The 144179-nt window shown below is 36.2% G+C and overlaps 2 protein-coding genes across 3 annotated transcripts; one reads left to right on the top strand and one right to left on the bottom strand.

The window, feature by feature from the left end:
* The first annotated feature begins 23868 nt into the window (after positions 1 to 23868).
* On the top strand, positions 23869 to 60071 carry LOC145684186 (uncharacterized). Of its 2 annotated transcripts, XM_081756201.1 has the most exons (8): positions 23869 to 24140; positions 33711 to 33902; positions 40235 to 41018; positions 44284 to 44596; positions 49152 to 49319; positions 54032 to 54238; positions 55125 to 55290; positions 59667 to 60071. In XM_081756201.1, the coding sequence occupies exons 1-8, from the start codon at positions 24000 to 24002 to the stop codon at positions 59712 to 59714; spliced, it is 2019 nt and encodes a 672-aa protein (XP_081612327.1). In that variant the 5' UTR covers positions 23869 to 23999; the 3' UTR covers positions 59715 to 60071. The 2 variants fall into 2 exon arrangements, with proteins under 2 accessions (XP_081612327.1, XP_081612328.1); XM_081756202.1 differs by lacking the exon at positions 33711 to 33902.
* Positions 60072 to 70877: 10806 nt separating this feature from the next.
* LOC145684184 (uncharacterized) lies at positions 70878 to 132804 on the bottom strand. The gene is made up of 8 exons (XM_081756199.1): positions 132500 to 132804; positions 108571 to 108783; positions 100996 to 101770; positions 95090 to 95402; positions 89275 to 89442; positions 86379 to 86585; positions 81821 to 81986; positions 70878 to 77309 (listed from the first exon to the last, which is right to left on the bottom strand). Exons 1-8 carry the CDS (start codon positions 132641 to 132643, stop codon positions 77262 to 77264), a joined length of 2034 nt encoding a protein of 677 aa, XP_081612325.1. The 5' UTR covers positions 132644 to 132804; the 3' UTR covers positions 70878 to 77261.
* Between the last annotated feature and the right edge of the window lie 11375 nt (positions 132805 to 144179).

Below are 144179 nucleotides of genomic sequence, written 5' to 3'. Positions count from 1 at the left end.
TATTGTGACGAATGGACAGTATGCACGGAGGTAACCTTCGGTAACAAATCCTTTTGGCTGATAAATTCTTACTTTCAATACAGTTTAAATATACATGATTTCATACAGAAAATACAAACAATAGTTTGCCAAATCAAAGAACTAATTTTATTATTACAATAGATGCAAACGCAAAATCAAGTATGTGGGGCTCACCGATAACAAATGACAAAGGCGAAACCCTGGAAGATTTTGTTCTACAAAATGGTTTAAGGGTTATAAATAAAGGACCAACATTCGCAGGCCCGAGAGGAAAGTCCTTCATTGATGTTACTATAAGTACTATTCAATTAGAAGAACAAATAGTGAACTGGACAGTTCAAGACAATGTAACAACAAGCGATCACGAAGTAATAACATTTAACATAGAAGATACTAACCTTGGAACAAAAGGTGAGAATTTTAACATACGAAAAATAGATTGGGAACTTTTCGAGAAAAACCTGTGCTTACCACAAATTGATGACTACGACGACCTAGATAAATTGGTAACAGATATAGAAAATAAAACAAAGAAATCTTTAGAGGAATCAATTCCAGAAATCAAGACAAAGAAAAAATATAATGACTTTTGGTCCTCAAAACTAGAAAGACTAAAGAAGATAGCAAAAGCAAAAAGAAAAAACTACCAATCTGCAATAATTCCTATACTTAAAGAAAGAAGACTAGAAAATTATAGGATAGCGAAACAAAAATATACAGAGGAATTATTAGCTGCTAAAAAGAAGAGTTGGGAACTATTTCAAAAAAATAATATAGAACTTGATCAATGGGGGCTTCCCTACAAACTAATCATGCAGAAAATTAACAACATAACGCTAACTACACTAAAGAATAATGATAATTCATATACGAAAACAAGAGAAGAAACTATGCTTAAACTGTCAAATAAATTCTTTCCAAGAGATGACGTAAATGAAGAAATAGATCAACAACGAAAACTAAGAGAAGACTATAACCAAATTATCAGAAAAGAACATGAAGACCAAATAGACCTAGTAACAAATGAAGAAATCGAACAAATAATAAAGAAATTGAAATCAGGAAAAGCCCCTGGATTAGACGGAATAAAAATGAGATTTATAAAAAGAAGAAAGAAATATGGATACCTTATCTAACTAAATTATGCAATACTCTACTAAGGAAGAGGAAATTTCCGCTTTCTTGGAAGGAATCAATAATTAATAATATTAATGAAAAGTGAAGATAGAGACCCAACAGATGTAAGCTCCTACAGACCAATATGCCTCCTTCGGAATATTTCCAAAATTTATGAAAAAACAATAGCTTCCAGATTACACAAATATAGGAATATTGAAGGAGATAACTTTCAATACAGCTTTAGGAGGGGCAAATCAACCGAGGACGCTCTAAATGCTTTTGTGGACAACATTTTGGATCGCAGGAGCGCAAAAAAGTACGTATTAAACTTGTTTGTAGATATAGAAGGGGCTTTCGACAATCTGTGGATCCCCTCGCTGGTACGAAGACTAAAAGAGCTAAAAATACCAGAATACCTAGTGAACATAATAGAAGATTATTTTCAAGACAGAAAAATAATAATAAAAGAAGAGAATGGAGATATAAGCATTAATACACAAAAAGGATGCCCACAGAGATCTATTCTAGACCCATTGATGTGGGACATTGAATTCCAGCCATGCTTGGAAGCATTAAGTAAAAATAAATGCGTAGATAGAGTAATACCCTTTGCAGATGACCTAGCAGTAATAACATCAGCAAGCACAAGAAGGGAAATAGAAGAAAACTCAAAAGAAATACTAAGAATATTGCAAGATTGGAGTTCAGAAAGTAAACTAAAATCATCCCAGAAAAAAAAACAAATATATGATTTTCGGAACAAAACTGGCTAAGGACCCAACCATCAAAATTGGAGAAGAAGAAATAAAAAAGAGTAAGTGAATTCAAATATCTTGGCATTCAGGTAGATGATAAACTAAATTCTGGACATCACATAAATTACATTAGTGATAAAGGACAGAAAGTTACCAATAAACTAATAAATATAGCAAGTAATAAATATAAGCTTCCACGAAAAATAATAAAAATATACCACGACTCAATTTTAGGGGCAAGTATGAATTATGCTGCCAGCGTTTGGGCTCACAGGTTGTTAGAAAACAATGCACTAAAACTGAAAATAGAAAGACTTGTAACCCACCCAAGTTTCATAATAAAATGAAATTTTGTAAAAGGAAAATTTTGTGAGATGAAACTCCAGTTTACTGTTAAGTCGGTTATTTCTCTTGGAGCTGGAAGCACTGCTTAACCTTCGGTTAGATTGCGTGAGTCGTCGATCGGGATGACGTCACGTTGCAGCCGAGGTTCTGGCTTTAAGACTGAAGCGCTTCGCAGTGTATAAAATGAGGTAAGAGTGATAGGTCCTCTGAAGGAAAAAAGAAAAAAAATGGGTCGTTAAAAATTAATATTCTTTCCGTATAATCGTATAGTTTAGTTAATTTCTTTTGAAATCTATAACAATTCCTGACTATGGTTATTATTTAGAAGCATTATTATTATTCAATATATTTTGGAAGCACATATTTCTAAAAATATTGCGAAAGGAAAAGTAAGAAAGGAAAAAAAATGTTAATTGAATAGTTCATGTTACTGGTTTTGTGTAGGCAGATTATGCCTTGAGTTAAAACATGTTGATTCTTGTTTTTCCTTGTTAAAACTAAAGTAAAGTCGCTGGTCAGGAAGTTTAATATATTGAAATTACGGAAAATATTAAGGCTAGTGGAGACTTCAAATGAATGATTTATGTCTTAGGTCCGCTTTGAAAAAGGAAAAAAAAGAAAGGATTTTATAGAATTACAGTTGAGCTATTGCTCGTAATTCATGCATTTTGACCCATATTTAAGAAATCATTTCCTCCCACATTTTCATTCCAAAGAAAGCCACTTTGCAGTAACTTCGAGTTCCATACATTTTTGATTATATTGTTATATAGGTTTCTAAATTCTATATTTTGGATTTACGATTGGTTATAATAATACTTCAGAAAAATTTTGTTACTTGGAAAAAAAATCCTTTTGGGAAAAATGTTACTTGCTAACGGCGATTTCGATTAATGATGTTATTACTTGTTAAAATTGTTGAATGTTTTCTATATTACTATTTATATAACACGTTTCGGATTTGTTATAAAAAAAAATTTCCATTTTGTTAGAAAACTTTTTTTTACATTTACAAGTAGTTCTAGAAGTTTTCCTGATTATCTTAATAGTGATATTTTTTTTGCATACAGTATAAGCCTTTTCCAGTATTGAACCTCACTCTTCACGTCGTCATTATTCTCAGCCGTGGGGGAGTGGAATTCTCCTTTCTCTCTCCTTTTAAAATTCTTGTATTCTAAAGGGGGAAGTGGGGTGACGTCCGTTCTCGCAGGACTGTGGGTAGTGGGGGCTATTTAAAGATTATATGTGTATCGTTCATCCGTTACATATATAATTTTTAAATAAAAATAAATTTTATACACTGCCCTGGAAAGGCAAATTTATGCTGGCTTCGAGGTCCGGTTCGGGGAGGTCCAGCAAAAGTGTTCCCCTTTATATTCTAAAATTTATGTGTATTTCTTTGGTGAAATTAACCTCTAAATTAAATAACATATTTTCATTATATTATGCCTTTCTTGTTGAGTAATATAAATGTTGTATATGAATGTTAACGTAAAATACTTAATACAGTGTTGCCGGGGTCGGATACAAAATTTATGGTTTAGTAGGTCATTGTGTAATAAGCAGATAATTATTGATAAGGTTGTAAAATTAATAGTAATTATCCTTTTGGTTTCTTTGAGCTTAATATTTTGTGGTGTTCTTGTAAGGATGGCACAGTCAAAGGAGACGCATGTAAAGTCTAGATTTTCGGATTCTTCAAGTTCTAGTGGGGATGAATTTCTTGGATATTCTTATGAATTTAGTAATCCTATGTTTGAACATTTAAGGCCTTCAGCCCATATTCAAGTGAATCATCACGAACCTTTACTAGGTGGTCAAAGTAGACCATTTCATGATCAAAATTATAACGTGGATCCACAAAGTAATGTGGGACACAGTACACGGTTTGCGAATTCCTCGCCTAATTTAAGAGCAGGAGGGAGTCAGAGCTTTCAAAATAAGTATAGAGTTCAACCATTTAATATGGCAGCTTCATTAAATTTAAATTTTGAGAAATTTGCTTCGGAAGGAATCTATAAATCTTTGTTGCATGATATTAATAGTCTACCTATAATAGATGGTACCAATACTGAGTCTACATTTCAGTTTTTATTAAAACTTGATAGTATTGTCAGAGGTAAGGGTTTGCCTTTAGATCTTGTGTTGGTAGCTTGTCTTTCTCGTACAAAAGGAGAAATGCAAGAAGTTATACAATCGTTTATTGGGGACGCTTCCCCTTGGCAAACAGTTTGTAGACATTTAGTGGTGCGATTTATTTCCACTATTGGTAGAACACAATTCATGCGACTATTTTTCTACGTTCCCATGCGGGAGGAGCAATCATTATATGAGTTCGTAGATAATAAATTATCGATTATTCACGTACTTGATATGTCCTTTGATGAAGCCACCATTTGTAGTTTAATTACTAATATGGTAACGCCTTCTGCCCATCAATTTCTAGCTGAAAGAGGTATGCCTATCGATTTAAATCAATTGTATTTAGCTGCAGAACACTATGACGCCTTGCATACATATAGGAAAGATTATTATCGATTACGTAATCAAGGTAGTAGCGTACGGGACTTGGTACCACCCCGTAAATCATCTTCCTTTATCGGAGCGAAGAATACAAAACAGCAAGTAGTGTTGCAATCTCGTGAACCAAGAAATTTACATAAAACTTTAGTTTCTCCAGCTATGTATTCTTTACCATCTAACTATAAAAATCTTGATAAGGCGGAATTTTCTCATAACCATAATTTAGAATCTCAGTATTTAACTCAAAATAACTCAGATGTAAATCAGAATGATAGTGAATTGAAAAAACTGTTGGCGATTTCTGTTTATATTGCGGGTATGCGTTTTAAGTGCTTAATTGATACTGGGAGTACGAACTCTTATTTGGCTCGACATCTTTATGATGAACTTAGAAAAAAATGTAAAATAAAAGCAGAAAAGGTGAACGTTCAGACTATCGGCTTAGGAAATGTACAAGTTAAAGTGGATATGAGAGTAAGACTATATTTTAAAATTGGAAGACATCAGTTTAGTGAAATTTTTTTCATTGTGGACTCTAATGAGTTTGATCTTCTGCTTGGAAATGACTTTCATACAAAATACAACGCCATAATAGACATTGCTTGTAATTTATATAATATAAAAGCTCGGAAGTTAGTGGTTCCTATGATCCGAGCTGATGAACTTTTGTGTGCCCAGACTTCTCTCGCTTCTGCATATACTTCTAGGAATGGGGTGAGTGGAAAGCAGCCGCCATGCGACCTTGGTTGTCCGAAAGCTACACCTCAACCTAGATCTTTTGGTAATTCTCATCAGATTTTGACTCCATCGACATCAGTAACCAGAGACAGTGGAGTTAATACCACGTTTGACCCAGGAGTGGAATTCGTTTTTGATCAGTCCATATTGCATCCACCGGAGACTAAACCGGAGGAATCTCAAGGTAATTATACGGTTCCTGATCAATTATTACTATGTGATTCTAATTTACAGGAATATGTTAATAACTTGTTAACTTCATATTCTGATGTTATTGGAAACAAAATTGGTAGAGTAAAAAATTTCACTTACAAAATTGAACTTGCCGATAAAACTCCCATTCGATTGCAACCTTATCAGCTTCCAACGCATAAGCAAAAGGAATTAGATTCTTTTATTGCCCAGCTTTTAAAAGACGATATTATAGAGGAAGTAGATTATTCTCCCTACACATCACCCTGCTTTCTAGTAACAAATTCAGACGGAAGCAGGCGGCTTGTAATTTCATACGGAGAGGTGAACAAAAAGGTGATGGTAAACAGCTATCCTTCTCCTAACATGGAGAATGTAATATCTAGTATCTCGGACAATAATATCTTTTCAAAACTTGATTGTAAATCCTGTTTTCATCAAATTCCTCTGTCTGAAGAGAGTAGAAATATTACTGCTTTTGTGACAAAAAATAAAATCTATCGATATAAATCGGTACCAATGGGATTAGTGTTATCACCTTTTGTTTTAACTAATTTGATGTCAAAAGTCTTTGAAGGGTTAATTGGTAAAAATTTAGAGATATATTTTGATGACATAATTTTATTTAGCAAAGATATTGAGAGTCATAAAGCTCTATTAGAGGAGGTATTATCTCGACTAAGAAATTGGGGAATTACTATATCAGAAAAGAAGTCCTGTCTATTTCAAACTAGTATTAAATATTTAGGGTTTCGTTTTGAAAATGGCAACATGTCAATAGACCCTGAGAGAATTAAAGCTATCCAGGAGATACCAAAACCAAAGAACAGAAAAGGAGTGAACAGAATATGTTCATTTTTCTCGTTCTATTCAAAATTTATTTATGGGTATTCAGAGTTAATTGCTCCCCTTCAAGAATTAAGATCTGTAAAAAAGCCTTTTAAATGGACTAAAGTTCATGATGAAGCCCTACAAAAATTAAAAGATGCCTTTTGTAGTCAGGTCATTTTGAAAGTCCCAGATATGAATTCCAACTTCGTAATACATTGTGATAGCTCTTTGCGTCATTTTTCTGGGGTTCTCAGCCAATATGATTCGGAAGGGAATCTTAGACCTGTATCTATGTTTAGTCGGGCAATTCCACAATCTGATTGGAGTAAAAATATATACGAATTAGAACTTAAGGCTCTTTCTTTATCTTTGGAAAAATTTGAATATTATTTGGCAAATCCCTTTGTAGTATATACTGATAGTAAGAGTTTAACTTGGTTACTTAATAACCATAAAAGACAAAGGAGATATGGAACAATGTTAGAGAAAATCTCGAGGTTTAAATTTCGTATAGTCCATGTAAGATCAAAAATAAATAGTATAGCCGATTTCCTTTCAAGGGTTGGAAACCATCTAGAATTCTATACAAAAGACGATAATACAATGGAAGTCGTAAAAGATCATAATAAAACAGTAAACTTGTCTTTCATTAATTTTTGGCAAAATCCTGTGTTTAATGTGCCTCTTACAGATCACCAGAGGAAGGATCCTGAATTAAGAGAGATTATCAATAGGTTAGAGCAAAAGGAAGAAGTTCCTCCGTATGTATTAAGAAATAAGATCTTGTTTTAAAAGACAAAAGGTAAAGGGAATAATGGATTTAGAATTGTAATACCTAATTCTTTAATTCAGTCGATTATTGAGTATTCTCATTGTCCAATAATTCATGGTGGGCATATGGGATATCGAAAAACCATTGCTAAGGTCGCTGAAAAGTATACCTGGCCTACTTTATATTCTGACATTAAGAATTTTATACAATCTTGTCATTTGTGCCAAACCTGTAAAGATTCCAATCGAAAACCTATGGGTCAATATTTTACAAAAAAGGTAATGCACCCAAATTATACTTGGTTTATTGATATTGCGGGGAAATTGCCTAGTAGTTCTGGATTTGAATATATTTTAATTGTCACTGACGCCTATAGTCGCTTTGTCTTTTTAGAACCTTTAAGACGACTAACCTCAAAAATCATCTGCAATAAGTTACAGGAATTATTTCTTCGATACGGCTTTCCTGGTAAAGTCCTAAGTGATGGCGCTTCTTATTTCGTGAGTGATTACTTCTTGAAATTCTTGTATAGCTATGGTATACAGAGTGTAAAATTCTCCCCATATAACCCACAATCGAACAGAGCCGAACGCACGGTGAGATCGGTTAAAAATTTAATTCGTATTTATGTTGATAAGTCTCAACAGAATTGGGCCCAATTACTATCTAAAATTGCTTTTACTATTAACATAAGTATGAATGAAACTACTGGGACTAGTCCATGTGAACTTTATATGGGACGGAAATTTTACCACCCATTAGATGTTAAATGGTTGATGGATTTAGATCTTTTAGACGATGACCAGGATAAAGAGCAAAAATTAGTTAATATAAATAATAATATTGAACGCGCTTGGAAACATAGTGCGAAAGTATATAGTCAAAAACATAATCCTGTTAATTTAAATATTGATGATTTAGTATTGGTTAAAAGGTTCATGAAAATTTCAGCAGAGAAACATTTCAATCCAAAAATCGCCCCTCAGTGGGAAGGCCCATACCGCCTTATTTCTAAACCTACACCAAATACAGTTTGGCTAGAAAATATTGAAAGACCATATGTTCATATAAAACGCCATGTTCGTTTTTGTAAGAAATATTTTCCACCAAGACAAGTTAATCAACCTAACCCATAAGGTAACACAGAAAAAAAAAGATTTGATATGAGAATTGAGGTTAAGTAAATTATTAATATTGTACTTATTTATATATTTTAGGATGTTTGTTCGAACAAATTTTGTGTGTTGTATATATTTTTTTATTCCTGCAGGAATGCCTCGTCCGAGAAAGTGAGAGGTCAACCCTTTTCATTTTGTAAATACCTCATCATCATCCTTTGTGTATGTTGTGTAAGGAATTGGAAAAATTACTGTAGAAGTTTGTAAAGAAGGCGTTAGCATTTGAATATTTATGGAAGATTTGGTAATGTATTGAAATTATTTTATTATTCAACTTGGGATTTGTTATGGTTATGAATTTTTTTTTGACCGACCCTCAAATATTATGTAACCCACCCAAGTTTCATAATAAAATGAAATTTTGTAAAAGGAAAATTTTGTGAGATGAAACTCCAGTTTACTGTTAAGTCGGTTATTTCTCTTGGAGTTGGAAGCACTGCTTAACCTTCGGTTAGATTGCGTGAGTCGTCGATCGGGATGACGTCACGTTGCAGCCGAGGTTCTGGCTTTAAGACTGAAGCGCTTCGCAGTGTATAAAATGAGGTAAGAGTGATAGGTCCTCTGAAGGAAAAAAGAAAAAAAATGGGTCGTTAAAAATTAATATTCTTTCCGTATAATCGTATAGTTTAGTTAATTTCTTTTGAAATCTATAACAATTCCTGACTATGGTTATTATTTAGAAGCATTATTATTATTCAATATATTTTGGAAGCACATATTTCTAAAAATATTGCGAAAGGAAAAGTAAGAAAGGAAAAAAAAATGTTAATTGAATAGTTCATGTTACTGGTTTTGTGTAGGCAGATTATGCCTTGAGTTAAAACATGTTGATTCTTGTTTTTCCTTGTTAAAACTAAAGTAAAGTCGCTGGTCAGGAAGTTTAATATATTGAAATTACGGAAAATATTAAGGCTAGTGGAGACTTCAAATGAATGATTTATGTCTTAGGTCCGCTTTGAAAAAGGAAAAAAAAGAAAGGATTTTATAGAATTACAGTTGAGCTGTTGCTCGTAATTCATGCATTTTGACCCATATTTAAGAAATCATTTCCTCCCACATTTTCATTCCAAAGAAAGCCACTTTGCAGTAACTTCGAGTTCCATACATTTTTGATTATATTGTTATATAGGTTTCTAAATTCTATATTTTGGATTTACGATTGGTTATAATAATACTTCAGAAAAATTTTGTTACTTGAAAAAAAAAATCCTTTTGGGAAAAATGTTACTTGCTAACGGCGATTTCGATTAATGATATTATTACTTGTTAAAATTGTTGAATGTTTTCTATATTACTATTTATATAACACGTTTCGGATTTGTTATAAAAAAAATTTTCCATTTTGTTAGAAAACTTTTTTTTACATTTACAAGTAGTTCTAGAAGTTTTCCTGATTATCTTAATAGTGATATTTTTTTTGCATACAGTATAAGCCTTTTCCAGTATTGAACCTCACTCTTCACGTCGTCATTATTCTCAGCCGTGGGGGAGTGGAATTCTCCTTTCTCTCTCCTTTTAAAATTCTTGTATTCTAAAGGGGGAAGTGGGGTGACGTCCGTTCTCGCAGGACTGTGGGTAGTGGGGGCTATTTAAAGATTATATGTGTATCGTTCATCCGTTACAGACTCCAAAGAAACATAATGATCAGACTAAGCGGGGCATTTGGTACTACTCCCCACAATGCACTAGCTGTATTGTTGGGGTTAATACCAATGCATTTATTAATAATCCAACGGGCGGCAATGTATTGGTTTAAAAAAGGAAACAAAAGTAGGGTACAGGACCTAATAGGGAAAGAAATAGATAACACACAAGACATAGAACAAGTAATATTAGAAAAGTGGAAAGAAGATTGGAATAACTCAGAGAAGGCAAGAAGAACACATAAATCAATTCCAAACATAAGTGAAAGACTAAAATGGAACCATTTTGAACCATCTGCAGGCCTTGTCCACTTCCTCACGGGATATGGGCCCTATGGCAAATATTTTTAAAGGTTTGGCTTAAAAGAAAAAGGGAACTGTGGTTGTGGTGAGTTTGGAACTCCGGAACACTATGTAATGTGGTGTCCCCTACTAGAAGATCGAATGAACGAGAGGAACAGTATAAGAGCAGGAAGATTAGAGGATATTATTAGCGAAGAGAAAGACCTTAAAGTACTGAATAGAATTACGGCTGAATTTTCCGAACGGAGCAAAAAACAATATGAAGAAAGGAATCTAGAAAACAGGAACCAATAAAAAATTAACAAATATATGAATGAATTAGATTGAATGTGTGAACGTTTGTATGGGGCGTTCCTTTCGGACCGGAGGGCTCCTCCAGGATTGCCGGTACTCCGCATGCCCCAGAAGGAAGCGCGGGAGTAAAAGTGAGCTCGACACATCTCCGGACAGACCGGATTGGAACTCCGGATGCGTCGGGCCGGAGTGAATTTCGTGTTTCGGTGGTGGTTCATCGTGCATTCTAACATGCAGCACATTAATATCTCATATAATTAAGAAATGAGACAAATGAGCTCGGGTAAAAGAAAACAGTGACCGTCCGCGATCTTGTCGCGTACGCGCCGCTTTTGGTTCCGGTGCACACGGCGGTGGGACACAACTGACCAGGGCCCGCACTAAGTGCTCCGAGTGGGCCCTGGACCCCAAGTCGTTGTATTGGGGGCCGTGGACATACGTAAAACAACCGAGGAACATATATCAAAAACAAAATCATCTCACATGAGATAGACAAGATTTAACGAAGAATGCACGAAAGAAACGGAACAAGTGTAGTGTTTGTAGTGGAATTAGACGTTAAACTGTGTTTCACACACAGGAGTGTGATAGTGTATTAGTGTAACATTATAAATACCAGTGTGGACAGTGCTTAATAGTGGTAAGTGAAGTGTGTGTTTACTGATTGTAGGAGAATGTGGTAAATTAATTAAAAAAAACATACAGGAGAGAATCAAATTATATACAAAGGTGAAAAACCAAATCATACAGGGAAGACCTGAACAAAATGAAACAAAGAAGAAGAGTGAATACTACATGGATGGGCTAAGTATATACTAAAAGCAATGAATGATGATTTTTATGATAGGATCAGTGTTAAGCTCGACTTGAGTCAGAATGTAGAGTAGATTAGTTTTGATTAGATAAAGAAGACTTAAATAATCATCAGAGAATAGTAGTTAGTAGTTAGGATTTGCTTTTTTAATTTAATTTTGTTTTGTTTTGATTGTTTTGTCTGTTTAATGTGTTGGGGTTTCGTAACCCAACCCTCGTCCTGGTCCTTGTCCTTGTCCTTGTCCCCGCTCTGAAAAAAAGAAAATGAATGATGAAATAAAAAAGGAAGAGAAAATTGCAATGATGATAGCCCCTTTCGGTTTAAATCTTCAGGTGCCGAAACCGAAGAGGCGCGTCTGAGCAATCAAAAAAAAATCTTCAACAAGTACAACTCGACGCTAAAACCATTCTACATGTTAATTTCACTGGCACCTATTCCAACAACTATGCACACTTTTGTTCTACTATTCATGAATCTGCAGTATAACCTCTTTCACCATCTACCTTCATTTCTCTTCACTATGGCCGTTCACTTTTTATTTCTGAATATTCGCTCTCTCCCTAAACATAAGCCTTTGTTTGAACAGCTACTCCTTGAGGAACACATCCATTGTTTTCTGCTTAATTTGACATTCTTCACACCGAAAATCTCCTATAAAATTCCATCCTATCATCTTCTTCACCATGACAATACTGTCCCAGCTCGCAGTGCTAGTGGCGGTGTAGGTCTAGGGTTTCCCCCATCGCCTACATGCCACTGGAGACCGAACGCTGCCTGAACATCTCATTTCCACCTTATATTTCAAACATTGATACATCACTGTAGCTACCATCTATATCTGACCCGGCCAACCTATTCATCTCAGTTTCTTTCAGTATATATAAGATAATGTTCGCAATTACATTATCATGGCTGATGTTAAGTATCACAGTCGTTCCAATTACAGAAAGCTCACTTCTCGCAATTATATTCAGACCCACACGACAGGATTCTTTCACCATCTTTCTAAACCGACACAACCGGCTTCCAATACAACTCCAGACATTGTCATAACTTCACCCGACCTTCTTTTTAAACTTACCTTAACTGCGCTTGATCCTCTGGGGAGTGATCATGTCCCTATAAAACTTACTCTTCAACTTAAGGGGCCTCCTCAACCACCTCCAACAGTCCCTCTTCGCTCACTAGCTCGTTTCGACCGAGCTAATTGGCCAAAATACAGGGAATTTCTTTCTATTAGGCTCGCATCTGTACCAGCCCCTACTACAGAGACTGAATTATACGATACCTTACACACCATCACCGACAGTATACATCAGGTATCCTCTCAATTCATTCTACAGACCACAATTACTTCTTACAGACCTAAGCTGCCGCCACAATACCTGTCTTTAATACGTCGTTCCCGCCAGTTCTATCGTGATTTTATTCACACAGGCAATCTGGAATCGCTTCGACAACATCGCCAATACCAACGGGCAGTTCATAACTACATCGTTGCATAAAAGACCCGAAACTGGATAAAGGCCTGCAATAATCTATCTGATACTGCACAACCCACACAGTACTGGAAAAGATTTCATCAGCTCACTGGTAAAAACACCCGCACATCTTATCCATTCATTTGTAATGATACGCCCTTGATCACTGACGAAGAAAAAGCCAATGCTTTTGCTGCCCAACTCCAAGACGTCTTCACCCCACTTCGACTTGTTTTCTCAATGGGTACTCATCCTACAGATGGGCTAAATCTTGACACGCCCTTACTTCAACCAAATGTTCAGCATGTGCTGCCTGACAACTCCCCTTTGACAATTCCTATCACTGTTACAGAAATCACCACTATCGTTTCCCGTAAACGTAACACTGCTCCTGGCTTCGACTTAATTACGTATCGCCATATCAAAGAGGGGTCGTATATTCTCTATTATCTTCTATCTCTCATTTCCACATTCATTCTTCGTACGGGGTTTATCCCGAATGACTGGAAAACATCAAAAACTTTAATGTTCCTGAAACCAAAAAAAAAAAAAAAAAACAGCTCGGTCTGTATAATCATACCGCTCTATTCAATTTACCCTTGTTTTCAGTAAGATACTTGAACGAATTCTAGTCTCAAGCCTCCACACACATCTCTCCGATCACAACCTCATTCCCCTACATCAAGCCGGCTTCCGACCGAACTTCAGTATTAATAATCAACTGCTGCTCCTTACCACGTTCATCACTGCTCAGTTTAACCAGTCCAAGCCTTCCTGTCTCGTCCTTTTCGATGCAGAAAATACTTTCGATAAAGTCTGGCACCTAGGCTTTCTATATAAACTATTTTCCTTCAGACTTTCATTCTGTTATATTCGCTTCGTCTACCATTTTCTCTCTAACCGCCTGGCTTACGTTTCCATCAATGATACTCTCTCTCGCTCTGTGTTTACCCACTCTGGTGTTCTTTAAGGCTCCACACTCTCGCTCATGCTTTACTTACTGTATGTTGCAGACTTTTCTATTCTTTCTCCTGATACCAATCTCTTTCAATATGCAGATGATACGGCTTTCTTGGCGACGGGTAATACTATTCAGCATATTAACCTCATCCTTCAAACCGCCATCGATGCTTTCTTTCAATGGTGTGATACGTGGCGACTCAAGCTTAACGCCAATAAAACTCAAGCCATTATCTTCCCACCACCAGGCAAAAGAAGTCGGGTCCACCGCAATCCATCCAACTTCAGTATAGAGATTGCAGGTACACCACTTGCTGCTAGTCCCACAGTCACGTACCTAGGCACTATCTTCGATTCCCATCTGAAATGGTTAACTCATCTTAAAAGTCTTGCTCTAAAAGCGACCAATCGTCTGAACTTACTCCTACGCCTAACTGGGACTACATGGGGTCCCAAACCTAAAATACTACTTAACACCTACAAGGCATTTTTACGTCCTGTTTTGACTTATGGCTATACAGCCAGGCTTTCCGCACCCGAGGCATATTACCGCCGACTCCAAATTCTTGAGCGCCACGCCCTACGTCTTGCCTTTCGAATAAAATTACCAAGCCCTACACGGTACTTATATGACAGGACGCCTTTTCCCTACATTCTCTATCATCTAGAAGACCTCTGACTCAGGTACGTTACAAAGCGCTTCCAGACTTACCATCCATTGCTCTTCGATACTATGCATCACGCAGTCACTCTTCGCAAACCTTCAAGCATTCTCTGGCATTCTCTACTCTCTCTGCTGTTTACTCTGTACCATTACGTTCTCCCATCAAATAGTCCAAACTTTCAACTTCTTGAAGACTTCCTCATTGCACTCCCCCCACCATGCATCACTCCAATCTCATGTTGCAAAGTGACCTCACCGCACTAACAGGGCTTCCTTCGTCTCAAATGTGTTCAGAGCAGCCCCTGGACAGAAGATAACACTCATTCGTCTCTCTAACCCTCTTCTATGTGTTGTGTTGTGATATAAGTGCACCTCATAGTTTCATTTTCATTTTCACCAATGCTCTGTTCTTTCCGCTCTCATGTTGAATTGATCGCCAGTGTACATTTCCTTTTCCTGACCCGATGATTGTGGTTAACGGCCATAATGTCCTCTAATGTTAGTAAAATTAAGATGTAATAAAGTTAATAAATTCTCCTTTGCCTAACGACAATAGCCCAACATCTAAAGTTCCTATCAACTCCGCATCCCAAACAAAGAGCGTAACCCTTTGGGTGGGTGCTAGCTGCGCCTAGCAAAAAAAAAAAAAAAAAAAATATTGTAAGGCAAATCATTTTAATTACGAAAAGTAACAGAAATGTTATGTGATTTGTTTAAATATGTTCATCCTTATGAGGTAGAATATAGCCGTCTTTTACCTTGAGTGTTGTATAAAGATTTCTTTATTTTAACTTTAGAAATGCTCATCAAGATTTCTTTACGCAAAGATCAAAATATGATATATATATATATATATATATATATATATATATATATATATATATATATATATATATATAGCTACTATAACCTTCTTACGTGCTTTATTAAATTTTCAGTATTAAAAAGATGTTGTTTCTATAAAGTGAAGAATTACAGATAACATTCTAGATGCATGAAAATTGAAGAAATAAATAACCATCCTTTTATTAGGCTGCACCTATGATTCCGTCCCTTGATTTTAGTCCGTTTTATCAGAGATTTCTTGGGTTTTGTCCTCTTGGATTTTGTCCTGCACTCGGAATAATATGTTTACTAATTTTAACAGAGTTTATAAGAAGAATAACTATATCTTCAAGTTTCATCGTAAAGCTTAGATCTTGTTCTACTAGTTTTACTCGGAAAAATTACTAGGATACAGTTATGTTACTAGGATTACAAGGATATACTCAACGAACTTATTACAAGCTTAATTCGTTCTAATATCAACTCATTTCACATCAAAATTTTATTCAGTTTTCCAGTAGTCCATCTCCAACATGCTAAGGCTCTCAATACGTAGAACATGCCATAGTTCACATTTTCAAGACATGTCTGGCCATATATTAAGTAAACAATGCAAGAGGATGCATAAAAAGTAAGGTTTCATGGACAACGTAGAAAGTCCCTGGGGCCCATTGACCCTGTTAGTATAAAGAAAAAAGTAGACTCGCAGTGAAATAGCTATTACATCAACACTGTTCATTGGAAAGTCCTGTTTTACAGTTCGTTCTCTTCAGCATGAAACAAGCTCTCCAGAGGTGCCATGTATTGTGGGCTCTAACGTACTTGAACAGGGAAAACTGGGAGAATGTCGGGAAAATTCCCTCAAGTAATTATATCCATTGCATTTGGACCACTCTGGAGTGGCCTTGGTCAAAAGAACACAATCCAAATGCTTTTCAGAAAATACTACAGGGCATAAGAAATGTATGTACCAAGTTTTGTATTGCTGGACAGAATAGTTATGAAAAGAAATCGTTTATTGATATACAAGCTTTTCCCTCATATCTATTCCGTCTATCAATACAAAACTTGGTCAGAAGGATACTTCTTTGTGAATAAATTAATATTGCTCATTGAAGATTGAAAGCATGTTTAATGTTTGTACTTAGAATCTAAAACATAGTTTTGGTATTTGTGATTGAGATTATAGTAATTAATTTCTTAATGAATGAAAATTCCGAATTTAAGGTTACTTATTATTTATTAACATATTAAAAATACACTAGCACAGATATACACACTAACTCAGATATATAATGAGTATATATCTTTTGTATGTAGATAGACAAAATATCACACACAAAATATAATACGCATGAACAGAAAAATTCTGGCGATACAAATAGTTGGTGGAAAAATGATCCCAATAAATTCCTTCAAATTGGAAGCATTACATATATCAATTAAATAAAAAAAAAATCACTAGTAGTCATCAGTCTTTGAAAAAGACGAAATTCGTTGGGATAAGTTCTGACCCGTCAAACTCCTATTCTACAACCGAAAATATTATCATTCACCTTCTTTACCTTCATTTTAAATATCCCCGCGCAAACAGCAGCTTGTGTGTGTGTTTTCACTCCTCTCATTTTTGTACCTTCATTCTCATCGTTGTAATTAATCCTGTATTATAGAAATGCGGGATTAAGTAATCTAACTCATCACCATCGAAACACCGAACACCTAATTAAGACTGTGACCGTTTCTTATTTTGAAAACGCTCCTGCGTACAGTATAAGTCATTGCTTGGCGGCATGTATATCGTATCGTCATTAAGAAATCATATATAATAACCTACTTTAAGTAAAAATTTGTTGTGACTCTTATTGAAACGTTTGGATTGCGAGCGTAGCGAGCAAGAACATTTTTAACCAATCATTTTTTTTAAAATCGACAACAATATTGATTTATTAGGGCGCGAACATCTTTTCCAAGCAACGCATCATTTACTCAATTCCAATGTTTTTCTTTCTTTTCGCTTGTCGGTGTCCTCCTGCTATCAGCGCCCGGGAGATCCCGAGGCTACAGATCTGTTTGGGACTACGTAACGTTTTCATAGAAAATAGTACACTTCTGTTCACGGAAATGTAGATTCTCTTCCGGAGACCAAGTTCGAAATATTGATTCTAAATTCTTACGAATTCCCTTTAGGTTTGGATCATTTTCCCTGCATTTTTGTAGTACCAGGGATGGAATTTTAACGATAATATTGCTCATGAAATTTCATTGTAGATTAAGAAATTAGCTACAATACAGGACATGGCAGTAATTTTTAAGTCCCAAATTAGATACATTATTCATATTTTAAACCTAGAGCGACGTGAGAATCGATGAAATTATGGGAAATATAATAACTACAAACAGACCACAATGACTAATTATAGGTTCGCACGATTACTAATTGTTTCACTGCCAGTTCGAGTGTCCCTAAAACATACCTTTGTCCAGTTACCTTCCTTCGAAGTAATTTATGAAAAACTGATCGAAATCAGCACAGTAAAAGCAAGAATATTGGAAAACATTCTGCTGTTATCTGCTAAACTGGAAAAAAAATGTGTAGTTTAAATTGCCAAACATCAATGTAAAATCATTTACCCTTCACTTTGTAAGTTGATATATGTTTTCTTAGATTAAATTACAAAATTTCCTATTAACTTTCTAAGTCATCACCAGCATCATCTACGCCAGTACCTGAACCGTGTATTTTTGGACCTAAACCATCTATTCCAAATCTTGCTCCTTCAATTACACAACCTCGAAAAAACTTTGAACCTGTATTAACTCTTGGAGAACTTAATTCTCCCAGTTTTGAACCCGGGCCATCTTACATAGACCCTAGAGTCTCAAATACAAAATCATAAATTGGTCTACCCCGCTTTCCTAGAGCAATTAACAAAGGAAGGAAAAAGGAAATGGAGTTATCTTCGTTGCTTATCGCCGGTACTCCTGTAAAAAGACTAAAGAAAGAAAAAGAAACAAAAGAAAAAGCATAGGTTTACCAGAAAGAAGCCACAGAAAAAGGAAAAGGAAAACCCTCTTAGAAAAAAAAAACAAATATGTTAAGGATTTAATTTCTGTTGACTCCTCTGACTCTTCCATACAGGGAGTAATCTACACCCCCTAACACCCCTTCAAATTTCTTTACACACACCCTTGGATGGAAAAGGAATACTCCTCCAAATCCAATTGTATCAATCAGTATCATATATTTTATTTATTACATCAAGTTAGAAAAGGTTTAGCGTTTAGGAAAGAAGGTAATATTTATTTATTTCACTTCAAAATACGAAGCGACCTCGTTCTCATGTACGGCTTCGAGAACCACATGACCTCATTGTTTCGGGCGGTGTTTCGATCGAAATAATTGACAAAACAGACCGCTCATACCTACCGTCCTGGCAGGGGCGGTTCCAGGACGGACTTCTGGGGGGAGGTCAGTGGGCTGTAATACTGCTACTTGGACCTACTTTTAAGAGCTCCAAACTCTGGGATGGGTTTTATTTATATATAAAATAAGAAAGTTTCCTGTTCTGGACGGGGGGCAATCTGTATTTTTAATTTTACATAACAACATTGTTATTATTATATAATTAGTTTAGCAGAATAATAATAAGCAACCATTTTTTTTAGGGATGAGCACGAGTCAAGCTGAAACTCGACTCGACTCGAATTCAAGTCGAGTTTCGAGTCAAGTCAAAGGTAACATTCTGGAGTCGGGTTCCGAGCCGATTCAGTTTTTCGCATCGAGTTTCAAGTCCAGTCGAGTTTGATAAATGACTCGCTCGTTTTAACTCTCTTGAAATCATGGCCTGATTATACTGGAAAGCGAAAGCCATGAGAAATGTAAGCTAAACAGTAATATGGAATACTTTTAGTGTTGCTCACGAGAGGGGACACTGCTCGCATCTCATCTCGTCTCAATAGCGAGACCACAAGAGATTTTTTTATAACAAGCTCAGCTCGGCTCGGCTCAACTGAGAAGATGGCTCGAGCTGGTTTGGTAGGGATGAGCCATTTGCTCGTCATGGCTCAACTGAGCCGAGGGCCCTAGCCGAGTCGGTTGGTTGAGCTGTTGGCTCGGCTCACTTCTCGGTTCGGGTCGATAGTGAATGAGCTGTGAGCCGAGCTGCTCGAGTCGTTGACAATTCTAAACCCGGGCCGAGCAGTTTTGAAGATATTTGGCCAGTGCCCTACAACTTTTAACAGTGTTTGGCTCGAGCCCGAATACTCAACCTAGACCCTCAAGCCAAATTTAGAAGCTCGTTAACAATGTTCTTGACTCCTAGACTTCACGACTACCGAAGCTGGCAATCAACTAGTTTTTTAGTATTCAAATACAAACCGCCTATCTTTTATGTTTATATACAGTGTTGTTATAATTAGTAATAATATTATTATTAATAATAATAATAATAATAATAATAATAGTAGTAGTAGTAGTTTCATTGATAATAATTATATTGTGTATGTAATATATTTGAAGAATGTACTCGAAACTACACACCGGATTTGGCTCGACTCGACTCGAAACTCGAACCCAATTCGAGTCGAATTGGAGGAAATTTTTCGAGCAGAATTCTCGGGTCGAGCTCAAAGATGTCTGTTTCTAGTCGAATCGAGTTTCAAAGAAAACTCGCTCGCGCCCATCCCTACGAGTAACGCAGTATGGAATTTTTATCAATGTTACATTATATAAAAATGTTCTTATATCAAGTAAAAATTTGTCCTTGCATTTACATAAAGCGATTCAGAACGTGCAATAATAATAATAATAATAATAATAATAATAATAATAATAATAATAATAATAATAATAATAATAATAATAATAATAATAATAATAATAATAATAATAATTATTATTATTATTATTATTATTATTATTATTATTATTATTATTATTATTATTATTATTATTATTATTATTATTATTATTATTATTATTATTATTATAGCAGTAGTAATAGTAGTACGGAAAATTGAAATAATTTTTTCACGTATTTAAAGTATCAGACCTAAAATTAACTCGTTAGTAACGCGTTACTTTCGAAGTAAAGTAACAGTTACTTTTTTGGGGCAAGTAACGCGTTACTAACGCGTTACATTTTAAGAGAAAGTAAAGTATCTTGTAACGCGTTACATTTTTACAAGTATCTTACCCAACACTGATTTTAATGAAGTTTTTCCGAAATAAATATGAGGATGCTGCGCTGCCATCTCTTGACAGTTTTCAAACTATAGAAATTTTGAATTTAACTACGCACTCACGTAAGGTATCATTAATTTTTATAGTATCTTTAATTTTTATTTTTCTTCTCTTTCTATTAACTACAAACATACAGAAGAAACGTAGAACTCGTAGTGGGGTTGTCGAATGTCTATATTTTCAATTTTACATTCTCCAAAATTGTTGTCAGGGCTTTCCACGGGCGCTTTTTTTTACATTCTACCTTTTTAAAGGGCTGCGAAATTTCTTCCGGGGGGAGTACGTCTATGAGAATATTTGGGACCAGAGCCGTAGCTAGAAATTTCGGTACCCGAGGCCAAGTAGGATTGGGCACCCCTCAATAATCATCTTACCATTTTTCATATATATATATATATATATATATATATATATATATATATATATATATATATTGTATATATATATTTAAAAATAAGAGAACGAACTTTTGTTGTTATGCTGCGTTAGATTTTTATCAAGTTGCTTGGACAGACCATTGCAACAGCCAATACCGATCATTATGTGTACGAGTTGTTTTCAACAGGCTTATTTTGGGCTTTTATTTTTTTTGAGACATGACAAAACTAACTTTAGTTGTATTCAAATCCACTTGGAGAACAGTTGTGGAAATTTACAACGATTCATTCCCGTTCTGCCTATTTCCGGTTCTCCCTAAAGGCCCTCCAGCACTTTGTAGAAAATATTTTCAATGACCTTATCTTTATACACAACGCTAACTCCCGTTCTGCCTAATCTTTTAAGACAGGGAATTTGATGATAAGAGGAATTTTTTAATGGAAATACAGCACTGAAATGCTTGACTTTGAGTGTGTTTTATACAAATCATAATTCATGTAGGTATATAATGGCTGTAGTAACGAGAGCGTATTCAAAATCCAAGGAAATCTCTGACGAGGCGGACAAAATCCAAGGGATCCAATCATAGGAATATATATTTGGTGTATCAATGCACACCCTATATGATTATTTTTTCCTTCAATTGTCATATATTCTAAAAAGTTATTTTTATTTTTTCAGTTGACTAAAATAACAATTTTCTTTCTTTTATAATACTGAAAACACAATAACATGTAAAAATGTTCTTAAAAAGGGCAGAATGGCTTTAACTACTTTCACATACACCATACGAAAAGTTCTGGGTGCGCCTATTTATTATACATTTAGTTGAACCCAAGGATCTTGTAAAATAGTATGCTGAAGAAAGGGAACACGAGGACGCAGCATTCTGATACTTTTCTTCCATTGCAATTAACGTTCCCCATATGTCAGAATATATCAAGGAGCATTTTCCTATCTTAGACCCATTTGAATTAATAGACATAACAGTAGTAGTAGTAGTAGTAAACAACATGTTTTATATTGCATTTCGTGAACTATATTGGGGGCTCACAGTGGCAGAGCGCTTACCTCTAGTGCGTGGTTTCTGGTTTATTGCCCAGCTAAGTAAGTTTTCGGTGAACAGAATCGTGTAAGTAGGTTTTCTCGGGGTACTCCCGTTTCTTCCCTCATTCTCATTCCACCAATTTTCCCATCATTCACTTCCCTTAATCATCCGTCTCTCTCAGCCTAAAGGGCATCTCTTCATATAGAATCAGAAATGCTTGCGGGAGGAAGAGTGTTTCGGATGCAATATTTTGCGATAGATAATGCATGTCTTCGGTAATAATGCTAAGACTAAGTATGTTCTTCATCAATTATTTTCCTAAAGTGTATGCCAAAAACAACTTTGAATACAGTTGAAAGCGTAGAGGACTTACGAGAATAAATCACAACTATTTCAGTTTGGAATGCCTAAGAAGCGTTATTCTGTTCTTGTGTCTCTATTATAATTTGCATCAAATTCTTTAAACCTATAATAATGATGATAAATTTGTTTTGTTGATTCCAAGTTATATTTTGTGTAAACAGTAATATTACTTTCACAACACATCTAATTTGTTTTATTTTCAAGAAATACGGTGCAAGGAATCTCAATTTTTAGGTTTAACTTATGGGACATTGATTATAAGTTGAGCCAACAAAGATGGCGGAGTGGGCGTGGCGAAGCTGTGACGTATGGCTTCACGATTTCGTGGTAAGGGCATATCCTCTATTTTAAGGACTAGCTCAGGAGAGTAATGCTCCCGGAAGTAGGAACGAAAAACACAGTTCTGATTGGTTGGCGTTATCTATGTCTTGCCACGTTGCATTCAAATAGCAGAATTCAGACGATTGTTGTTGTCGGTTCTCGTGGCCGAGTGGGCTAGCGCTATATGCTAGTAACGAAAATCTCTTTTGGCGTGACTTCAACCTGGGCCCAAGGAATTTTTTTTACATTTATTTTGTACATTTTTATAACAATTTTTAAATTAAAATAATACGAAAATAATAATAAAAAATGTGATTTACTTTTGTGCAGATAAGTAGTTGCAGTAGTAGGAAAGGGTTAAAAGCCCCGCAGGGCTCGTTTTGTTTCCCTTGTACTCCATGATTTAAGGCTCGTTTTGTTCCCCTTGTACTAAATGATATAGATTTTGTGACCAACTTAAAACAACTGACTAGGATAGCGCGTAAAACAGCTGGCTAGAGTAGCGCGCGAAAAACGTACTTCGGGGAGTATTACTCTCCCGAGCGGGTCGTCTATTTTACAACATCCTTGGTTGAACCCTTGAATTATATAGTTTTTATTAAGCTGTTGGTGAGGATTGTTATAAAGATAAACCATTACTTAATATGGTACGGAAAACAAAGTGAAATATTTTAGTTGGTATAAACAGAGAACTATTTGATAAATAAAATGTTAACATTATAATTTGTAGTCACTTTTAAGTATTTACATAAAATAAATTATGTTTTCTGCAAGCAGCTTACTAAAAATTGTTTGTTTTCATCCCTCGGGTGCAGTGATGCCAACCTATGGAAATTCCCATATCGTGGTAGTTTTTGACCTTATTTTCTTGGAAATGGTTAATAAGCATCATATATGGGATTTTTCGAGAAGATCGAAATTTACGGCTTATTCATTTAGATATTGTAAAACGTGACTAACAGAGAGAAGTTTAATTTTTAATATTATAGCATACTTTTATATATTATATCGTTGGAAATTCATATGTGAAATGGGACTTTTTGTCTCTGGACACGGGATTTCGTAATGTTTTGGGTTGGCACTACTGGTCGAATGTTTACTTTCGATTATGGACGTATATTGAATTTCACGTATAGTTATATAGTAGCTGTTTCAAGAGTTCTGCGTTATTTTAAGTTCTCTTATTGAAATGGGATCATCACCATTTCCAGAGAAGGCATGTCGCCTCTGCCTAATAGAAGATATGGGTGCTATTATATTATTCCCGCAAGATGATTCCAATACGAGATGGCCTTTGGTGAAAATGGTTGAAGAGAACCTTGGGATAAGTGTAAGTGATAATTTTAGAATATAACAGCATGAAGAAGAATACTGGCACTTATCTATAATAAATGCTCCTGCAACCCTATTTTAACGGAACAATTCATATTCATGAGTTATGTACTTGTTTCATCAGGGGGTCCTGTTACGATTTCGGTAGTTTCTGTTCACATTAGGGTAGTTTAGGTTAGTTCATGTTAGATTATATTAGTGTAGGGTTCTAATATAATTTTCAAAAAAGGGGGCGCGGTGGCTCAGTGGTAGAGCGTTCACCTCTTGTGCTTGGGGTCACGGGTTCGATCCCAGCCCCCGCCAAGTGAACTTTGTGGTGGACAAACACCGTGCTCGTGGGGTTTCTCGGGGTTCTCCCGTTTCCTCCCACTTTCTTCATTCCACCATTTCACTCATTTCTCATTATCACCGTCTCCTTTAGCCTAACCGGCATAGCCGTGGGACGTAAAACTTAGATATTTCATTTCATTTTTTCAATTTTCAAAAAAAAAAAAAAAAAAAAAGAATTTCGCTTATTTTTATGGGTTAAGTTTAGAGTTACCCCTCCGCTTTTTATAAAAATCAGGAAAATTTACAGGAGAAATGAGGTAAGAAATGATAATTTGAACTTTTTATTTGATGTTTAGGAATGTAAGTTCGGCAGAAGAGTTATGTTTAATACGAGAAAAGATATGTGGAAGTTAGTACTATTTGCCGGATGCGGAAGCATTGCGGAAGGTTTCAGCAGCATGGTAGTTGTAAAATATGGCGAACATGGCGAACAGGTGTAACGGATGCGCAAAAATAATGAAGAAAACCTTTTAAATTTATGTGAAACACACGGAGTACTCAAGTTAAATGAAATGTAACAATTTTTAATACTTTAAGCACTGTTTTTTGTATGTTACAAAGTCCAAGGGCAACTTCAGACTGGAGGGGCAACTCTAAACTTAAGCCATTTTTATTAATATTAGGTTAGATTTGGTTAGGTTATGTTAGGTCTAAGTACTTGCATCTTCCATTTCTACCGTAAATTTTGTATTTTTACGTACTTCTGGACCGCTTCTGCTAAACATGTACCAAATGTACTTAACTAGGTTAACACTCCTTATTTTTGTATAACTCGATAAAATTCAAACGATATATCATATTCTTGTCATTTACGTAGAATTTCCACACTGCCTTTCCCATAAATCATTCAAGTGTACCTTTCCGCCAAATAGCCCCTTCCGCCTCCATATATAGTGCCGCTTACAACATCAAGAACAACCAACAATAAGTATTTTCTTAACTTTAGCTATTCCCCTCACCTGACTTTCAATCACTTTTCCTCACAAACCAAAATAAATTGTCCAATCCATCTAGTAAATGTTATAAAATTGGTCCGACGATAATAGCAGTTAACTCCAAACACCAATCAACCTGGGCTAGGTGGGTAGTAAAAGCAAGAATTCTAACTTGCGTAAAAACAGAGCAAAGCTGGTGGGCACACGCGGATGTAGTTCTGTAGGAGCAGGCACATCAGCGAGGTGGGTATGCGTGTAAGCGAGGATATGGAAAAAACAGTTATGTTTCTCATATTTAACTAGATGCCTTATCTGTCTCAGAGCTTTATCGTTACGAATCATAACTTAACACATTGCATTCACAGAGTATTCAGTTCTCGCCCATTGATGTGTTGAAAGTCAGTTGTTGTCTCTATTCGTTAATAAAATATCATTGCTTTTTTATTGACTTTATATGATAAAACGCTATTGGCTGCGGTGGCTCAGTGGCAGAACGTTGACCTCTGTTGTATAGGCTTCCTGGTTCGAGTTCAGCTCACACCAGGTGATTTTTGTGGTGACAAACACCGTGTGCGTGGGTTTTCTCGGGGTTCTCCTGTTTCGTCCCACTTTCTTCATTCCACCATTTCATTCATTTCTCATAATCAGTGTCTCCTTTAGCCTAGCCGGTATAACCGTGGGACGTAAAACTGAAAGATTTCATTTTATTTCATGGTAAAAAGCCACACTTAAATTACGTTTTTTAACATTATTACTGATGTGACAGGTAGGCTAACATCTCCATATATTCTATTAATTATACATTGCCTACAAATCTATGGTTCGCAAAATTGAACTGCACCATAATTACAAGTATAGTGTATTCGAAGGGTAGAGTTTTCTCTTGAAAAAATTATAATCTGATTCTGTATGTAATTGCTGTGTTCATTTGTGTTAGGTATTCTTGTACGAGGCACTTTTGTGACCCAGTGAGGAGTGTTAAAGTCTGAGAGAGTGAGTACTACTGAAGCTTACGGTTCCTAAGGCTCAGGAATAGGCGTTAATCGTAGTCAGGTGTCAATATGTGTTACAGTCTTATAGAATATGATTGTGTAGTATGTGCAGCAGCGGCATTTTGGCAGATTACATATTAGATGCTTTTGTATTTATTTCTGGATTATTTACTGCAGGTTTAGATAAGGTGTAAGCATCCGCTTTCGTCCGACTTTGCTAATTAGGAAATAATTTGAGTCAGATAATTGTTTATAGGTTAGTTATTCACTCATCTGTATTATCTACTATGTGTAAAATGTACTGTGAATATACCCTGGGTGAACAACTCTATTCAAGTATATCGTTGCTGCGCCTCGAAGAACCGCTATGTGTTAAAACCACAACTATATTACTATTTCTGTGTTTACGTAGCACATGTCAGTTTACCTTTTGCGCCTTTATAAGCACATAGAGGATTTGTATACATTAATCAATACGTACATGATGAGAACCTAAAGCCTTTAATTTCAATGTATTGTTTTTTTCATTGTTGTGTCGAAGCAATTGAATATTCACTTATCACATTATAAGGGACGCTGCCTGACAGCTTTCAGGTTTATTTCAACGGCATAACTGATTTTCGACAAAAATGTCACAGAGCGGTTCTTCGAGGCGCAGCGACGATATGTCAAATTTCTAAGAATTTTATACTTTTCAATTAAAATAGTTTGATGAATTTTATGTTAGTTATAAGAAGGATGGATGTACGTTAAAACTTTATATAATCTCTAGTTGAACCTACGCTTTCTACACAGCACATCATTCACATATGAGCATGAATCTCCTTGTCACTCCTCACAACATCTGTATACATCGCTTTACAGACACAAGTAAAGGACGTCTTGATAAAAAAAAAACCGGCAAGGGGTATCATAAAGGGGAGATTTCTTTCGATTATTTTTACAATATCTACCACCGTTGAAAGATTGAAGCCTACTTGCGGTTGTAGTTTCTAATTCATGTATGATCAGTGTTTTCTCTTCTTTCGTGCAGTATGTAATAAGCAAATACATTACACACAATTAATTATAATGTCAGTAATATATGGTGTTCATTGGGCAAAACAGTCCAAAAAATAAAGATTCATCTTAGACTGGATAAATGGTTATCCGTCGTTTTTTATTATTATTTGGCCATGAAACAGACGCCGGAGAGATATACTAACCCTGTATTCAAATGTGTGGTGTTGGAATGTATAACTAGTAGGATATAGTGCTTTACTTTTTTAAAATTTCAACACTTCCAGTGTACCCTTAAAAAATGTAATAATGAAATAACGGCAATATTTTTAAATATTCTATTAGAACTGAACAATCTACACAAAATTTGCAGTCGATCAGTGAAAACGGCATCTTTCTGGACCTTTGTCAAAAGAATTGGCAACAAACATTTAAACATAGCATTTTAATATATATACTAGCTGAACCTGCGCTCTCTACACAGCGCATTATTCACATATGAGCATAAATCTCCTTACCATTCCTCACAGCATCTGTACAGGTCCCTTTACAGACAAAAGTCTTGATAAAAATCGGCAAAGGATGCTATAAAGGGGAGATTTTTTCGATTATTTTTTCAGTATCTCGCACCGTTTGCAAGATTAGAGCCTACTTCCGGTTGAAGTTTCTAATTCATGTATGATCAGTGTTTTCTTTCTTCTTGCATGCAGTATGTAATAAGCAAATACATTACTTACACCATTAATTATAATGTCAGTGATATATGGTGTTCATTGGGCAAAACACTCCAAAAATAAAGATTAGTCTTCGACTGGAGAAATGGTTATCCTTTATTTTTCATTATTATTTGGCCATGAAACAAACGCCTGAGACATATACAACCCCTATATACAACTATATGGTGTTAGAATGTATAATGCGTAGGATATGAAGCGTTAGTTTTTTTTTTTTTTTAATTTCAACACTTCCAAGTACCCATAAAAATGTTATAAAGAAATAATGGCTATGTTTTTTAAATATTCAATTAGAACTGGATAGTCTATGCAAACTTTGCAATCGATCAGTGAAAACGTCATCTTGCTAGAGCTTGTAGTGTTCGAAATCTCATTGTCGAAAGGATTGGCCACAAACATATAGTTTAAAAGAACACCAAGATGGCAGCACATTTCATTTGCATTGATTTTGGAGAAGGCTTATTAAAATACAAAAGCTTTGAACAATAATTTTAAAACATAAACTTTGTGAAAAAGATATATTTAAATAATTTATTTAAAGTACACGTACTTTAACATGTTTCTCTTTCTTAAACGAGAAATCACAAATAACCGTAAATTAAAAGTTAGAGGTTGGAACTCAGGCGTTGTTATTGTAGCATTTTAATAGATAGATCCTTATTTTATCGGAGTTAATCGCTTTACAGAGTCCAGTAAAAACAAACTTATTGAGAAAGCAACTGATCTAAAGAGAAATGAAATACTGCTAACGCGAGTGAGACTTTGGAAAGGAGTTGGAAGAGCTACCTGCTGTTTATAAAATCCTATTCATCGTAAATAGAGACACAGTGTGGCATTTTGAAATCAAGACTGTTCTTTTTTTTCCTCTCAACATGTGATGCAGGTGTGCAAGTGCGCTGTGGTGCAAACAAAAGAGGAATATTTCATGAGTAACTGATACCAAATGCATTGATCTTGACTGAAAGTTACGTGTGTGGGCGTGGTGAGTGTAGACTGGTGTTTCTAAGGTGCATTCTGGATTCAACATGGAATAAAGAGTGAACATCAAATATCGTGCGTATCTGGGCAAGATAGCTGCAGAAACTTATCAAATAGAGCTCATTCGTGGCTAAGTGGTTAGCGTACGCGTCTTTGGCGTGGGATACCCGGGTTCGATTCCCAGTGGAAGCTCATGTGGTTCGGATTCCACGTTAATCAGTAGGTCCACGTCTCATATAGCCTCGCTGCTGAACGGGACGTTAAACTCAAAATCAACTCAACTCAACTCAAACTTATCAAATGTTGCAACAAGTGTATGAGGCCACTTGTTTATCAGTGCTGGTTTATTTGGTTGACAGGCATTTTAGGAAGAGACGGGAGTCAACAAACATCCGAGTGCAGCAAGGACAGTGAGAACATAGGCATTGGTAGAGAAAGTGATGGAAGACATACATGCGACACTGCGAATTCTTGCTGAGGAGCGTGAATAAAGAGCCTGCGATCTCAGCAACAGGAAGATCCCGTTTCGTGCCTCATTCCTTAATAAATGACCAACAATGGGACAGGGTGGATCACTGCAAAGAACTCGTTGGTACTGCCAATAGGGATCCTAACTTGCTCCTGAATATCGTTACTGGGGATGACACATCAGTTTTTCAATATAACCAGTCAACAAAACGTCAGAGTGCATACTGGAAGTCTCCTAACTTTCCACAAGTCAAAAAACTGTACTAGTCAAAATCCAAAATCATGCTTTTGCTTATTGCTTTTAAGACAGTAAGGATATTGTGAATAAGGAATTCGTGCTTACAGGACAGACAGTTAATGCCTGATTTTATCTTGAGGTATTAAAGCGGTTATTGCAACGTATCACACGTGGGAGGTCTGAGTATCGGGGTAATGTTCAGTGGCGTCTGCTCCATGAGAATACCCTAAATCAGACATTGTGTCAGGCAGTAATTGTGCAAGACGTTTTGTCGCAGAAGGGGATCTGTGTATTGTCCTACCCTCCCTATTCATCAGAACTGGCCACGTGCAATAATTTTCTATTTCCTAAACTCAAATCCTTAAATCTGTACTCAGAGTTTCGTACTTTGATTACGTAAAGGCCTTTAAGAGAGCTATATAACCGTCACCAGGTTATAGGAGTATTTTTTGTGGACGCTCTGTATATTTCGTAAAGACAGTAATTATTATTCGATTTATACTTTATTTTGCGACACAATAACTTCTTTCTTCGATGGGAACTGTTTTTCTTCCCACGCAACAGGACAAAGGAGTCTTTTATCGTTGACGTTGCTTTGTGGTGAGAATATCTTAGTGAGCGACAAAGTTTCTCAGTGTTTCTTCCTTACATATTAATATGCAAGAACTATGTTCTATAGTTATTTGGAACTGAATCAAGTGTATTCTCCAATCATTTATGGAAATATTGCACGCCGGATGTCTGAGCGCCAGAATGACGACAGCCACATTATTTTGCCATTTCATTATCTAAACGTTCCCACACTCAAGTTATCGCAATGTCTTGTGCATCGTGGCCACTGGACTAAAATCAACGTCAATTCTTTTTTATATTCTACTTACATGTACATACAGGTCATTTAACCTATGTGTGTTTTTGAATGAACTGCCAACATTGACCAGGCGATCAGTGCAGCTCGTATCTCAAACCTCTGAGTTCGAGGAGTGTTACTCCGTATTTCAAGGCAGCAACCTCGTACGTTGCATCGGGCATCAAGCATAATGTTGTGCTAAGGGGCACACGTTATTAGCTAGTCAAGAACCTAGTTATGGCTAGCCCCAATCAGTGAAATCCCAGGTTCACAAACCTAGTGCGTATTAGTTATAAACGCGCCCTTCAACATTCTCATTCCATTTTGGTGACTGTCTACATTTTTGCAGAAGACTAACGTGGACCTCTAAGGATTTTTTGGAGCAACAACCATACTACTTCGTGGGATTATCCCGGCAACATCCTCCATAGTGCTAATTCCCCATGTGCATTAATGTTGTGAGAAAAGTATCTATAGTGGAATCTTAATCATAAGCTTCCATATATATCTATATATATCTATATATATATATATATATATATATATATATAAAAGTGATAAAGGGCTATAGTGTAGTGAACAAGCGAAATGTTATTGCATTAGTGAAAATACTTATATATATTCAGTGTTAAGTGTTTTTATAATATGTTATTTTTTTAATAGTGTTTTAATAAATAAGCATAGTGTCGTTTTATCCAATGTGTTTTTGTTACATGTATGAATAATATTTGTGTGCAGTGTGGTCTGAATGACCGTCTGATCGTCCGTGAGGTTTTCGAGACGAGACATCCGAGCCTCTCAGTGCCTAATGCTCATCTTGTTATTGAGACCGGCGGGCAATTTGGGAACGATTCTGTAATCCGTTTTTGGAGATGTCCTTCAACGTCTTACCCAGGTAAGTCCAGATTTCCTGAAAATACTCATTGGCAGGACAACGGAGGACAGACCCCGGAAAGCGGTTATAGCGACAAGAAATTTAACAGCATTCTACAAAAGGACTTCCAGCAATCCTTCTATGCAATGACGGCCAGGACGCAACGATGTATGGATGCAGGAGTGGTGTACTTTGATCCAAATTAAGAAACTTTGTGTGTTCATTCTCTTTTTTCCTACAGCTCCAGTCTGAGTTTGAAATTGCCGCACTGTGTATTCGCTTTATATTGAATTAAAATTGTGTACAATACAAATTCGTTGTGAAAACAAAACACTGAAAAAAAATGTTACTAAAACATCATTAACATTTAGAAAAACACTGTCTGTTTTGTTAATAATAGCGATTTATTTTTTTTCCCAATATTTTCACAATAAATGTATATTCTACACAATTTTAGGTTGAATATAATTGAGATGAGACTACTTACAATGTTTAGAATTTAAAAATTGGCATGTAAGAGGGGTAAAGAGAGAGAGAGTATATGTGTGTGTTTGTTTTACTTTATTTCTCGATAACTGTGGCTAGTACTGAATCATATTTATTGGGCAAGTAGCCCATCGTCTAGGGAATAAAGCTCGCTGTATTTGCTGACCGAGCTAGAGTAGGAACAGGTTCGACTTGCCTCGCCTTGTATGTGCTGCTTCAGGGTTTCTACTGGTTAGAGAAGTCAGAGAAAACTCAGGGAAAATGATGCAGGTCAGGGAAAAAACTGGAAATCAGGGAAAGTCAGGGAAATTTTATAAAATATATGTTTCCTAACATTAATTGTATACCAATTTCGGCTTAGCCAACCATTATAATGGACGTTGTTCAGATTTTTATGGAAGGTAAGTGAAATGTACGTATGAGCATTTGATTGCTATTTGTCTCTATAGAATAAATGTTCTTATATATAAATATTCACCGTTATTTATTCCTTTTTTATATTTCAACGTCATCCGACACCTGTCATAAAAAGCAGGAAATTCCCTGCTAAAGGTCAGGAAAAGTCAGGGCAGTATATTTCTTCAGATCAGTAGGAACCCTGTACTTTACTTCTCGGTAACTAACGGACGAATCTTAACTAACTTTGGTGGACTAGTAGCCCATGGTCTAAGAAATAAAAATCTGTGCAGTGGCCGGGTTTGGCCTTTGGCCAGGGACAGGCCCGGCTCGGCTTGGCAACAGAAGCTGTGCTCCACAGCTTTGAAAGCCGAGAGCTCCTGAGTTTGATTCACCTCGGCTTACTTATTGTTAACATTAATTTTTGTTTAATTATGATGTTGTCCAAAGATAAGGCATAGATCAGTTGATAAATGGCATCGGGCTGAACAGAATGGCATGCTTGAACGTAAATTCTCATGCGCAGTTTTCGAGAGGAACTAGGTTCTATAATTGATAATTTTTATTCTGCTGAAACAAACTGTTTATTTGTTTATTGTAAAATAATACACTGTTAAGTACCACATTGTATCTGTCGTTCTTTGCCGTACTATCTGCCTAATTGTGGCGCACATACTACTTGCTGAAATGTACAGTGTTTACTACAACGAAGAAAGGACTTGATAGTTCGTTCTGGTCATCTTTGGTTATCTCTGTACACTTAACCAATTTCTTATTAAGTCAATGTTGTACTACTACTACTACCACCACCACCACTCTTAATTCTTATACTGCGACTGCTGCTGCTGCTGCTACTACTACTACTACTACTGCTACCATCACCACCATCACTACTACACCCCACTAATACTACCATCACCACCATCACTACTACACCCCACTAATACCACCATCACTACTACACCCCACTAATACCACCATCACAACTACTACTATTACTACTGCCACCACCACCACTACTACTATTACTACTACCACCACCGATACTATTACTAACACTACCACCACCACTATTACTGCTACTACTACCATCACCACCCCTATTACTACCACTATTAGTACTATTACTGCTACTACTACTACTACTAATCATAATAATATTTATATTTTATAAATATCTTGAATAAGAACAGATTTCTTGGTGTTTTGAAGAGAGTGATAGCGAGAACGTGAAACAAGTAATAATTGAAATTACGCAAGAAATTTATTTATCTGTTATATTTATTAGATCAAGAAGAAGGACTGTTTCCCGAAAGGTTTGTGTAGAAACTGTGTGATAAAGCTGCAAAGTTTGCATAGTTTTCGTCTGCAGTGCCATGACAACCAGAAGCGTCTTGAGAACATAGCGAAAGCGAAAGGGCTACGAATAGAAATTTCTGATGATGAGGAAGACGGAAAGAACAAAGGAAGGACTCCAATCGTACGTTCATTTGTCCTATTTTTAGGTATTTTTTTTTCTTTAGTTTCAATTTTTCAGAATCAATTTTGCTTGTCTTGAAGTCATAAGCCCAGATTATTTAATTCCGGCAATTCACTACGTAGAAAATAACCAATCAAGATGTTAGTTAAATACTGTGTTGGGTCGAATGTAATACCATATTTGTAATATTAAAACAGTTTCGTAAAAACCATAGTAGCATTATAATTGCAGCCAAGGTATTTACAATTTCTGTTTATCTATGTATTTTTAAGTTTATATCATACCACACAGCACTGTGCCCTCTGTATGACTCTGTTGCAGCCGTGGCATGCCGTTGCGTGACTCGTCAAGGTCGTACGAATATAGGAACTAGCTAAGGAATGTAATGCGTGGTGTTATGGTTCGATTTCAATTACACCTAAAAGCTGGTATTAATGTGATAAAAACAACTAACACCGTATTTTCCGTATTTAATGTGACTACAATTTCGGTTACTACTTTTGCTGAAGCCTTTGTCAAAAATGGTTATTGTTTTCAAAGTGCGTACGTAATATTTTATGCTGGGTATTTTTATGACATGCTTTTCTTTAACTTACAATGGTTCACCTGTGTTTAATTTAATCAACTCACAATAGTTGAGCCGTGTCCTAAAATCTTCCGAACTAGTTGAACCGTGTCCTAAAATCTTCCGACCTTAATTTGATCAACTCTAGTGGTTCAACCATGTCCTCAAATCTTCCAACCTTAATTTAATCAACTCACAATGATTCACCTGTGTCCTCAAATCTTCCAACCTTAATTTTAATCAAGTCACAATACTTTTACCGTGTTCTCAAAAATTCCAACCTTAATTTTAGTCAAGTCACAATAGTTCAACCGTGTCCTCAAATCTTCTAATCTTAATTTAATCAAGTCACAATGGTTCAACTGTGTCCTCAAATCTTCCAACCTTAATTTGATCAACTCCAGTGGTTCAACCGTGTCATCAAATCTTCTATCCTTAATTTAATCAAGTCACAATAGTTCAACCATATTCTCAATTCTCCTAACCTTAGTTTAATCAACTCCAGTGGTTCAGCTGTGCCCTCAAATCTTCCAACCTTAATTTAATCAACTCTAGTGGTTCAACCATGTCCTCAATTCTTCCAACCTTAATTTAATCAACTCCAATGGTTCAACTGTGTCCTCAAATCTTCCAAACTTTATTAAATTAAGTTACAATAGCTCAACCATATCCTCAATTCTTCCAACCTTAATTTAATTCAGTCACAATAGTTCAACCATATTCTCAATTCTCCTAACCTTAGTTTAATCAACTCCAGTGATTCAGCTGTGCCCTCAAATCTTCCGACCTTAATTTAATCAACTCTAGTGGCTCAACCATGTCCTCAATTCTTCCAACCTTAATTTAATCAACTCCAATGGTTCAACTGTGTCCTCAAATCTTCCAGACTTTATTAAATTAAGTTACAATAGCTCAACCATATTCTCAATTCTTCCAACCTTAATTTAATCAACTCCATTGGTTCAGCTGTGCCCTCAAATCTTCCAACCTTAATTTGATCAACTCCAGTGGTTCAACCGTGTCATCAAATCTTCTATCCTTAATTTAATCAAGTCACAATAGTTCAACCATATTCTCTATTCTCCTAACCTTAGTTGAATAAACTCCAGTGGTTCAGCTGTGCCCTCAAATCTTCCGACCTTAATTTAATCAACTCTAGTGGTTCAACCATGTCCTCAATTCTTCCAACCTTAATTTAATCAACTCCAATGGTTCAACTGTGTCCTCAAATCTTCCAAACTTTATTAAATTAAGTTACAATAGCTCAACCATATTCTCAATTCTTCCAACCTTAATTCAGTCACAATGGGTCAACCTATCTTCAATTTTTCCAACCTTAATTTAATCAACTCCAATGGTTCATGTCCACAAATCTTTCAACCTTAACTTTAATTAAGTCACAATAGTTCAATCATGTTCTCAAATCTTGCAATTTTAATTTTTTTTTCCCGATGTCATACACTGATGAAATTTTCCATATGTTTCTGTATGTTTACTTAATTAATTTATTAATATTATTTTTTACTAACTTTAAACTAACTACATTGTGCGATCAAAAAATGCTCTGAAGTTGGGATTCATGATATAACATCTAGGGATTTTCGTCAATTAGGTTTCAAATTATGAAGATACGATAAACTTCAAGAACTGATTGAATGTGTGAACATCTTACAACAAAAAACAATGTAATTAATACTCTTATAAAATGTGGACAAAAGAAGATTCTTTATAAGAAAAATGAAGAAATAGATCTAAGGCTATAAAAGCGTTGGCCATGTTTTATTATAATATGAGGGGTGTTCGGAAAGTAACCTCCGATTAATCACTGTGCGTGAAGTAGTGGGAGCAGCGTTACCATTTTTGCACAGACGTGCGCGGTAGACCAGTCTGCATCCAACCGTGGTAGAGTGAAGCTTTGTCTGATCACTAGTTCACTTTGTAGCGTCTCAAAATGTGTGCTGCAATAGACGATCCCGCCAAGTGCGAGGTGCGAGCTATTATACGTTTTCTCACGGTAAAACATATTCGGCAGCAGCTTTGTTCCGTGTATGGACCAACTGTGATGAGTAAAGGAGTTGTTCGTCAATCGGTTTGTTCATTTAAAGGAGGATAAACTAACCTTCATGACGAAGGGAGGAGTGGCAGGCCATCAGTGATCACTGATGACCTCGTTCAGAAAATTGATGAAAGAAGTAGCTTGGATCTCAACGCTTTGGTGATGAGGAGCTGAAAGATGCTGTCAGAGCCTGGCTCAAGGCACAGGCGCGAGATTTTTATGTTGGTGGAATTTCCAGGCTAGTACAGAGATAAGGTAAATGCTTGAATGTCAATGGAATCTATGTTGAAAAATGGAGCAAAGAAGTAATTTTCAGATGTATATAATACATTTTTCTTATTTAGTTCGACGTTTCTTTTTAACCAATCGGAGGTTACTTTCCGAACAGCCCTCGTAGATTACAGCGAACAACTTAGAGCACCTAATGCTTTGACATTCTTAGTCCAATTTCTTCATTTTCTCTCCCCCCCCCCCCCAATAAAAAGGGAATAATAACTATTCCCGCTAAAATCACTAGTCCGGCACGGCCGTAGTCCCAAACGTATTGGATTAAACAGCGTTTGTTGTGGTATATTGAAAGTGGAGGAAATAAAGAATAGGTTTGTAGTTCGATAATAAAAGAGTTCTTTCTTGTCCTATTTTATGGGCAGTGAAAAGTTCTTGGTGCTATTGAATGTTTTAGCATGTGGCAGTTTTTGAGAGGATTGGTATACCTCATGTGTCTGTCCTTCCATCTGAAAGACAAAAAAATCCAGAGAACTACTTGATGAATCACCATCAATTTTGGCCATGATGTAAAGGTGTGCAGTCACCCCTTGTCAGTCTGAAAGCTCAGATAACGCACTATTTAATGGTGTAATTGGGGATGTCAGAACTGACAAGTTGCGCCCAGGATTTTGTAAACGTTGAATGTGGTAGAGCATAAAGTACGGGATCTGACCTGGGTTGCGTACAAATAAAATTGAGGATGTACAAAAGAAACAGATTGTGATGTCGAAGGGGTTGAAAAGGGTGAGAAGGGAATAACTTTTAGGATTGATTAACCTACTCGCACTTACTTGTAAATCTCGATGTTTCCTCCTTGACGATTCTTCCGGTGGATTGATGTCCGTCCATCCTTCTCTCTGGTCTACTGGGCGTCCAGGTAGTCGTGTGTTAAGGGTCTGTGAAACCCGGGCAGGAAAACTAGCGTTGCGAAAACAGTAAATTTAATCAATATCGAAATCGCTCTTTAACGAAATGTCCATGGTAGTTGATAGCTATAACGTCTGCTAAGACAAACTGCTCTCTAGGTTAGAGCAAGGTAAACTTCTCGTAACTCGGAATTGTACCTCATGCTCCTACATGTTAACTCGTCTCTCGTACGATCCGGACTACCTCTTCCCAAATGTATCTCAATTGTTTTGTTCGATGTCCCTTCCGTTTTAATATTCTGGGTCGTTGACTATTTCTGCAATTTCGATGAAAAGTGCGTGCTCATAGATTAACCAAAGGTGAGGTGATGATAGGAATGCCGACAGGAAAACAGTCTGTCATTTTTATTGATTAAAAAATTACATCTATTGAAGGAATTAACAAACACCAAGAAAACTTCCTTGTAAGAAAAGTAAATGAACTTAGAAAAGTGATTCAACTTTAAATAAACTATGATCTTTTTACTGCATAAAATTTTAAAATAAAATGTCCCAAAGTCCGAAATAAAATGCTTCATTATGTGTCCAAATACACACAAAGGTTCAAAAGGCATGAATCGAGTTCGTTCAAGGATGTTATAAAATAGGGGTTCTGCCCATGTATCTTCAGCCTATTAAATCAATAAAGCCAAAGAGCAACCGAGTATCGGCATGTCTGATTGGGTTTCTGTCGTTTACGCCACCGTCTGATTGACTACTTTCGTTTCCGCCATGATTGTTGGCTCAAAACATTGCGATCTTATTAGGCGGAGTGGGCAGAGTAGATATGGCGAAACTGTGGCTTCAAGATTTTGTTGTAAGGGCAGATCCTCTATTTTATAAGATCCTTGAGTTCGTTGGTGGAGGTGATATTTGAACCGGAAGTGATAGAAATCAATGATTTCCGGTTTTAACGTTGATTACAATAGAACAAAAAACGGTAATAAATAACGAGAAGCGTTTTCCTGCAATCGTATAAGCATCTCAAGAATACGTATCATCTCCATCCGAAACTCTCTACTAAAACCGGAAGTGATAGAAATCCAATACGACTTCCGGTTTCAATATTGATCTTCATAGAGCAAACACGTTAAGAGATAGTGAAAAGTGTTTTTTTTTTTTTTTTGGAATATATTTAGCGTTCTAACAACCGGTACCACCTTCTCTCTCTTAACCCTCTATTCAAACCGGAAATGGTAGAAATCGTCCACTTCTGATTTTAACGTTGATCGCTGTGAAGTAAGAACGGTAATGAATAGCAGAAAGTGGTTTCCTGCACTCAATTACTCGTTCCGAGAATATATTTCATCTCCACTCTAATCTCTATTCTAAAACCGGAAGTGATAGAAATCTACTACTATTCCGGTTTCAATGTTAATTGAGAAAACATTACGTCATACAAACCAAAATTCATCACGTGGTGTACACGCGACACTGTTACTTGTTTTTGATGTTAAATTAGTCATATTTTTCTCGTCGTGTATTATTCCTCCGTTGTTCTGCATTTTACGGAAAGACCCTTTCAATTTATCTCCAACCACTGTACTCTTACCTACACTATCATGTGAGCCTGTATTACTACATAAAACTCACCAACATTTTTTTTTTTTTTTTTTGTTTGTTCTGTAACTCTTCTTTTGTTTTCTCCCTATTTATGTCCCTTCTTACCTAAGTTTATTCAAGGAATGTTCAGTACCTCATGTAAACAAATATACGTGGTGGTTGTTTCATTCTATTGGTTAAATAGCCTTAGAACATCTATGCGGCAGAATAAAATAGTCCATTGTTAATTAAGCTGTTTTTCTATGTTTTTATTACTTATACGGCTCACTACCAGAAATACAATTTCCTTACAATTAAAGAACAGAAAGACAATGTATCTAAGAACTAATTTGAATTAATGCAATCAATGAGAATACGCATCCGTAGAAAATGGCTTTGACCCACCTTAACGCGCGAATCATAGTTTACAATATTACCGCGTGCGGGGCCGATTGTAAAATACCGACTGGGTACAAGTACGTGCTGACCGATAGCCAATCATCCTATGACTGGCGGAGTAATACCATTCTTCAATGTTTACATCAGAATCAGAAGGTTCGTTGAATGAACTTTAATTTTGAAAAAAAAAAAAAAAATGAAATGAAATCTTTAGTTTTACGTCCCACGATTATGTCGGTTAGGCTAAAGGAGACGGTGATGATGAGTGATGAATGAAATGGTGGAATGAAGAAAGTGGGAGAAAATGGGAGAACTCTGAGGAGAAAACCCACGCACACGCTGTTTGTCCATCACAAAGTTCACTTGGCGGGGGCTGGGATCGAACCCGGGAGCCCAAGCACCAGAGGTGAATGCTCTACCACTGAGCCACCGCGGCCCCGAACTTTAATTTTGAGTGATTATGTTTATAGTTCATGAAAATCTAGTAAACTCGTATGTGTACTTCTATGTGGATGCTTTGAATAAATTTCTAATTAAAATTGCCTTGTGCTCGTGTTCTCTAGTAATCTTCTAAATTAATATTGGTTCTACCTTTCAGTTTAGCGACGATTCAGACTCCGATTGGGGTTTTAGTGATTCTGAAAGCAAGGAACCTACAGATAAGAGTAATTCTCAAACGGTTGCTGCAGATGAAGCTTGTCCCGTTGTTAAGAAATTGAAACTTTCCACTGAAGAAACACCTGAGACCACTTCGACGAATACGCGTACCACAAAATCGTCATCAGAACTAAGCAGTGGTAAAAATATCAGTAGTGTAGAAACAAGTGATAACCAAACTGACAGTGTATCTTTACAAAATGCAACCACAATGCCATCTGGTGACTTGAACGATAGCAAAGAGACAAGTGACAGTAGTGAAGTGGAATGTGTGTTTAACCGTAATAGGAATAGTGAGAAACAATTAATTGTGACATTAAGTGACGACGATGATGATAATGATGGAAATGAATACACCGCGAGAGTAGGGACGAGTGAACCCAAATCAGAGACATCAGACGAACTAATTAAAGAGACAGGACCCGAAATTAAAATGGAAATCGAATCGATAGAAATGACTGAAGAACCAGAAGTAGGCGGATCAAGCGAAGAACAGCAAATAATACCCGAGCCGTCTGCTGCAGTGTTTTTGGATTCCATCAAAGTAGAAGAAGATACTCCTTCGCTGGTTTTAGATACTGTCAAAGAGGAAGAGACTTCCGCGACGGAACAAGAACAAGAAAAACAACAAAAAGAACAAGAACAACAACAAGAACAAGAAGAGGCGGTGAACAAAAATGAATTACAGACAACAGAAGATGTTTCAGAAGAGATCCAACTTGAAGGTGAGTTACTGCGTTTATTCATTAGTTCTCTCGTTTCCAATATTGCTTTTTATTTCAACTTTTGAATACTTTCTAGTCCCTGGTTCGATTTCCGCTGGGGACACTCTGTTAGAAACGTGTAAAAGCCTTTTCAGATCAGCCATCCTGAGTAAGGTTTATCCTGGGTTTTCCTCATTCACACCAAGCAAATGCCGGAATAGTACCTCACATAAAGGCCCCAGGCCGCTTTCTTTTCTCCCCACTTCCCCGGATACTCTGATCGCCAATGGACGTTATCTCTCATACGTGACAGCCTTAAGAGGCCAAAGATACCGATAATGTCTAGAAACATAATTCTTAATCATTTTGAATACTGTTTGGCAGGCAACAAGTACAAAAGCTTCATCATTTTTAATCATGTGAGGATACCAGAGAGTACAGAGTTTGTTCGGAAAGTAGTAGGACTGAATGTTTTAAAAAAGCATATTCACAATTTTGACACATCGACTTAATAGTTTTCAAAATATGCCTCTTCTGCATCAACACAGAGTTTCCAGTGACTCTGCCAATCACTGAAGACTCCCTGGAACGCAGAAACTGAAATTTTCTTTAGCTCCCTTGTTACGGCCTCTTGAATGGCTTGGACCGAGTCGTGGTGCCGTCCTTTTATTACACTTTTCATTCGGGGAAAAGGAGGAAGTCTGCAGGAGCAACATCTGGCTTGTAGGGTGGCTGGGAAAGCTGTGTGACGGCATGTTTGGTCGGGAAGTCCATGACAGCAAAGGTAATGTGGCTCGGCGCATTGTCGTGATGAAGCTTCCATGATCATGATAAAGTTTAATTTTTCTGATATTATCCGCGCATCAATCTGCGGTCAGAGTTCAAAAGATTTCGCACTTTCACTAAGTTTTCGTCACTTTTTGCCGTTGAAGGGCGTCCTGACCGTTGTTCTCTTCCCTCCTGAAACAATTTGAGCCACTCAAAAACACTTGATCGACCCATGACATCACTCCCATAAGCAGTTTTGATCATGCCATGGGTCTTACTCGCAGTTTTGCCGAGTTTGATGCAAAACTTCACCGTGTAACGCTGCTCTAACAAAACGATTCATTATGGAGATGACAAGACATCTTGAAAGGGGTTCACCTTAAACACAGTCTACACTCCATGAAAGCTTGGAGACGACTGGCGATTGATGCGCTGGTAGCTAAGACCCCCAGAACCCAACCAGCGTTGTAACATTCCTCTCCTTCACCACATTTTGGCGGGAAAAAATCAGTCCTACTACTTCTCGGACAAACCCTATATAATATCAATTTTTGGAGTAATAATATTCGTATATTGTTTACACATTTCATTTTAAGAAGCAGGAACCTGGCTGACTTTACAAAGAAAATTGATTAAATGATGAGTTCGAGTTTATCCTTTCAGTTCTATGGATTTGAAGTTATTTTATTGCTGCGTTCTTATGTTCTAGAATACAAATGTCCTAAGAGAATTGCTACTAGAATTTTAAATACTTTCCTGACCAGAGTATATACTTATTTATTAAAATTAGTCATAACAGTTTCAATAACTTAAGATTATCTTCATCAGACGTTAACTGGCAGAACGTAGCGTAGTCGCTAACGCTCTCCTCTTCGGTGCGAGCGGTCCCGGGTTCGATTCCCGGTGGGGACATTCGATCGAAAAAGTGTAAAAGCTTTTTCAGGCCAGCCATCCTTAACGAGGTTTTCCTGGGTTTCCCTCATTCACACCAGGCAAATGGCGGGATGGTACCTAACATACAGGTCCCAGGCCACTTTCTTCCTTTTCCAATCCTTTATTCCTTCCCTTTTCTCGGGCAGTGTGATCACCGAGGGACGTCATCCCTCATGTACGTGACAGGCTAAATGGCCTTAGATGTCGAAAGCCCAGAAATCTAATTCCTAATCCTAACCCAAGTGACAGGCTAACATGGCAATAAATGCCGGAAGCCCAGAAATCTAATACCTAATCCTAACCCTAGTGATGGGCTAACATGGCCATAGGTGCCGAAAGACCAGAAATCTAATCCTAATCCTAGTGACGGGCTAACATGACCTTAGATGCCGAAAGCCCAGAAATCTAATTCCTAATCCTAACCCTAGTGACGGGCTAACATGGCCATAGATGCCGAAAGCCCAGAAATCTAATTCCTAATCCTAATCCTAGTGACGGGCTAACATGCCCATAGATGCCGAAAGCCCATAAATCTAATTCCTAATTCTAATCCTAGTGATGGGCTAACATGGCCATAGATGCCGAAAGCCCATAAATCTAATTCCTAATCCTAATCCTAGTGATAGGCTAACATAGCCATAGATGCCGAAAGCCCAGAAATCTAATTCCTAATCCTAATCCTAGTGATAGGCTAACATAGCCATAGATGCCGAAAGCCCAGAAATCTAATTCCTAATCCTAATCCTAGTGATAGGCTAACATAGCCATAGATGCCGAAAGCCCAGAAATCTAATTCCTAATCCTAATCCTAACTGACAGAAAACCAGTTAACGTTTGATGAAGATAACGTTAAGATATTGAAACTGTTATGAGTTATTTTAATTTTAATAAATAAGTACATACTCTAGTCAGAAAAGTATTAATTATTTGAGTAATAGTTCCAGTCAAGATGGATGAAGATAGAATTTTAAGAGTATTTATTCGTGTTTTGTATAAACTACCACAAAAGATTTTAAAAGGATGTAGCAAATTAGTGTATTTCAGATGGACACTGCAGTCGGATGAATTTGGTGTTAAAATGATATTTTACTTTATGTCTGAGAATTTATGGCCGAATGCTGCACTACAATTGTGAGCGATGTTTACTGGTATATTACGTGGGACATTATGTTGCAGCAATAAGGTAAGAGTGAGTCATGGTCATCTCAAATTTTACAACTGATTATTTTATTCATAATCCTCTAAAGAGTAAGAGGACCACCACCCAAAGGTCATGATAGATGCGGATGACAACAGCAGTAATCCATTACCCAAGAATCAAAGCATTTAGAGGATTCAAATAAAATTCAAATTAAGTTGTTAATTTAGGAGATCTATTTTATATTTATAATGTATTAATATTTCAATTTGCTTTCTTTTGTGTTCCGGGCGGGAGCTCATATGGTTCGGATCCCACATTAAGCTGTAGGTTCATGTCTCATATAGCCTCGCTGCTGAAAGGGACGATAAACTTCAGTCTAATTTAATCTAATGCTTTCTTTTGTTGTAAAGATATCAGAAACGTTTTCTTTGTATTTGCCAACAGACAATGGTCGTGCGGTGCGCAAGTTCTCGGACAATGACTGGGAAAAAATGAAGATGATTATTCAACGAAAACCACGTTCAGAGAATAGTGACTGGTATAGAATGCATAAGTACCTGTTCCAGTGTCCATACCTGCTACGATTAACATGCCAAATATGTGATTTAATAGTTGAAGCACCTGTACAAAACTATGATAATCATGTTTCCAAAGTGCATAACGTATCACCAATAACATATCCTTGTGAAGTGTGTGGAGAGTATTTGGCGATGGATTCTTACGTTCCACATTGGTGTGAACATCATATGAAATTCAGGTAGGTTGCGTAATTACTACGTTAATGGTAGTAACTCTTTGTATAATGAATGGAAATCGCCCACTCAGGTTTCTTGAAGAGACGGAATGTGTTTTATATGTATATACAGGGTGACCCAAAAGTAGGTATACAGACCAGCATCGATCAAGTATGACATAATTCATTGATATAATGCATTTATTTGCTTCGATCTGTTCCGAGCTTCAGGTGTAAGTGAAAAGAAATTAAGAACAAATAATGAAGAAACTAAATCAATACCTGTATGGATAAAATAAGTAAATGATATAAAATGCCATGAGCCGATCAGTACAGGACTGTATACCTACTTTTGGGCCACCCTGTAGTTATAAAACTAGAATTCGTCTTTTCTTATTAATTCGCATTTTTAACCTTTGAATCTTTTGATAGAATCTTTCACCCAGAAAGCCTAAAAATAAGGCGAAATACCTTAATGATATCGTAAAACCCATACGATCTTATATTCTGTTACATAACTGTCACTTTCCAACTAACTACATATCTTAACCTGGGAAGTTTCATTACCGTAAACATAAAACTTGATCTATTTCAAGTTAGTTCTATCAGTATGGTTGTTACCCACCTATCTAAAGTATCTGTTTATTTATTCTTGCATGTTCTTTTGCTCTGCTTAAAAGTCTCTTTCCAAAAGACTTCCCAGCTAGAATTTACATGTCTTGCGTATTTCCCATGTGTCCTGTACATTGTAGGGTACGGTTATACCGACTTTTTTTTATTTCATCTTTCTCTTTTCCTTTTTCAAAGCAAACTGAATGGATGAAGCAAAACAAACTCATTGTTTGAAATAGAACCTGGTGATACTGTATGTTGAATCAAGCCTTATATCTCGTTTTCTTTTTCAAAAAACAAACTACTTTTTTTTTTTTTTTTCAGTGAATGATCAAGTGAACAGCGCGCTGATCGGCTATTTATACAGACAGCAGTTCTACTTAATCAGTAACGTTTAAAATAAGATTGCAGGTGTTGTTCTCTTTATTGCGAATGTGCTGTTCCTGCTTCAGCCGCAGAGAATTCTTTGAACGTTTGCTGCAAACTCTGATTTACCTGAGTGAGAAAAATTGATCGCTAAGCATAGCATAAACACGCTATTCTATGAAGGCTGAGTCGAGATAGAAAGTAAAAAGGGAAGGATGAAAGAGGAAAATTTCGGTATTAACCGTACCCTTAGATGTCTCACATGATGATATACAATGACATTTACAGTCTTTTTCCAAAAGAACCTGACCAGCCACTTTTATTTAAAATGCCGTATTCTCTTAATCTGGCGTGCCCTTACTTGTTGGTTAATTGTTTTTACTTGTTTATACAGGGTGTCTACTGGTCATGAAAGTCATGAAAAAGTCATATATTTTGCTTAGTGGTCATGAAAGCCATGAAAAAGTCCTTTATTTACCCAACTGGTCATGAAAATCTGAAATCTCAAAGTATATTTTTATACTTCATACTTTTATGTCTCATACTGCATGTACTGAAACAGTTGTGTCAGGTCAGTAATTGTAAGAATTTCCCCCACCAGTTAGTGCTGGCTAACTGGTACTTTACTGTCTTCCTAGCTGCTCCCCATTTCATCTTCTAGTCTCTGTAATATAGTAAGAACTTTTTACTGTCCAACTTTCTGATCTGCTATTTCTTTACTTCTAAGAAATGTAAATTGTGTATTTTTGGGCCTTTAGACTTATGCAAATAATATTATTCGTTTGAGTTTGCAGATTTTAAATTTGATGATCAATTTTTTTTAAAACGAATTTCTTTTATAATTTGTTTTGTTTTTGGGCAGTTCTCTGAGTGCTTAATTTCAGACAAATTTCTTCTAGATGGATAATTATACTCAGAATTAAAACTTTAAATACAGTATAGAGTGATTCACTGGTAAGAGCAGGCCCGTATTTAGGTAAGTGCTATTCTGTGCTCGAGGACAAGGCGGCAGAATTTTAGATTCTTTCTTTAAGATTCACAATAAGTGATATTTAAGACTAGCAACCCTCATAGTTCCGATGCACCACTGATGGTAGGGGTTTATTATTACTAATGGTAAATTTTTATCGCCATGGTCATGAAAATTTGAACAAAAAGGTCATGAAAAGTCATGAAAAAGTCATGAATTTACTTTCTGGTATTCCAGTAGACACCCTGTTATAGTTTAATGTCCCTTTTGAGCACTGAGGCTATGCGAGACGTATACTTTCGGCTTAATGTGGAATCCAATGCATAGGTATACTAACACCGGGAGTCGAATTTGTAGCGGCTTCTGGTGCTTATTTCTGACACATTGTCTCATCTGTGCAATTCATTATCAAATTAAACATGACTTTATGCACCGTACATCTGAAACCATAGTATGACAGGATTTGCCTTGTTAACACATCATCAGGGAGCTGGCGCTAGCGAATAGCAAGGTTTGTAATTATTTACAAGTATGATATTACTAGTCCGTTATTGACGTTATTCACTTCTTTATTTATTTCAAATAAAAACACCTTGGTTTAAGCCAGCCAACCCTGGTAGTTAATTATGGTTAACACATTGGCTGCCGGACATGAATCACCCATAGTTATGTACCAGGCCGAGGCCATTTTTAGCTGTACATATTGTATGGAATATGTCTATCAATTTTATGCAGATGGCGTGCCAGGAAAGTTACTTTGTGTAGCAATTTTATACACATGGCAGCCAATGTGTTAATTAGTTCCTTTACCATCGGCCTTGTAAAAATATGAGTTTCTGTATCATTAAGCATAATATGTAATTGAGGTTTTATTGCAGTGTTATTAAACAGTATGTTTTCGAGTTTGTTCGTATTCTTTCATACGTGTTTGCGACAGATCTTAGATTATGGTAAAAATTCGACTTTCTCAAAGAGCCCTGGAACGATCTGTTTATGTAAGTCGAGAATTGTCTGTATTTACACAAAAAAAAAAAAAAAAAAAAAAAAAAAAAAAGTCAATCATTCCAATATCCGAACAGAATTGACAAACAGGTAATGATAATTTTAAGGAAAGAAGCAGTCACACCCAGTGGCGTATCTAGTTTTACTGCGCCCTGGATCGATCGATCATCGATTTACTCACACCCGCTCCCTGCCCTACGCATTTCAGCTGCTGCGTTATATATATATATATATATATATATATATATATATATATATATATATACTAACAGTATACAAAGTTATTTTTATTAAGAAACGTAAAGTTTTTACTTATCTTTTTCCTAAGTTATCACTACATACTTAATATGAATATGTTCATAGGAAATTAAATTAAAAATGGTTTACTGTACTTAATCCAAACTGCTACTTTTATACTTTAAAGGTAGAATGATACCATTGCTTATAATTCTTAATATAAGTAGGGAGTACAGGATAGTTTTATAAGTGTCAACTAGGATTCAAACAAGTCTTACTTTCATTTTATTTCCGGGTGGGGGTGAAACCCGGGAGGGGGCACGGTGCGCTGATTGCAATGACTCGTTATGCAAAACTTTCACTAGGCACCTAGCTAGAAAACGTTGCAGTGACGATTGCCCGGGTATCGCCCAGTGGGGCTCCAAAAAGGGTGCGCGGGACTCGTGCGTCCCTCCATGAGAGTAAAAAATATAAATTAGTCCGTAATGAAGCGTTTGTTCAAAGGCTGTGGAAAAAAAAAAGTTTTAAAATTTATCTCAAAAGAAGGATTCTAAATGCATTTTCCACTCATTGCAGATAATGATGCGTTTCCAGTTCATGGTAATCCTGGATTCTCTCTCGTGTTGAAAAAACATGGCTTTCCTCAATGTCGCCTCCAGAAAGGCGGAGATAAATACGTATTATGAAGCACTGCAGTCCACATTTTTAGTTAGCGAACCAAATATCGAAAAATGCCTCAAGTTTATTTTTCAGACCTTCCCCCTCTGAAAAATTCCTGAATCCGCCTCCGGTATTGGCTGTTACCAATTAACTGCTAATAGTCGTAGCGTGCCTTTTGAAATGTTTTCAGATGTTCTTTGCATAAGAACAGTTTTCGTGTTTTTTGCCGTGCGCTCTGGAGCAACTGCTCCACTCGCTCCATTGTAGTTACGCCACTGGTCACACCTTAAGGAACTCCAGCAATGACATGTGATAGTAACAAGAGGATTACAGAGTAGAACTATGTTCAAAAATGTTGTAATATATATATATATATATATATATATATATATATATATATATATATATATATATATATATATAGATATAAAATAGATATTGAAATATCTAATTACGTGTAGATAAACGGAATCCCTTAAGAAGAATCCGTTTCCTTTTTACCTTTCAAATAACCAGAAGAAAATTATGTCGAATGTATTCATCAGATCGAAATCTCCTGCCTAAATATTTGAAAACTTTTTTATTTATAACAGTTTACTCCTAGGATTCTGATTTATCTTTTTATTTTCCTTTCTTCTTCTTCTTCTTCTTCTTCTTCATCATCATCATCATCATCAATTATTATTATTATTATTATTATTATTATTATTATAATATATATTTTTTTTTCAGCTGTCCATATTGTGGTAAGCGATTTTCAGATAAGAAACGCATGTTGAAACACACAAAACTTCTTCATCCGAACAAAGTTCTTCGGTTAGACTGTGATATGTGTGGTGGTAAATTCAAATCTGAAGAAGGTCTGCAAACCCATATGAAATCTCATAAGAGTGCAGAAGAGTAAGTTTTATTTTATGTCTGTATGTTGCTTGCTTCAGTTTATTTATTTTTTAATTTTATTTTAATGTTTTGAATACGGAATTAGATATTATAAAATAGGAGTGAATCTTACCCAACTGACCTTTGTAAGTTAACCAAATAAACTGAATTCGACATGTAATTGATTAAAAAAAATGATTTTGAGTTCGATTCTTGTTGTTGTACTTCAGAACATCTGTGAACTTAAAGTCAATATTTTGAAAGACCTCAGCAGGAAGAAAGGGTCAGTTGGAGAAGTTGTTCAGAAAATAAAGACGTGTACTCTTTAATTAACAAAAAATTGGCTACTTACCAATGAATCCTTTCTTTGGGAAGTCTAAATATTTTCCATATGTTTCGGAACGCCAAGCTAGTTCCGTTTTCAGAGGCAAGGTAACAAGGGTAAAAACGGATAGGAGATAAAAGGTGTAAAACAAGGAATACATACCACTAAATAGATGTAACGTTAAGAATGAAAAAAAAAAAGCATACACATAATGTGAAACAGGTTAATGTAATAGGTTCAGCAAACAAAGAAACAACGAAAGATTAAAGAATCATTTTTTATTCATAAATATAAACCTGCTTTAAATCTGGATATTGGCAACATTGATAGAATTTGGTTACTAGTTTTGATGCATATTTTGAATCTAGCATCTAGTGACGTAACATAGACACCGTGCTTTCTTCGATTCAGTTCACTTTTTGCGCTTTCTTCCGGTTGTGACATTTCAGAATCCATTCCTTACGTTACATTTATTTAGTGGTATGTATTCCACTAAATATTTAGGCTTCCCAAGGGAGGATTCATTGGTAAGTAGCCAATTTACTGTTAATTTGTTAATTTTGTTAATTTGATTTTATGCGCCCAGATAATTTTAATGTATAGTCTATGGTTGGAAAGTGTGTGAAAAATTTATACCTGCTATTGATGAAGGTTTCCCATTCTTTCTCTTTAATTTCTAAGATATCTCATCGAATAAGTACTTCAAATCAAATGACTCTAAGGATTAACCCCTCTACGGATTGACGTATTTTCGCTTGCCATAAGGAAAATTTAATTTTGGTGATCTAATTAGCACAAAAATCATGGTATAATAATTTTGATTTTTGTTACTAAAATATAAATGGGGACTTTCAGGTAACAATGGGCCATAATGTCAGTTTTTAATACAAGTGTCGCGGTGGCTCAATAGTAGAGCGCTCACCTGTGGTATATGGGGTTTCTGATTCGATCCCAGCTCGCGTCACGTGGCCTTTATTATGAACAAATAGTGTGTGTGATTTTTCTCAGGGTTTTCCCACTCTCTTCATTTCACCTTTACCATCTGTCTCATCATCACCTTCTTCTTTAGCCTCGATGCATAATCTTGGAACATAACTAGAAATTTCAGTTCATTTAATTTTAATACAATAACACAAAAGTTAAGATAATAATAATTATTATAGTAGCTACCATAATTATATGATAAAAGAGAAAAACATATTGAAAAGCGTACCTCGTATCCTCAACTGCCGCTTGTGTTTAAGACATCATTTTACACTGTATTTTAGTTCTCTCTGAAACTCTTTCCGAGCGCAATTGCGACTATTTGTGATAACAATACTATAACACTCCAAAAACCTGTAAATAGAAAAATCGGCACCGACTTTCTGCGGTACATTCCTGTCAATTCTACTCAACACTTGCGAGTTCTTATGCAAACAGACCTGTTGCCTTAGCTTCTTTAACTACTTCCTGAGTGGCAATTGGGGATACAAGGTAGATTTTAAGTTTTGATATAACCAAAAGCGAAGGTGGTACTTTCTTTTCTTCTATCTCTGCTCCTTTTCTTTCCACCGTTGAAAGAAAGAAACAAAAAATGGTTTTCTACTTTTTTTTTGGTGCTCTCTCTTCTCATTAAATGGAGAGACGAAAGGAGGAGAAAGAAGGGCTCTCTCGAAAAAAAAAAGAACTAAAAAAAATGGATGTCCTCTCATTCATAAAATTTTTGCCCTTTCCCTGGGGATGCGCCCCAGGAAAGAAGGTCCCTTCCAAAAAGTGTGGAATGAAGTTAAAGAGAAGAGCAAACATTGCAAGGAGGAAATAAAGTAGGAAGAGAATATATATATATATATATATATATATATACTAATCTTAACTGTATATATAGAACTACATTGAACCGAGACAAAATAAACGGGTACTTCCGGTTGACGTAGAAGGTGAAAATTTGGCATGATTGTAGACTTCCGGCACTAACCTGTAGGAAAATTGCCAAAAGTGAATATTTTTAATTTTTAGGGAGTCTAAAGAAGGGGGGTGGGATGAAGAAATTTCCCGTGTTATTTAAATTGACCTTTTTATAGACATACAATCTCGTGTTTTAGGTACTTGGAATTGGAATAAAACTTGAAATTCGGTATGCTTGTACGTTTTTATTAGCGTTACCCAAGTAAATCAGCAGAAATAAAATGTTTTAACTTTAGAGTGGTTTTATGGGGAACTGAAAAATCTTTCCCATGTTATTTATATGCCCCTCCCCCCGAAAAAAAATGTTTAGGCATTTCCGGCAGGATTAGAATGATGAAATTTGGAATGATTGTAGCCCTGCGGGGCTAACTCACAGGAAAATTGCCAAAAGTGAATAGTTTATTTTTTAAGAAGTCTAAAGAGGGGATGATGAAATTTCCATGTTATTCAACTGGAAGTTATCTTAGGATACAAAATCTTATCTTTAAGATAGTTGAAATAGGAAAAGAAACTTGAAATTCGGTGGAATTGTGGGTTTAAGAGGTGCGAGGCCGTAGGCCGAGCAAAAGCAGGTTCTGGTGGCGAAGCTCTCATCTGGCCAAACTTAGGAAATATTAGGAGCAATCGCACGAAATTCACTCTTGATGCAAAGGCTGATACATAAGAGAGGCTGATACAACATATACTATTGTTGTATAATATTTTGAAACAAATAATTTCACAAAGGAGTTGGAACTTGCAGTGAAGAAGATACGACTCTTGCATTTGGAACATTTAAACACTGGGGTTATGAGCAACATGCAGGTTCTCATTGAAACATGAGTAGGGACGAATTTAGCCTTCTAGGGACGAATTTAGCCTTCTCTAACAACATTTTTTAAAAAGCTGTTCTCGGGACCTAAAGAGGTTCAATGTGGCTGCCATTGGTGATGTGTAGAGGCAGGAGTTTTTCGCAATGCGCGATAAAACGAAATGCGTCAGAATTAAGTTATTTTCAGTTTCTTGACGTTTTACGATATTCTATGTGTATTTTCATTGGTTTCCTTTGCGTGATAAAACGCGAAATTGGCAGTTTTGCGCGAAATTTTTAACAATACGTGATATAACGCGAAATTTTAAAAACACGTTTTCATTACTTTAGAAACGCTAGTTTTCCGCTGACGAAACGGTAGAACGTGGCATGAACTGTGTGCATTTTGGGTGATTAGGACACGACTGTACGGAACATGTCCGTTAGCTATCACCATCGCAGTTGGATGGGGAGTTCCGAAGTGATGATTGTTTGAAGTTTGTTGTAAATGCATTTACATATGTGTGGGGCTTCCAACAAGCAATGCCAATTGTGAGAGATTTTTTCCAAGTATGGACTGACGATAAGTGGCATATAGCATGCTTATATTTAATGCTTAAATGCAACTTGTGCCTATGTATTTCCAGAAGACAGCAAAACTTTCGTACTCATATTAAGTTTAGTTACTGATTTTCCTCAGTTTGATTTGAAAAAATATAATTTTCTATAAATGAAATTGACATTGTCAAGTGAAGTATTTAGTGTATTTTGTTTTTTAGGTAATTAATGGTTTATTTTTATAGTCATCTTTGAATAAAAGAAACAGTTGTAAAAATGTCAGGGAATTCTTTTCCACAAGAGCTACAAAAGGCGAAATTTTATTTAGAAATTGCGACAAAATGCGAAATATGAAAAACGAAACGCGAAATTTTCAAATTCTTAGTGCGAAAAACTCTTGCCCTTAGTGATGTGGCCCATCTGAAGTCGATTTCTTGCCAAATCTCTTACGAACAATTCTATCAGTATTTTAACTCTTGCACTATTTGTAATGTGTATGGTTTGAGATGCAACCGTTTTCTCAACACACGCCAAACTGTTATGTGTGGGACATCCAGCTGTCGAGAAGCACGAAGGGTTGATTTTGTAGGACTGTTCACAAAGCTTTGTCTCATTTGCTCTACAACGCCTTCAGACGTACGGGAACAACCTGAAGACTTGGTGTGTCTTACCGAACACCCAGTTTCAATAAAACACTTATGTCACTGATAAATAGTAGGGCTACTGGGAGGATCTTTACCATACTTTATACGAAAATTACGTTGCATAGTTTTCGCAGACTGGAGTCTTCAAACCAAAACACACAGCTAGCACGCTCGGGACCAGTAAAAGCAGCCATCTTTGCTGCAACTAGCGCTTGCGGTGGCTTGTTTCTGAACTAGTGTACTACGTGAGTCAAAACTTGATGTATTTTGTTACAAAATGACACCAAAACCATGTCTGTAAGATAAATAAAAAAAATCAATATGAGTTTTCAAAGTTCTTTTTGATACACCATGTATTCATTATTTTTAGGTGCACCTAAATCAATAGCTACTGTCTGTACAGCACAAACAATTATTTATGTGTAATTTTTAAATGTTTTTAACGATTTTTAAAAAATATCCTTTTCAGGTATACTTCAGAATCTAAGTTGGAAGTAATACATTATGCAGAAGTACATGGTAATAGGGCTGCAGAGCGCTTTTTTGGTGTTCCTGAAGGCCACATACGATACTGGAGAGGACAGAAACGGTGTTTACAAACGGGGAGACGAGTGTCACACAATTTACCGAAAAAAATATTGACTCAGTACTTAGAAATGGATTCTCCGTGTGTGAAGTAAGTGCATTTTACTCCATATTCATGCTTTATTTTTTAAGGTTAGGAGCAAATTATTTGTTATAGAGTCTAGTCTTTGCGAATGCTGATTGATCAGTTATTTCTATGAAGATCTTAGGTGACAAATAATGCAAATTTTTATTCTTCTGATTGGTGTAAAATATACCAGGAGAAATACAAAAATATACATGATGTAATAATAGGTCCTTTACAACGCTTGTGAGGTGATTCTACACATGAAAACAAACAAGTCGTCGTCGGCAATTCAAAACCTGCTATGTGACATTTTCGGCCATTTCGAGATAATAGTACTATCTGGTGCAGCTTTTAAAATCTTTTAGACTCTCTAATTTGTTATTACTTGAGAAGGTACCAAGTTACGTAAGATAAGCATAAAATATTACTTATAACATCACTTTTATAGAGCGAAAAATCTAACCAGGATACTGTTTTTAGTTTCTCCTGAAAAATTTATAAAAATTGAATTGCCGACGACGAAGTGCTATGTAGTAAAAAGTCTATCACGACATCTTACCCTCGGGGGCTTATTGGTAGAGCGTTCACCTCTGGTACATGGGGTGCTTGATTCAATCCCAGGTCGCGCCAAGTGATCTTTGTGGTGGACAAGCACCACGTGCATGGGTTTTCTTGGGGTTCCCCCGTTTCCTCCCACTTCGTTCATTCCACCACTTCATTCATTTCTCATCATCACCGTCTCCTTTACCCTAGCCGACATAACTGTGGGACGTAAAACTTAAAAGATTTGATTTCACGGCATCAGACCCGAGTTACATTATTTATTAAAGGTTAGTTATATTATTTATTGAAGAATAAAAATGTGCCACACGATTTCTTTATATCATTATTTTCTTTAATATTATTTCAGGATTAAAAAACCAGAAAGTCTAAAACAAATACCCACAAGGTACTTTTTTTGTGATCACTGTAAGAAAACTTTTCCAGATGAATTGAGCCTTAAGAAGCATGTAAAAGAACACTTTGAGCCCAAACCTTTGAAAGTGGTTTTTGACCCTGGAAGTTCAGATGAAGAGGTGAGTTGTCACGGCTAATTACGAGGGTCAGTCAAAAAGTTAGTTGCACTGCTGAAGAAAATAAAACAGGATGGAAATTTTACAATAACTTTATTTGTATCGTAAAGTTCCATTCACAGTCTACTTTTCAATGTAATTATCTCCGTTATTTAAGCATTTGTCGAGGCGTGGTACAAGTTTTTCTATGCTTTCTGCAAAGAAATCCCTGTCCAATGCCCGATAACCATTCTTGGGCTGGAGCTTCGGCAATAATGTTATGCACACTACCATGATAAATATCCAATTCATTTGCGATTTCGTCTATTGTTGTGAGTCTGTTTGCAAGAATGCATTCATTCACGCGAGCAGCGATTTCCGGATTTGTCGCAGTTGATGGTCTTCCCTCGCGCTCAGCATCGTCCTCAAACATTTTGCACTATTTCGAAATAGCTTGACGTGACATTGCGTTATCATCATACACTTCATGCAACTTCCGATAAATTTCAGTGCAGTTACACCTTTTCGTCTCCCCCGCCTCCCCCCCAAAACCGAATCACTGCACGCATTTCCAATTTGGACGCCTCTTGCAGCTGCCGAGATGGTTATCAGAACACCTCCACTTGCCTCGTGAAAGCTGCTACGTCATACGATAGAGCTACATGTCTGCAGTGTTGCCACACAGTTGCATCAAAATATCCTTTGACCGAAAATATTTATGAAGAATTGCAACTAACTTTCTGATTGACCCACGTATATGTGGTTCACATGTCAATATAGTGTTATAAGGTCGAGAAATACATTTATTTCGCAGCGATCTTTGCAGTAGTAAAACTTTCAACATATGCTGCAGGTGTGTTTATTTAATTTAAAAACTACTGGATAAGTTTCAATAAAACCGTCATTAATGGAATCATTGAAGTCTCTAAGGGGGAGATGGGGTTCGGTACTCTAGTAAATTAAACCCTCATCAGTGAGTTTCTCGAGATCGGAAAAAAATTAGGTGCAGTTGGGGAAATGCAGGATCCGGTACGCGTGCGAATTCAAACCTGTATCAGCGAATTTCCCGAAAGAAAAATGATTTAGAGACAACTTGAGAAAGGTGGGATCCGGTACTCCAGGATATAATTCAAATCTGTATCATTGATTTTCTCGAGTGTGGGAAAGTTATCTAGGGGCAAATTGGGGGAAGATAGGAGGCAGTAAGTATTTCAATAAGCTAAAACCTGCTTCAGTACATTTTCTTAGTCATCTAGGAGTAGATGGAGAGGAAGTGAGATTTGGTACTCCTGTGAATTGGAGTCTAGGCATAATAAGGGTTCTAATACATTACTCTTTGTAGAAATGTAATTTTGTTCCAGTGAAAATCGATCATGATAACAGACTTCTTTGTATATATTGTGTGGTCGTTATTCGTACAGTGGCTGAGAGGTAGAGCCAACTTTTAGTTCAAGGGATTCCTGGTTCCGTTCCACGTCATGCGTGTTTGTGGTAAGCAACTTAATGTTCGTGGATTAATTCGATGATCTCTCGCTTTATCCCACATTCCCATTCCACCATTCCTTTTATGATCATTCGCTTTCTTTTATCATCGGCTTTAACATAAAGGACATAACTGTGAGATATTTAAATTTAAAGATTTCACTTTTTCCTTGTCATTCTATTATCTTGATATCAAGTCTCATAGAATTATCGGAGCACTTTTATAGTGTCTCAAAAGTCCCCTGACAGGAATTTTTAAAATCGGACGAGCCATTTGGGCTGTGCACTCTTTATGTGCCAATGTTAAATGAAAATATAACGTTGCCATTTACCTGGACCCACAATATAAGTAAATGAAGTTACTGTATTTTACGCGAACGTGTCGATGGGCATCCCCCATTTCAAACAGTAACTTCATACACTTACGTTGTGGGTCCAGGTAAATAGCAGCGTTGCATTTTCATTTAACATTGGGTGCGTAAAGAGTGTACAACCCAAACGGTTTATCCGATTTAAAAAATTCTTTCACTTTAGATTGAAAACATCATATTTGGAGACGGTTTTTCCCTCTTACATTTTGTCGTAACTCTGATAATAACAAGAGTTACCCTGTCAGGGAACCTTTGAAACACCCTATATATATAAACCGGGTGATTCAATAAGAACGTACCAGGCCTATATCGCAGCTAAGACTGCACGTAGAGCCTTCAAACAAAAAAATTACATTACCTCATCGTATGTGTAGAATGCAATAAAAATAGTAGCGAGACCAGTGGCGTCTCGTGAATACCTCCAACGGGGGGCAGCGTCAAAATTTGCAATGGAAAGTGGTATAACTGTTGGAATCGTTCGAAAGGACATTAAATGTAAGGCAACTTTTAGAGGACAAACTTTGTCATATCCTTTCCCATTTAGCCGCTAGAGGCGTTGTTGCAGACTTGTATCTGACTAACCGTAGCAGGCCTTTATCTCAACTAATAATGCACATAGAGCCGTCAAACAAACAATTGAACTACCAAATCGTATGTGTAGAATGCAATAAAAATAGTAGCGACACCAGTGGCGTATCGTGAATATATCTAACGGGGGTCATCTGCCAAATTTGACATGGAAACAGGGGTTGGTTGTGCCTCCATTGAAACAAGTGCACAATGGGAGAAACGTTGAGAGGAAACACCCTCGCACCATCTGACTTTCACCTAGTAATGCGACCGTGTTGCTGCCAACGAGGAAGAAATATGCCAAGGTATTTCCCCTCGACATTTCTCCCATTGTGCGCTTGTTTCAATGGAGGCACAACCAACCCCTGTTTCCATGTCAAATTTTGCAGATAACCCCCGTTTGAGATATTCACGATACGCCACTGGTGTCGCTACTATTTTTATTGCATTCTACACATACGATTTGGTAGTTCAATTGTTTGTTTGACGGCTTTATGTGCATTATTAGTTTAGATAAAGGCCTGCTACGGTTAGTCAGATACAAGTCTGCAACAACGCCTCTAGCAGCTAAATGGTAAAGGATATGACAAAGTTTGTCCTCTAAAAGTTGCCTTACATTTGATGTCCTTTCGAACGATTCTAACAGTTATACCACTTTCCATTGCAAATTTTGACGCTGCCCCCCGTTGGAGGTATTCACGAGACGCCACTGGTCTCGATACTATTTTTATTGCATTCTACACATACGATTTGGTAATGCAATTTTTTGTTTGAAGGCTCTACGTGCAGTATTAGCTGCTATATAGGCCTGGTACGTTCTTATTGAATCACCCAGTATATATATATATATATATATATATATATATATATATATATATATATATATATATATATATATATATATATATATATATATATATATATATATATATATATATATATATATATATATATATATACAGGGTGGTAGGTAACTCCACTGACAAACTTTGGGAGGTGATTCCTTATATGAAATGAAAGAAAAAAGTTCTAATAAACATGGGACGAAAAACGTCTCCTTTGAGAGTTATGAACCGCCGAAAATTCGAAAATTCACGTTTCGAAACTCTCTGCCTTAGAAACTACAGGACCGATCCCAAGCGGTTTAAGGAATTACAAAGGAACTAGTATGCGAACTATCTAAATATCCATGTTTTACCATCCTCCGTTATCGGCGAAACGAACGCGTTATTAGTACTTAAAGGAGTAACCCTATACCTCAATTTCCTTTTTACAGTTCGTATATGTATATATACACATAGGGGCGGATCCAGGATATGATCAAGGGAGGGGCTAAACCTTTTTTTGCCGTTTTATCCAGTGTATACCTGAGCGTCAAGGGGGAACTATAGCCCCCCTTGGATCCGTATATATATGTATGTATATGTTCGATCACTGTTAAGAAGAGCTCCATTATTACTGGAAGCAAGTTGCTGAGATGTTTCCAACAGTTTTTTTTTTTTTTTTTTTTTTTTTATTAATATACTGATTTCCTCTGATTATAATTTCAGTTGGTCACTAGGCAAAATTTCAGCAATCTATCTCTTGAATTCTGCTTAGTTATTGGAAATATTGTTGCTCCATATGAAGTACATTCAAAGAGGTAGGAGTGCTGCTACTTATGTCTGGTTGGCACTCCTTAATACACACCTTGACATGTCCCCAAAGAGTGAGAGGTTTAAGTTAGTTACATTGTGTAAACAAAGAAATTAACCAATTCGTCGACCATCTCTGCTAATTCACTGTGAGGAACCAATGTAGCGCAATGTAAGTAACACTGTACAAGAAACTCGCTTTTCTATATGAAGAATAAAATGTATTCTTCCTATCATAGCTGTACTTATAAATATGGAAGTCATGTAATAAATAAATTAAATTTGTTTTGCCTTTATATGGAATTCTATTTTTCTGAAATGTTTATTTTGTCTTGTTAAACAGGATACGCTGCAGGATACAATGGATCAGAATGACGACTTCAAGACATAATGGGAAATACAGGAACTTTGTATTTGTGGAAGACGGAAAATGTAGATAAATATGCCGGACAATGAATTATGTGCCTTATATAATAAATATGTTAAAATAGTACATAAGTTAGTCATTTAAGTGCCTAAGAATTTGCAGTCTTGTGATGTCATCATTTTTGACACGAATTCTGATGTGATGCCATAATTGTTGATACGAGTTCTGATGCCATAATTCATGACACAATTTTTTTTTATTTTTTTTTAATGAAATGTTTTTACAATAATTTAAGTTAGTGTAAAGTAAATGTACCGACAAACTTTGAAAGGTGATTCATATAGATGGAGGCAAAATTTCGAATAAACATCGTATAGAATACGTACGTACTCTATCTGTACCCATTCTAGGATTTCAAAAACAATTGAAAATCTGGAAAAACACCAAGCACTGTTTCTTACTGCAAAAGATTGAGTCGATTATATGTGTACAAATTTGAACTCAAAAGTGCCTTTAGAGCTTCTCGTGGTTAGCAGTTAGCGTACGCGCCTTTGGCTTGGGAGACACAGGTTTAATTCCTGACGGGAGCTCATTTGGTTCGGATTCCACTTTAATTAGTAGGTCCACGTCTGATATACCCTCGCTGCTGAAAGGGATGCTAAACTCAAACTCAATACAAAAGTGCCTTAGGAAAAACTACAGCGCCATCATTTGGTGACCCCAGTGTGATCGCGTGTGCCTTGACAATAGCCCTCCTGCTCCACAACTTCCATTGAAGAAGCTTCTACGAAGCACAGGAAGAAAATCTTTTGCCATTCCTCATTACAGGCTTACTACAGGCCCAGGAGGACGCGAGGAAAGTGTTCTCTTCAGAAGATCAAACCTGCATTTGGAACTTGAGCGGTATGTCTTCAAATGGAAGAGCCCTGACACCGATGTTTCGTTCCACTCCTTCCAGAAATCTGTGTGTAGAATATGTATGTGATAAGGTCTTGTCTTTGTGCAACCGAGCTTTATTTATACTATTTCAGTACAGACGAGGTAGGTCATGTGCCTCAATACGTGTCAATATGTGTTGCTCGTCCTGTATGCAGAGTTAATTTTGAAGTTTTTAGGCACCTGACGAATAGTGAATCTTCCATTGTAGCAGTATCCCGCTACGACCATAAATCCTCTCGAGAAAATTGCCTTTCAATGACGAATGAATTCTGGATGGGAGTATTGGTCGACTGAAGCGTGAGTGAAGGCAAAAATTTCACCACAAACCGATAGATAGATCCAAACTCCATCCAGCGTAGCGACGAACTTACGCTTATCTCTGAACATATGGCATTCTTAGAAGCGTTTACAGTTGGACCATCTCTCCGAACGATGGGCCTTACTTAAATAATGTCCCTAGCACTTAAGTATCCCCCGAAAATTTAATATATCGGGCAAGGTATTGTCTACACTTCTCTGGAACACGTGTAATTGTCTGGCAATCATTCGTTTCGAAGAAGGTTTTCTTACAGGGTCACTCGACGTAGCTTCTGAGACGGAGTCATTACACAATACGGTCACATTCAACACCCTTGCTGGGTGAATCGTTTAATTATCTTCTTGATACTGATTGATCCTGTGGTGCACCATTTCCTTTGCACTGTTATGGAACTTTAGACACCAAAAACTTGGCGTAGAAGTGCCACGACATAGCCTTCCCAAAATCTGCACACATTTACGGTAGCAAAACTGAAAGCTCGTAACTGGACATTGACCTTCAAACGACCCGGTGCAATCGATACTGTGCACATGCATGGGGATTGAAAGTTTGACACATGTAAGCTACTTACCCTTCTGTATTTAAGAGGTTAACTTCGTGAGCCGAAAACATTTCTTCATACCTTGACTTTGAAACGTCGTGATAAAATAAACATTCTAGGTAGGAGTAACATGTTTAGCTTGGGGTTAAGGCGAAATGTTTATTTCAAACGACATATTACCCAATTACACTTAAGACGTTCTTCAATATCTTCTGAGAGATTCTGGGAGAGATTAGAAACTTCGTGAAATCATGTATCTCGACCACCTCCCTTTTTTTAAAAGCAAGATACATAGATTTTCTAATGTGATTCATAACGTACATACTACGTTATATACGGGCCTGACTTATAACATTGTATTGTACAGTTTTATGCGTACAGTCTCCAGCAAAATAACATATCCACCCGTTGGTGTACTCGTTGTTCTGCTAGTAACTACGGAAAAATAAAGACAAATTAGAATACTTTTCATTTTTCTTTTCTTTTTCTTTTCTCCTTGTACTTTCCAGAAAATTTTGTTCAGTTTGATCTGCTCGTTAATAAGTCATTGAAATGAATTTTAAAGTACAAACTCCAGTAAAATTCCATTCCTAGCAGCTTATTTCTAAAATAGCTCTATAGTCAAAAAAGATGTTAGTGTCTCTATATAGGAATATACTTGTCAGTTCTCTTACTCGTTTTTCTGACAACTACAGTAGTGCATTGCCGCCTATTTTGAGTCAGTAGAACCTTATTTAAAGACTTAAACAAGAGTATGGAAACTAGACTCGAATTCTTTAGTTATTCGGTAAAATTTAGGAGTCTATGGCATAGGTATTTTGCATGCATCCACATACAAACAGCTCAACCCAGCCTTAATTTTCAGAAGTGTTTTCAATTACTTACGCGCTTTGCCTAATTTCATGTGAGTTTTGCAAGCAAAAACTCACCATGAAAGGACTTTTTAGCTAAATTGACTCTACAATTTATTCAGGTAATAAGAGTAAAGACAGCCACTCATTGTGAAACACTAAAACGACCTTCACTCAGGATCAGACTCTAAGTTAGAAACAAAAAGTAACTAAGAGCAGTCTCGATCACTCCCGCTTTTAGGAGGCAGACCAAACTGAACATTACAAGTCGAGCCTAATTAAACTCGATCCTCGGAGTATTCAAACCCACATTCCAAGAGTTCAGGACTCCTGCTTGGCCTAGTGACTAGCACGCTTGCCTTTGGTGTGCATGGTTCCGGGTTCGATTCCCGGTGAAGGTACAGTTGAACGAAGAAAGTGGTTCGGATTCCACTATAATCAGTAGCCCAGGCAAAAATGTGGGACGTTAAATTCAAACCAAACCAAACCAAACCAAAATCCAAGAGTTCAACACAAAAACATAAAGCCTCACCACTAGTCCGTATGCAGACTAGAATTTTGGCAATCCGTATGCAGTTTAGTCTTACTGGAGCCCAACAGGAGTCCTATAAAACACAATCTAATCCAGTTTTCGTTTACGGAGTAGGATTGCATAAAACATCATTAAAACGAAAGTCCTTATTAAAGGATCTTTCCTAGTAAGATAGTGAAATCGGCCCTTGATTCAAATTGGGTCGCTATTGACCCAAAAGGTTACCCTTGACCTAAAACTACCTCAAAAAATTTTTTAACCCTCTACCCCTTCCCCTTACCGAATTATCGTATTATACATGCTGAAAATTGAATATTTTTTAATTTTGGTGGGGATGGTCAAAAATTTTGAAAGCTTCACAAATTGTAGATAGTATCTAGATGTAAATCTGCATTTTTTTTGCGTATTTTCTTTATTATTATTATTATTATTATTATTATTATTATTATTATTATTATTATTCTTTGCGTGTTGAAAATTTCAAAAAAATGTAGAAAAAATTTGGGGGGACACGTCACTGATTTTTTGGTTAAAAAAATTGTTATACCCTTAGGTTATAACAAATTTTTTTAACCAAAAAATCAGCGACGTGTGTCTCCCTTCAAATGTTTTTCTACATTTTTTTTTAATTTTCAACACGAAAAAAAAAAAGAAAAGAAAATACGCATTGATGGTTTTGAATAAAATTGCAGATTTACATCTAGATAGTATCTGCATTCTGTGAAATTTTCAAAATTTTTCGACCACCTCCACCAAAATTTAAAAATATTCAATTTTGAGCATGTATGATACGATAATTCGGTAAGGGGAGGGGGTAGGGGGTCAATTTTTTTTAGGTAGTTTTAGGTCAAGGGCAACCTTTTGGGTCAATAGCGACCTATTTTGGATCAAGGGCCGATTTCACTATCTTATTAGGAAAGACACTTCTACATTAAAAAGCCTAATTCCTATCCAGGGCAAAAAATAAATAAATAAATAAATAAATAAAATAAATAAATATAAAATAAAAAGTAAAGAAATATACAAGGGATAACGTTCTAGACTTCATGTATGAAATGCTAGGAATAGTACAGACGAAAGGTTGTCTGAGTCTCCTAATACTGGAACCTATTTCATAACGTCGGCCTTTTCTCGTGACCACCTAACCAGCCAACCGTATACAGCACAGCTCTAAACACAGTTCCCGCAATGAACTTATAAAAAGTAGGCGATCCAAGGAACCTAGAACCAGGAAGTCGTACCTGACCATTTGGTCCATTAGTGTTGAATAACAACTGTTGGAGTGAACAGCAGCGCTTGTATATGATTCTGTCAGCACGTTGCAGAATCCAAAAACTCAAAATTCTTCAAGAAACAAAAAAAGGGCAAAGACGTTAATTTGAAAAACAAAACGGACGCTACAAAGCTTTCCTCCGTTTTCGCAATCTGTTTCTCCCTTACTTCCTGTGTAAAATCAACTACTAACTCTGCCCAGTGTTTCTATCTAGAGAAGAAATTGCTAATTAAAGTGTGTTGTCTAATAATCTACCAAAAGTCACCGGTCACCCCACAACTTTTGGAATGAAGCAAATCATGACGTACTTAATATTGGGTAAGGTCTCCTTTGGCCTGGATCACAGCATGTATCCTCCGAGGAAGGCTTTCCATCAGTTGCTGATAGGTAGCAGGTGGGATGAGAGCCCACTCCTCCTGCAAGGCGGTTCCAAGTGCGGCAGGTGAATTTGGATAAGTTGGTCTGGACCTTAAACGCCGTTCCAATTCATCCCACAGATGTTCCACGGGGTTCAAATCAGGCGATTGAGCAGACCACTGGAGTCGTACATTGTTCTCGCCATACCACGACATAACATTGGCAACTTTATGGCAAGGGGCATCATCATCCTGATAGTAACATGGGCCCATTCCAAAGAATTTCTACAATGTGGGAAGTACTGAATTGTCCAAAATGTCCAGATAATTTGCACTCATCATGTTACCAAACACAACAACAGGCGGGCCTAGGCCAAACCAACAAAATGCACCCCACCACCAAATTTCACTATTGGCACAATGCAGTCTGGTAAGAAGTGTTCCCCGGGTTGTAGCCACACCCACACCCGACCATCTGACATGAAACACGTGTAACGTGATTCATCACTCCATAACACATGTTTCCATTGGTCTAGGGTTTAATTTTGATGAGCCTTACACCATGCCAATCTTCTGGCTTTGTTCGTTGAAGTGATGTGTGGTTTGTGGGCAGCTGCTCCACCATGGAAACCAAGTGCATGCAGTTCTGTCCTGATGTGCCCAATGCAGTGTGGAACTCGTGCTGGATGGCAGATGCATTTTGACTGGTATGGACGTGGGATTCGGTACCTTGCGTTTAGGCACCAGAAGAAGTATGTGAGCTTGCATTAAGGCTGCAGTGCTGACACTGGAGATACCGATCGACTCCTTGTCGCTGGGAGAGTTCCCTCCACTAGCTTGGATTTCGGTTCATCGCGCTAATGGGTATATCACATTCCTCTTCTTTGGAAGGAATTACCTTTTGTATGAGCAATTATTATGTGCCTGCGAATAAATATGTAAAATACTGGGTATTAAGGCGGGCGATTTCCCATCCTTCACGTCTTCAAACATGTGGTACAGTTCATGTGGTCTCAGTGGCTGAGCACTGGCACGGTCAGCTGAAGACCCAGGTTGGATTCTCGGTCTAATTGTGCATTTTTCAGTCTTGAATATCATTTAAAATAAAAGTTCCAAGATATTTTTTGTAGCTGATTCACTTTCATATAGACTAACACATTGTCGTTGTGTTAACAGTAAATTTCAATAATGAACATCAAAGATGAAACAACATACCTGGGTTGTAACGCGAGCCTTCGATTTACTGATGGCTGGGCGCTAAGTTCTACCGCACTATCACTAGACAATGGGTTGCCGTAGCAAAACAGTACAGTTCTATGTGGTCTCAATATTCTCAAAGGAAATGTGGCTGGCTGTGAGTGTGGATAGTGAGGATTTATTTGTACACACACACCAATGCAAGCCTTAGATCCGTATCCCATTTTTGGCGTGATCACATTTTTTTTTTTTTTTTTTTCATTCTTTGAATTTTATTGAATTCGCATTTTAGAGAATATGATGTAAATCACTTGAATGTTTCCCCCACTTCTTATATAAATTTCAAGAAAATTTATGTTAAATATTACTAGTTGTTCACCCCAAGTTTGTCCACCAATCCCTCGATACAACCTGACGAGACTTTACTATTATAAAATAGCCTGACACAGCTGAGATGTTCACCTTTTATTATTAGGATTTTTCGAATTCATTAGCACGAAGCGCCGACCACTTTTTACAACAACAATGTATTGGCCCATAATTCTCTATCTGTTGGGCAACTTCTGGCACATAAAAATCCATTAAGTCATGAAACATCACTCGTACTCGGTGGATCTGGCACCATGACTTTTTTCTTTTTTTAACTAAAGCCTGGTCTCGAGGGAAGAAGTAGTGCCTTAGTTGAAGAAGTCACGAGGAAAGTGGCAGAGAAAATGACTTATTTTTAGAGATGCAAAAAAGCCGGCTTTTTTGAATCGATGGTTTTTTTCACATAAAAAGCCGGCTTTTTTGGGAAAAAAACGAGAATTTTGGAAATTTTGGCTTTTTTCAACTTCATGATTTTTCTATCTAAATAGCTTTCTTATAGTATATTCTATAGTTAGATAAGAATTCCATGACCTGAATGTGATATTTCGCTCTGAAATTCACCATCAAGATGGATGGAGCACATGTTTTACGAATTAAAGCTAACATGAAGAATGTAGTATTTGAGGGTAATTTTAGAGGCTATTTAACTTTATTTTAACTTTTGAGTTATCGACATCTTTTTTCTTCTCTAGTTTGTCATCCGTGTTTCATTTCTAAGAGCTTTTAGTACTCTAGCTTCTAGCGCAAAAGTTAAACTTGCCCGTTTTTCTATTTATCCGTCAAAGCGTACGTTTTTCAATATATCCGTCAAGCCATACTTCCATATTTCTGTTATACTGTAGCTGTGAAGTGATTTAGCAATAATTTTCCGGACACAACCTTGAATACCAATTTATACAAATAATCAGTAGCGGATTTAGAAAAGTACTTTAGGAGGGTTTTTTCTGATTGTTTCGTTTCCTAAAAAGTCCTAATTTTATTTGGGAAGTGCTTGAAGTTTATGAGTACAGGCATAATATTTCGTTTCGTTTATATGTTTAGCAATAATCTTCCGGATACAACTTTAAAAATCATTTTATACTGAGAATCAGTGGCGGATTTAGAAAAGTATTTTGGGAAGGGTTTCTTACTAATGTTTAGTTTTTTTAAACATTCGTAATTTTTATTTGACGGGAGCTTAAAGTTTATGAGTAAAGGCATAAATAATAGATATTTCGTTTGCTGCAGACATTCCGTAACTTTGGGGAACGGGCTTCAGTCCGAAAGACCGCCCCCCTAACCTTCGCAAAACCGTCACTGCTGGTAATTAGTAATAATAACGATTTAAAAACAATAAAAAAGGAAGTCGCCCAACTCACAGTACACGCACTATTTCTACTTTCACAGATGGAATGAAGAAAAGCTTTGTCAGAATGGTCGAATGTTGGTTGAATCCCGGACTTCCCGATAAAAACGCAAAAGCTAATCACTCAGCCATGTTTGTTGTGGAGTTGTATTTAGCTTAACTTAAATATATTCCGTAGTTTTTTTTTTTGGGGGGGGGGGGGGGAGTTCCGTAATGATATGTTGAATCCCTCTTGTTAAAAATTCAGAAAACTTGAGGATTGGGTAAACTGTGATGGTGGTTCTATAAAACTTAACTGTAGAATTTCAAGAATATACAGAACCAAAAGCTCTAGATGTGCAGCCTTTAAGTGTATCATATAAATCTAAGTATTTCTCTTATGTTTTATTTTAATTTTATTTTGTTTCAAAAAGAGAGTATGGAATATTTTGAAGTAAAAATACTACATACTATTTTGCTAGTTATATGTGTATTCTTTAAAAAGAAGTGTTTACTTTTAGGGTTGGCTGGTTTACACCAACTTTTTTTTTTTTAATAACTGGTTTAAACCACAAAAATAAAAAGAATGAAAAATGCGAATCGTGTGAACTTCATGGTAACGTTTCCAGATATCAAACCACCTGCAATAGTTTTATTTCCCTTTCACCTTTTAATCAAGGTGTCCCATGTTCAATTCTCGGTCGAACCACAAACCTTCTTTCATGCGTAACCCAAGTAGCGGTTCGGATGTCAGTTTAAGCGAAAGTCTTCTCCTTGATAACCTCGGTATTTCGTAAGGATGTTAAGCCTAAATATACGAAACAAACCAAATTGTATATTTCTGCATGCCTAAATGCGTGTTGTTTTATAAAGAAGCCAATATTGCTTAAATATATTGATAGAAATTGGCAAAATTTATCGATTGCCTACGTAGCTTCCAACATTAGCTTGGATTGGACTTTCAATGATATCTACGTACCGGTACTAAATTTGTAATTTAATACCTCAGTTTTAGCGTACTGATTATGGTACGTTGACCTTTAAATTTTACATGCAAAGCAATAACAGGATTTTCCCGTTATTGTCTTACATTTCAAGTAATGACGGGATTTTCCCAATGGCTAGGGCGGGAGATTTTCAACTTAAGAAATTTACTGACCGCACTTCTTTAAGCTTATGGGAGTTCTTCCGGCATAACCCCGCTGTTGCATAATAACATCAAGGCGAAACTAACTTATTTCTGTGAATATGTAATATAAATACATAAAGCAAAAAATCTAAGTCAAAAAAGCCTGGTTTAAACCAAAAAAGCCTGGTTTAAACATCCCCAAAAAACGGGTTTTTGGCATTTTCAAAAACAACCACGGTTCTTGCCAACTCTGCTTACTTTTGTATATAGGAGGTTAAAAAATTCTTATTATATACATTGGTTAATCCTGTGGAATTCATAATGTAAATATGTCGAAGAAAAATTGTTGGAAATATTTTTTCGAAATTCATAGTTTATTTTCGATGTTTTATATTATTATCAGCATCAACCACTAATTAAATGATTTTTTGTGTTATAGAGAAGCGATACAAAGTCTGTTTTATCAATTTAAAGCAGTATTTTGAAAAAAGCCCAAAATTTCCCAAGCAAAAAAGCAAAGCAGAAAAAACCGAGTTTTTTTTCCAAAAAAGCCGGTTTTTTTTTCCGAGCCCTTGCATCTCTACTTATTTTTACCAACAGTCACAATAGCGGAAAGTGATGACCACACCACGCAGTAATAGGGTAAGTACAAGAACATATGAGTCCACCATTTTGTGTATGTATATTGCACTTTGTAGTAAGTTGATATATCAATATACTTCAGTTAGAGCAATGGTTTTTCAGAGACGCATGCTGAAATGTTGCCCAAAATCAAATTGAACCAATCAATGCACTTTTGATTCGTTCTTGTCAAAAGTACTTTTACATCCAGAAACATGCTTGTAGTAATTAATGGATTCAAAACATTAACAAAAGTACATGGATAATCATTTTGATTATTGATTCAATTTGTCTTAGATCAATTTGCGAAGTTTAAACACCCATTTAAGGAAATTTAGTTAAATAATTAAAATTGTTATACAGGATGGTCCAAAAGTGTGGAAATGCCCTAGTAAGTGGTAAACGCTGCAAAAGATAACCAAAGTAACAATGTAGGTGGGGAATAAGGATGGAGAAAAATGTGTGACGACACATCAAAATCACGTCCGACATTTTGAATTTTACGCAATTATCTTAAATGGAAACCACAGCATGCGGTGTCATTTCAACAACAAATTTTCCTATAAATTAAATGGCACTGTCATTTTTGCTCTAGCGTTAACTATTATGAAGTTTTGACTGTTTTTTTGTTGTGTCCTCAACAAAAGGAGTTAGTTATACGGGAAGAAGAATAACGCGCTGTTACAGAACGTGTTCAATGCGTTCGCCATTGTCGATTGCCAGATGCATTCTGAGTTCCCTAGTCACGTAAAAATTTTGCGCAAAGTGTCGGCTTTAATGTTGGAACATGCGTACACAATTCGTTCCTTGAGATGCTGAACATTCCTAATTTTCACCGCATACACAATAGACTTCGCAGACCTCATAGGTAGTAGTCCAATGGTGCCAGGTCAGGGGAACGAGAATGCCATTCTTCAGTACCTCACCAACCAATCCACATAAAAAAAAAAAAAAAGTAGGGTGCTACTTATTTACTGACATAATACGTATGATTAAGGTGCGACTAACACTACTTTCACGAGCTAGACTAGGCATGCTTCCCTTGAGACTTTTACTGAATGATGCCAACACTATCACGATTATTGCCCCGTCTGTCGCTGTGCGTGGTCTACCCGTCTTGGGACGATCTGCTAAAGATCCGGTTTCTTCGAATTTCTTCCGCACTTTGAACACAGTATCATTGCAGAGACATTGGGAGCCCTTTCCAGGTGACAGTGGTTAAAATTGTCTGCAATCTATCTGGTGCTTCATTCTCCAGAGGATCACCACGATCCCAATGCACTCTGCATGCGTCACGGCCATTTTCTGCTAGTAAGTCTCCTGCAACGATACAAACACACGAACACCCATAATTTTGCAATGGTTAGCGCACAGTACCAATCAACTTCTACGAAAATTTGCTATTAAAGTGATATATCAAAATATATTAAAATTTGCTATGGTTCCCATTTAATACAATCGCATAAAATTCAAGATGGCGGGCGTCATTCCACCCCTATTCTCCACCTAGATTACTTTGATTATGTTTTGAGTATTTACCACTCACTAGGGCATTTCCACATTTTTGGACCTTCCTGTAATTCCATACGAATTATAAGGGGAAGATACGAGGAAAGTGGCGCCACCTCTTGATGACTGATGCTGTTTTATACCCATCTTCATAGCTATCAAATTGGTCTAACTTTTAATTGTTAAGTTTTCCAGTTACATTTTTCTAAAACGCATAATTAAGAATTATTAATTCAAAGTTAAATTCATTTCGTAATTTTATTTTGTAAGTAGGCTACATAACAGGCAAATATCGACTGAAATCCTCAATAATAATAATAATAATAATAATAAGTTTGTTTTCTGAAATACATGTTCTTTGTACAGTAAACTAAGAATGTCTATTATGCTGAGATCATTGTCATATGTGTACATACTAATTGCTTTACAACGACACTTGATGTTACCTGGTATACTTTTATGTTTTAACCTGACTTGAACATATAATATTTGTGAAATGAGTTAACTGAAGAAACTGCACACAAAAATGTAAAACAGTTGTAACTTAATTTCAGTCTACCCTCGTTTAGCAAAAGGTTTTTTTATTCTTTAGTTAAGTTGGCCACACGTTTGATTTTGAGTTCAAGGTCCCTTTCAGCAGCGAGTCGATATGAGACATGGACCTACGGCTTAACGTGGGATCCAAGTCATATCATACAAGCTCCAATCGAGAATCGAACCATGGTCTCCCACGTCAAAGGAGCGTACGTTAACCGCTTAATCACGAGAAAGCTCTGGCCATACGCTTGTAGGAACAGAGGTCTCTTCGCTATTGAGCCGAGCTAAACAGCTCTTTTGGGTTTTGTTCACCGACAATCAAAAAACCAGCTACGTCCACAGAGACAGAAGATATTCATATGAAGGTCTATAAATAGAGATGTTTAGTTTAACGTATCATTACGGAATACTAGATTAAAGATTTCACCACTTGACTAATACTGTTGCCTGACTGATTTGTATTTACGTGCTTTATCAGTAGCTAGATTATATAGATTAACACAAACCGTTTAAAGAATGATTCAAACCATTGTACTGAGTTCAATGATCTTCCATTAGGACCTAGTGCACCAAAGATATATGCAATAGTCACTAAGACAAACAAGGAAAGCAACAATGCAAAACATGAATGTATTGTTAAGACTGCGTAACAGAAGAAGGAAAACTATAACAATAATGCGCTTTTTTTTATGCGGGATCCGGCACAAAGACCTCCCGTATTTAGAGTGGGCACTGTGTAACTTGTGGTGGGAATATGGCGCCAGAGAGGGTATCGATCGATAGCGATATACGTGCCATTTTCAGTAGTCGCAATGGTGTAGCGCGGTGAGCATTGTGCGTTTGTTGTGGAGGAGGTATTCGTAGTGGTGGTTCTGTGATTATTATTCAGCGAGTATTTCGCATTTGGTTTGGACTTGGTTGACATGATTCTGTTCCGCATAGAAAAACTATTCAAGTTTGGGTATCGCACTTTAGAGCAACAGATTTTGCACTGAGAAGAAAAACATCGCCTGGCCGGTCTCGGACCGTCAGAACGCCAGAAAATGTGGCGCGTGTGAGAGTGTTCATCCAGCAATCTTCAAAGCGTTCAGCACTTAAACAGGTCGGCTGACTAGTTTTCACAGAACCATCATTATGAAAATATTCCTCCACAACAAACAGCCGATGCTCACCGCGCCACGCCATTGCGACTAGTGAAAATGGCAAGTATACCCCTATCGATCGATACGCCCCTCCACCGTCGTATCTCCATATCCCCACCACAACTCACACAGCACTCTCCAAGTAGGGGAGGTCTTTTTGCTGGACCCTGTACATTCACTTTCCGATTGTTTAGACGTGCTAGCAGACTACAATCGCTATTTCACTTCATAAAGCGATGACATCGGAAATTCCGCAACCATCTACTATAGCTGCTCTTACGCTCAGAACCTTTGGTGCATGTGTTGAACGTAATACGGTGGTTTGCACTGTACCTTAAACTGTAGGACTGTCTCGGTGCTCCAAAGGGACGGTAAACTCCAAGAAATAAACAAATAATCATATCTTACGTTCAGCTCAATTTTGCATCTCAAATACTGTTACCTTCTTAATTTGTAAGCAACAGGGGCCAGTATAGGCTTATCATTCCAAATACTAATACAGTATGGGTTACCTAAGACCATCATTAGTTACATGAAAGAAACTTACAATGTTACATAAATGACCAACTTATGAACTATAGTGAACCTGTCCATTATCAGTTGACCGCCATTGGTTCCCATAAAATTAGGCAAACGCAATGCTAATTGTAGTCCAACTCTACATATTCCACTTTCAAGAGCATTATGTTTGATATGATTAGTACAGTTAAAGATGGCAACTCACAATGGCACTCTATCAAATATGTCACAAAATGCACAATACTGCTTAGTATAATTTTCATATTATATGTAATTAGTAAAAATCTATTGGCATTGCTTAATAATTCATAAATGATTATTAGAAGATTACCTATGCGTTAAAAAAAAGTAAAAATTATTAGTGTCTCAACTAAATATAATAATGAAAAAAGGAACAAACCCATATTTGAGATATCAATATATGTAGGAAAGCTCAAAATTAACTACTGAAGACAAATGACCAGAAATTTTATTTATATATATGTATATGTATGTTTGTGACTTAATACCTCTTGAACATATTACCGATCTCGGTGAAATATTCAACATACATGAGGTTCGGGCCTGGGATGGTTCTTGTCATTTTACTTTGACGGTACAACTTAGGGGAGGGGAGGAGGAGATATGTAAGTGATCGAAAATGATTGATATTAGTGTCGAATCCATGGTTTTCGGGGTCGCTGAGACGAACACTGACACTTCCGACGCCATTTAAATCCAATTCAGGCCCGCAACTTGGCAGAGGGGGAGATATATAAAAATGATCGACATAAGTAATAGTAAAAAATGACGGACTAACGGAACATATACAAATATTGCGTTTGGAAAATACAGTCTTTTAGTGGGATGTCCCACTTTCCTCAATAGGCCTAGCTTTTAGACGTAATACGAAAATATTTACGTAACCATGTGTAAATGTGAGGTTATTACTGTGCATATATATAAATTGCTGGAAGTATTCTTCCGTACACTTTTCGATACATTCATGCGCGTGTCACTACATTTTCTGATATATGCTACAATATCCTCGTGTCAATATTATTTTGGCCGTATATTTGTCCGGAGATTTGAACGTTTTGTGGTCTGTTTCTGCAGATTATTTCCTCCACAGAGCTCAGTAGCAAGTAATACTGTCTTTTGAGATAAGGAGGGGCGCGGTGGCTCAGTGGTAGAGCGTTCATCTTTGATGCGTGGGATCCCTGGTTCGAGCCCAGCTTGTGCCAAGTGGACTGTGGTGGACAAACACCGTGCCCGTGATTTTTCTCGGAGTTCTCCCGTTTCCTCCGACTTTATTAATTCCATCATTGCATTCATTTCTCATCAACGTCTCCTTTAGGTTAGTCGGGACAGCCGTAAAACTGAAAGACTTCATTTCATTATTTCTTCTTGAGATAACAAACACTTGTCCAAGTTGGTGATCTGTGGATGGGGTGAACGAAAGAGGGACGCAGATCTTTTGGTAGAAAACGGGTCAAGAAATTCTTGATATGATCAACACTATCGGAGGCGTGTCATATGGCGCCATTGTGCCAGAAGTATTCTTGTGTAAGCTCACTGCCATCTATGTAGTTGTTTTAGGAAGACTAAAAATGTTTCCATCAATGTTCTTTTTCAAAGGATATTGGTCCAATAAGAACCTTTTGCCTTCGTAGTGTTGTTTCATTCAATACATGACGGGGTTTTTAACGCCCAAATCTTTGCGTTTGACAGTTTACATATTGTAAGAGAGAAAAATTAAGCTTCATGGGTAAATCAGCGCCTTTCTCCACTTGGCTGAGAAACCAAATGCAATACTACTCATGTTTCGTTAAGTAAAATCAACACACGGGTTTATAGATGCTATTTACCGTCATACGAAGAAAATTTTCACGTTTTGTGCATTATTTAAACGCACTTGCATATTGCTTGCTGCCACGATCACAAATTTAGAACTAACTACAAAATGGGATACCCCAATGAAAGACTGTACAACGAAATAAATCCATTATTTTAAAGAAGCGTAACTACAAAGTGGGATACCTTAATGAAAGACTGTACAACGAAATAAATCCATTATTTTAAAGAAGCGTTTCCTGTTTCTTGGCTAAGAAAATCAAATTTGAATTTAAGCGCAATCTTCTTCACCTGCATGCGGATTAGTTCCTTTTTGCATCATTTAGTTTCAATATAGAATATACTCATTAATATATAAACTCTGAGAATAAGAATCTAATTACCATCTTTCATCCAACAAGGATTTCATTACATGTAACATTTTGACATTCTATAAAAATCTTTTGTAAGAAAATACAATACAAATATAACACTCTAACATGCTACAAAAATTTTTTGTATGAAAATACATTATAAAATTCTAATCAAATATGTAACCCTATTTGGCTTTGGTACAGTCACCAGCACAAGTATATATTTACTATTGAATAGAAAAATTTATTCGTATAAATAAATAATTTCAGATTATTCGAATGTGATTATCTTTGCGTTTAAAAACTTTACAATTTGCTATATGATTTCGTTAGTATCAAAACAAGGCACCAAATTTCAATTCACAAGAATGATCTAAGAAGATATTAAGAACGTATTTCTGGTTCACTCTTCAGAATGAAAATTCGTCTGTTATTGTTTGGTGTGTTTGCGATAATGAAAATTGTTACTAATACCTCAAGGTTGCTGTAAGCTGTAGTCACTTACGCCAAGAATTATTATACTGGAAATAGCTTCAATATTCCTTAACTTCTTTACAAGTTGAAAGCAATGTATTTGAATCATGCAGGATCAAGAATTCAGCATTAGATTTGGATAAGGTGGCTCGGGCGAATAATGGGATCATATAATAAAATGTTTTACTGAATGTACAGAAGTCACAAAGTATTTAGTTTGACCTAAAATATAGTGTTGTTCAAAACCTTCTGGACGTCCAACTCTCTTTATAAAACCCATATAATTTAATCTATAAACGGAAGTAGAGGAAACAAACATGATATCTCTTTACCTATTAAAGGTCTTTATTTTAATCCAAATTCTGGAGGGTTCTACGTACAGTTGTGAGTAACCAGAATTTTTTGAACAGGACTGTACACAGGATTTAGAAATCAAAGTAAATGACTTCATTTTACGTAAGTATAAGATCTGGCAACGATGACTTCTGAAAGTCTTCTTGACTAGGAACCATGAAAGAATCAGTACTAACAGTGAACTTTCATGCAAATAATTTGAATGCTATTCCAGTGTTACTTAATATATGTCTCCAGTGTTACTTAATTCACAAAATATTTAGCTGAGCGAGCGAAGGGGGGTTAGAAGCCCCGCAGTGCTCGTGGTTTTCTACCTTTATCACACTTTAGACAAAAACAAAGTGCTCGGTTCTGGAGCCATGAAACTAGTTGGCGGAGATACTAAATGCCATCCGTACTTCCAAGACGGGTTGCAGAAAGAACAAATTAAAATTATTGGTACTGTACAATAGATCGTTATTCTTTGTCTATTTGTAACAAGGGTGTGAAGAGTGAAACCGAAATACTAGTTGATTATCAGGTAACTATTTAAGAATTAGGCCACAGCCTATATCGTTTTCCAAAAATATCAATACGCAATACTCCTATAGACCAATCACTTTACTCAGCTTCAGAGGTTTATTCTCAACGTCTGCACAAGTCATAATTCTCAGTTATTATGTTTTCCACAGAATACTCACTAACTTCTGACTATAGTGTATGTGCCTAATTCTTCTGGGATTATTTCTCCCTGACCCTTCCCACAATAAAAACCAACCTTAGCCTTATAGTTGCAAATTTGGGGGATTCCGGAACTCGAGCAAAATTATGCCATCTCTCATGTTTTTCTAAAAATCGAACTTCAGGATCAACAACATAATTATAATTACCTGACAGATACTTATTTTCTACTTTTCAGTTAATTCATTAGCTATTATTAATAACCAAAAAAAAAAAAAAAAAAAAGCAAAGATGAAATGTGTTACACAGTTATGTAATGTCTGTTACAATGGTGTTTGCATAATTTCAGTGTACTTTTATCAGCTTAAAAATGATGTTCTTTTCACCAGATTTTTCCTAATAATAAATTTTAAATAGTCTATTTTCTTTCATTAACACATATTGGGAACCTGCTGTCCTTTGTTGATGGGAAACTGAGGAAGAAAAGATATATTGTAAAATATTTTCTGTCAGATATCTTGGAACATGGGTCACTTTCCAAAGTTTGAGGTGCATTTCCTTTGCATCCACTACATTACTTGCACAAATACCTTTCAAAAGATATTAACAAAACTATGTTAAGAATTATAGCATCACATGATTTAACACAATCATTACATAAGGCACTGAATTCATTGTCAGATGCTTATTTTTAGTTTTCATATTTCCAGCTTATAAAAACACAGTCTTTATATTCTCATTACGTCTTGAGGTTGTTATCCTGGTCCACTGTATCTTGCGAAGTAACCTATTTAGAAGAAGAAGAAAAAATCTCAGAAAAATGGTGTTTCATAAACATATTTATTTATTCATTTTTTACAAGAGGTCTCATAATTATACGTAAACTACGATTCATGGTAGTTTTTAAGATATCACAGTGCATTTTGTTTTTTGATATCAAAAAGCAAGTTTGTTGAACTGGCTTGTTTACTTCCGGCGAGGCTACACTGATTCCTCACGATTTGACAGCGCTGGTTGACTCTTCGTTCACCCAGCGTCACTCATTTGAAATTTGTTTCTCCCTCTGGGGACGTGTTAAGCTAATTGGAAATAAGGGGTGCACGTTTTCCTCTATCTTTCCCAATCTATTTTCCACAAAGCAAAAATATTTACAGACGGGATCCTGATACTTTCTTATAGATACAAAGGGTGATCAGAAAGTAACGTTACAAAGCGTGCAGTGAAACGTGTATATATGATTTCATACAAGCAATACAGCCGCCAACAGATAATACATTTTGACATAATCTCCGTATCGGTTGAGGCACTTGTCGCATCGTGGGATGAGTTTGAAAATTCCCTCCTGGTAAAAATTCTGTCCTTGTGTGTTTAACCACGTTGTTCTGAAGTGTTTCACGTGCCCGTCTAAAGCGAAACGACGGCCTCCTAGGTGCATCATCACGTGCGGGAACAGGTGAAAGTCGCTAGGAGTGAGATCTAGGCTGTAGGGACGGTGGTCGATGGTGTCCCAGCGAAACTGCTTCAAGAGCGTGGGAATCTTCTAGACTATATGTGGGCGCGCGTTGTTGTGAAGGAAGATGACGGCCTCGGTGAGAAGTCCTGGCCGTAAACCTCGACCAGCTGCCGGTGAATTTCAGTCGCGATTACATGTTTAGCTCTCAGAAATCGAATAACTGAGCGGACTTCTTCGCGAGATTAGTTTTCCAAACAAGTCGCCATTTGTGTGTATCTACGACTAGCGCCGTAGGTAGCAGGTGTTGAAACTCTGAGCAGTTGCCAACTCCATGTATTAAAATTACCGCACACTTCTCATTCCTTTATAACCGACGAAACTCCAGAAATATCGACTTTGTAACCTTAGTTTCTGATTCTCCCTCGTAAATTTGGATCAATAATAAGAGGATGATACCTCAACAACGTCCTTCAAATTATACGCTATTATTAGCGTTTAACGAAAAAACAATATCTAAAGCTAAGACATATATAAGTTGGTAGAACTGATCGAGTTGAACAAAATGATATAATCACTACGAAACCTCATATGTAGTTTTCAAGAAAAATTATTTTTTTCTGTAAACCTAAAAAATTATACGCAATACATTAAGATGAAGCTGATATTGAAAAACACCTTCATCAAGATTTTTGTTATGACACTCGCAAGAAGTCAGAAGACAGTAGGTTGGTGAGATATAGACTAAAATTATTATTCACTCTTTAAGCTTTATTTTTTTTTTTTTTTGTTTGTTTTGTTTTTCGTGTAAGCAGGAGCGCACCCACGTGCGGATCCACTGGGTCCGGACCCCCCCCCCTTCCCCAGCTTCGTAACTCAACATACATTGGTACATTTGCTTAATAACCCTATAATTGTTTGGCAGAGAAATGCTTGATGTAGCGTAAACATTTGATCTTACCTTTCATCTGTACTCATTCTTAATAATCTAGTTCGTATGACAGGGTGTCTATTAAAATTTCAAAATGAAATTTCGTGACCTTTTCTTTACCAAACCATAAAATTTCGTAACATTGTCAAGTACGAATTTGGGTGCGAATTAAACCGAATTTTCATACATGCGATAGAAGCATACTTTGGTTGCGATTTGGTAGCGTCTAAAGCCGAACATAGACATTTTTGGTGGTGAATTTTGACGTCTTATAGAACAAAATTTTCCAGTCTGCACTTATACTCCTATTTCTACAGATAAAAAAATCCGTGACCCAAAAGCTAAATTTCGTAACTTTTTCTTGACTTTCATGACCGTTTTTTGATTTCATGATTTTCGTGACCAATAGACACTCTGTATGATTTTTTCTGAGATTATGGGTGGCAGCACTTTTCGGGTATAGTATAACATTAGTTCAACACTGCATAAACATACTTTCTTGTAATATTGGGTCCGCCAAAACTTTGGGCCCCTCCCAACCAAGGTTTTTGGGTGCACACCTGCGTGTAATTATAATATGTATTGTCCAAAAGAACAGACACATCGTTGCTGCGCCTCGAAGAACCGCTATGTGTTAAAACCACAACTTTTCAGGAGAAGCAAAAAACATTCCGAACTTAAAATTTTACCAAAAATACACAGAAACACTTGAAAAATATAATAAAACTGGTTCTGCGTATATTATGCACTGGGCATTGTTGTAGCTCGCTTCAACAGTATTATATTACTATTTTTGTGTTTATGTAGCACATGTCGGTTTATCTTTTGCGCCTTTATAAGCACATAGAGGATCACTACGTAAGTGATTAGAACTTGAAGCCTTTAATTTCAATCAATTATTTTTTCATTGTTGTTTCGAAACAATTGAATATTCACTTATCACATTATAAGGGACGCTGCCTCAGAACTTTCAGATTTATTTGAACGGCATAACTTATTTTTGTCAAACACGTCACATAGCGGTCCTTCGAGGCGCAGCGACGACATATCAATTGATAGATTACATCAAGCTCAACACAATGAAATGGTTGTGGTAAATTATCATGAGCAATTTCCCGAAAATCGTGAAAAACAAATTTTTAATGTTCTAAAATATATGTCATTTGTTTCCCCAACACTAAGTGATAGTTTTTATTCAACTGAAACATACTGCTTATTAATTTATGTTTTGTACATGTAAAACAACATTATTAACTAATAAATAACGTAAATGAATGAACAACTTAAATTAGAGATCATGTTACAGAACAATAAATCACAAATATTTCTCGTCTTGTAATTTAGGGGGAGAGGTGGCTCAGTGGTAGAGTGCTTACCTCTGGTGCGTGGGGTCCCTCGTTTGTGGTGGTGGACAACATCGTGTCTGTGGGTTTTCTCGAAGTACTCCCGTTTTTCCCACTTTCTCATTCCACTAATTCTTCCAGCAACATTAACTTGCTGGAACACATTCACCTGCACATCATCGCCCCGCTTAGCTTAACGGGCATAATCGTGAAACGTTAAACTGAAACTCCATTTTCGCCTTATAATTAAACTCTCCTCAACAATACACAAAACAAAATATAAAAAGTAGCAACAATGTTCAGGGACTTGGAATGAAGATGATGAACGACAGAAAAAAATGAAATCTTAATTTAAATGTCCCATGGTTATGCCATTTAGATTAAAGCAGCAGATGGAAGATTGATGAAAGAAAATGAAATCTTTAAGTTTTACGTCCCACGGTTATGCCGGTTAGGCTAAAGGAGACGGTGATGATGAGAAATGAATGAAATGGTGCAACGAAAAAAGTGGGAAGAAAAGGAAGAACCCCGAGAAAACCCACACATACGGTGTTTGGCCACCACAAAGCCCACTTGGCGCGAGCTGGGATCGAACCAGAGACCTCACGCACTAGAGGTGAACGCTCTACGGCTGAGCTACCGCGACTCAACATCAAGAGTTAAGGACTGAGCTAAAGTACGAATACGATACGAACAGTAATACGAATACGATACAGGATCCCACCTTCTACCACCTGCCCATATATGACTTTTTTTTTTTTTTTTTTTTAACTGAAGAAACTCGCTGAAGGGAGACTGAATTTATTGCACTTTTCTCAAATTCTGAAAACTGGTCTGATAGGAGTTTAAATTCACTTGAATACCGGATCCCACATTCTCCCAGCTGCCCTAGGGAACTCGTCTTAAACTCAGGAAGCTCTTTGATAGGTTTGAATTTACTGGAGTACTTATCTTCATTTCCCCCCAGTTGCACATAGATGACCTTCCACAAACTTTAGACACTATTTGATGTAGTTCGAAATGAATCGAAATGCTGCGTAAAAATCATTCAGTTTAACGTCCAAAAATTATACCTGTTAGGCTAAGGGAGACGAATCATTACGGCAAGTGAATGATGATGGAACAACTGGTGGAATGATACTGTAGGAGGAAACGGGAGTACCCGACAAAACCCTACGGATACGATGTCGTTAACCACAAACTTACTTGGCTGGGATCGAACCATATACTCCAAACACCAGAAGTAAACGCTCTACCACTGAGTCACCGTACCCCATTGATGGAATACCAGTGAGTCACTATACCCCCTTGATGGAATACCACTGAGTCACCGTACCCCCTTGATGGAATTCCACTGAGTCACCGTACCCCCCTCGATGGAATTCTAATTTACTGCAGCATCGGATACTACTTTTCCCCAAAGACTTGAATAATTACTACCCGTAGTTTTAAACTTAAACATACCCACAGCATATGTAGGAGGACTGTGCATGTTTTATTGTTTAACTTTGAAAATGTGGATGTAGTCACCATAGATCACGAAATAACAGTAATTCTTGATTCCTCATACTCACCTCTTCATCTGAACTCGCAGCATTAAAAACCATTTTCAAAGGTTTAAGCTTAAAGTGTTCTTTCACATGTGTCTTAAGTCTCAATTCATCTGTAAAAGTTCTCTTACAAAGATTACAGGACAAATCTTTTGTGTCTATCTGATCTAGACTTTCTGGTTTTTTAATCCTGAAATAACATTACAGAAAATAGTTAATGGTCTTATTGTAAAAAATTGTGAAATACTTGCAGTGTATTACAAGAGTTCAATAAAATAAAAGCTAATATGAAAATAAAGTATACACATACCCTTGAAGTCTCCACAAACAGTAGTCCATAAGTCAATATATTTCGGACAAAAAGCTACGCCAATCTTGAGGACAAGAAAGAGTCAAATCACATGATAAGTCATAAAACGAGACACAAAAGAAATATTATCTGAACTTACACAAACTTAAAATATCCGCGTTCTTATATTCAACATGTTGTCTGGAAATATCTCGTGGACATATGGTGTTGGTTAGTATACACGTCTTCGGCACAGGAAACCCGGTGGGAGCTCGTGTGGTTCAGATTCTACGTAAATCTGTAAGTCTACGTCTCATATACCCACGACGATAAAAAAAAAAAGAAGCTAAACTACAATCCAACATCATGCCCGATTTTATGTGGACACTGTAGCACACAAGAAAACTCATTATGATCTTAGAGGAGATATTTTAAGGTGTTGCTATATGAAGCGTTCCAGATAATAAAGAGTGAACTCAACGAAGGCTTGTTTCCTAAAGGTGTACTCTGAACTTTCAATATAATAGTTCACTTTATTTTGAAATTATATATTTCTGAGAGAAAGAGGAACAATCCACTATAGGCACGAGAACTATCACAAAGCAGTTTGGCACTATTACTCGAACACCTCAAATGTTGTTTCCAAGCGTTCAGATTGCATGCACCTTTTGTTCACCGTCACTATCCGGAGGGGGCACTATGGCTCAGTGGGAAATCGTTTAACTATGGTGTATGGGATCCCTGGTTCGATACCCGTCCAAGTAAGTTTGTGGTGGACAACATCGTGTCAGTGGGTTTGCTCGGGATAATCTCGTTTCCTCCCACACTTCATTTCACCAATTCTTCCATTATCAATCTCTTACCTTAATCATCCATCTCCCATAAAAGGCATAATTGTGGGGCGTTAAATTGAAGCATTTCATTTCTTACTACCGGACATATTATTTAATAATTCTTCGTTTCTATTCCTATATATATCTATCTATTAAAGTGCTACAATAGCAATTAAAAGCGCCCGAGCTCCAACCTATAACTTTGGCTTTCAAATCTTTCATTTAAGGTTATGTGTGATTTCACGTTCAACAGACAAACATTTTAAGTACGAGTACTTTAAACAAATCAGTTAACTAGATCTTTTTCATAAAGCGTATGATATAAAATTATTGTTCAAAGCCTTTGTATTTTAATAAGCCTTCTCTCAAATCAATGCACGTGAATTGTGCTTCCATCTTCCGAGTTCTTTTAAACTATATGTTTGTGGTCAATTCTTTCGACAACGAGATCTCGGAAACTGCAGGCTCTAGAAAGATGACGTTTTCACTGATCGATTCGAGATTTTGCGTAGATTGTCCAGTTCTAATTAAATATTTAAAAAAACATGGCCATTATTTATTTATTACATTTTTTAGGGTACACTGGAAGCGTTGAAATTTTTTAAAAAAAACTAAAGCATCATATCCTACGCGTTATACATTCCAACACCACACTTGTATATACGGTTTGCATATGTCTCAGGCATTTGTTTCATGGCCAAATAATAATGAAAAAGGAACGATGATAATTTCTCCAGTCTAAGCAGTAAGATGAATCTTTATTTTTGGAGTGTTTTGCCCAATGAACACTATATGTAACTGCCATTATAATTAATTGTGTATGTAATGTATTTGCTTATTGCATACTGCATGAAAGAAGAGAGAAAACACTGGTTATGCATGAATTAGAAACTCCAACCGGAAGTAGGCTGAAATCTTGCAAACGGTGCGAGATATTGAAATAAAAATAATCGATAAAATCTCCCCTTTATGATACGCCTTGTCGATTTTTTTCAAGACTTCTTTCACTTGTGTCTGTAAAGGGACATGTACAGATGTAAGAATTGAGAAGGATATTTATGCTAATATGCGAATGATGCGCTGTATATCAACGCAGGTTCAGCTAGTACCAAATATAATTTTACATAAGTATTGTTTTTATCCCCTTTTTTACTTTATACTTTGAAGATGGGCGTAATTTTGTTCGAAACAGTATGGGGAAGAAGTTAAAACATCTTGCACTCAATTATACGCTACTTCCTCTCCTTCAAGAAAATAGTGAAAACATAGAAACATAACTCTTTCGCTAAACCCATCATTAGATAATTACAAGGAAGAAAAAATAAAAGTAACTGGGCATTCAAACAGGGGGAGTAATCAGAGAGCGATCATTAAATATTTGCTGAAAAACAGTATGGCAGTAACATAAATCTATATAGTTATATGAAGGGATCAGCTTCATCATTTTCAATTTTGTCACGTGAAAGTGAGTTTAAACGCGATCGTGAAAGCCTGAAAAATAACCAGCAAAAACTATCACTACACCAGATATTGATGAATCAGAATGCAGATCTTTAGTGCAAATACATAATTTTCGGAAAAACCAAACTGATTTTATGCGTATCTGTATACTATTACACTTTACAGTGAAATAGCACTAAAGAAAAAAAAAATTCTGATTCTTCACCTCCAAAAAAGGTTATGTGTATTAAGTCTGTAGAAATAATCATGGATCCAAGGATCCTAAAGGTATCTTTCACATTGAGTATCTTCCACTTACAGTTAGAACTATTACCGATGAATGAATACAATGTAAAGCTTTTGGACAAAAAAAAAAAAAAAAAAAAAAAAAAAAAATAAAAAATAAAAAATAAAAAAATAAAAAAAATTAAAATAAATAAATAAATGTAGGATTTATCTACGAATTAACTCCTCTTACCTCACGACAATGTTCGCTCCCTTACGGGTACTGTCGCTATGGTCAAAATAAATAAAAAATAATTTTAAAAAAACGCAAATGCTGTGCTGGGCCATGAAGAAATTTGTGATATTAATGGGCAAGATACGTTATTGGTTGTCACTTTCGTTCTTCTCGCAGTGGATGACCACTCACAGCAAAAATGGATTATCTCAGACAAAAATCGAGAAAACATCGACCTTTAACAGTCACGAAACTGCCAAGGTCCTAAACATCCATCACCAAAAGTGATAAACAATTTGGAGAAAGCTGGCTACAAAAAGAAGCTCTACGTTTGGGTGCCACATGATCTGATTCAAAAACATTTACTCGATCAAATTTCTATCTATAAATCTCTGCTGAAACGTAAAGAACTCAAGTCATTTCTGAAGCTATTGATCACGAGTTATAACAAGTGGAAAACCTACGAGAACAATGTGCGGAAAAGATCATGGTCGAGGAGAGAAACTCCAGTCTACGGCAAGGCCCACACCGACGTCTAGGAACGTTGTGCTATGCGTTTGGTATGACTGGAACGGCAGTATCGTGCACCACGCGCTGCTGCCGCCGGGTAGAACGATAGACTCGGTTTGTATTGTCGACAACTAGCACAAATGTACCTAATAATTCAAAAGAAACGGCCGTTAGCTGTCAACGAAAAGGGTTTCGTAAACTTCGAAGATAACGCCGGACAGGATGCATCTTTAACGCCAGTCAGAAATTGAGAGAATTTTGCTGGAAGATTTTAATTCATCCACTGTATAGCCTGGATCTGGCACCATCAGAATATCATTTGTTTTGGTCTCTGCAGAACTCTCTGAATGGTATTAAGTTAGTATCAAAAGAGGCGTGTGAAAACCAAGTGTCACAATTTTTTGACCAGAAATCACAGTTCTTTAGTGACGGGATTATGGTGTTACCGGAAAAATAGCAGGTCATTAAACAAAAAGGTGCATATATAGCTCCATAATATTATTTTCAAATCAAAATAAATGTATTCTGAGCTTTGACTTCCGAAGACTTAATATATATATACAGGGTGGTTTGTAACTCTACCGACAAACTTTGGGAGGTGATTCCTTATATGAAAAGAAAGAAAAAAGTTCTAATAAACATAGGTCGAAAAACGTCTCCTTTCAAAGTTATGAACCACCGAAAATTCGAAAAATCACGTTTCGAAACGCCCTACCTCAGAAACTATAGGACCTATCCCAAGCGCTTTAAGGAATTACACAGGAACTAGTATGCGCTCTATCTAAATATCTATGTTTTACCATGGTCCGTTATCGGCGAAATGAACTGTAAAAAGGAAGTTAAGGTACAGGGATACTCCTTTAAGTACTAATGGCGCGTTCCTTTCGCCGATAACGGATATATATTAGGTAACTTTATACTATTTGTCAGAATCAGATCTTGAAGGAAATAACTGCAACGAGCATTCGCGAGAAACAAGACTTAAAACAAATAATTTGTTTCTGACAATTGAAAAATAACGTATGAAAGATGGGAGTACAATGCACTTACTTCCAACAGTGAGAATCCATTTCCAGGAACCGAGCCAATACTTTTTTTCGTAAGCTCTGTGAAATTCGTGTTCCCGTTTGTAAACATCGTTTTCGACCTCTCCAATAACGTATATGACCTTCTGGAACACCATAGAAGCACTCTGCAGCCCGGTATCCATGTTCCTCTGAATAACTGATTACTTCCAATTTGAATTCTGGAGTATACCTGAAAAAAATATATAAAAAAATATTAGATTTCTTATTACACGTCATACACTATTTAATGTCCAAACTAACCTTAAAACTACACGTAAGGCATATGGATGACTAGATGCTTACAGGACGAATTTCGAGCGTCTATTTGGATTATAGTATATTTATCATATTTAGGTATAACGAATGCATGCCTATCACTGACATTGACTAAATCTTACCTATGTTACAGCTTAGTTCATAAATTTTAGGATTCAATTTTTCCTGCATCCTTATTATTGCTATGTACCTTACACAGGAGGACAAACGTGTCAAGTATCATTAAAATGAGTTCTGTTGTAATGAAACAACAGTGTATCACACAACTCAAGTCAATTATTGGAATTTGAGATAGGTATTAATCTGTCGTAAGAAAATTTTGTTGAATGCCAACTTATTGAAATCGAAGATTTGAGAACTGACAAAAAAGAATTTTACGAAGCTGTAGCTGCCTCGCTTAAACATTTTGCTGCTGTACGATATTGTTTTCCCAAATCATTAGCGCAAAAAAAAAAAAAAAAAAAAAAAAAAAAAAAAAAAAAAAAAAAAAAAAAAAACATAACGTGACATGACAGCCCATACTCATCCGGACCTCTCCAGCTAACAGGGTGAAAAAAAATCATGATTTTTTTAAAAATCATGTTTGTTGATTTTTTAAAATTTAAATCAAATCTTCCTCCTCGTATAATACAAGTCGCGAACTGGAGAACAAACATTAGGAATTAGTATTAAATGCTAATTATGCCATTTAGGTGAAAGGATTGGGGTTGAATTTTGAATTAATCCCCAATCGTTGTTGAATTTTGAATTAATCCTCAATCGTTAACTTATTTCAATCCCAAATAATGTTTCTCAAGTACTAAAAGAAAAAGTACAGCAACGTTTATCAACATGACACTTTTTTTCATAAAAGTTACCGATATTTGGCAGGGGCATATTTTTAAAAATCGAAACTAGCTTGCGGTACGAAATACGTATAAAATATATAAATTTTGCCTAGTTAAAAAATCTTTAAAAAATAAATAAAAAAAAAGTTTCGGATAGGAGATCGGACCCCTCTAAATACGCCCCAATTATTTGGAAACAAACACACGCGCACACAAAAGAATTGTCGTCTTAAATGTCAATGGTGATTTACCCGGTGGAATCGTTAACGATTTACAAACCCTATGTTACGAAGAAAAGAAAGCAGGATTTCCACGTTACCCGTTCAAAACGAGATTTTCCCTGATCATCCTCTGCGTGACACTCGTTTTCATACTGTACTGTACATATATTTGAGTCTCATTGTATTATGATTATTATCTTCCATATCGAATAACAGAGCAGAAAAGGAATTGCACTTATTTTTCACTTCAAATTAATTTATTTTGGAATTTGATTTAAATCAACGATTTTTATTTTTAAAAAAGTCAAGTGATTTAAATCAGACTGATTTAAATCAATCCATCCTGCCAGCTGACGACTTTACTTTTTTCACAGTAATTAAAACTGCAGCTCACGGCATCTAACAACCTGTTACTAATCGTTTGAAAGACATGACTACAGGGAACCTACACGCAACACCATCAAGAAATGACACTGTGATAAATGGATTTTATTTTGAGTAAATAAAAAGAACATTTTTTTTCTCAGACTGACTAGCCAGAGTACAAACTCATGCCATTTATTCATACGTGATCTTCCTCAAACCTTCGATATCATACATTCCCGCTTTAATCTTTCCTAATCGACTGCACCTAATACTAAAACCAAGAATTCAGTAGTGTATGCTGATTTCAAAAATGTAGTTCTTAGTTCTTGATTCCACTTGACATAGTGTTACTTGATAATTAGTATAAAGATACTTTAATACAGTGAAGCCTCTATGTTGAGCATTGTTAGTTCCATTGAACAGTGGCCAACTTACAGAAAATACATACTTTTTGAATGAAATTCCACCTTTAATTAATCAAATTTTTAAAACTATTATAGATTATGTATTTCTAATAACTTTATCTGCCTACTATTTTGTATTTCATATTAATATCTAAAGGAAAAGAATGTCTGTTACATAAAATATCATACGTGTACATGTACTGTACTACTTATCTCACTTTGGAGCTCCTTCGTGGCTAAGCGGCTAGCGTACGCGCCTTTGGCGTGGGAGACCCGGATTCGATTAACGGCGGGAGCTCATGTGGTTCGGATTCCACGTTAATCAGTAGGTCCACGTCTCATATAGTCTCGCTGCTGGACGGGACGCTGAACTAAAATCAACTCAATTTAACTCAACTTATCTCACTTTGACACACACAATATTCGCCAAGGATTATTCACATACTTGGCAACAACAGGCATAAAAACAATAGAGATACGTTTATTTTCTGGACAATCACCTCAAGCTGACGATTCATTTTGGGACGATCCCTTCTTCCTACTATAGACTTATGAAACATTAACGTTAAGTTCGTTTATTTTGTTAAATACAATACTACAAGCCAAGCTCGCAGTGTTGGAGCGCTCACCTCTGGTGCTAGGGGGTCCGTGGTTCGATACCAGACCGCGTAAATTTGTTGTCAACAACATCATGTCCGTGTATTTTTGTCGAGGTTCTCCCGTTTCTATAATTTTCAATTCCCTACTTAATACATAATATAAAAATTAAGAAAAGTACAACTTACTCTTCAATACTCCTATGACATTTCAAATGGGTTTGGAGGCCTTCTTCATACTGGAACTTTAGACCACACGTATCGCATACTAATCGAAGAACTTGTTTTGCATGAAGCAATTTTCCGTGTTGATATACCAGTTTACTATCTGAAAATCGTTTACCACAAACTTTACAGCTGAAATAGAAATAATAATAATATTAACAATATTAACAGTTTTTATATTGAGTGCTGCGAACAGCTCTTAATTAAAAATGCATTACTTTGAAATATCAATCGATAACTTGTTATATCTGTAATACATTAAACTTGGAATAATAGTAATGAATTATAGGGTAACTGTCAACTATTCAAATTCGAGCTTATTTTAAAATTAAAACTCAAGTAAAAAATTTTCAATTTTCTAAATTATCATTTCCGAAGCTATATAATTAAAGTTTGACTTAACGTTATTTGTTGATTTCTGAATGGGATCAACTATATGAACTGCTATTTATGCACGATAGAGCTTGCATAAACTGGGTCAATGAGCACTTACTTGGTCTTGGATAGGCCAGCCGGGAACCACATAATGCCCAGTACAAAGTCCAGACCGGAATCACCGAAATTTCCTTTCGTGGAGGGTAGCCAAAGACATTTAATCTTTCACCTTCTTCTTGGTCTACTTAAGAAGGCGCTTCCAAAAGGGTTCCCAACTAGAACTCTACACATGTTTCACGTGGCCTACCCATCTTCGATTTCGTGGTCGTGATAGCTCAGCGGTAGAGCGTTCATTTCTGGTGCCTGGGGTCCTTGGTTTGATCCCAGCTCGCGCCAAGTGAGCTTTGTGGTGAACAAACACCGTGTGCGTGTATTTTCTCGGGGTTCTCCCGTTTCCTTCCACTTTCTTCATTTCACCATTTCATTCATTTCTCATCATCATCGTCTCCTTTAGGCTACCGTGCGACGTAAAACTTAAAGATTTCATTTCATTTGTTCCATCTTTCTTGTCACACATGATATTTAGTCGTTCGTAACTACCTAACCATCTACCTCTCAATAAAAGGCCGATCTCTTAACCTGGCGTGTCCCTTCGTGCTCTAATGGCTAACACGCGTGTTTTCTATGCGTATGTTCCAGTTCGATTCCCGGTGAAATACTTGCTTCGTATAAACATGGATTATTTACTTATTTATACACATTTCTGAGTATTACCGGCATCTATCGCCTTAAGCCCGTTACATATAAGGGATGACGTCCCTTGGCCAGTACACTACTCAGGAAAAGGGAGGAAGGAAGGATGCAGCCTGGGACATATGTTAGGTACCATTCCGGCACTTGCATGGTGTGAATATGGAAAACCCAAGAAAAAAACTCACTCAGGATATATGAGCTGAAAAAGTTGTTACACTTTTCGACTGACTGTCCTCAACGGGAGGGAATCGAATTTGAGACCGCTCCCACCAAAGACAAGAGCGTTAGCGACTACGCAACGCGAAGCCACAAGGATAAACCTCTCAAGTAGTTGCTCAATCTTACTTTAGGTTACGACTCATATGCTTAATGCTGAAATAAGATGTACAATTCAAATTAACCTAAATACTAAATACTATATCTTAAAATGAGATAATACAGTTTATTACTTTGCTTAAGACTTAAGATATTAACATTCATTTGATATATGTATCTCCGCTCATAGTTAAGACGGTACAGGAGTTTTAAATAGACATAAGTGGCCAGGAATGTTCTGAATATAACTGTATCTAGTGTGAAATTTCAGATTGTGTAACTTTCTTTTTTACACTTCTATGACATACAAAGACAGAAATGCACGACTAGAACCAAACTCGAACTCACTTTATATATACTTAAATTCGCACTTATAGAGGAATTGGTGTGATATAAAATCGATTCTTTCCTCGGTTTATCATATATAATTTTCATTCCTTTATTTATTTATCTTTTCTTGCATCAAATAAGATTCTTCTTCATCACTCGATTCAACTAAAACTCACGTCATGACTGTAGATATGAGACAAAACGGTTCTGTTGATTATGTGGATAGTCATATCTTTGAACAGTTTAACTGAAAGCATTAGCCATTGAACATTTGGATAAATTTGACAAGTGAGCATGTTTAGGAATATTCGAAAAGGAAAACCAAAAGCGCCCAACGATGAACAATGGGAGGACACGGACAAATCTTTACGAATATTTGAATGTATTGTAAATGGTCTTCTGTTTTCTAAATATAAGGCGAGAAATATTTTATTGCCATCAATATGTGTCTTTTCCAAATAATATTAAGAAATTCAAGATACTTATTGATACCAAGTTTGATTTCACTAAAGTTACTTTCACACAATTATCTCTAGATAACTTTTCATAATGTCAAGACCGAATCAAATCGTTAGGTAAAATGCTTATAAATTTACGAATTAGATATTACAAAATTATAGAAATTGCCTCCCTTTTTCCCTTTTAGAAACGTTATTTTCAAAAATACTGAAATACATGCTCACTTATTTCTAATAAGTTTATATGCAGAGCTTCATTTCCCTAACTTCAGAAGATTGTGAGAAACTATATTCTTGGGCGAACAATTTGAACCACCTTCCAATCCACACCTACAGAATGTATTTTAATAATAATAATAATAATAATAATAATAATAATAATAATATTATTATAAACCCTAGCTCAATCCAAGTGCTATACTCAAAAACTCATTTCAAATGGATTCACCTAATTAATTTTTAAATCATTAGGCAAAACCTTTACGAGTACAAAATTGGAATTTAGAATATTATAGAATTAGCCTGCCTCCTTTCTTAGTTTAGAAGCAGACTTTTCGAAAACGTTTAAACACGTCTTCACTTAATTTTAATGAGGCGTTTAGATGCCAAGTTTGTCTCTCTAACTTCAGGAGTTAATGAGACACTGTGTTCCTGGAAACAATTTGAACCCCCTTCCCTAGAACACATGTTTCAAACTGAAATAAAACAAGCCACATCCAACGAGGGCCAAACTTAAGGCGATTGGACAGATTGCTTTGAATCTGGCCCCGTGCTAGGGTGTAATCTACTCTCGATTGCCAAATACAAACAAGAATACATTGCAATATACAATTTTGTTGACAATCTCACTGTTGTAGCATCTCGAGAAAGAAGATTTTTCCAAATTGAAACTGATCAAAATTTAGTTGAGATCACCAATTTAGCAAGAACGTTTAAACCCTTTGGCAATTTTGTCCATTGAAATTGAAATTAGCATGAGATTGAATTTAGAATATTGTTAGTTTGAAGACTTTTTTTTTATTTAAAATAAATCCTTTTACAATTGCTAAAAAGTGGTATCGTTTTATGTACTTTTCAGCGATGATATACAAATATATTAGTTAGAGACACGAAATTCGGTTTTTAGACTTTTCATTTAAAAAATTGAAGACAGGTTTCACATGTTTTTGGTATTTCCCTAGAAGGGAAGAAAAAGTGTGGGGATTGTAATTGTTGCAATAAGATGGTTATATCTCAAAACTCTTTATCAGAATTTTCACTTAAAATAACTAAATACATGTTTCAGCGATTTTAAAAATATTTCTTTTAAAAAGGAAGAAAAAGGGTGGGGTTACAATAGTTATAAGATGGTCATATCTTGAAACCCATTATGGTTAGAGACATGAAATTTCATATTTAGTTTTTATTAAAAATACTTAGAAACGCGTTTCAGCTTTATTTTCATCTAGAAGGGAACTAAAAAGGGTGGACGTACAAATGTTATAAGATAGTCATATCTCGAAATCCTTTAAGGTAGAGTCACGTTAAGGAGATAACGCGTATTTAAACTCAAAATAAGTGGATATGTGCCAAGCATTTCCGAAAAATTCCGCTTTAACGCGAGAAGAGTGGGAAATTTCTAATATTTTTTTTCAATATATAAAAGCGATTTCCAGGTTGTCTATGTCACCAACAGGAAAAAAACGGTTGAACTATTTAAAATGAAAATAAAAAGAAATGAATTCTTTAAGTTTTAAGTCCCACGGATATGCGGTTAGGCTAAAGGAGACGGTGATTATGATAAATGAATAAAATGGTCGAAAAGAAGAAAGTGGGAGGAAACGGCAGAACCCTGAGAAAACCCACGAGCACAGTGTTTGTCCACCACAAAGTCCACACGGCGCGAGTTGGGATCGAACCAGGGACCCCAAGCACCGGAGGTGAACACATTACCACTGAGCCACCACGCCCCCTCTATTTAAAATGTATTTTTAAACATAGTTAGTATTTCGATTTTTATCATTTCACTTTGACTGAAATGCGTATTTTAGGATTTAAATTTTTCGCAAAGAATAAGGCCATAAACGTATTCTACATATATATAAATTCTATAACCCTTGGTGCAAGATGGTTGGAAATGTAGAGCTCCGAAAATTGATCCCAATTGGACCCCGGACTTTCTAAGGCCGGCCCTGAGCTCCACCCCAGTCTAACTGGGGTTAATGAGTACCACAAGGATCAATATTGGGTCCTCTTTTGTTTGTTGTATATATTAATGATTTGGTTAACAGTCTAGGCTGTGTGAAGTCAACAATGTATGCTGATGACATGAATGTTCTTGTCAGTGGAAACTCAGTAAATGAATCAGAAAGGCTCACTACAAAGATGCTAACAAAAATTATTAGTTGGTTAAACATAAATAAATTAACTATGAATTTAGGGAAAACTAACATTGTCAAATTTCGATTCCCGGGCCAAAGAAATGAACTTGTACCAATAACTGTAGACACTGTAGAATTATGTCAAACCACATCTATTAAATTTCTAGGAGTATTTGTTAATGAAGATTTAACGTGGAATACTCATGTTGGATACATTAATACTAAACTCAGTTCATTGTGCTTTGCATTCCGTAGGTTGCAAGGAAGCTGTCATGTCCTTATATTATAGCAAGGTTTTTTCAATAATAAACTATGGTGTTATATTTTGGGGGAATTCGAGAATAAGTGCTAGTACATTCCGAATACAGAAAAAAATTATTAGAATAACGTTTAGTATGCCTGAACGATCCTCATGTAAAAATGTTTTTAAAAAATATAAATTAATGACATTACCTAGTTTTTATATATATATATATATCGCACAATTATGCATGTAATCGAATACAAGGATCTATTTGCATTAGCTAATACGATTCACTCATACAATACTAGGCAGAATTGTAATATGTATATTATCCAGCAGAATTATGCAAATTTTAGCAAAACTGTATATATGAATTGTATAAAATTATATAACAAATTACCAACAAAGTATAAAGACATTAACGAAAAGCGGATATTCAGAAATACTCTGTTAGAATTATTGTTAGATAAAAGCTATTACTCTGTTGAAACATATCTTACTTATAACATATAGAGAATGTAAACTATATCTGACAACTGTAATGCTTAATTGGGAATTGTCCTCATATTGTAAGCTATGAACAGGCAAATAAATATGAATATGAATATGAATATGAATATGAATAAGTATGTTTAAAATTTCACTTCAAATGGATTCACCCAACTGATGCAAACTGTTACTGGGAAATCTTTATGAATTCAATATTGGAGTACGGAATAATAGAGAAATTCTCTGCCCCCTTCCTCTTTAGACGCAGAAAATTCGGAAACCCTTTGAAGGTTAGGAATGTGAACATCAACATGAAAAACAGAGTTCTGTCTTTATAAGTACCATATATATATATATATATATCTGCAAAACACATTTTCTCCTATTGCAGAAACCTGAATATGCGACTCTATTATACAAGAAATGTCATCAAAGCGATAATTAAACGGACTTACCTGAATTTCATCTGATGTTCACACCAATGCGGAATATAAGAGTCCATCGCCAAATACATTCCACAAACTTCACAAGGGTATGTTACTGGTGATATATTATGCACTTTTGAAACATGATTTTCATAGTTTTTTGCAGGTCCTTCAATCACTAAGTCACAAATCTGGCATGTTAATCGCTGTACGTACGGAGAGAAGAAGAGATACTTATGCATTTTATACCACTCACTATTCTCTGGACGCGGATTTCGCTGAATAACTCTCTTCAAATTTTCCCAGTCACTGTCCGAGAACTTACGCACCGCACGACCGTTGTCTGTTGACAAATACAGAGGAATCATTACTGGTAATTTTACAACAAAAGAAAGGAAATTGAAATATTAACACATTAGTAATAAAAGACAAAACTTTTGACCCCTCCTTATGTACTCCTAAATTAGCAATCTAATAACCATCATTTTTTCATTGAATCTTTTGCACCATAGTTACCCAAAGCGCGGTTCGTGGATACTTTTTTCTGTTTGTTTAACGTCCCATATTATGCTCAGAGACTAAGAGGAACAATATGATAATGAACGGAATGGGATATGATAAAAATGGGAGGAAACGGGAATACCTCGAGAAAACTCATACACATAGTGCCAAAGAGAGGTGCTACCGTTATCTGAGCACTTCTTTTCACTCTCCAAACGGTGCTGAAAACATTCAAAGTGGAGCTCGATGATTAAAATGCATAATATGATCTGATAAGTTCTGTTTCATCTTACTTCCAACAACAAGCCGTATTTATGTGTGGCGGACATCCAAAGAAGTTTATGCTCCGAAATGTATCCTCCCTGTAGTGAAACATGGCGACGGCACTGTGATGATGTAAGCAGCAAATTCCTGCTTCTGTAATTATAAAGGCAACCAAGAAAGTTCTGCCGTTTTTTCACCTACCACCTTCGAACATTGATATGTCACCTAAGGCGTGCCTGAAAGATCAACAATAGTCCCCTTCACCATCGAAGACCTTCTGCCAATGTTCTGGAATGCCATGGATTCTATCGCGGTAGAACTTGGTGGGCCGTGAAGCGAAGAAAGTATCAAGTGCATTTTGAACCTCTACTAGGGATTTGAACTGGCGTCCTCTAAAGTGATTGTCGAAAGAATGGAACAGGTGATAATCGGACGATGCAATGTCTTGGGGAAATGGAGGATGCAATAGTGTTTCCCATCCAAGGCGTAGAATGGTGTTGCGGGTCACCCTAGCCACGTGGGGCTTAGCGTTGTCCTGTTACAGGAGGATCCCCTCGCGATTCAGAAGTGCTTGCTCCACAGTTTTGAGTTTTTCTTGAACAAGGCTTAACTGCTGACAGTACACGGTTGCATTGATGCTCTGACCAATTGATATCAGTTTCTAATGTAAGATACCGCGAGCAGTCCACCAAAACACACAGGAAGACCTTCTTCTGGTGCAATGCTGGTTTCGGCTGTTTTGGAACCGGTTCATAGGATGCTAACCAATGATGCCGGCGCCGTGGAGATTCGTACAGGACCCACTCCTCATCACATGTCAACACCCTGTCTAGAACTGTCTGCTTCCTCAGACGAGACAGCAAAGGAGGACAGGTGTCTGCTCTTGTTGCCTTTTGGTCCGGAGTCAAATCATGTGGGACCCATCGACCCAACTTGTAGTGCGTCCCACTTGTTTATGGAGGTGATGCCGAATGGTTTCTCCACTCACACTGAATTGTAGTCCCAGTTCCTCACATGTCTGGCCACTTGTTCGCCTTAACTGCTATCTGAAGATCTTCATTTTGTACAGGTGTTGGTCTTCCGGCACGTGGTGCGCGTCTTCGAGTGTTTCTTGTTAAACCACTGCTGCACTGTTCGCATAGTCACAACACCCTTACCAAAGGCCTGGCATATCTTCCGCCCCGCTCCAGCGGCGTTTGACGCCGGTTTGAACTCGTACAGCATTCACGCCCTTATGACGCTCTGTAAAGGTCCCATATTCACTCTGTCCTTACGCAAGTTCAAGTTCACGGTGTAACTGAACTTCCATAACCAGGTAGTATGTTGGATATACCCACACCAACAACTAACCTTCGCCTTATCTCCATTCGCATTGAACTCACGGTGTGAGGGCCAATTGAACACAGACCTCCACAAAAAGCGACAGAACTTTCTTCGTTACCTTTATATATTCGCAAAACGGATCATTCCCAGTGATGATGTGAACATTTTAGATGATACTGCATTCAATGGCTCAGATGTTTCCGGCAAATGATACAATTTTCCAACATGATGATGGGGCCAATTTACACTACCGGATCTGTTGAAGAGTGGTTTCATGATCGTTAGGAAGAAATAAAGACATTTCCTGGCCTGTCCAATCCCCAGACCTGAACATTACTGAGTACTTTGGAAAATAATATACCATGTTATTGCATAGAGAAGTTCTTAGGTGTTGGAAACAGCCTTAATTTTACATAACCAGCCAGCTAGCCATTTTTCATTCTTCTTGAGAAATTGTTGTTCTTTATAAGACGCAGTGATCCATAGTTTTTTAAAGTCTGATTTGAAGTGTCTCAACTGGCGTTTTAGCTCATTTAATTTCTCTACTGGACAATGAGTGATTTTCAAAACACAATATTCCATATAATTTATCTTGTCAAGAGAACGTTCAGGACACTCCTTAATATATCCATACAGTTCTATTCTACTAATTTCCATAATATTTTCTTCGGTTTCTGTAAAGAAAATAAGCCCCACAGTAATATTTCTATATTTATCCAATAATATTACGTTCAAAGTAAGTAGTTGTTTTTAAAATAGAGCCGTTGGACGCGGAAAATATTTCTTCGCTAATACTTTGCTTAAGCTCTATATTATAGTTTGAAGCAATAATTTCTTTGTGACACATACTGACACTGTGACTAGAACACCATTATTTGCAAAAATATGTACAGTGAAACCTGTCTTCAGCGGAATCGAGCGGGACTTGCAAAAATTTCCGTTAAAGTCAGGTTTCCGCTTAGTGGAGGTGGACCTTTCCTTTCTTTTTTTTTAAATACATGCTTATAAAGGGGCATACTGAGAAAATATATTGCTGTACGTACATTGTTCGATTACAGTACTTCTTTCTTCTACGAATAAATACACAAAAATTTAAAATGAATACAAAATATACTATACACACGTTTTCTTTATTTTTCTAATAGGCAAGCAAGGATTTCTGTGTACATTGCTGCTTGGCTGCTTGACTTTCCACATACATTTTTGCCTGAGAAATTATACTAAGTGAATCAGAATCATTTTTCCGTAAGGCAAATTTTTGCAGTTCCTTTAAACTTCTGAGAGCATCTTGATATGTATTTATTGTACACTCTTCTTCGAACTCGGTATCATATTACTCTTCTTCCTCTATCTCGTTTTCTTCTTTCCGACATTCCGTATGATTAAGTTGCGGGGATTAAGGACAATTTGTGGGAGTGAATATGAGTAGTGGTTGGGGAAGGTCAACACTGTCCAGAAATATTTAACAAAAGAACGAACATTTTATCGCAGACAGTGTGATGAATATGTCTCACAGAATGTATAAACGCTGTAGTCCGGAACTCAGAATTTTCCGTTAAATGTTTATTTTTCTTTCCGTTGTCCGCGTAACACAGTTTCCGCTTAATGAAGGGGCTTTTACACATTTTGTTCTCCAAAATTCATGGGACCATGAAATATTTCCGTTTAAGACAGTTTTCCGTTTAATAAAGGGTCCGTTGAAGACAGGTTTTACTGTATTAAAATTCTATTTTTTCAGACATGTTTAATCTAATATGAAACATTATATAAATATTGACATCATATACATTCTAATTTTAAAATGTATATACTCTAATCTTTTAATTTCATTGCATATAACTCCACTCCACAGTATACATAGCACTTAAAATTGAATTACAAACTGTAGTTGTTTAGCAAGCATCGAGAAGAAAAGCGTTAAGTGTATACAACGACTAAATGCCTACTATTAATATAGTTTCTCTGTCAATATGAGCTAAAAGGGAAAGCTGTTACGTGATATCCGGGTTATTAATCTAAGAAGCAGCAAGGTTTAATTTACTGTCAGTTAGAATTTTTATTTCGAACTTTCGTCAAAGTTTCGACCGAAATACCCCCTCAGTGGCAAAGTGTCGAATACTATAGATGTATTTCAAATAAATAGCAACGAAGTTACAAAAGATTGAAAATTTCAGCTTTTTTTTTTTCCCTCGAAAAAGTGCTTAGATAAGTATCATATCCAATCTCTACTCATGTTTCTCATATCTCCGGAACGGCAAGATATCAAATTGATGTACACGGCATTATGATCTTTACGTTTATTGGAAACCATCTACGTGATTCGAAGTGATACTTTGCATTTTTTTAAATAAAGCCTTCTGGAAAAGTCAAATTTTCATTCAATCCTGCGTAATTTGATCCTTCGTTATTCGAAATTCATCACGATCATGGTATTCAATAGTACGGTACTTCGGATGTGCATTTCCGCGTCTGTCTCACTTGCGTCGCCAATGTTGGAGAGGCCTCCAAAATTTGGATATCTGTGATACTGTAGGATCCTTAGTTCGCAACATTAAGTAATAAATGTGGTAGTGTTAAGCTTTCATTTTTTTGAAATATGTAATAATCTGACGTGGGCGGTCCTGTCCCATCCTTACTCTACATGATGTCCCACCGTATCATATCAGTGAGACGCTGTTTATAATTTGTGATATACCAGTAAGACATAAGTACCCAGATATAAAGAATTGGTGGATACTCTCCCTCATACTAATTAGTACTATAATAGAGGTGTTCTTGAAATGAAAAAAAAATGAAATCTTTGAGTTTTACGTCCCACGGTTATGCCGATTAGGCTAAAGGAGACGGTGATGAGTAATGAATGAAATGGTGGAATGAAGAAAGTGGGAGGAAACGGGAGAACCCCGAGAAAACCCACGCACACGGTGTTTGTCCACCACAAAGTTCACTTGGCGGGGACTGGGATCGAACCCGGGACCCCAAGCACCAGAGGTGAACGCTCTACCACTGAGCCACCGCGGCCCTAGAGGGGTTCTTGTTTGTTTTAACACACCAAAAATATATATTAACCTAGCTTTTGTGCAAGTTTTGGTATATATATTAGGGTAATCCTTATGTTTCTACTTTCGTGGTTTATTGAGTTTTACCCCTTAAAATTGTTTGGTATCAGACTAACGTAACGTATGAGAAAAACTAGTTCAACTGAATAATGTTAACGCAAAGAGTGAAAAAGTGACGACTGACTGGAGGGGACTCGAACCCGGGACCTCCGGCGTACCGTGCCGATGCGTTAACTACTACGCCACCCAGTTTGCTTCCAAGTTAACGTAACGGCACGGTACGACGGAGGTCCCGAGTTCGAGTCCCCATCCAGTCAGTCACTTTTTGCGTTAGAATTCGCACCTATAGAGGACTTGGTGTGTAAAATAAAAATTGATTGTTTCCTCTTTTCATTAGTATATATGAATAATATTAAGTGGTGCCCAAGCAACCTTAAATATTGAATGCATTTACAATATGCGATATGAGACAAAGGTCCCTTGTAAGTTTGGAACGGCTAAATGACGTACTACCATATCTTGGATAGAGGTAATGGATATACCCCTATTACTGGATATTCCATCATGGTGGCCATCTTGAAGTCCGCCATTTTGGATTCAGATCCAACATTTTTAACAGCACGGGGTCATCTGACATATTGTTTTGAATTAGTTTTTCAACACAAACCCACAACCAACTTATTCCAATTTATTTCTAATCATTTAATAGCTATTGTCTTAGTAATCAAATGATTAAGTCATTGTCTTTATATATACCATACGTAAAAAAAAATAAACATAATAGCTCACCTTCAAGTTTGGGTTCTTCTGAATCATCTTCTGTCGTCTGTAATTCGTCATTGTTCACCGCCTCTTCTTGATCTTGTTCTTGTTTTGCAGAAATAACTTCTGTCGCGGAAGTCTCTTCTTTAACAGAATCTAGAAACATCGCATGCGTCTCTTCCTCTTTGATAGAATCGAAAAACACCGCACACGGCTCCGGTACTATTTGTTGCTCTTCGCTTGTTCCGGGTACTTCTGATTCTTCTGTCATTTCTACTGATTCGATTTCCACTTTAATTTGAGGCATCGTGCCTTCAGTTGGTTCAGCAGAGGTCTCTTCTCTAGATTTAATCGTTCTTTCTTTCGCGGTGTCTTCGTTTCTATCATTATCATCACCGTCACCAGTTAATGACACAGGTAATACATTGTCCGAACCAGTTTGCTTCTCACTATTCTTGTCACAGTTAAACACACGTTCCACTTTACTATTGTCACTTGTCTCTTTACTATCGTTCACGTCACCAGATGGCACTGTGGTTGCACTTTGTGATGATACACTGTCAGTTTGGTTATCACTTGTTTCTATACTACTGATATTATTACTACTGCTTGGTTCTGGTGATGATATTTCTGTACGCGTATTCGTCCGAGTAGCCTCAACTGTTCCTTCAGTGCAAAGTTTCAGTTTCTTAACAGGAGAAGCGTCGTCGTCTGCAGCAACCGGCTGAGAATTACTCTTGTTCGTAGGTTCAATGTTTCCAGAATCATCAAAATCCCAATCGGAGTCTGAATCGTCGCTAAACTGGAGAAAAACAAGAGCTAATATTAATTCAGAAGCTTACTACTCGAGTTCACACGAGCACAAGGCAATTTTAATTATAAATTCATCCAAAGCATCTACACATACGAGGCTTATAGATCGTAGTTTTATTAGGTCTATAGGAGCATTTTCAAAATCATATGTGAATAAAAGTTATTTTTGAGTTGCGTTACTTTGTTATTATAGATACGATATTAGGTCCACAAATCCATACAGTCATGAAATATTTCGAGAAAAGAATAATACAAATATGTTCAGTACTACATACGTATATATGGATGATGCAGTGGTAGTAAATAAAACTGAGAAACGGCTGCAGAGATTGCTTCAGAAACTGAAGTCTATACATTCTAAAATTCAATTCATGATTGAGTTTATGAAAGACAATAAATTGGACTTTCTTGATGTAACGTTCCGGTGAAAAACAATAAATTCACTTCTAATTATATGGGAATCCTTCCCCTTGTGATCTCTACATACAGAGTAAACCAGCACATTCATTGAAAACTAATGCTGGGATATGGTTGACCTTCTTTCTTCGAGTATGTAGATTGGTATCTACACAGGAAAAAATTAAAAATTAAGTAAAAACTATTTTTGAACCAGGGATTATAAACAGATACTCTTGGAATATTTTAGAAACCAAAGTTAACTCAGATAAAGACAACCTTGACAAGATTTGGAGCTATACTATGAATAATCCTAATCAAAAATTTAAAGATTTTTCACAGTTATTATGAATCGACACTATATATGATAGTGAAGCAATTGGGAATAGGATTACAAAGTGGAAAAACTAAATGTTTTATATTGTGTGAAGTGATGTAGGTTCAGATTTCGTGGTATTTTTACAACACAAATGAGTGGTAGGATTGCATATTGGTCAATTATACCATAATTTACATCTTGTTTAATGTTAATTAAGGAGCCACAAAAATGTGTGTTCGTATATTCATAGTTCTCCGTACTTGGAATGACTGTGGGTGAAAGCAGAAATGGCTTGCGAACATACTGTCGCTGAAATTATCACTATAAGGTCAGTCACACCTCTTGTGAATTTTATTAGGAGAAATTACTTATGCCATGCTACAAACTTTAACGAAACATTTATCTACGATATATGAATAAAATAGCCTGAATTGTTTTTGAGAAAATCTCTAGTAAACCATCAATTCTGGATATTTTCGAAGAAAAATAATTTATATACCATATTATATAGTTGTTAATAAGAATCTTTACAGCCGTTTTCAAGGAATTCGCACGTTTTTATTTCACCCTACAGTGAACTGCCCTTTCCTTGGGGGGGAAGGGGGGTAATAATAATAATAATCTGAATATTACAAAAACCCTAGATTTACAATTTGATCCGGACATGCTGTTCGGTATAGTCTCTGAGAATGCGTACCTTGCACGGACATCCTGAAGTCACTTTTTCTGCCTGTAGAAATCGTGAAACATGTACAGTCAGCGACAAAATGTTGTTTTCGTTTCATGAAATTAGTTTCGTAAATAACTTCAGAGTGGAAGGACAATTGGAGTAATTTTCTGTACGTTCCAACCATACCACCGTTATTCTCAAAATAAATTTTATCAAACGGAAAGAGCTTTTGTCGCTGACTGTATATCCGTAGAAATCTCTCGAATTTGATGTTTTCAAGATCACTATATTTTTCTTCATTCGTACCGTCGCTCGAACGGAAATACATAAAACATTAGTAGTAGTTAAGTCACTTTCTTTAATACAGCTTATCCATACAAATACTATAATACTTTAAAGTGGTACTACGTCGCCTTGGATAATCGTATCTAAATGAAATTGGTTACATTTGAAAGAAAAACTCAAATATTTTTTACTATACCTCATAATACATTGAATGTGGGCCCCACGACGCGATGCAGACATCAAGACGAATTCCCACACACGACACACACTCTTCCAACACATCTGATGAAATGGACTTCATAACATATGCAGCTACGATCCTCAAAATCAACGGTATCACTTCAAAATTGACGTGTGTCTAGAAGCCTGATGTTGATACCTTCAGTTAAAAACACACTGAACCTGTACCAGACTCTGTGTGCTGTGATATTTTAACACACAAACTTCGTTCTTGTGGGGTCGCCATAACTCCTTAGAATTTATTCTTTAATAACAATACAACACAACGAAAGGAAATAAATTTACGTTAACACTTTACGGCATAACGGTACAGAAACATAAAAACTTCCCAAGTGACCTCCAGCAGAAACAGCAACTACCTGCTAAATATCCAACAATGAACCCATTTCGACTAATCACAAAGTAAACATGAGTGAATTTACTTTTTCTGTGTTTGACCCCGTTCATTATTGACATTTGTATCCATTGTTGGCATGCACACAATTTCATTTAAATAGATTACCCAAAGTGACGTAATACACTTTAAACTATGATAGTACTTTTATGCACACATTGTATATTGATTGTAGTACTTCATTATAACTTACTTTGTGCACTTACAAGCATCAAACGAAAAGAGGTAAATTTCTTAATTTGCACCTAAGACAGCGTTCTGTCTGACTGGAAATCATTCAAACTTCTAAGTGGTTTCTAACTATTCCGTTGCATTAATCTTAGTGTACGTCTGTTATTTATTAATTGCCGAAATTTTCAATGATATCATCCTCAGTGGCGCTTTCTTAAACCATTCACTGCAAACATACGACATTCATCATAGTGGTATAGATGTATCAAAATAATAACGCTTCTTCTAGTAATAAAAAAATATATCATGAATTTGGGGAACAAATAGTTGCACACTTTTATATATTAATAGCCGGAGATATGACTTCTATTTCGCAGCTAAGTTTCTCATATTTCTTAAAGGTTGCACTTGTTCGCAACCAACTAGAATATCAACCTAAGCAACTAAACTGGTGCACCGCAAGGATGGATGCCTTGCGATACAATGAGTTTGGTGTAGACACTTTAAAAACATGCCGCTGGGAAAAAGGGAATTAACATTTAAAATTTCGGCAGTTACTAAATAACAGACCTATACCAAAGATTAGTCAAGTGAATATTTTTAATCATGCATCATTTAGTTCCTTACGTAGAGTACTTTCAGTTGAAGAAAATGTATCACAAGGATGGATGCCTTATGATATGACGAGTTTGATGTAGACACTTTAAAAACAGGTCGCTGAGAAAGATGGGAGTTACCATTGAAAATTTCGGCAGTTACTAAATAACAAATGTGTACTAAAGATTATGTGACGGTGACGGTAACGGTAGAGGTTATTAGTGATTAAAAAATGGAACAAGTTTTTATCAACCTCCGATTAGCCGGAATCTCGGTAGCAGGAGCGCACGCTCCGAAAACAAAGTGTATCAATAAATAGTGAACTCAAATTGAATAAGAATACTAATATTAATACTAGAACACTATTGGGTCGTAATCGACAACGTACCATATAAGCTTTTAATATAAATGTCCACACCGATGTTATTCACGAAGTTGTCAGACGTAGCGTAGACGTAGAGAGATGACGCATCATCAATGTATTATTTGAAAAAACATGCAATTAACGAATTTATATATATTCATTTACAATATTTCTTCCCATTGTGCCATAATATACCCTAAAATTGTATTAATATACACGATTGGTAACACTCATTACAAAAGAACGATGTTTTGACATAAACAGTCACTTCATTAACAATAGACTAATGTCACAGACTTTAGTGTTACCGTTCAGCATAAAACTGCATTAATATTAATTTACCTTTTAACCGACATTGACAAGTATTCGAAAGAGGCAAGATACATAGAACAATGAAACATACAAAAAATACTTTGTACAACAAAAATAATAATACATGCAATAATGTTCCTATATTGTACTAAAACTATTCTCTGCAGAATAAATTTAAGCCCACACTGAAATAGTTAACTGTATTTTTATCTCATATAGGCCTATCTAGAAAAAATTGTTTTATAGATGTTTGATCTTTTACTTAATTTTTATATTTATTATTTATTTATTTTATTTAATTATTTCTTTTTTACTGATGCACTGAACTATTATATTATACTTGGCACTTCGGTATAACTGTTTATATCTTCTGTTCCGTCCTTGCTCGAACAGATGATTCACTAGTGTAACACTAATATGCATGCAAAGTGACTAACTAAATGACACTTGATGGTCGCGACTTGCAAACTTTTATCTAGACTGAATTCAACTTATTACTGATCTTTCAAACATTCTTCATAGATAAATATGTTCGTTAGCACAGTTTTCAGAAATAATACAGTACTGTAACGATGTTATATTATCACCGTAGTGGTTAGGTATCTTTATAGCTATAAATTGAAGTTATATTGTGCAATTATATATATTAATTTTAGATTGGTTTTCGTTTCAAGCGCTTTTTATGTATATTTATTCCAAAGTTGAGCTTAAGACTGAAAGACCCTAATACAAAGTAATGCGTTCGTATTGTCCGCTCACTATATACATAACCTCACATTTATGCAAAAACCTTACATTTATTATTATAGCAACCTCATGTGGAATTACATAGAAAGGTAAGTATTAATGAGGCTGGAACATTGGGTGATATCAATAAAAATAAGTAACTACTCCTCAGAAGTCCTGCTCGAGAATTGGAGTAACTACACCTGGAGTAATCTCCTCCCTCAATTTCGTATCAATAAAACAAGCCACTACTCAGATCTAGTCTGCTCCAGATTTATGAACGTTTACTCGCGCTTCCTCTGCACGTAGCACTGAGTCGTATCAATAAATGAAGTAGTTACTCATTTCTCCCATCTGTTGGGCGGTCATTTCGTTGTGGATAACTTATGGCGCAGTATCCTAAACGCCATGGAAGGGACAAGTAGCAACGACAGTTTCAATCAAAGTGCATTTGTGAATATTATAAAAGAGTTTCCAGTGGTACTTTCGAAGTCACAGTTACCAGAAAGTAAACGAAGGAAAGCCGAAGTTTTGAAGGCAAGTACAGTGAAATGCAACGAAATATCAAATACATCTACGACTGAGACACAAATCCAAAAGAGAATCTTTAATATTCGAGCGAGAATAAAGAAAAAAAAAGAAAGAAAAAAAAACGGGAAACAAGAACGTTCGAATCCAACAATATCAAGATTAACACGACAAGCGCATATCACGTACGTGTTATCCAAGGTCTTTGTAGATTGTTTGGCTTTAAGAACGAAATCAGACACTTAGCCTCTTTATTTCCTTTTAAGAAAAGTCCAGCCAGTCACATCATAAAGCACGTCCATCCGATTTCGTTTTCCACATCATACGTGTCCCCTTTCGCCTTGGCATAAAAAAATACATTCTCATGTATACACCCTTCCTATCAACGTTGAGTTGAGTTGATTTTGAGTTTAACGTCCTTTTCAGTAGCGACGCTATATGAGACGAGACCCACTGATTAACGTGGAATCCGAACCACATGAACTCCCACCGGGAATCGAACACGGGTCTCTCATGCCAAAAACATGTACGCTAACCGCTTAGCCACGAAGGAGCTCTTCCTATTAGCGTATTCGTCTCCAAAGTACTTGGTTTCTTTATTGCCATGTGTGTATAGTCAAGTGCTCCGATAGCACCCGGAAATGTGTATTGTTCTTGCTAGTCTGCCTTTGTTGTTTGCATATTACGCACACTTCCGGAAACAATCAATTTTCAGATTTCGCAATAATCGCATCCATTACACTTGTAGTAGTCATAGACGCAGTACTTTGAGCCACACCAGAATCCCCTGACATTCCGACCTGGAATCCCGGATCACTCACATAACGCAAGAAAACCCGCATCTTTTCCTCATTACGTAGTGCACCACCCCAAATTTAGGTTGATTCTCGTAAAAAATGTTGTGCTAACCACTCTACATTTTCTTTCATGAACCTATAATGTTTTTTGTAATCTCCATTTACAACATTTCTATGCAGTTTGTAAGTTTTTCTACGTAGGAAAACAATCGTATACTCTGCCATATTTAACACGGAGTCACCTATTTAGCTTGCTCCATAAATTTGGAGAAGTTACTAGCATCACAGAGGAGTCTTTGATTTTTATTGATATCAAACGCGGAGTAGTTACTCGTCTCGAGAATAGAGGTGTGGTTACTTCAAAAAGGCGGGGCTTCTCCGAGGTCAGCCGAGACGAGTAGTGCTCAGTTCTCTTTTTATTGATACCAATGTGAGTAACTACTACAAAATTGGGAATAATGAGTAACTTCTCCGTTTTATTGATATCACCCATTATGCTTGTATTATTCTTTTAGTGTCACGGCTCCTATTTCATTTAATACTTACTTTTCTGCGTAATTTGAAGTGAACATAGTAACAAATATCTGAGAGTTTCCCATCACATGTTTGATTTGAGGCCCTCTCTGCTGGTTTAGGGGCTAGTGAGTGTGCTTTTGTAGCACGTGGTCCGCGGTTTGTTACCGGTGGTAGAGCACAAGAACTTTCTTTTACAATCATTCACTGTCATGAATTATCCGTCTGCGGCTGAAGCGCATAACCGTGCGACTCTAAACTTTTTTTTTAAAAAAACAAAACCAAACAAAATCATTTTTTTTTTTAAATGTTTGAATAGGATGTTAATTGTCCTGTTGCTAACGGAATGCTATGTTGCCTTTCGAAATATTTAGAAGATATTAAGTATTTTGAATACTACAAGGAGCATTTCAATAAATGTTCCCTACGTTCTGTAAGATAAATAACAAGTACATTATTTGTTTGGAAATTACGTACAATTGAAGTTCTTCCTTTGTCCTTTCCATTTTGTTTCTCATCCTTTTCGTCTCCTTCTTCTTCGGAATCTTCCATGATAAGTCCTTTCTCTTTGGCCATTTCTCGAAGACGCTTTTGGTTGACCTGGCATTGCTGACGAAAACTGTGCACGCCCTGCAGCTTTATTACACAGTTCCTACATAGAACTTTAGGATAACAGTCTTCCTTCTTGATCTAGATAAAAGAAAGATTAATGTATTAATTAATTTCGTGAATGATTTCAATTATTAATAGAATTCCACAGCTTTCCCCTTCTTACGATCAATACAAATAGGGTTCAGAATTACAGAAGTCTGTAAGAAGAATGATGCTCAGACAAACCTGACATTGCCGTATTTTCTTCTAGTTGGCACCACTGATGTATTCCTCAATTCAAACTTCTATATTACATTCGGTCATGTCAAAGTTGCCTATCTATTTATAGTCTCCAAAGAAAATTTCCTGTAATATTTTCCATAAATAGAACCTTTGCTTTGTATATAATTAAACACAAACAAACTATTTGCTGAGCAAAACAATACACCCTGTTTCAAAAAGAATATACGTATTTCGAATGCATATATTTATTAAACTTTAAGACATACGAATATGAAATTTTACACACATATTTAAGAACCTCTCAAGTTCAAATTACAGTTCAAAGTTAAAATTACAGATGTTCAATATGTCCTCCATCAGCGACGAAATTTGGTACATAGACTTTCCATTTAAAATAATTAGACGTGTTTCATTGTATTTTGATATTTGGATGGACTCAGGGTAAAAGGTAACAAGATCCCCCCCCCTTTTTTTTTTCTTCAATTTTCAGTTTTTAACACAGAGTTGTAGTATTTTAAATGGCGCTTCTTTGCAGCAAAAGCAATATGAAAAAAAAAAAAAAAACGTACAAGGGACGTGCAAAATGGAATAATTAAGCTACAATGAAATCCACACTGGGTAAAAGGGAATAAAATGACTTGTTACCTTTTAACCCAGGGATTTTGTATTGAAAATACTGACTCCAGGTTGTGATTAGAGAGTGACTTATTCCTTCATGTTTTCCAATTCAGTTTGATTGTGGTAGAATGCGGGCAGGACTAAATCTACTGCAGCAACAATGTATTCAAGAGGGAGGAAAGTTTTATAAATGGTAAAAAACAAAAGATGATGAAAAAAGTAAAACTGAAACACCGGTTTCTACAGTAAATCCAAATGTTGGAAGAAAATTGAATTTCATGGCTAAAAAATTTAAGCTAACTAAACCTACCACTGGTGAAGGTACGCATCACCTTAGTACATCCAGTGTGGAATTAGAACTGTCAATCGTACCTAGAAAATAATATTTTTTCGGAAGTGTAGAATGAAACTGTGAAAGAAACTGAAGAGGAGGGAAGTGTGTGTTATGTCTTGAGTAGTGACGACAGTGATAATGATCCTGTTTACGAACCAAAGGTTGAGGAAGTAAGCCCACTGCAAGTAAGAAGATGAGTTTAAGAGTGCCAGTACAAGAAAAGGTGTTAAAAGAAGGATAGGGAAATAAGAAATAATAGGAAGCTATCCAGAAATACAGGAGAGGGTTACGTAAGTGAAAGTGGAAAATATGTCACGAAAAGATATTTCATTAGGTTAGGCAAATGCCGTATGAAATGTAAACAGAAAATTAGTGAAGAGACTCAAAGGAAGTTCTTTGACTATTACAAAATGGCGTTTCCCGAAAACAGGGGCGGGTCCATGGGGCGATCGGGGCTATTCCTCCCCCTCACAAGAGGAAACTTTCTTATTTTATATATAAATAAAACCCATCCCAGAGTTTTCAGCTCTTAAAAGTAGCTCTAAGTAGCTGTATTACAATCCAACGTCCCCTCACCCAGAAGTCCATCCTGGATCCACCCTTGCCTGAAAGTTTCAAGAAAGAGAAGAGGACACACCAGAAAAGCAGGGTGAAAATCCAGAATAGTTACTTGTCGATACCATGTCTCCGTAAATGGAAAGAATGTAAAATGTGCAAGTCGTGTCTTTTGAAAGTGTTTAATGAGAGACGCAAATTTCTATGGCTTATTTGCCAACAAAAGCAAAAATCTCCAATATATACAGTGACTCCTGACAAGCGAGGCAAACTTTCTCCTTCAAATAGAATAAACTCGTACAGATTACGAAAAAATCGTGAATTTCTAAATTCTTTGCCAGTATATAAAAGCCATTATTATCGAAAAGAAACTACTAGCTGAGGTGTATAAGAAATACAGGGAACAGACACAAATTCCTGTTGGTTATTCATTTTTTTGCAAATATCTTCCATAATATGAATATTGCCATTAAAAGCCCCAAAAGGGACACATGCCATTCTTGTGATGCATTTAAAATTGGGTTACATGCACAGGACCGACACGGCATGGGATCGACACGGCATAGGATCGACACGGCGTAGGATCGACACGGCATAGGATCGACACGGCGTAGGATCGACACGGCATAGGATCGACACGGCACAGAACCGAAACGGCACAGGATCGACACGGCATAGGATCGACAGCAGAACTTTCATACGATCGAAATAATAAAAAATACATTATTTTATAATTACGCAATATTAAGTAACAATTATTTTCTCAAGGATATATAGGAGAGAACCGTCATACGATCGAAACGGCATAGGAACGAAACGGCGTAGGATCGACACGGCACAGGGCCGACACGGCATAGGACCGAAACGGCACAGGATCGACACGGCACAGGACCGAAACGGCATAGGATCGACACTCTGTAGGGTGGTCAACACTTTCTGAAAATATCAATATCGCATATCCCTCACCTTGAATTTGTGGATATAAAAAATTGTAAGGATAAATAATTCTAAATGGTCTATTTTTTAAAAAATTAGGTTTTCAATACCGAATAAATAATATTATTTGTCTGATATTTTTATAATGCTGTAATTTTTTATGTATACTAAGTTGAAGTATGTACATGTAACTGCAATTTTAAAACTGTAGGCTTAGAATTTGCGTTTGGATTTTTTTTTTTTTTTAAGCGAAGCAATGCACCTATGTTAAGTTGCCTCCTTTCAAATTTCGAATTGAAATCGGAAGCCAATCGTTTGTTTTTCGTTTGTTATTGACTTTTTTGAAGAAAAATAGTAAAAATCGTATCTTTCTTAAAACATAAAGAGATGTTTACAAAATAAAGTTGGTATATGGCCAAATTTACCCTTGTTCCTCCACTTAAAATTTTGATTGAAAATCAAAATCAATTGTTTGATATGCGTATGCTACTAATTATTTTGAAAAAGAATAGTCTGTTTCGAAAAACATAAAGAGTCTTTTCAAGAGAAATGGGTGATGGAATTTCATATTGGCTCCACTTTAAAGTCTCGAATCAAAACCGAAGCCAAGCGTTTCTTATTGGTTGATTTTAAGAGCAAATCGCTTGTTTCGAAAAAATAGAGAAAGAGATTTACAAAATAAATTTAGAATGTGATCAAATTCAATCTGATTCCTTTACTTACAAATTTCGATTCAAGACCAAAATCAATCGTTTGATATGGATTTGTTGTTGCTTGTTTGGAAGAAAAGTAATTTGATTCGAAAAACATAAGAATATAATTAAGAAATAATGTTGATGAAGGTGATTTGTTTCGGGGCGGTTTGCTTATTTTGAAGAAAAAATCACTTGTTTCAAAACAACCAGTAAAATATATCTATTTCCAGGATACATTTGGTGGTCAACTTCATACTGTTTTTTCTGCTTTTAAATATCGATTCAATACTCAAGCTAATAACATGTTTTCCTTTCTTATTGATTGGTTTGAAGAGGAAATAGTTTGTTTTGAAAATTATTAAGAGTCATTTACAAAATAAGGTTGGGTGGGCCAACTTTTTGGTGGTATTTCAAATTTCGATTTAAAATCAAACTCAATCATTTATTTTTCGTTCGTTATTGATTGTTTTGAAGAAAAACTAAGAACCATTAAAGAAATTTTTATAGTAAAGGTGGTCACCTTCACAGGGTTCCTGCACTTCAAATTTCGTTCAAAGCATAAAACGGTTAAAATAATAAGAGAAACACAATCAGTACTCTACGCAAATGTTTAGGGGGTTCAGGGGCTTTAGGAACACAAGTTTATAAAATATATCAAGTGTTTATATATATAAACGTGCTAATATGATAAACGTGCTTAATTTTGCATAATACCTTGCTCAAGGGGGGTTTCAAAGTCCTTAATCCCTTTACTTCAGTACGTCACTAAACATCAATTATAAGTCATTCGTTATCCAAATTGTACTTCTTGTACTGATTCAATCCTTAATTTTAAAGTTCAAAATTATATGAGCACTTATTATGCTATTGGAAAAGAGCACATATTTTACGACAGTGCAAGGTAGTTTCTTGTTTTAACAATTGAAAGAAAGGAAAACACCAATAAAAGTAATAATAATACCTGACACGAATTCCGATAGTAAATCATATTTTATTATCTTATTTGAAACTTTGAGAAAATTGAAGCTCTACACCGAATACAAATTGGATAATAAGCAATGCTTTATAATTGCTTGATAAATTTCAAATTGAGAACAAAGAGAGTGATACTGTTTAAAAGAAAGATTGGATAAAAACAAGAATTTTAGGAATGATCTAAAAAATGGATCAAAGTATTATGATCTTGGCTAATATTAATTTTTGGATCAGTTACCATAAAATATTCGAACGGTCTCTAAATCGAGTTTTCTCCAGATATGTAGTTTTCCAGGTATAAGGAGTACAAGAAAAATTTCGATTAATTAAATATTTTGGATTTTTTTTATAACGGGCCACAAAATTTTTGGACGGTCCCTAAATCGACTTTTCATATTTTTTTACGCAATAAGCATATCTCACTGAGTTAAGTGATATCTTGGGTTGGGTTACACTATATGTAGTTCTCCATATATAAGACATACAATAAAATTATTGATTGAATGAAATATATTGGACTTTTTGGATCAGGGGCTACAAACGTTTGGACGGTCCCTAAATCAAGGTTTCGTATTACTTTCGGAATAAGCACATCATGCTGAGTTAAGTGATAGTTTTGGTTTGGCTGCACTATATGTAGTTCTTCAGATGTAAGACGTACAAGATTTTTTTTTTATTGAATGAAATATATTAGATTTTTTGGATCAAGGGCAACAGAATTTTTGAATGGCCTCTAAATCGAGCTTTCGTTTTATTCAGGCACTAAGCACATCATACTGAGTTCAGTCATAGTTTAGGTTTGGGTACACTATATGTTGTTCTCCAGATATAAAGCCTACAAGAAATTTATTGTCTGAAATATATTGGATCTTTTGATCCAATAATAGTCCTTCATCCTCCATTTATACATTAAGAAGTAACAGTATAACGTGTACATTACGTGATACACTTTGTATTTTATGGTGTGATGTTTAATAATAAATTATTAACAGAATACCCGTTCTTCGCACGGGGAGAATAGTTTCATTTTGAGCATAAAGGGCAATGGAATCTGAGTATGGATTTAAACTGCATCGGGAGTGTTACTGTTCGTCTGAGTGACTCCAAATACTATTTCATCGACACTAATATCGGTATTATTTTTTATCATTATATATATAGTGTGTAACTTCATTAATGTAATGAACGTCTGGAGGTGATTCCTGGACTCGGAAGAAGAATTTAAATGAAACGAAGTCTTTAGCTTATCATAATTATAACTTCTATGCCAATAGTAACGGATGATCAATCAACGGCTTCCTGTTCAACTTAAGAGTGTGTAAAAATGAGAAAAAAATAACTTTGATCCAGAGTAGGTTTATAACGACTGTGCATAAGACAGTCAGGGGCAAAAGATCATGTACGATGAACTAGAGTATAAGGGATTCTTCACATAACAACAGTGATTTCCACAAATTATGTGAATATAATTTGAGCCAAAGTAAGCTAGATTAAAGGATTTCCTCCCCGTAATGCGTAAATTCGTGGAAGATAATAACTACGAGTACAGAAGGAATGAAACTCGACGATACTCAAGGTTTTGCGCGTGTTGCACAAGGAAAGAAAGAAATACAATTTCAAATTATCGATTTATTCTGTTTCGGAGAAGGTAGGATAACTGAAATACTCAGAGGTACCTTGTACAGTATTTGTGCAATGCAGTATGTGTACACGAGACAGCTATGAAGAATAACAGTTCACAGTCTGATATTGTCGACCGTTGACCGCATTGCAAAGATGACATCGGCGAAGCAAATTTTTCCGCGTGTGATCAAGCACATCTGAAATTTCGTAGATGATTGCCGCAGCTATATTACATCGAGCTACAAGTTCTTCGACTGTCGTGGCCGGAGTTTCATACGTATCCCCGAAATAAAAAATCAAGCAGCGTGAGGTAGAATGAACGAGGTTGTCATAACACAGGTTTTTCTCTCCCAATCTGGGAATGTTTCATTTAGGTAAGTCTGCATATTCCTGTCAAAATGTGCAGGTGTACTATCATACTGAAATCACATCTGCTGTCTTATCTTCAAGGGCACATGTTCTATCAATTTTGGGAGAAAATTACGTAAAAATAAAAGATACGTACTCCCACACAGGCAGACCGATAATAAATAAGTTCCTACCACAAAATTATCCACCACACCACACCACACCAAATTTCTGCTGCTGATCGTTTACTAGAGTTGCATGTGGGTTTTTACGCCATACACATGATAGTTTCAAGACGGTTTTGATCATTCGACGTACGCTGTCTTCAAGTTCAGCTGTCCATATGGGGCTATTTCCTCCGATTTCACGTACGAGAAACCGAAGGGACCCCTCTCTCGAAGTCGAATATGGAGGCGTGGAAAAATACAAGGAAAGTTACTCTCTTTTGAGGGCGACGGTCACGATATAAACGCCTCACTTCTGGGCTATTGCCCTTTGCTACTCCATAAATGAGTTGCATATCTGCCAGCTCGTGGACAGGGTAATCTTCCATCGCGCAGGCGTGTACAGGTTAACACAATCAATTTTACTTAAACACCAACGTCTACACTTTTACACGACCTTAAATACCTGGACACAACCCTCTACCGTTGAACACAACATTTCCCATCCTGTTATACAGCAATTACACGTGTAACAGTAGAGCATCTGACTATGTATATCACTCACAAGTTGCGTAGATGCTTATTACAACTCAGCCATGCTAACTGAAGCCATTCCACAATAAAACTTCAAGACAGCCTTCTGTAAGCCACTCGCAATTGGCACACAAGGGACGATAGTTCCGTAGGTATTCCTCCGTGTAGGTATTCCATACAGCTCTAAGGTATGTACATTAGAATGTCGAAAAAAGACTATCCTTTTTTTAAAATGTACTTTCAACGAGCTTCCTTTGAGAAAATTTCTCCGGCAATGATAAAATCAAAATGTAAGTGGTCTACACTAGGATAGTATTTTGGTATATTCACAATAGCAATGAAGTTTTTCATAGCTCAAGGAAAAGTTGAGGTTTGCCAACTCGAAGGAAGGGGAAAACGCCATCAAAAGTATTCCTGGGAGAAGATTCATCTAACGGATAAATCAAGTATACTATTCCAGCGCACTTCTTGGTATCGTTATGCAACGTGTACAACATCCCTTGTTTCTCCACTTTTGTTGCTTCTGTGCACAGAAGTACCATATTCCACGGAATTACATATTACGAGGAAGAAACCGTTTAATGCAGCTTACTTTTGCCCCATATCTATTCACACAATATTTGGAATCCCTGGGTCATGTGGAGAATTCCTTGTACACTCGTTCATCACATATGATCTTTGCATTTTTCGATGTTATATTTATTTACATGCCGCCTGACTGTCCTATGCACAGTCGTTTTAAACCTAATCTGGATCAAAGTTATTTTTCCTTTTTCACACACTCTTGGACAGGAAGCCGTTCATTTATCATCCGTTACCATTAGCCTAGAAGATATAAGTGTGATACGTTAAAGACTTCGTTCCATTTAAAATCTTCTTCCGAGACGTCATTATGTACTGAGACAAAATAGATGAATCACACATGTGTATCTCTCTTTCTTTCGAATTCTGAGTGTTCTTCTAACTTGAACGATGCACTATTATTTTTTAATGTTAAATCTTGTACTTGATTGATCATTTCTTCATTCAACGTTTGATAAAATACTCAAAGGAATACTCCAGTTTCTTTGGAAGTCATCCTTGCATCGTCACTGTACACTAATCGAATCTACGACTAAAAACAATGGACATTCTTTTGCCCGACTTCAATCCGACGTTTTGTTCATGAGTTATGGCGGTTTATACATTTTTCCGACAAATTTTCGGGTGTCACACCCAGGTTGTTGTATAGTTTTTGTTTTATTTCGGTGTCAGGAATCACCTAACGACGTTTGTTATATTAATTAAGTTACACCCTATATATATACGGGCGCCATTTTATGTATTAAAAAAACCAAATTTGTTTAGTAACGTCAATAGCTAAACTATGTAAACGTATTTACTAGAGAAACACTTTTTAGTTCTTGTAATAATTTTCTCTCAAACAAACTGAAGGTAAATATATACCAATAAATCAATACAGCTATATTTTAGAAAATGAAATGAAATCTTTGAGTTTTACGTCCCACGGTTATGCCGGTTAGGCTGAAGGAGACGGTGATTATGAGAAATGAATGAAATGGTGGAATGAAGAAAGTGGGAGGAAACGGGAGAACCCCGAGAATATCCACGCACACGGCGTTTATCGACCACAAAGTTCACTTGGCGGGAGCAGGGTTTGAACCCGAGACCCCATGCACCAGGGGTGAACGCTCTACCACTGACCCACCGCGGCTCCAGCTATATTTTAGAAATACAATAGGCACTGATTTTTCGAAGACTGCTCTAATACATAGGAACAATCAAATTTGTAAATAGAGAGTTTTCTTTTTAAATAAAACAAACTGAATTGCTTAAACTGCGCTATATCGATTGGTTTCAGCATCTGATTTTTTAAAAATAAATAATTAGCAGCACGAAAAATTCCTATATTATCTTCGAAAATAGACCTACATGTTAATTGCTTTACTGGCTTTATACATTTTTTTTTTTTTTGAAAAAGTGATTGTAGGGGAAGATGGGGCTAGTTGCAACAATTTTCAGGTCTGTTTTTTTACTCGAAAATTATTATAGATATAAAAACTATATTGAGTGTACTAAAAGGTACATGCCTTAACTACATACCATAAAAAGAGAAGTGCAAAACATCGAACGGCAGTTTTGATAGCATCCACTTTTTGAACTAAGTCCGACTGTTGACACTTGCCCCACCCATGGGGTAAATTGCAACATCATCTGGGGTAAGTTGCAACAATCGGACTTGATTCAGAAATTTAATGCTATCAAATCTACAGCTTGAACATCGCTTCACTCATTTTCACTGTGGCAGTCAATGTCTATAAACTATACAGATGTAGTACGGATTTCTCTCGGAACACGACCAATGAGACCACTTCTCACAACATAAACACTGTACCTAGTCTTCTTCTGTATCCTGTTCTTCGTACGGTTCTTCAGAAACCAAACAGACGACTTGAGAATAAATTCTTCTCAGCTGATGATTTTACGTTTTCGGTTGCTTTTAGATGCTTCTTTTTCATTTCGAAAGTACTTTTTTCTAGAGTGTCTGTGAGAATAGCACATCTCTTCCTTTTCCGAGCTGTCAGTTTTCTAGTTCCAGATTTTGGATAGAACCATACATGTTCAGGAGATCATCTGAAGGATTCTACACTATCTTCTTGGATGCATTTGCAGGTGATCCATGAAGCTCACTTTGACCTGCAGTCTGAAGTTCTAACTGAGAAGATGAAAGGAAACAACTACTACTGGGCACTGCAAGCAATAAGCCATCACTGTTGTCCTATAATAATAATAATAATAATAATAATAATAATAATAATAATAATAATAATAATAATAATAATAATAATAATATTATTATTATTATTATTATTATTATTATTATTATTATTATTATTATTATTATTATTATTCGACAGGCCATCTGTCTATAATGACAATTTAAAACTTTATTTTTAAAGAAAGAAATGATTAAAAAGCATTCTATTAAGTATCTAAATCTCATATGTATTAATGTATGCAGGTTAATATCTGAGTAATAAAGCTATCATTATTAATTTCCTGTGTATAGTATCCTAATTTGTAGTTTGTCCAGTTTTTATATACGTGACGAATCACATTAGAAAGAAACTGATCAATTATATAATGACCTCTATAACTATATCTTAAAGTTAGAAATAATATACTTACAAGCAGAGCACATAAACAGGCAGAATCTTTATTAAGCCTATTACTAATATTACATATTAATATTAGCAATAATAATAATGATAACTAAATTCATGGCGCAACAGCCTTTAGAAGGCATGGACTTATGGCACTCATTTCTGTGGGGTAATGTGTTTATAGGTCTGCACGGGCTCGGGCTACTATGATAACCGTAATGGGGTTAGCCATACTGAGAGCTTTATACAGTTCTACCTGAGTTAGAGCGGCAACGCCGGAATCTGGTTACAATGAAGGATTTATGGTAGGGACAAGTAAACCCTTAGATCTTTACTTACTATATATATATATATATATATATATATATATATATATATATATAGATAGATAGATAGATAGATAGATATAGATATAGATAGATAGATAGATATCGAGTGTTGCAAAATAAGTGTTACAACTCTTGAGAGGTGACTCCTGCCACTGAGACAAGAAAAAAAGTTCTCTTGAACTTTCGGCTATCGGACATAGTTTCAGATCTACAAAGCGTGGAAAAATGAGTTTCGGACGCCAATAGTTCGGAAACTAACCAACATAAAGAGGGCGGGTAAAAAATTCACTGAAGAAGTCATACCTGCTCCATTGAATTTTGCATGTTTCACAATCCTACCATGCACGCGCAAGGGTTCCCCAAAGGAACGTAGGGAGTCCCGGATAATCTTCCAAGTGAAACTTGGTCTAAATGGATATGAATTGATAAGCTTGTACCAGGTAACAATAATTCGTTTGTATTAAGTCGATATCTGGAACAAATATAAAATGGCGGACACCATGCCCGTTGTGTGTGGTTGCATAATCGCCAGGTATGGATGCCGGACAACAGTGATGTTCTGAGTATTAAGTATAGCGAATTTGTACTCAAATGCTCTAGAAAGACATCTGCAGTGTCGGTAGAGCATAACAGTGAAGCAGGGTGATTCAAATGTGTGGAAACACTTTACGAAAAATCCCCAGAATGCACTCATACTCAGTAAACGTGAGTTCAAATCGTCGGAAATGTAAGGATTAGCGTCAAGAACATGAAAGCCATTGCCAATTCATCAATAATATTCCCTCAAACTGATGCAATGTGATGTGCACGGTTGCATACCAATAAGGATGCGATAACTGAAGCCAAGTTACTTTACATATATATGATTGTTATTAGTAAGAAGATAAATAAGAAAATAATCAGGCAGTATATTATAAGGAAAGAACATTAATGATCATAACGAAGGATTAGGTATAGAATGCACGATACGTATGATATAGTAATGGGCGTGAATGATGTGGCGAGATGCATACACAGGACAACACGTGGGTGATATTAGTTAGACAAATGAGCTTATCTTTAGCCTAGAGGCTGCTCTATTCAATGATGAAAATGAATGAGTCCCATGTTAGTAAATAATGGTAATCACTGTGCTGGAAATGATGGGTGAATGAGAGGAAGATGTTCATGAATGACGTAATCGGCGATGATAAGTAAAGAGGGATCTAACGGTGGTAGATTATAGGAGCGAAAGTGGAGAATGATAGTAACGGTGAGGTGTTGGGTGAAGATCTAAATAACGCATTGTATCCTGAAGTAAAGGATGTCGGTTTTCGAAACGTCTGGTGATATATGTTAGCCGAAGTTTTCCAAGAAAGTATTGTAAGGTCGGAAAGGTAATTTGGCGGAGTGTGCAATTAAAACAGTTATCGTGGAATATGAAAAGAACACGAGAAGCTGACTTCCAATACGAGGCCGAAACGTGTAAGTAGCCAGTAATGAAATTTAATGCATAAATGATATATTTACTCTTAAAACAATTCTAAGCGATATAGCCCAAGGCTTATCCTATGTCTGGCGTGTTATTTCAAATCATTTTGCTAATATGATAATCTTTGTAAGTCAAACAAAATATCTATTATTATTTTAAACTCTGTTAAACTAACCTTTGTGACACACAGAGTTTGACCCTGGTTTAGCAGATACACAGTAGTGACCAACAGATTCCCTTTTGTTGTATGTATACCTTATGTAAATAAACTATCATCATCATTATATATTTTCTCTCTTATTCCATTTTGCAATTGTTAAATAAGATTAACAAAAGGTTGTAAGAACTAATAGCGTTATATTAACAAAGGTTCACCAAGTAGTTTATAAAATAATATCGTCCTTATTTGTAATGGAATTGCAGGGGCTTATCGCCCAGCCTTGTTAGGAAGAAGAAGCATATACAGTTTATTGCATTGCAGATAGCATACCCTACAGGGAAATAAAATCATAGGTCACACTCTATCACTGTACTACCAAACCAAACTAGTAATATTCCAAGACAAGAACCATTGTCTTGTTCTAAAAATAACACTAGACTAGTAAGTGATAACACAATACGTGTACAGAAACCAATACATAGTCATTCAGGGTATAGCCAGCAAGTTTTTCTAGAGGGCCTTCATTTTTACAAACTAAAAACAAATCAAAAGTTTCTTTCAAGATTATGAAAGAATTAATAACACATAGATACATATGTATTTCAGAAGTACATATTATTATTATTATTATTATTGTTATTAATATTTAGTAGTAGTAGTAGTAGTAGTAGTAGTATAGTAGTAGTAGTAGAAGTAGTATATTTCATATATGCTACATTTCTGAGACTTGAGTCTTGATAGTACGTGAAGTTTAAATCAAAGGTTATGTTACGGACGGCAAATGATGGCTTAACACCAAAAACATATTCTGGCCGGGACCGGAGGTTAGTCTGTTTTATGTTTATTAAACGTGTTTAATAATTACAGCAAATGAAATATGTTTATAATAGAATGTGAAAGAATACAGTTTTAAAAGAATTAAACTACGTCAACATGTTAAAATAATTAAAAGAACCTAATTAATCAGCCACTTTGTACTCTCGTTTGCTTAACTGGATGAACCGAGGCCTAAAGGAAAAAGAGTTTTCTGCCCAAATCTCATAAGCAGTGGGATATTTTAATATTATAGAAACTGACCTTCCTTTCGCTTAGAAGTGTAATTTTCAAGACGCTGAAACATATAGTATTTTATTACTTTTAGTTAAAAGTTCAAATGCCGAGTTTCACGCATCTAGCTTAAACAAATCCTTCCTTAATTTATTTACATATTTTCTGAGTAAGTAATGGGGAAATCGAACATAAAAAAATGTGCTCCCTTTGCTCTTTCCCTTTTATGTGTTCAATTTTTAATTTTCAATTTTCAGTTTTTTTTTAATAGGAAAGCTTATATGCCAAGTTTTATTTTACTAGCTTTAGAAACTTGCGAGATACACTACCCTTTAAAAAAATCTTACCCCACCCTTTTTACGATACTTATTTCCAAAAATTCTTTCTTATGTACTGCTTTTATAAGAAAATTATATTTTATAACTAAAATTTATCGACTCTACTTGTAGTAGTTTGCCCAAAAATCACTCATCTTTACTCTTTTATATAAGAGTACAGAAGATAAATACAGTCAAACAAATGGACTTCCATGAACAGTTTCCGATTTCTTATAACTAACTTATTCGTACATTTCCCACAAGCTGTGGTTTTAAATTTACGCTCTGTCAAGGTCCAGGTTTCAAAAAGGAAGTAACTGGAAATACAATAATATTATGTATTTATGTACATGTGTAATATGTATAAATTTATTGTCTTATTGAAGCTTTCGTAATCTGAAAATAAACTTTTGATTTGCTTTTAATATATAAAAATCAAGCTCCCCTAGAAAAAATTGCAGGCTACACGCCTAAATGACTATGTAGTAATTTCTGCAAAAATGGCACAGGACCTAAAATTTAGGTCTAGTGCCTATATTTTTAGGATTTGTGCCGTTTAGAACTTATGAATGTCACCCAATGTATTGCATAATAAATGTTCTTTGTTCAATTTTAAATCTACTGCGTTCTTTATGTATACCGTTGGTATTTAATGTTCACTCGTGAAATGTCTAGTGAGCTTTTGTCTTAATTAAGTAAACTTTGGTGGATTTTTGTCTTACTCTTAATAAAATTCGCTCCACACAGTATATATTGAAATTCTGAATGTTTTCTTGCTTTCAGAAGTCTGGTAAAATATGCTTTTTAAACATTTTTTCAATTTTTTATTTATTTATTTTTGTTTTAGGAATTTGTCTTGGGATTCTCGTATCTCCATTCGAAAGAAACGAATTTCTTAACTAATTATGTAATTAATTCTTAGAATGAAATAAGTTGTATTATGTAATTCACGTATAAGTGCAGAACAGATAGTGATAATAATAATCTTAGTAGTACAAATATAGCTGTTATTGTTGGAATTAGCTACGTTCGTGACATTATTGCCAACTAGTTGCTGCATCGTCGCAATTTCGTGGGGTGGTGGCGAATTTCAGAACTAAAGCAAGTGAATGAAAAAGGCACAAGACCTAAACGGCACAAGTCCTAAAAGGCAGAAGTCCTAAACGCCAGAAGTCCTAAAAATCATATCGCGGCACAAGTCCTAAACGGCAGAAATCCTAAAAATCATACCGTGCCACAAGTTCTAAACTGCAGAAGTACTAAAATTCAGGTCTAGTGCCTATATTTTTAGGAGTTCTGCCGTTTAGGACTTCTGGATGACACCCGACACATCATGCTGCCTCAGTGATGGTTTGGTGGGGAGTGAGCTACTCAAGCACAACCCAGCTGTATTTTTGCGAACAAGGTGTTAAAACATCTGCCAAGGTATACCAGGACACAGTGCTAACACCTATAGTGTAACCACTATCTGCTACCATGTTCCCTGGAGAAAGGTGGACCTTCCAACAGGATTCCGCTCCAGGCCACACAGCGAAACCAACTTAGGACTGGCTGGCGCGGAACGTCCCTCACTTCATTTCTACCACTGATTGGCCTTCTAGCAGCCCGGATCTTAACCCGTTGGACTACAAACTTTGGGCAGTACTTCAGGCAAAGGTCTGCCATAAACGGCATCCATCTGTCGACAGTCAGAAACAATCTTGGCCCGAGCAGTGAACAATTTTCCCATGGACAGTTTTGGGTAAGTTACATGTAAAAATGTAACGCGTTACAAGTTACTTTACTTTTTCCTAAAATGTAACGCGTTACTTGCCCCCAAAAAGTAACTGTTACTTTACTTCGAAAGTAACGCGTTACTTTTAGGTCTGAAACTTAGAATATGTGAACAAATGTTATCACTTCAATTTTCCGTACTACTATTACTATCGCTTTTATTATTATTATTATTATTATTATTATTATTATTATTATTATTATTATTGCCCTTTCTGAATTGCTTTATGTAAATGCAAGGACACATTTTTACTTGACAGCTATAAGTTATGAATATTTTCATATAAGGTAACATTGGCTAAAATGCCATACTGCGTTACTCGTAGGGATGGGCTAGGGTAACCAGACGTACTGATTTTCGCAGTACAGTACTGTTTTTCAAAGAGCTGTCCTGCGTGTTGCGAAGATGTCTAGGAAATCGAGAAATATCCTTCTTCTTTAAAATGTCCTGCGAAATGTCCAGAGTTAATTTATTTGCAATATCTTAATGTTTCATTCTTTATTCACAATATTTTGAATCAAACACACTCTTTTCCTGAATGATGAACCGCTGTGTTTTTTAACACTCCTCAGAAGACTAGGGATGGAGAACAATCAACAAACCATTTTTTACAATACATCGCTTTTACTGAGAAGGCCTTGTTGAGATATCGGTAAAGTAGGAAAGGTTTCTTATTGAACTTATGACAGTGATGCTAACCAAGTTAAATAGAAGTTCCTTTGTGCCGGTCTAAATTTTCTTTCATTTCTTAAAATAATACCACGCTTCGAAATTTATTATTATTATTATTATTATTATTTAGCCCAACACGAACTTTGACTGTACGTTCATAAAATAAACCAATTTGTTATTCATCAAAGCATTTGGAGTTGTGTTTAATTCCTTTAATAATTTTGTTCAGTGCTTCTTCTTAACAAAAATGTTCATTAACTTAAGGTTAACATTAATTGAAATAATGATATGCGTATTGCCGACGCAGTAAGATATCATATACAGTACTATTATACTTGTGTCCTACTTTTCGATTGTTAGAATGTGGTCATCCTACGATGGGCACGAGTGAGTACGAGCGAGTATTCTTTGAAACTCGATTCGACTAAAAACAGACATCTTTGAACGCGATTCGAAAAATTTCCTCCAACTCGACTCGAATTCGGGTCGAGTCGAACCAAATCTGGTTTGTAGTTTCGAGTATTCTCTTCAAGTATCTTGCATAGACAATATAGGTTATCAATGATACTAGTACTACTACTAGTACAACTTTTATTATTATTATTAATAATAATAAATAATAATTATAATTATAACAACACTGTGTTTAAACATGAAAGAAACGCGGTCTGTGTTTGAATACTAAAAAACTAGTTGATTGCTAACCTCGGTAGTCGTGAATTCTAGGAGTCAAGGATATTGTTCACGAGCTTGTGAATTTGGGTTGAGGGTTTAGGTTGAGTATTCGGGCTCGAGCCAAACATTGTTAAAAGTTATAGGGCACTGGCCAAATATCTTCAAAACTGTTCGGCCCGGGTTTACAATTGTAAACAACTTGAGCAGCTGGGTTCACAGCTCACTCACTATGGACCCGAACCGAGAAGTGAGCCGAGCCAACAGCTCACCGAACCGTGTTAGCAAGAGCCTTCGGCCCAGATGAGCCGAACCGAGCAGATGGTTCATCCAACCAAGCCAGCTCGAGCCGATGGTTCACCCCGAGCGAGCCGGCTCGAGCCATCGGCTCAGTTATTACTTCCCAACTGAGCTTCTTATTAAAAAAGTCTCTTGTGGTCTCGATATCGAGACGAGAAGACATGCGAGCATGTTTCCTCTAGTGAGCAACATTAAAAGTATTCCATATTACTACTTAGCTTACATTTCTCGTGGCTTTCGCTTTCTAGTGGAATCAGGCCATGATTTCAAAACGAGTTAAAACGTAATAATAATAATAATGATAATAATAATAATAATAATAATAATAATAATAATAATAATAAATATAAGTATTCCATACATATAGAAATGCTTTTGACCAAGCACACAAGAAATTATATTTTGTCCATTTAGCACTATCATTCTTTTGTCACTCACAATTATTAATATTCATATAGTAAATATCTTATAATTCTTATATTTTAAAATCAATTGACAGGTCTCTGATTGCTTTTATGAGAAATAAATATTTGGTTTTATAGATACTACGCAGTGGGGATGATCGTGCGTTGTTTCGGTCCTATGCCGTTTCGGTCCTGCGCCGTGTCGATCCTGTGCCGTGTCGATCCTGTGCCGTGTCGATCCTCTGCCGTTTCGTTCCTATGCCGTGTCGATCCTGTGCCGTTTCGGTCCTATGCCGTGTCGATCCTGTGCCGTGTCGATCCTATGCCGTGTCGGCTCTATGCCGTTTCGATCGTACGTATTCTATGCATATAACTTGCACAGGCATAGAATCGACAGGAGTTTATAATTTGTAAGAGCAAAGATTAAACAGATAATAAAAATATTATTTTTTTAGGCACATGATTAAAAGTTAAATTATTTCAGAGCAGCGGCGTGAGAGCAAAACGGCACAGGATCGACACGGCATAGGATCGACACGGCATAGGACCGAAACGGCACAGGATCGACACGGCACAGGACCGAAACAGGTTTCTGAGCTGAATTGTCGGTCGTATGCCGTGTCGATCCTGTGCCGCATCCCCTTTAAAATTAAGCAGTGAAGATGAAGAAGAAATATTAAAGCAGCAGGTAAAACATCATACAGAAGCAGAATTAGCTTATGAGACTAAAATCACAGATAAAATGCTAGCAAAAGAAGAGACAGTGATTGTTTTCGATCTTCAACAGTGTCTTCCCATACCTTGCATACAAACATCAACTGCGTTCTACAAAATACAACTCTGGGCATATAACTTAACTGTCCCTAATCTAAAGAATGAGAAAATCTGATGCTATGTGTGGTATGAAACCGTAGGAAAAAGAGGGGCAAATGAGATTTCTTCTTGTGTATCAAGGGCTATTTCAGCTTTACTAAAGGACATTGATCACGTAGTGTTTACAGTGACTCTTGCTATGGACAAAATAAAACCACTCCATTTGTAGCAATGTGTGTATCGTAGTGACTCTTGCTATGGACAAAATAAAACCACTCCATTTGTAGCAATGTGTGTATCACTTACGAACAAAAGAACTCATATAAACATTTTGAATCACAAGTTTCTCGTACCAGGACACAGCAGGATGAGTGTGACTTTGACCGGAAAAACTTAAAAAAAGGATACCAATGCCCATCTCTCATGACTGGGCACAGTTAGTGAGAGTTGCTTCCAAGAAAAAAATAGCTTTTGATGTAACTGAAATGAACCAAGACGATTTCCTTGATTTCTCAACACTGGCAAAAACTCAGCTGTAGATGAAGAAAACAAACGATGAGGGAGCAAAATTTGTATAGCAGTCTGTGAAGTGGCTCTGATATTTTCGTAAAGTACCACTGAAGATGCATTATAAAACGCCACTCAATGATGACAATTTTTGTGTTATGGACCTTTCTCGACGACGCATAAAGAATTTCACTTTGGAACCTTGAGTGTGTTACAGTATATTATTGCCAATCTCAGCTGAGAAAAAGAGAGATTTGTTATCTCTTTTGCCTTCTATTCCACCAATATTTTATGACTTCTACACAGGTTTAGCTAATGCAACTAATGTGCAAGATTTACTGCTTGATTCTGAAGATGATGAATAAATGCAGTTGATGGTGGAAAGTTTGTAGTTAGCTCCTTACAGTGTCATCATATTATTTCTAATATAAACGGAAGGAGTTTCTTTGAAAATGTACCATTGGTCGGTGTGCACGCAGGTATACTTAACAATATAAACATTTCTAAGCAGAATCTTGACTAATATTTTTAGTACTTTGTAAGGACTGCAAAGTTAGAAAGTATTTTATTCATTAAATTAATAGTAAACTTATTAATAACTTCACTATTTTTATCATAATTTTTATATTGCAAAAGTTATATAAGATTAGAAATAATATTCCAATAAAATAATAGTTGACAAAAACTTTTCTATCGTGTGTCGTAAGACTTCATTTCATCGCATCACCACCATCGGTTGTTAAACATTAAAAAGACAAAAAGAAATTGAAACACACGCAGTTGGGACGAGTGAGGAATAATAGTTGAAAACCTCGACGAGTATCCGAGATTTTCAAGTGTTATTGGTCGTTCGTTTTTTCGTAAATTCGTTTTAGTCTTTTTAATGTATTGCAGCCGATGGTACTAAATACATGGAAGTGCGAAGGGACCGGAATACGGCAAATTATGGATGCGTTAAAAAATTAAATAATACTTTTGATAAAGTGGATAGTTTCAAATATCTAGGATCAATATTAACAGAGGAAAATCATACTCACGGAGAAATTAAATGTCGACTAAAAGCAGGGAATTCGTGTTACTTTTCGGTTCAAAATCTCTTGTTGTCGCGAATTCTGTCGAGGAATTTGAAGCTTAAAATATACAAAACGATAATCATGCCTGTTGTTTTGTATGGCTGCGAAACATGGTCACTTACTCTGAGGGAAGAACATAGACTGAAAGTATTTGAGAACAAGATCCTGAGACGAATATTCGGACCCAAGAGGAACGGGAATGGGGAATGGCGGAAACTTCATAACGAGGAACTACATAATTTATATGGTTTACCCAACATTGTGAGGGTCGTCAAGTCTAGGAGACTTAGGTGGGCGGGTCATGTAGCTAGAATGGAAGAAAGTAGAAAGTCTTGGCTGGAAGACCAATCGGAAAACGACCATTAGGAAGACCTAGGCGCAGATGGGAGCACAATATTAAGATGGATCTCACAGAGATTGGAATACAAAGTAGAAACTGGGTGCAGTTAGCTAAGGATAGAAGTCAGTGGAGAGCTTTTGTGAACGCGGCATTGAACCTCCGGGTTCCATAGGCCATAGAGTTAGTTAGATATTTTATTTAATTATTTCTTTTTTACTGATGCACTGAACTATTATATTATACTTGGCACTTCGGTATAACTGTTTCTATCTTCTGTTCCGTCCTTGCTATTCGAAGGCCAGTATAAGACAAGGGGAAACGTAATTCCTGGTTTTAGAAAAGTATGGCGCTTTCTGTTGCAATTTTCAAATGAAATCTTAATTTAACTTCCCGTATCTTTAGCCTAAAGTATACTGATGGTTAAAGAAGAATGGATGTTTATGGAATGATTGGTGAAATGAAATGGAAGGCTCTCAAAAAAACCCAGACATGATGATGCTCTCCACAAATACACAGGCCATGACATCAGACCAGAGACCTCTTGCACAAGAGATGAGCATTGAATTACTGTTGCACCATATTCGTTGTCAATATGATAGTATGCTTTTGACGGCTTGTCGAAAAATATACTGTAAGGACAACAGTAATGACTGCCCATACGTTGGTTATACTGTGGATGGCTTAATGGCTACAGCGTGTGCTTTTAGTGCACGTGGTCCGCCATTTGTATCCCGGTGTAAGAGTACAAAAAAATGAATTTCATAATCAATTGCCTTTAGCCTCACGGCCACAACTGCAGGAAGCTAAACTAAGAAAGTTAATTAGTGACGAATACCAATTGTGATTTCGGTTCATATTTGGTCGATTAATAATAAATCTAAAATATATAAAGCACATTAAAAAGTATATCTTATAAATGCATTTTTTATTAATTGTTATTACTATAACATCCATGAGCACACAAATGTTGCAGGCAAAATCTGTTTAAGTTTACAATAACCGCGCAAGTTGCTACCTTCATGTTACTCCTTTCAACCTAAGAACAAATAGTCAGATTAGCAAATGTTGAAATAAAGAAATATTTTCGTGCGTTATCCATCTTTCCTACTATACTGTTCCCTACGGATACATCACTGCGCAGGAATTTCTACTTCGCCTCGCTCTCACGTGGATTAGATGCAATACTAGCCTGTAATGACCATTTAGCACAGTTTGGTTGATGTTTTCCGTACAAGTGCATTGAGTATGTCTTATCAGTAAAGACAACGTGCCATCTGACTCAAAATACAGTGCTGGTCAAATTTAGGCGCACCACATTTTGCAAAACTTACATGTAAAATTCAATACTCTGGAAAGACGTGATTATAAAGAGCAAATTTCTGCAGGTGGCAGAACTAAATACTGAGTAATACAGCTTTATTTCAGATTTACACGTGTAGGGCTACTAGTGTAAAATAATCACAAGTGCTTTACGACGGTTAAAATAAGTGAGTGTATATGAAGGATGACTGTATTAGATACCATTCTCCAGCTGCAAAATACTTCTACACAGTGTGCAGAAACTGTATTTTGTGTTTACAAATGTAGCGTTACTAGTGTGAAACTATTACTAGTGCTTAAAAAGAGTGAAAAGTGGCTCGACTGGACCGGGACTCGAACCCAGGATCTCCGGCATACCGTGCCGATGCGTTAACCACTACGCCACCCAGAACAACCAAGCACACTCTTACTCCTGCAGTCGGTGCTCTCCACTCAAACCCTGGATTGTGCAAGCACATCAGCCTAGGCTGTGGTACAAGCTGGGTGTAAATTGTTTAATTCGCACCTACAGAGGATTGTGGTGGGTAAAATAAATCGGTTGTTCCCTCCTTTCATTAACATATATTCAAAGTGCTATTCGAACTCGTATCACTGCGAAAATCCACATGTTTTCAGTACCGCGTATACCTACCATCGCTGTCGCGCCTGCTCCCTTTGGACGCTCTACAACATGGCCCACTAGCTTCGCCCTGCCCTGTCTTGGTTAGATATATTCTTTAGTGGCCACCTAGCACAGATTGGTTTGTCTTTGCGCTATAATTTTTGTTCAAGACAACCGGGCGCTGCATTATACGCAAATCGTAAAAGAATTCTGATTTCTCTATAATTATTTCTCGCGGCTCTCTTGAATTTCATCTATGGTAGGTGGGGTATTTCTGCACCTTCAGCGACCTGACATGAGGCGGTAGTCACCCCTGCAAGAATACCAAACAGAAATGCAACACAAATAATAGAATAAAAGGTGTTGGTTTACTTTCGGCCCACCACATTTTGGAAGATTTACAGGTAAAATTTCAATAATTTGCATGAAAAGATATATTTATAAAAAACAACTTTCTACAGACTACAGAGTTAAATACAAAGCAATATAGCCGTATTTTAGGTTTAAAGCGTACGGACACAAGTGCGGAATGAATACAAGTGCTTCACGACGGATAAAATAAGTGTGTGCACATGAAAGATGATTATAGGAGATGTTATTTTCCCCCAGCAGTGTTTTTCTGCACAGTGTACAGAAGCTGTATTTTATATTTACAATTGGAACAGTACTATGAAACCATGGCCAATGCTATAGAAACTCGCATCATTGCCAAAAATCATTTATTTTCACAATCCTGACATGCCTGCTTCCTTCGGACGCGCCCCTTGCTTGCGCTTGGTCCCCCTGCCTCGGTTAGGTAATGGTTAGTTTGTGATTTTGGACTGTAGTTTTTATGCCGTGCATCCGCACGTCGTATTTATACGCAAACTGTTAAAGAATTGTTACTTCTCAACAATTACTTCTGATAACTCCCTTGAATTTTATCTATGCCGAGTGGGATAATTTCATGTCGCTCAGGAATAAAAAAGAAATAAGATAAATCATTTAGGAGAGAATAAGAAAGAAATTAGGTTAACAATTGGAGGAGGTGTAGTTTTGGCGCACCACATTTTGGAAGATTTACAGGTAAAATTCAATACTTTGCGTTTCATGACATATTTATAAGAAATAAATTTATGCAGGTGACAAAATTAAATACAAAGTAATACAGCTGTATTTTAGGTATACAAGTGTGGGGTTACTAGTCTAAAATCATTACTTGTGCTTTACAATGGATATAATAAGTGAATGTATATGAAAAATGAAATTATTACATGCTATTTCCTCAAGCGGCACATTTCTGTACAGTATACAGAACTTGTATTCTATGTTTACAAGTGGAGTGTTACCAGTATTTAAGCATTTTAAGTCCTATCGAAATTCATGTCACGCCTGCTGACTCGGTTAGATAACATTCCTTTTGTAGTGGCCACCGAGCAGAGATTGGTTTGTATTTGCACTGCAGTATTTATGCTACACATACAAAAATCGGATTTATACGCAACTCGTAAATAATTGTAATTTTCACTAATTACTTCTGGTGGCCCCCTTGAATTTTATCTAAGCCAAGCGAGATATTTTCATGTCAGCCAGTGGAAACCGTTTAGAGCACAATCAGAAGGAAATCTGTGAAAGAATTATAATTTTTCAAGAATTCTTTCTAGTGGTGTGCCAAAAGTAAACATGTACGAATTTTAATTTTTCAACAATCATTTCGACTGGTGTGCCAAAAGTAGACCTGTACGGAGTAAAATTTTAAAACGCATATTTCTCTCAAAAGTCCTGTATTCTAATCATTACATGGAAGTGCCCAGATCTGCATGGTTTTCCATTTAAATCCTACTTACACTTATACCAAGGCTTTCTTCGATCATTTTCAACAAAGGCCATCTCGTGTGGGAAAAATCTTGCAGAAATAATATAATGACACCTGTATTGTCCATCAGGCACAGGCGACACAACTTCGCTGGAAATGGTGATGATGATGCCATTGTAAGTACAACTATACAAATTAAAATAAATTTATAAACGAACACTTGTACTCTAAAATAGCTGTGATAAACAAGGAGTAAACCAAAACATCATTGATGACGTCAAAAGCAAATAGTAAACAGAGTGCGATTGCGAATACTGGACACTTTCCGAAACGATATGAATCAACCCAACGTAAAATTTGCGATTGTGTATGCATTACATAGCTAATTTGCATAGTGGTTATAGTTGACCATATGGAGAGTTTTTCTGAAATGTGATTAGAGACATACTAAAGAATTCGACTAACAGGATTACTGCAGTAGTCGGGGTTCTAGTAAGTCGCAAATCATACATTAAAACGACTCTACTTAAGGCTTTTTTTCAAAACGACTTTTTTTTTATTTAGGGGGGGGGGTTTGCTTTGCTGCATGAAGAATTTTGCGATAGTATGAAATGACTCCATCCACTTATTATTTAAGAAATAGGTGAAACGAAATAATGGAATTACGAATGCGAACTTCGAACTTATTGCTTGAACTGGATCTGAAAACTTGAGAATACGAAAGGCATTAACCTGTGCCACATTCCGTAACGGTTTACGTGAGTTAATGCAAAATTTGGGTTTCAGTTTTTGATAAAACTCATTTTCATGTTTTGCGTCATGTTACGATCGGCAATCTTTGCGAAGACAGTACGCAGCAAAGAGCCTTATACATAGTCGTTCTGACGTGTGATTAGTGCTTTTCTAAAGAGTTCGACTAATATATGTTTCCTGCAGTATGACGCTAATCATATGCCAAAACGACTCTGAATAAGGCCCGAAGAGTCTTATTCCCTTTTAATTGTTGGTGCATCCTAGACATTTATAAATTCTACACGACGGCGAGATTTGACGTGGAGCCTATCTTCCTCCCTGAAAATCGAAGAGAACGAAAAACAAAGAGGGATCACTAAACCTGATTGGCTCCTCTCTCTTCCGCCATTTATGTTAGCTTAAAACTTTAGGTTCTCTGTATGAGGAAATCTAGGGTTTATTGCTCTTATTTTTATTTAAATCTTTGCTTTCACTTCAAAATGGTTATACGGCTCAGAATGGGCTACTACTTACTTGGGCTTGCGCTCAGAAATTTCAATTGGGCGCTTTCTCACTCGCATTTGGGTTCACTGCCATTAGTAATAGGGCCCAAGGTAATGCCGTCAGTAAAATTTCACTTATTTAAATTTGGGTTAAATACTTTCAGTGGGGTTTGCGACTTTGCGCTCTATATTTCGCTTGAGGCACACGCTTACTCGGGCTCCATTCTTAAATGAGGGTTGTAGTCACTATCCTCTTTGCAGCTCGCGCTCACTTATTTTTTTCGTGCATGCTCTTGCGTGGACTTGGGTCGCCACACTCAGTGGGATTCAGGATCAGTAATCTCAATTGGATTCGTGATCACCTGTGCTCATTTACTTCCATCAATTAGGCTCGGGCTCACTACCATCAATGGGACTCTGGCTCACTGCCGTAAGTGGGGTTTACACTCATTTAGGTTGTGATTAATTACCTTCAGTTTGTACGCGTTAACTATTCTCACTGAGTATCAGAGTTCCTTGATTTTTTAAAAGTTCTTGATTCTTCGAAACATAAATTCGTTCCTCTCTGGGTCAAAGCCCTTTGTTCCGTCAAGCTGAATTATACAGAGTTCCCGTATGGTTCTTTAATGCGATTCTTCCTTTTGTTCAAAGTGGTCAAATCACTTTTATTCAAAAGTTCTTTGCAGTGAGCCGGTCGATAGAGAAATTGGAACAGTGCTTTGTTCAATCTTTTGGATTTTTCGGGCAGAGGAGTGAGTGCAAAGCTTTATTAAGAACAAATTCTTCACATAAATCGTACATATACACCTTCAAAATCTAGGTGTGTAGTGAGAGGGAGGATTCTGAATAGAAGAGTGGATTGAAATGAATAGAAATGAAATGTAGGTAGCATACAAAGAGATATTGCCATGTTTGGAGACACGTGCAGAAGATTCCATCTTTCCTTACATGAAAAACATAAAACCAGATATTGTTTGTTCATTTTAATCATTTAAAGCGTTCTGCTTTTAAAAACTTGTAACAATGGGAGCACGTTAAAACTGTTAACTGCAATTTTTTTTACATGACTAAAAACACATTAAAAGAGACAGAAACAAATAGCTTTTCTGACAATTTTATTATTAAAATTAATTCAAATATGTATTTCCCCAATATATAAATCAGGACTTAAAGATTAGGTATCCTTCTATAAGCCAATATGTCTTCTTTCTGTAATATATATGATCTGTGAAAAAATAGCACAGCTTCCTACCGAAGACCTCAAGTCTCACAAACTTAAGTACTCTTCTTTCCTGTGCTCTTAAATGTATGATTAACTGTTCTCAATTAGATGTTATTTATTTTGACCTCTCCAAGATAGGGACGACTTCTAACCTCAAACCTGTTACCTCGGAGGTGCCTCAGGGAAGCGTACTAGGAGTCCTGCTATTTGTCCGTATACAGACGACCTCTACTCTCACTTATCAGCTAATCCTAGTGGCCTTCTACTTTTTGCTGACGATTGTAAATTATATAAAGAAACATTGTGTTTCCGTAACACTATTGCCCTACAGGAAGATATAAATTATCTTGTAGACTAATGTAAAATGTGGCAATTGAAACTCAACAGCAAGAAATGTGACAGTATTACAATTACTCTGAAAAAATATCCTGTTCCCTCCAAATACCATATTAACGATTTCTCTAAACACATTCTGCTAGTCGTAATGATCTTGGTGTCATCTTTGATTAGAAACTCTTGTTCTCTGACCACGAGTCCTCAATAGTTAAGAAATGAATGCGTATGCTGGGGCTTCTTTACCGATTCACTGAACTACGCACTGTGGCATCATTAGCAACATTCTATGAAACTCTAATAGCACCCAAGATCGAAAACTGCTCTCCCATATGGGCCATGGCCGCATCTCTCTAGACTTGAGTCTGTTCTTAATTTCTTGCAATAATACGTTTTCGTGTTCCCGCACTTCGAATATTACCTAAGGAGGAACGTTTGCGATATCTTAATATCCAGCCGCCGTGAGTAGGCAGAAATAATTCTGGCCTGAAAGTTCTTTATAATGGGAACCTAAGATCAGAAATCCCACTTTAACAACTATCCTTACGTGTCTCTTCCCAACAAAACCTGGAATTCCATCTTGCATGCCCTAGGTTGACAATTATACAGAGGTTTCTTTTTCAAAGAATACTGAACTATTATTATAATCTAACTAGTGAGGTAGGCACTTTTTCGAGCTATCCGGTGTTCGACACAGCAATAAAACACATACGGCCAAATATTTCTTGTGGACTCTTTGTAGACATTATTGATGTTATTGTTATTTATTTTAATTTTTGTCGTTTATCTCTTTTCTTTTCCTGCTTATTAACATTTCGCTGTGTAAAATGGCAAAATTATGCTGTATCTGGGAATTTGTTCAATAAATAAATATACCAGTAACTACAAAATAGATCTCCTGGGTGTGATTCCATTTGGTTTTCGTGGACCCATACAATCCCTTAATTCTGTTTTGCCTATATTTTCTAATTTAAGCGGACATATATTCTACATACAAATATTGCTGATTCTTTGAGAATCATTCTTGATCCCTACGTATAGTTTGAGCGCTTAGAGCGCAGGGGTTAAAAAAGGCGGACTATCGAAACCCTAGGGTCTATAGCAAGTGTAATTTGATGCGATAGTAGAAGCTTCTCCACTATCAATATACTGTACTTCCAAACCAAGATATAAATGCCTTCAAAACAACACTATTACATAGATCCTATAAGGCAAATTCCTGAATACTTGATTTTGAAGTCAGAATCAGAAAAGATAATGAAGGATCCCACAAAAAGCAGTGATTTAAATCCATTAAACCTGTTGTAACATGTCAAAACGTGGTGAAATCTGAATAATTTCAAAAATTGACACTAAATGGCGATCGTTACGAAAAAAAATCGTTTTTACTTACTCGATTTGTGGTTGTTTCAGTTGAACTGACGTCACTTTCCACTCAGTCGACCGTTTAAAAAGGTTTTCGACTCAATTGCCCGCTGGTCAAAGGCAACTGAATGGAAAGATGTTCTATTTTTTATTTTATTTTATTTTATTGTATTTTATTGACGATTCGATCAGATCGACCAGCGAAGACGACTAGGTTGCCTAGTGGAAACACCTCACTTGCAAGGTGGAAAGTAGAACGCGAGCGCTTTCGAAATAGTCCATTTTGGAATTAATGAGATTATAATCGGCTAATCAACAAAAATAAACATTAGCAAAGTAAAAGATGAATATAAAATTATTGTTAATTGTATTATCTTCTTAAAATGATAATAACAATTGAAAAATGATAATAACACTGAATGAAGATATAGATCAATAGTATAGTTTGAGTAAATAGTTTGGAAAAATAAACAAGTGCTTAAATCATTCTCTCTATAATAAATGAGTAAATTTAAAAGTCTGTTACTTAGGATGTAGAAGACATTACTAAAGAAGAATCACCTAAAAAGAGAATTGGACAGTTATTACCTGGTGATATACGATTATAGGTTCATCTGAATCTGATGAAACTTATCTTTTTTAACTTTTCATTACAACATGGTTAAATAATAATTATTTTTACATAAATTCTAAAAATATGCGTAAACCTAAATATCGACAAGTGGAGAAACTATTTGAAAAAGCAGAATTGAAATTTTAGGATTCAATAGCAGTATTTGTTTTATCCAATAATGATTCAATTGTGCATATTGGTAAATATAAAAAAATATTCATTGTTGTATTTGTTGACTTAAGCCCAATACTTTTATTTAAATGGCATAATTAACATTTAATATTATTTCCTAATTTTTCTCAAATGCCGGCAATCGAGAACATTGTTGAGATTCCATTATACATTGTTGAATCATTGTTTGGAATAGAACTTAAATATATTTCATTGTTATTTGACATTAAATACGAACATCATTGAATTTTTAAATTTAAATATGTAAATATAGCGTCAAAAGAAAAACTATTGTCCAGAAACTATTATATATAAAACAATTCTTCTCAGAGTAGAAACACCTCGTCCAGTTCCTTGCCAGGTGGTAAAGTGCCAAGGACGGACGAGACATTACCACGTTGGATAGAAATTCATATGCGCTATATAAGATAAGATGTGGAGCGAACTTCGCCGGAAACACAAGAAATGCGTCTTCCTACCTCCCTAATGAATTCAGGACTTCTTGCACCCCAAGCACCACTGGTTTCAATAGCGATTGGAGTGAAAACAAACTTTTCGAGAAAGTTGTATTTTCTTTGCTTTTCAGCTTCTCTGCGATTAGCAACAGCTCCAGCGTTCATTACTGACAGAGGGAGACTTGAATGAGCGTACGTATCAACGCATGTGAAGTCCCACAATAAACATTTACCTCTCATCCATGGAACCAGTGTCATCCCATCTGGTCGCTTTCTATCCAAACGACAGCAACCAGAAGGTTCCCGTATTGAAGGAAATCCAGCTGTGTTGAGAGCTTGTAATATTAAAATATATCATTTACAGAGGAATGTCGGGCGAATCTACCAGCGCTCTTCATACATGAAAGGCCATGCAGGCCACGTTGGTTAACCTCATCCCCACAAGCTGGACAGCGATGAGGCTCACAAACTGCTAAGCCTAACGTAAGGCTACAGCAATTCGAAAGCTTTCATTTGACAAACAGTTGATTTTATTTTAGAAAATCAGAACAATATTTGAGATTATTTTTCACGAGGAAATATGAACATTTAGATTGTTTCTAATTTGCATAAACATATTCAAAAATACCAAAAGAAATAGTAAGAAATAACGTTAATTTCTTACATGTATTTTCTGAAATTGATACTAGTCTTAAAGAAGCGTATAATGAGTTTTCACGAGTTTGGGAGAAATATGTATTATGGAACATTTAAAGAGATATGTTCTACTTGTTAAAACGATTATTATGGTTTTGTAACAATCGATTCGAGAAGGAAAACGAAGAATGGAAAGCACATGACCAAATTTTGAATTTTATAAATTTTTAACATGTGATATAAAACTTTAATTGTAACTTCCATGAAATTTTTGATTCCCATACAAATGTAAACATCCAATGTGAGAATGTCAACGTTCAACTTAAACATTGAAAAGTTCGAACATCCAATGTTTGAAATATAACGTTCCAACATTTTCCTTGTAATAAATGGAAGAGAAGGAAATTGAGAGGAACACTAAATTGGAAGAGTTCTTTATTAAAGCTTTTAAACATTGCAAGAATGAAAAACAAATAATATGAGACAAATATAAAAAGCAAGAGGTATTCACGCATTAGGAAATGAAATTGAAAAGTAATAGGACAAAACAAAACTCTAATAGCACCAGTCAACACTATTGCTAATCACAAGTTATTTGAACTAAAACACTCGTATTGTTTGGTGTTTATGAATACTGATGTTTAAAGGGGGGAAAAGGTCGCTAAGGCACTCTCCACCAATAGTTATAAGGAGGGGAGTAAGCCACTCAGTTAACTTTTGCCTCTCGTAAAAAGTCATAGATTGGAAAGACGGACGTCGAAAATGACGACACTTCTAATTTACTGCGTTCTGGGATTCTTTGGAATTGAATACGAACCAAGCCTAGTTCATCAGAGCTAGTATCCTATCAATCTGAACATCGAATCATCAACCAAGTCCCAGAACAGTGGACTGTCATGGCTGATAATCGTTACATTGCGTGTCATAGATTACGCCTCTTTCTTTGAATGAAAATTAGACTTTTTCACCTTAGTAAACCTGAAGATTCTCAGAAATATTACAAGTAATTAAATACGCTTTTTAAACACTTTATCTTAGGCTTAGGGAAGGTGTATATATATATATATATATATATATATATATATATATATATATATATATATATATATATATATATATATATATATATATATATATATATATTACGCTTATAACAGACTGCAACTACTGGAATTAAAATTTGAACAATTTATTAACTTCTTAAGAAAAGTTATTACATCTAGTTGTATAGCGCCGTCTACTGGTTATTCCTTTTTTTCTCCAATTCTTGCGTAACTAACTAACTTGCGTAAGAAAGATTCAAATTTCTTGACTTATTGAAACATTTCTTCTTAATTCATCAACTATGTATGTCAATTTCGTTGACTCAACGTCGTTACTTGTTATTGTATGTTTAAGGGCAGTAATATTTTTCTTGTTTTGTGCAGATGAGCAAAGATTGGCCATTAAAAAATATCAAATAATAAATTGCGGAGAAGTCTTGACTGAATTCGGAATACTGAAATAACTTAATAATTAAAACTCGTTTTTGCAACTGTAGCGAAAGTTAGAGAAAACTAAGAAATATGAAGGAAAAATAAAAATTTAATTTGATTTAAGCGATGCCGATTACGTAGGAAAATCACTTTTATCTAATTTTTGGGAATTTGTAAAGTTTTAATTGAAACTCAAGTGTGAATACAACTCCGACTCGAGATAGGCTGAGAAAATATACACTGATTAATGTGGAGAATATATGGTTAATATTTACCGGAAAATATTCACCACATATTCTCCGTATATTTCTTTGTTCCAGTAAATGCAACGTTAACGAAGTTCATTGCTTAGGTGTTGCAAGTAGCTTATCTGGTTACGGCACCGACCGCTAGCCGAGTCCGAGATCTAAGTCATGGCTAAATCTGAGTATTTTTCTGAGTCTACCGCGTAAATAAATTAGAACAGGAGCATGCTTACCGGACTTAATCTCTTCGAAGTGAATCCTAGGCACTAATTCGAACAAGGACTAGTATGAAGTCGCTGAACGCGTATTTACGCACGTTTCGTTGTATTTAGTAATACCCTTTATAAAGGCAGGGTCCCTCTAGTCTTCCACGTAATTCCATTCAGCTTTCCACATTTCTGAATGACCATGTTTTCAGTTCGTATTTGGATGTTTGTCTAAAGAAACACCTATTCTCCCATCCGAATTTCCTAATTTAAAAAAATAGGAAACCTACAGATATTTTGTCTCGACTAAAAATTACAGTAATCAGAGCATTAATTCTTACCTTTTCTTTCGTTCCTCTTTCTCCTTTGTTCCATTAACCTCTCATTCACCTTATATGAAAAATAAACTCAGTCTTTTCGTTCTTTAGCTCATCGTTTCCGGCGTAAGCTCACTTATTCACATGTCACACACTTGATTTATTCACATGTTTACTATTCATCCAGCGACTCGCCGAGTGATTACCAGTAGATTCGTACCACTTTAGTTCAGTTTGACCAGTATTATTTTCCATTTACAGAGTTATCTCAGTCCAACTGCCATCCCCACTACAATATCACAAGAAATTCATCAGTCCAACTCCAATCCGTGTCGTCGTTAAGGAGTTAATAATTCACAAGGAAAGAAAAATGCATTTCCGCATAAGCTTTTTTCTTTTTACACGCTGCATAGTTTCATTACATAACATCCCCATGCTGTAAGCGTTGGTGGACCACCGATGGGCAACTAGGGACCTCTTGCCAAAAAGTGGTGGCCCCGCAGACACGATCTGCAGTGGCCCCACTTCCGTTTTGAAAATTATACCACCAGTGGCAGAGACGGGACGAAACGCCAAAGAGCCACAAAATTACTCCTTCAAAATGTTAAATCGGCTATGTGTGTGATTCTTTGACATTAAGGTGAGTCTAAAAACACTAAAAAATACGCCGGGATGGGTGCGAATGACAAATTTTATGATTACTAGGCGCGTGTTCTTCCGACTTCGCCACAGAAGTAATGAAGAAAACTTCGCTTGTAGAGGGATAAATCTTTGAGGTATTTTTGATTTGGCCAATCGGAGTACTCCTTTAACCATGTATATTCGACGATAATCGGATCCGACTATTGACGCGGTGCCCCCCCCCCCCCCCCGACTCTAGATATGTGTTTCGATTTGACGAAACCCTGAAGTCAGTGGCACACTAGCGACAATCCTCTGACGCGTCGCTATATGACGATCGACATTTACCGGCAAGTGGGCCACTAGGTGTTGGCGACGTTTACGGCATGGGGATATTTCCCACCTGGGGGAATTGATAATTTACCTTCAATTATAATAGGATAACGCAATTTAGACGTCGAAAGAAAAAATGAATATACTAATTAAATAGAAAATATATTAAACAATCCGTAAATAGTTTTACTATGAAGTGTTTGCATTCTCTTTATATTCCGACACTATCATCACGTTTGACATTCTAGTTACTGACTTTGACCGCTTCTTATTACCTTATTTAACACCTTCCTGTTACTCTAGCCAAACCTAGACATAAAATGCTTGAGTTATACATTTGTACTAGAACATGTTTTTCGACTTCGTACTCACCATAATGTAGAGAAAGCTCTAGTTATACCCAGGGGTAAAAATGAGGGGGGACGCCGTTACCCCACTTCCAAAAAAATATACGGTATATGATGTCAGCCCACTTCCTACAAGATTACAATGGGCGAAGATAGGCACGGGGATGGTGTGACGTCATGCATGCCACTACCTTTTCAGATCCACTTTTACCTCTAGTTATACAAATGGTATTAGACGGCACACCTACTATTTGGTTGTAATGTGTTATTATGGAGAGAATCACTCAGTTTTATCCTTATATTCTGTTTTTTAAAGAAAGAAAAAGACAGATTATTAACTACGATTAGTTAATCACAATCCCATCGAACCTAATTGCTGGGACTATTTTGAGACCCGGGATCAATCTAAATGCTGCTAAAATCTTTCATTATGGTTTTTATAATAATGAGGACCCACTAAAACGTAAGGTTTAGTTTTCTTGTAAAACATGTAACTGTAAGGTGAGGAGGGAGGGGGGTAGGTTGTTCTAGCAACCTTCAGGTCGCATTGCTACACTTAAACGTTTCACGACCAACGGCTCAGGGGCTAAACCAGCAGTTTAAACCTCCGTAGCTCGGCTTTTAATTAACCTAGAGAGATGACTTATGTGTCTATCTCTTCAGGAAAAATGAAACTTTCCAACGGTGTGCATTTTATCCATATCGAGAGCCAGCATAGGTAGGGGGAAAAGTTGGAAGTTTTAGTTCCCTTTCTCCTCAGCATTTGGGGGCTAAACTTTCTCCCAAAGGAGCTACAAGCAAAAAAGTGAAAATGAAATCTGTGAGTTTTAGAGAAGTGGTGATGAGTAATGAATGAAATGGTGGAATGAAGAAAGTGGGAGGAAACGAGAGAACCCCGAGAAAACTCACGCACACGGTGTTTGTCCACCACAAAGTTCACTGGGGATCGAACTCGGGACCCCACGCAAAACAGTGATATCAATAAAGATAAATGAACATATTAACTATTGATACCTTGTGTATGGCCATTCTTGGGTATGACAAACAACAGTGTTGCTAACTTCGAAAAAATATTTTTTTTCCATTTTTTAATTTTCTTCTTCTTCTTTTACGTGTTGGGCACAAGGGAACAAACGTTGCCCTAGAATCTGTGTTCCATTAGCTTTCCAACGAAGTATAGCTTATATCTCTGTGACACGTGAAAATATTTTTCCTGCGTACGACAAATAACTGTTGCCCTAGCCCCACAAACTTCGAAAAAGATATTTGTTTCTTTTTTTCTTGTTCTTCTTTTTCTTCTTCGCTAGGGCGTCAAGGTAGACCAAGATATTTCGAAAAAATATGTACAGAGTGCTTCTCGCAGGAAGCACGTTCAGAATTAATTCTCACTTGGTATTGAACTTTCGCCCATTTTCTACATGATTGTACCCAATGTCTGTCATACATGTGAAAATATTATTTTTCGGGGTACAAGTAACAGTGTTACCGACTTCTCAGAAATTTCCAAAAACAAAAATTCTCATTTTTTTAGAAAAATCTTCTTCTACGGGTTTGGTACGGGGGGCCCAAAAGTCATCTCGTTGGAATCTGAGTTCTATAAGCTTTACAAGATATGGGTAGGGTGACCAGACGTACTGGTTTTCGCAGTACAGTACTGTTTTTCAAAGAGCTGTCCTGCGTGTTGCAAAGATGCCTAGAAAATCGAGAAATGTCCTTGTTTTTTTTTTTAAATATCCTGAGTTACAGTAACCCATTTGCAATATTTTAATGTTTCATTCTTTATTCACAACATTTTGAATTACAGGCACTCTTTTCCTGAATGATGAACCGCTGTGTTTTATAACACTCCTCGAAAGATTAGCAAAGCAAAAACCATTGTTTTGCAATACATCGTTTTTACTGAGAAGGGTTTGGTGAGATATTAGTAAGGTAGGAAATATTTCTTCTTCAAGTTATGATAGTGATGCTAACAAGATAAGTAGAAGTTCCGTCGCGCCGGTCTAAATTTTCACTTATTCCTTAAAATAATCCCACTCTCCGAAAATCGATTTAAAAAATCTTTAGCCCTACACGAAGTTTCACTGTACATTCATAAAAATAAACCACTCTTTGTCATTCATCAAAACATTTGGAGTTG

This window comes from Thermobia domestica, chromosome 4 (assembly GCF_964235325.1).
Source record: "Thermobia domestica chromosome 4, izTheDome1.hap1.1, whole genome shotgun sequence".
NCBI lineage: Eukaryota > Metazoa > Arthropoda > Insecta > Zygentoma > Lepismatidae > Thermobia > Thermobia domestica.
The sequence above is the reverse complement of the archived record's forward strand: the minus strand, read 5'-3'. Positions and strand labels throughout refer to the sequence as shown.

Excerpts from the sequence above, each read along its gene's own strand:
- LOC145684186 (XM_081756201.1), top strand. The coding sequence starts at position 24,000 with ATGGGATCATCACCATTTCCAGAGAAGGCATGTCGCCTCTGCCTAATA. Across the intron at positions 24,141-33,710 it reads AAGAGAACCTTGGGATAAGT|ATCAAGAAGAAGGACTGTTT; the intron begins GTAAGTGATAAT and ends TATATTTATTAG. Across the intron at positions 33,903-40,234 it reads ACAAAGGAAGGACTCCAATC|TTTAGCGACGATTCAGACTC; the intron begins GTACGTTCATTT and ends TCTACCTTTCAG.
- LOC145684184 (XM_081756199.1), bottom strand. The coding sequence starts at position 132,643 with ATGGCATCATCATCACCATTTCCAGCGAAGTTGTGTCGCCTGTGCCTG. Across the intron at positions 95,403-100,995 it reads AGAAGAACCCAAACTTGAAG|ACAACGGTCGTGCGGTGCGT; the intron begins GTGAGCTATTAT and ends ATTTGTCAACAG. Across the intron at positions 77,310-81,820 it reads CTGCGAGTTCAGATGAAGAG|GTTACTTCGCAAGATACAGT; the intron begins GTGAGTATGAGG and ends TCTTCTAAATAG.